This window comes from Siphateles boraxobius, unplaced genomic scaffold, assembly GCF_051911475.1.
Source record: "Siphateles boraxobius isolate OS27281-9 unplaced genomic scaffold, OSU_SipBor_1 8, whole genome shotgun sequence".
Taxonomy (NCBI): domain Eukaryota; kingdom Metazoa; phylum Chordata; class Actinopteri; order Cypriniformes; family Leuciscidae; genus Siphateles; species Siphateles boraxobius.
This window is the reverse complement of record NW_027509208.1, coordinates 13,399,858-13,533,684: the sequence shown is the minus strand read 5'-3', so window position 1 is coordinate 13,533,684 and position 133,827 is coordinate 13,399,858. Positions and strand designations below refer to the sequence as shown.

Here is a 133,827-nt window from a genome sequence, read left to right as displayed (position 1 = left end):
CTGGCTGTTCGGGAACGACCTCCGGGAAGACAGCTGGCTGTTTGGGAACGACCTCCGGGAAGAGAGCGGGCTGTCCGGGGACGACCTCCGGGAAGACAGCGGGCTGTTCGGGGACGACCTCCAGGGAGACAGCGGGCTGTTCGGGGACGACCTCCAGGGAGACAGCGGGCTGTTCGGGGACGACCTCCAGGGAGACAGCGAACTGTTCGGGGGCGACATCCGGAACGTTAGAGAGAAGGGAAGTCTTCCTCCTCCTCCGTCGTCCCTTCCGGCGAGGTGCAGGTTTAGGATGGGACAGGACCCGCAGCGAAGGGTGTTCTGGGCTGCGCATCACCGAACCATGGTCGAAGTAGGACCGAAGTATAGACTGGGTCCGGGGCTCACCTCTAGTACTTCCTTCTCTGTGAGATCCACGGGTCCCCGAAAATCTGGCCAGGCGCTCTCCTCTAAAAGACTCTCTGTCGTTGAACGAAAAATCTTTAGGAAACCTGAGCGCAGTGGCCTCCTCCCTTTGACGGACCACAAACGCAAAAGCCTGCAAAATGTTCATACTGCTGGATCCATTTGTAGACGGAGTCATTCTGTCACAATCGCTAGCGGAGAAATGGGTGGATCCAAAAGCAGCAACATGGTAATCAGGGCAATCCAATTCGTCGTCATCCATACAAAGGTCAAAATCCAAGTAATCAGAATCGTAGTCATCAATGCAAAGGTCGATATCTATTTTAATCAGTCCAAAAACAAATACACAAAATTAAACAAGAAACAGACTAGTCACAGACCTCAGAAGTGTAGCGTGACAACAATGACTCCGTAACATGAACTAACACACACAGGGTATAAATAGACAACAATGTGAGTGGGAACAGCTGTGTGCAATGATCAGTGATGAGTTCAGGCAAAGGGTTATGGGAAATACAGTACATGATAAGTGTGACGATCAGGGAAAAAAACCTCTTGTGAAAACCCAGGGAACACAAACCAGACACTGTGACAACACCTGACAAGAGATCAGAGACCATTCCTTCATACAGAATCTCTCCAGATCCTTCAGATTCACAAGTTCATGTTGGTGCTTCTTCTCTTCAGTTCACCCCACTCATTTTCTATATAGGGTTCAGTTTAGGGGTCATGGCAGCTTCATTTTGTGCTCAGTTACCCATTTTTGTGTTGATTTTGATGTTTGTTTTGGACTGATGTCCTGATGGAAGATCAAACAATGGCCCATTATATGATTTCTAGCAGAGGCAGTCAGGTTTTGATTTTTAATCAGTTGGTATTTGCTAGAATCCATAATACCTAGTAATCTCAAGACTCAAGTAATCTCTGCAATTCTCCATCTGTGATCCTTGAAGAGTCTTTGGCCACTCAAACTTTCCTCTTCACCGTGCATAAAGACAAAATAGACACATGTCCTCTTCCTGGCATATTCGTAACATCTTTAGTTAATTGGAACTTCTTAATTATTGCCCTGATGGTCAAAATGTGGATTTTCAATTCTTTAGCTATTTTCTTACATTTCCTTTTTATTTTGTGATGCTTAACAATCTTTTGAGGCACATCAGAACTATATTCTTTGGTTTTACTCATTGTGATGGATGATTAAGGGAATTTGGCCTTTGTGTTTCCTCATATTTAAACTCCCGTGAAACAAGAAGTCATAGATACCCCCCCCCCACACACACACACACACCCACACACACACTTTCAATTATTTTACTTCAACGTAAGGTTAGATTTTTGCAAAAAAATTTAATAAAAGATTAAACGGATAAACAATGGAGATTTATTTTTTACAGCCATTTTTTATCATATTTACCAGGCCTTATTGGGATTCTGCTTTGTCTGTCAGCAAACTTATAGGTAAATACACCTTGCTCTTAAGGGAGCTACTTCCCCCACCTTCCCATATATGTCCTGATTTAGTCCCAACAAACCCCAAAGTAACCAGAATGGACATAGAATTGTCACCCAAGTGTCAGATTTACAAGCCCTCGATCATGACAGCTCCTGCAAACTCATTTAGCTGGACCAAGCCGAGACCTCCCGAGCTGGTCGCTGGAGTTGCTACAGCAATAATTCATGGTTAATTAAACAGTCCCACCAAAGCCCCTCACAGCCCGTTACTCATGTAGCTCCTGATAGTGCGCGGACTGAAGCACACTGACCCAGCGACTGGCAGCAGGGTCGGCCTGGGGCCACCGTGTGTCTTGTCAGTCTCCTCTGTGTAAATCCACTAGTTGGGCACAACTATTGACTTTCTGTCAGCTAAGACAAATGTGTCAACACCTCCTCTGATCATCCATCACTGGCCTAGCACTTTTTAATTCTGAAGAGTTACGCTTTTTAGAAGTCCAATGTTTAAGCATTGTTTACAAAGAAATGCACTGGATCCATTAACACGAATCACGAATGCATCACGAATAACTTTTTTGCTTAGGCTCTATTTTATTTATATTTGTAAAATGTGTAGTGGAGGTTTTTATTTTTTAGTGTTAATATATATATTTTTTAAATGAAGAATCAATATCTTATTTTAATTTGTTACATTTAACTGGTTACCTATATGGTGAAGTGAGTCTTGCTTCAATGCCTATCTTCTGTAGAACACAAAATGAAAAAAAATCTTTCATTAGCAAGCAATGTCCGAACGGTTGAATCTTCTTTAATCTTTTCGTTGGATTTGCTTCTAAAAAAAAGGTCTGAAATATTTATTCATAATTCAGACTGATTTGATTCACAAGTTCAACTCACTGACAAAATTATCTGTGGCCAGTTGCATAAACACATAGCCATTTAAGAACGTCTCGGTTACGTATGTAACCCTAGTTCCCTGATAAGGAACGAGACGCTGCGTCAAACGCTGTGGGAACACCCCTGCGATGTGCGTCATGAAGCACGTATGGAATCAGCCCAATGGAGAGATCGAACGACATAGGCGGGTGACGTCATCAACCAGGAAACTATAAAGCACCCCATAAACACAAGCGCAACAGCTTCTGATAGGCCTGAAGGAAGCGCTGGCGGGAATGCCGGGAGTATGGTGGAATGACGCAGCGTCTCGTTCCCTATCAGGGAACTAGGGTTACATACGTAACCGAGACGTTCCCTTTCAAGGGAACTCGAGCTGCGTCAAACGCTGTGGGAACGCTAATACCCACGTCGCCATAGGACCAAGTGACCGCCATGTGAGAACTAGCGCACAGAGGATGAGAGCACCTGTGCCCCAGGGGTAGAACTTAAGTCTAGGTCGTAGAACTATCCAGCCGCATCACAAACGCCACTGAGGGAAACTCCTGACAGTAAGGCTTTAGGAGCCAGCCGACTCATAGGCAAGTGAGATAGCCTCGACCACCCACTTGCTTATTCTCTGTTTAGACGCGGGACACCCCTTCTTGGGTGGCCCAAAGCACACAAATAGTTGTTCTGACTTCCTCCACAGGGCAGTTCTTTGGACATAGGCGTCTAACGCCCTAACAGGGTAGAGTAAATTAAGTTTCTCCTGGTCAGACGACAGAAATGGAGGAGGACAAAAGGCCTGCAGAACTGTAGGTCTAACAACATTAGTAGGGACCTTGGGAACGTAACCTGGTCTAGGATGCAGAAAAGCCTTAACCATGCCAGGCGAAAATTCCAGGCACGAGGGTGAAACCGACAGCGCCTGCAAATCTCCGATTCTCTTTAGTGAGGAGATAGCAAGAAGAAAGATAGTCTTAAACGTGAGAAACTTCTCAGGAACTTCTTCGATAGGTTCAAGAGGAGCTAGGGAAAGACCTTCTAGTACGATGGCCAGATCCCAGGCCGGCACCCTCGTATGAACTGCTGGCCTCAGCCTCAGTGTGCCACGAAGGAAACGAGTTATAAGCGTGTGTCTCCCAAGAGAAACTCCACTGAAAGGGACGTGGTAGGCAGCCAGTGCCGCCACATACACCTTTAGTGTGGAGGGGGATAGCCCTGTGGAGAAGCGCTCCTGCAGGAATTCCAGCACTGCACCCACTGGGCAGTTAACTGGGTGCTGCAGGTGCGCTCCACACAAAGAAGTGAAGAGTTTCCACTTCAAGGCATAACGCTTCCTCGTGGATGGAGCTCTGGAGTGAAGAATGGTCTCAACAACCTCGGTTGAGAGACCAGAGTTCATGAGCTGGGCCCCCTCAGAGGCCAAGCCCACAATACTGGGCGGGGGTGAAATATCATGCTGCCCGCCTGAGAGAGTAGATCCCTCCTGACCGGGAGCTCCAAAGGAGAGCCGTCCAGGAGAGAAATCAGGTCCGCAAACCATACTCGGGCCGGCCAGAACGGGGCTACTAATAGTAGGCTGACCCCGTCCCGGCGAACCCTCTCCAGAACTCCAGATAGCAGAGCAATCGGGGGAAAGGCGAACAGACGTGACCTCGGCCACGGCTGCACCATAGCGTCCAACCCCAGAGGGGCTGGATGGCTGATGGAAAACCACAGATGACAATGTGTGGTCTCCTTGGAAGCGAATAGGTCCACCTCGGCGCGACCGAAACTCAACCAAAGGAGCTCCACAAACTCGGGATGGAGTCTCCAATCCCCCGGCCTCAGCCCCTGTCTCGACGGGGAGTCTGCTACCACATTCAAATACCCAGGAAGATACATTGCTCTCAGAAATAGTAACCTCCCTTGGGACCACAGGAGGATCTGACAGGCCAACTTGTAAAGCCGGCGAAACCGCAGGCCCCCCTGATGATTTATATAAGAGACCACCGACGCGTTGTCTGACTGAACTAACACATGATGACCTCTCAGGTCTGCTAGGAAGTGTTTCAGAGCCTGGAACACCGTCAACATCTCTAGACAATTTATAAGCCGTGATAGATGATGGTCCTGCGACAGCCCTTGGGCTGGACGACCACTCGTGACCGCCCCCCACCCTGTGAGGGAAGCATTCGTCGTTAGCGTTACGCGACGACAAAGAGCCCCCACCACAGGCATAGGAACCAAGTTTCTTTCCACATGACCAGAGCACGAAGGAAGCGCCGCGTGACTTTGACCGTGCGGAGCGGATTTCCCCTCGGGGAGAATCCCTTGGTCCTGAGCCACCACTGTAGCAATCTCATGTACAACAGGCCGCAAGGAATTACGTCAGACGCTGCTGCCATCAGACCCGACAGTCTCTAAAACTGTTTTACAGTAAGTAGCTGGCCTAGCTTTACTTGTTTCACAGCTGAGAGAATCGAAACGATGCGGGTCGGAGCGAGTCGCGCCTGCATCGAAACCGAAACCCAAACGACACCCAGAAAAGTGGTCTTCTGAGGAGATAATACACTTTTCTTTGCGTTCAGCCTCAACCCCAACTTCCTGATATGAACGAGAACGACATCTCAATGTCGAACCGCCATCTGCTCTGTCTGAGCTAAAATCAACCAATCGTTGATGTAATTGAGGACACGAACACCCTGAAGCTTCAGGGGCACTAGTGCTGCATCCATGCATTTCGTGAAAGTGCGGGGAGATAAAGCTAGGCCAAACGGAAGAACCCTGTGCTGGTACACCTCGCCCCCGAAGGCGAACCTCAGGAGCTTCCTGTGTTGTGGAAGGATGGAAATGTGGAAGTACGCATCCCTTAGATCTATCGTGACAGACCAGTCCTCGGATCTGATTTGTGACACGATCTGCTTGATAGTGAGCATCTTGAATTTTGGCTTCCCTACCGAACGATTCAATAGGCGCAGGTCTAAAATTGGACACACCCCCCAATCCTATTTTGGAACGATGAAATATCGGCTGTAATAGCATGACTCCACACTGGGAGGAGGAACCCGTTCTATAGCCTCCTTTTGAAGGAGTGCTTTCACCTCTTGTTCCATAACCAGAGCCTGCTCGGGGCCAACCACTGTAGGCAGAGCCCCTCTGAATCTTGGTGGACGACACCTGAATTGGATAGCATAATCCCTTTCTATTGTCTGCAGGACCCAATGAGATATTTTTGGAAGGCTTTTCCACTCTGCCAGAAATTCTACTAAGGGTACCAGTCTCTCTAGACTGGCCTCTGGTGTAACTTGAGCAGCAAATGCAGCGCCCTGTAACGGCACACCGGCAGGGAACAACTGGTCTAACCGCTCTGAAACCCTCCTCAGAGGGAGCAAGCGTCCCTCGGGAAATCGCTCGCTGGGACCGTCTGCGCCCCGGCATGAAGGCAGGGTTGGCAGAACGGGCCCTGAGGGCACCGAGGAAGAATGGGCACCGTAGAAAGAGGTGCACACCTTTCCGCCTCGGTGGGGACCACCCTCAGTGTCCTGCGCGCCGTGGCGCCAGGACTTCTTCTTAGCCGAAGCCTTCTTAGCTAATATAACTGTCCTCAGATCAGTTCTATTACTAGGAGATTTCGGCTGAGAGTGCCGCGGCTGAGCCCACTGTCCAGCAGGGGGAGCACGAGACGCGACACTCTGCTTCAGCGCCCTATATGATGAGCTCGCAGACGGCCGGGGCTGCTCCCGCCCAGGAGCCCCAGGGACATGAATTTTTAAAGGGAGAAATTTCTTAAAAGCTGTTGTTTGCTTTTCCTTCTCCTGGAATTTATCGATGACAGAATTTACAGCATCGCCAAATAAACCCAGGGGGGAGAGAGGAGTGTCTAAAAGGAAAGCTTTTTCTTTTTCTTTTATATTTGTCTGATTTAACTACAGATGTCTTTCTGCGGCCACCAGAGCTGCCATAGATCGACCGACTAGCTTGGCCGACTCTCTGGTTGCGCGCAGTGATAAATCAGCAGCCTGACGCAGTTCGCGAACCACGTCAGCACTGACCTCCTCACTCTCACTCACGTCCCTCAGCAGGTCAGCCTGGTATGCCTGCATAATAGAAATAGTATGCAGACATGACGCAGCCTGACCCGCCGCCGAATATGCTTTACCCACAAAAAACGAAATATTTCTAAGAGGCTTGGTGGGTAATGCCGGTGCCTTAACAGATGACGCAGCCTCGAGGGAGAGAAAACTCGCAAGCGTCTCTTCCACGCGAGGCATAGCCGAATAACCATATGATTTTGCCCCCACAATATTAGAATATGTTGAAGTCTGGGGACTAAACACTCTATATGACACCGTTTTTTTTCCACGATTTCGACACCTCAGTGTGGAGATCGGGAAAAAACGGCAAGCACCGGCGTGGAGGTTGCACTCGTGACGGCAAAAATCTCTCGTCTAATTTTGATTTAGAAACCGACTCCTGTCTAGTCACTGGCCATACAATGCTGAGTTTTTCTACAGCTCTTGTTAATACCTCCACTAGCTCATCACTTTCGGGAGTGTAAGGTGGCGAATCCTCCACATCTTCCTCATTCATAACTGGTGCCTCAGCCCGAGCGGAAGAAACCACAGCGCGTGCTTCCGAACACGGGACTGAGGCACTGGATCTCACAGGTGAAGGGAGAGATAAGGCAGAGCCCGTCTTTAACCCCGCTGAGAAATCCATATGCGATCCCCACGATACGCGTCGTCGCTCTGCCTCGGCAAGAGCGGGACCCGAACCGCGGGGAGCGCGCACCGAACCGCTCTCCTCGGAGAGCGCCCGGCGGGAGCGGAGCGTCCTTAATTGGAGACGCTCGCAATGCTCACAATCAGCTCCCTCGAGAGCTGACTGGGCATGCTGCACTCCCAAACAAACAACACAAAGAACGTGTGTATCCCCACTCGTAAAATAACGCGAGCAGGGAGGGACACACTTCCTAAACTGCTGTTCGTTCGCCATATCTCTCTTAATATATATAAATATATATATATAAATAGTTTGTGTGGTGCAGAGTATGTAAAGACAGACAATATTCACACAGGGACAGATTGACATATAGCGCGACTGAAGGCACAGAAAGCTGTTGCGCTTGTGTTTATGGGGTGCTTTATAGTTTCCTGGTCGATGACGTCACCCGCCTATGACGTTCCATCTCTCCATTGGGCTGATTCCATACGTGCTTCATGACGCACAACGCAGGGGCGTTCCCACAGCGTTTGACGCAGCTCGAGTTCCCCTTGAAAGGGAACTAGTCTGACCAATTGGCAGTTATTCAAGGGGTAATCAGTTTTACTCTTAGTATTCAAATTATTCCAATTTACTTTTTAAATAAGTGACATAATTTATGACCAGTCTTAAAGAAGAAAAAAAGTGATGTTTAACTTGTAAGACCAGTTTAAGCAGTTTATGGAATCGATCAATGATTGCAGCAATTTCACATCTCAATGGAAGGTTGTAAGTGAATGGTAGTCTAAATTTCAGTCTGTTTCTCACATCATGTGTCTTCATAAGTTATATGAACTACCCTTTTGTGCTTTGCATCCTTTTTTAAAGGATTAGTTTACCTTAAAAATGAAAATTTCCTAATAATTTACTCACCCCAATGCCATCCAAGATATCTATGTCTTTCCTTCCTCAGTGGAAGAGAAATTACGTTTTTTGAGGAAAACATTTCTGGATTTTTCTTCGAATAATGGACTTCAATATATATATATACTTTTTAACTACAATTGTTCGGATTGAGCTGATCTGCAACGCGCCGGGAACTACGTCATCACGTTGAAAGATCACACTCGATGTCGCTGGCGCCGGTGGAAGTACCGCCCCACTATTTACAAAGCGACCAATACAATTTGAACTATCCTCCTTCAGTGGGGTGGTACTTCCGCCGGTGCCGACAACATCAAGCGTGACCTTTCAACGTGATGACTTAGTTCCCGGCGCGTTGCAGATCAGCTCAATCCGAACAATTGTAGTTAAAAAGTATATGTATATATATATATATATATATATATATATATATATATATTTTTTTTTATGACCTATTGTTTCGCTAGATAAGACCCTCTTCCTTAGCTGCGATCGTGCACAGCCCATTGAAACACTTCAAAGACCTTTGAAACTGCATTGATTTGGACTACAAAATGTTGGTTGCCATTGAAGCCCATTATTCAAAGAAAAATCCAGAAATGTTTTCCTCAAAAAACTTAATTTCTCTTCCACTGAGGAAAGAAAGACATGGATATCTTGGATGGCATTGGGGTGAGTAAATTATTAGGAAATTTTCATTTTGAGGTGAACTAATCTTTTAAGCCTGAAGTCCCATTAATTGCAAATGCATATAGAAATGAGTGACCAGAACATTTTTCAAAATGACACCTTTTGTGTTTTACAGAAGAAACACAGACATACAGCTTTGTAACGTCATGGGGGTGAGTACATGATGCTAATCTTCCTTTAGGATTCTGACTTTGTCTTCTAACCGTGTCATTTAAAGGGTTAGTTCACCCAAAAATGAAAATTAAGTCATTAATTACTCACCCCCATGCTGTACCAACCCCGTAAGACCTTCGTTCATCTTCGGAACACAAATTAAGATATTTTTGATTAAATCTGAGAGGTGGATCCCTGCTACATAGGCTGCCTAAGGGAATGAAACTTGACGGCCCAGAAAGTCATTAAAGAACATGTTTAAATATTCCATGTGCCTACAGTGGCTCAACTATAAGTTTATCAAGCGACGAGACTACTTTTTGTGGGAAAAAAAAACATAAATAACGACTTTATTCGACTATTCCATTACTTAATTGTGGGCCTTCAGACGAGAGTTGAAGAGATTTCCACGACGCATGCGCGAGAACTGAGAAGAGGACATTCTTCTTCTACTACTTCTTGTTCAGTTCTTGCGCATGCGTCGTGGAAATCTCTTGAACTCTCGTCTCAAGGCCCACAAGGAAGTAATGGAATAGCCGAATAAAGTCGTTATTTATGTTTTTTTTTGCACAAAAGGTAGTCTCGTTGCTTGATAAACTTATAGTTGAGCCACTGTAGGCACATGGAATATTTAAACATGTTCTTTAACGACTTTCTGGGCCTTGAAGTTTCATTCCCTTAGGCAGCCTATGTCTAGCAGTGATCCACCTCTCAGATTTAATCAAAAATATATTCATTTGTGTTCCGAAGATGAACAAGGGTCTTACGGGGTTGGTAAAGCATGGGGGTGAGTAATTAATTACTTAATTTTAATTTTTTGGTGAACGAACCCTTTAACTGCACAATGATTGTGTTAATGACACATTGAAACATCAAAGAACACGTTCTTGCTAGATGAATTGCTAGCTGTAGAATATAGTATAATCAAATGAATGACAAATAAAAAGGGATTATTCCTAAAATCAACACTAAATACAGAATTATGTTAACGATTTGCTCAATATGTGATGTTAGATGTTCTGAAATCTAAACTAAATGTATTTTATAATGGCACAGCTATAGTGGGTAATATGCTAAGAATCCTTTGTCAAGGTCATGCACATGTCATCATTCATAATTCCCAAAGCATTATGAGTCATATCTCATTCACCCCTTCATATAACAAAATTTTTGAATAACATTAAACGTTAAAGACAACAATGCAACACAACAGCTTAATGCAGAGTCTAAATGGATGACAAACTGAGACAAAATGGTTTCACATTTCAAAACAGCTCCCTAAGCCAAATCAATATGGAAACTCTCCCTAACTAATTCCATAGTTTTCCCTAAATTATTAGAGTCCCAAATAGTCAATTCACATTCAAGGCAAATAAATAGGAAGTGTATAATGACCAATGACTGATATCTGACTGAATGAAAGAAGTGACTAAACTTTTTCCATGTAAAACAGCAAACATGCAAATGGACACATAAACAGTTCCAGTGGTAAAAGTGGTATGATTCTGTTGAATGATTTGCACCAGATGGCAATTACCTCACTATCTCCAGCTCTCTCTGCTTCTGAGGCAAATGATGCTTGTTAAAGGAGCATCTGGCCCCATCACAGTTGTGTACATACTCTAGTCACAGATAAACTACCATTCAAAACAATACTATGGCAGAATTCACAATTATGAGAAATTAAGTTGAAATCATGATGTATAATGTCACAATTACGAGAAATAAAATCGCAATGGTGATAGGCACAGTTTTGAGAAGTAGCAATTCTGATATATAATGTCAAGTTTTGATTCACGTTAATGTTTTTATTATTTTGTAGTTTTCATAGTCATGGGCTGTGTCCGAAATCACCCCCTATACCATTAAAGGGGAACTCGGCAGCTCTAGCTATTTCTTCGCTGATTTTCACTTTTGTTGTCACATGTTTTCTCAACGAGCTCCCCCTACAGCTGTGGGGTGTATATATATTTCACAACAATCTCGTAAAAAACTCACTTGCGGCACCCTCCTCCCCCTTGCTACCGCTGCTCATGTGCATTTGTTATTATCGGAACCGGGCCAACTTTATCGTGTGGAGCTATGTCTACCGAGGTGGGTAATACATCATACACATTGAGGGCGGCGTGTGTGTTTATGTCGAATTGCTGTAAAGCAGTTTGTGTGTCTCGCTCCTTCTCGCTTCTCACGAGACTTCCTATTTCCAACTTACCGGGACGTTAGTCCCCATGTTGCAAGGTTGGTTTTCCACATAACGTTAGTGGGAGCGGGGAAAGTCACCATTTTCACCAGAACAGGTTAATAAACAATCCAAATGATTTCTAAAAGGTTTTATTACGTTGAAATAGTTGCCGAATGCCCCTTTAAATAGGGCACTGTTTGAGAGAACAGACATTTGTAGTGGTGTCCGAAACCATATTGGACGTAATAGTGCACTAATTGGCCATTGGCTTTTGACTTTTGGCTTGCTTAGTTGGGGACATTAAATTTAACATTGAAATTAATATTCAACAATAATATTGATCTGCCTGCATTGACACCATTATATGAGAACTGAACTGAACGGAGCTGGACGATGATACCACGGTTTTCTCCAGAGTGGCTATATAAATTAACTAAATTAATAACATTTTTACAACAAAAATGAAACATCACTGAACTTAAGCTGGACTGTGACGCTATTTTCTTCTGGAAACAAACTTTGTTGCATTATTTTCCTGTTATCTCCGTAAAGCTGCTTTGCAAAACAATCTGTATTGTACAACCCCAAATCAGAAAAAGTTGGGACATTTTGTAAAATGCAATAAAATCAAGAATCTGTGATTTGTTCATTCTATTTAACCTTTTATTAACTGACAAAAGTACAAAGAAATGTTTTCCAATGTTTTCACAGACCAACATAATAGTATTTTGTAAACATGAACAAATTTTGATTTTGATGGCTGCAACACACCCCAAAAAAGTTGGGACAGAGACATGTTTTCAACTGTTTCACATCACCTTTCCTTTTAATTACACTTTTTAATCATTTGGGAGTTGAGGATACTAATTGTTTGAGTTTTGCTAGTGGAATATTTGCCCAATCTTGTCTGATACAAGACAGCCGCTCAACAGTCTGTGGTCATCATTGCCTGATTCTCCTTTTCATGATGGGTCATACATTTTCCATAAGAGACATATCTGGACTGCAGTAAAAAGAAAGGCCCATCCCTTCTATGATGCAGAGAGTCTAGAAACCATTCAGTTGTAGCATGTGCAGAATGAGGCCTGGTATTGTCTTGCTTCCCAGGAAAGATGTCATCTTGAAGGCAGTTTATGTCTCTGTACAATCCAAATACATGCCTCCATGTCAATGGTACCTTCACAATAATGCAAGTTACCCATACCGTTTGCAATGATGCACCTCAATACCAGCACAGATGTTTGCTTTTGCACCTGACGCTGGTGAAAGTCTGGTTGGTCCCTTTCGTATTTGGGACTGAGAACTCGGTGTTCATTTTCTCCCAAAAACAAGCTAGACCATCTGAGATGAGCTCAGGCCCAGACATGGACGCGGGAAGTAGGGGTGCTGCAGGTGCTGCAGCACCCCCTGTTGGCAAACTGTGATGACAATAAAATGATAGCTTATAAATATATCTTTGGTTGTTGTTTCTGTTCCACAACATTTTGTATGTCATGTTTGGGGTGTGGGATGAAGAGAGGGATATTTTTAGTAATTATTTAATTAAAAATTATTTAATTTATCTTCAGTGTGAAGTATTAGCCAATCAGGTGTCTTGACGCAAATCACGCGATTACGATTCAGCCTACGCAACACAAAAAAAGCAAAAATACACCTAGTCTAAAAAACTGCTAGTGATGATTAGTTAGTAATGTCTCAAAAGAGAATTTCGGATTTTTTTCAATCCAACCCCAAAAAACCGAGGCCGAGGACTAGCGAGAAGAATTCTCCAACTGACTCATCCAGAGGTAACGTAGGCTACGTTACAGCCCCTACGCCCGAGCAGGACAAGCTAGCTTCTGTCGTTCCCGGTGCTAGCCAATACGATGTTATGATCATAGACTGTAAAAGGTTATGATCAGTAGCGTACTGTGGGGTTTCAGTCAGTGCTTCAGAAGCTACTGAGCCTCTTTTCTTTCTTTCTTTATTATTTAGGCCTACTTTAATGTATTTTTATTTTATTTATTTATTTTAGCCTACTTCTTTATTACATTTCTTTCTTATGCAATGATGCTTGTATTTTGTCTGATTAATACATTTCGTATTTTGTAGGGAAGGGCATTTCAAGCAAAAATAAGATTCGACGATCGCTGGGAATTTGATTATTACAGTCTATGATTATTGCTCAAAAAATTATTCAAGACACACACACACACACACACACGCTCACCGGTGACACGCGTTTGCTCCGACACATTTCTCTGTACTGTAGGCCTACGTGTTGTAGCCATTAAAGTTAAGTTAGTTTCATATTTATGTTTAAATAATAGCCTATGTTATTTTTTTCATTTCATCTATGTTGATTATATGAAAAGTGAAGAGTAGCCTAATCATAAGATGCGCAATATCGAGAGACATCATTTTGAGCACTTTATTAAGTTTTGTTTTGTATAAAGCCTTTCTTTAAAGTGAATTTCGTTTTGTATAAATTGTATCTTAGTTTTAATCAATGTTTCATCAACCAATTACCTGGATTTAAATAAATAAGAAGCAAATAGGCTATAGCAGACAATATAATTAGGACATTGATGCGCCGACGCGATATAACTTGCATTGCTCGTTATTGTGCTACAATGTGAAGAAAATCCAGCAAAACGCGCCGGCGACCTCAGAGGGTTAAACGTAAATAATAACATGTATTATTATTTGTATTTTAGGTGCACTGAGGGGAGAAGGAGTTGTGGACACTATTTTGTTGAAAGCAAAAGCGTCTGCATCAGCTCTCACCCTGAAGTGGCCAAAAGATTCCATTTTTGTGTGTGTGTGTATTTGTTTTCTGATTTTAACTATAAAGATCGTTGCCGTGCTTGCATCACTCCCTTACTCCTCCTATAGTCCCTATGGCCACTTGTCCTGCTTGAATGCAAATGGAAAAAAAGGTTTTTGAGGGAGAGTAGTAATAATTCGTTACATTTATGTAGCGCTTTTCTAGGTAGTAATAATTAATAGATCTGTTTAGAAGTGGACTTTTCCTATAACCACGTTCCTGTAATTGCTTGGTAGGAAAAAATCCCCCCCACCCCCAGCACCCCCTGTCGAAAATGACTTCCCGCGTCTCTGGGCCCAGATAACTCGCCGCATCTCCACATAGAACTGATGTAAAGCTTTCTCCTTGCGTAACAGAGATTCAAGTGGCATTTCTTGATGCAGCGTCAGACTGTGTTCAGTGAAAACGGTTTTCCAAATTACTCCTGAGCACATGTGTCTGTATTTAACGGATTAGCATGATGGTATCTTGTGCAATGCCATCTGAGGCCTCAAAGGTCACACACTTTCAACAGAGGTCTACTGCCTTACCCAACACAGACTGAGATGTCTCTGGATTCCCTGAATATTGTGACAATATTATGTATGGAAGATGATGAAAGGCATACATTCTTTGCAATCTTGCATTGAGAAATGGGATTTTTTAATTGTTTGACAATTCTCTCATGATATTTGGCACAAAGTGATGAGCCATGACCCATCTTTGCTTAAAAAGACTGAGAAGCACTTTTACACTCAAACATGATACCCTCAACTATTACCAATTCACCTGCTCATTGTTGACTGTTTCAAAATAGTTGGATAATCTAATTTGGATAATCTTTTCACTTTTATTTGGTCTCTGTCCCAACTTTTTTGGGGTGTGTTGCTGCCATCAAAATCAAAATTTGTTCATATTTACAAAATACAATTATGTTGGTCAGTGAAAACATTGGAAAACGTTTCTTTGTACTTTTGTCAGTTAAAAAAAGGTTAAATAGAATGAACAAATCACAGATTCCTGATTTAACTGCATTTTACAAAATGTCCCATCTTTTTCTGATTTGGGGTTGTAAAAGAGCTATGTGACTTGTGACTTGACTTGACTCATTCAATCCCATAATTCACTGCAATACAGTTTGTACAACCAATGTATGCTCAATGGCTAGAGAATACCCATAATGCACTGTGAGAGTCGCTTGTCAAATTAATTAAATCACCCGTTTTCATTCAATCCTTTAACTGGACTATGTTAGCGGAGTGCAGTGGTTCTCAACTCCAGTCCTCGGGACCCACTGCTCTGCACATTTTGTATGTCTCTCTTATCTGACACACTCAGTTCAGATCAAGGTGTCTCTCCTAAAGAGCTGGTGATCTGAATCAGGTGTGTTAATTAAGGAGACATAAAAAATGTGCAGAGCAGTGGGTCCTGAAGACTGGAGTTGAGAACCACTTATGTAGGGAATAGTGAATGAAAGAATAGGGGGCGATTTCAGACAAAGCCATGGTTCCTGTTTGTCATATGATTCCCTTCCAGTCATGTGATCATGTCATGTGCTTCCCTAGTCTTATCTGTATGTTCTCATTGGTTCATTGTCTTCTTGTTCACAGGTGTTTCTTGTTAGTCATTAGTCTTTGTGTTATATAGCCCAGATGTTCCCATTGTCTCTTTTCTAGCGTTGTTCCCTGTTACCGAGTTTGTTTAGTTCAAGTTTATGTTCATGTTTTTAGTCAAGTCTTTGTTTATTTTGTATTGGTTTCAGATTTATGTTAATCAGCTGCACACATGGGTTCAGCTGCAACTTGCCTACAGTGGATCCTTAAATATTTATTAAGTCACATTGTAAGAAATAAAGTTACAAATTGACAATATAAAGATTGCAATTATTATATATTTTATATATTTTTAGGCTTTCCATATACTGTATTGTCTTGCTGACTGCTTAAAGCAAACTGATTTTATCATTATCATTTTACCAAAGCTATTTGAGGACCCTCAAATCAAATTCTAGCAATTTCATTGTCTGTCACTATCACAATGTCAAAAATATTATTACATTCAATCAAGTAATGTTGTGCAATATGCTATTGTGCAATTGACAATATTTTCTGGATTTGAATGCTAAATGTGGTAGAAAAAGAGAAGAGGAGAGGTGGAGATGAGAGGGAGAGTGAGATGAAAGAAGTGAGATGACTTTGAGCGTAACAGATGTCAGAGTGTCATCATTGTAGAGGGGGTGTGAGAAGCTGCCAGTCTGCGCACATCACCTGGCATTTAACACATCAGCCGGCCCTAACAGAGTGTGACAAGCCCAGTGCCTCGTGTTTGGCCTGAATATCACTCTCTCCACACACTCCAACTGAAGCTGACACATGAGACAAATGATCTGAGAGAGACACCAAACACAATCTCTCTTCTAACGCAATCATTTCTGAGGGTTAAAGGCACACCAGAAGAACAAGAAAGGTTATCAGATAAAAAGAAAAGATTCTGAAAGGAACAGCAATGAGGAGGGATTCTATTCATGATGATTGTAACATATTCACACACATTTTTTAAATTCTTAATATAGCATGCATTCATCTTATCATTAGACATTGTCAAAGGCCTGTTTTCCCTCAGAATGCTTTGAGATATCATTCTAATGATGTCTTTGATATATAAAGGTCGCAGATAAAGGCAGCTCACGTGTGAAATTTTAATAGTTAGTGGACTGTAGAAAATTAAGATAGGATTTATTTCCATTCTTGGCTATGCTTGATAAATGAAAACAATAATTACTCTAACCAGCTATTAAACAAATTGCGATTACATTAACTAAGAACCAAAAGCATTGATGTCATTATCAATCTGACAATATTCATTTTTCATCACAGCAAGTAGATCAGCATTAGTCCACCAATAATTTCCAGGAAAATAAAACTCAATCACATCATATTGTATCATTATAAAGACGTATCTGCTCTCTCAGTAATCAGAAGCTTTAGGCAAACAATTATTATTCTATACAACCACAGACCTGGAAAACAATAAGGCAAACCATGGGCTTTTCTCAAAGCCATATTAGTCATGGAACTCCAAAGTGATGCTGAAATATTTATCCATTTTGAAATGGAATGTGGTGGCAGAATGTGGACTAATACTGTTGCCAATGGAATGACAAATTTGTGCCAATGACTTTGTTTTCAATGCAATGTTACATTTAGCATCTAAATAATTAACCTGTTCACATCTGTATGCATATGTTTTTCCAAAACAATTAAAATGCATTACTTTATAGCACTGATGATGGGCTAGAGTAATTTGGACCTTTTATTGTATCTTGGCCCCATGTTATTTTAGTATCAGTGAGATGCTTTTATAGTTTTTATTATTAACTCTTTGTCTGCCAGCGTTTTTGAAAAAAGTTGGCAGCCAGCACCAGCATTTTTGCAAAAGTTTTGTGGCCCCCAGAATATTTTGTTGTATGAATATCAGAACATGCAATATACCACAAAAAAAGAACAGACAATTTTTTTTAATTCTAGCTTTATGCATTCTTTTTTTTTTAATCAACATTTGACCGTGGGTAAGTTTCATAAAAAAGCAACATTTTGAGCAAAAAGCTGAAAAAATCATGTTTTTGTCAAAGACTACGTCTGGATTCAGAACAATGATCAAAACATAGATTAAGTAGATCGAGTCCAACAAAACCCCCAAAGTTTAGACAATCCTGTAGCTCGCCCTGGGTCGATATTTCATTTGATAACATTAGGCCGTTTTGATTTAATGCTGTATAGGGCCCATCATACACCCGGGGCAATGCAGCGCCAAGCGCGACAAGTGTTTCTTTGTTAGTTTCAGCCTGAAGCAGTTATAATTTTCATGTCCTGCGCCACGTTGTTTAAATAGCAAATGCATTTACGCCCATTTGTGCGCCCATAGGTGTACTGGTCTGAAAACGAGGTGTGTTCAGGCGCATTGTTGGTGTGTTGCTATTTTCAGGCAACTGAAATAGACTGCGCCATTATTTTGTTATTTAAACAGCGTGTTAGTAGGGTTGTCACGATTCTCCAAATCCTCGTTTCGATTAAATTTCCGATTCTAAGGTCACGGTTCGTTTCGATCCTCGATTTTTACATTTACTTTTTTTTAAAGCCGAAACCGGCCAATCAGGATGCTCTCTGTCTTACTTGCGCTTCATGAAGCACACACGCAAGGTCTCTCGCTCTCTCCATCTCTGCCGTGCCCGTGCTATATGGTTTGGAGCACAGTTTTTTCTGTCTCGCATGCGCGCTCTTGCTCGCTCACTCTAGATTCCGGACGATTTTAACTAATTTGCGTGCATCAGGGAGCCGCTATCAATAAACTTCCGCGAGACTTGGGATGTCAGCAAACTTGGCTTTTCTGAAGCGCGATCGTTGTCAACATAACTCACTGGAAATCCAAAATACGTCCACACCTGCGATTTCCATGAAAGAGGAGGGGGTTCAAGTTCTGTCGATGGGTCTCCTGCATCTGCAGTTGCCATGCTATCTTTTGAGTGGCTGTAGGTAAGTTAGAGGAGGTTGACCATAGACCTGCAGCACTTCAACACGCGTGTTTTTTCCCGCTTGGCACGACGACCGGACGTGACATGGGGGCGTGGCAGCATCGACGATTCCATTTTTTAATTCGAAGTTCGAGATTGTGAATTAATTTTGATCGATTTCGATTTGACACCCTTACGTGTTAGTAATGTGCACCTACAGGTGGGTCCACCATGCGCGTACACTCTGCTTATTAAATGCACAGTGATGCGCAGCAGCACACAAACATGCCAAATATTAAAATAAAATATTAACCTCCTCTAAAATAAGATTACAATGTAAAAGACTAATGCTGTGTACTGTACATAAAGATATGGTGGAAACCGGCTTGTCCCGTAGATGTGCGCTTTAACCTCGCGCACGAGCAGATCCATTTGCTCTCTGGAGAAGTGTTCAGTTTTTCTGCTTGCAAATTCCACCATGTAAATAGCAAACCCTCATGGCGCGAGTGCAACTGGCTTTTAGAGGGAATGGGAAATGAGACTCTGGTTGGTTCATTTCACGTTATGCCCAAAACACACCAATTACTCATTAAGAATAGGGACAAGGCAAGGCAAGGCAAGGCAAGTTTATTTATATAGCACATTTCATACCCAATGGTAATTCAAAGTGCTTTACATAGAAGAAATTAAAATAATCAAAAGAATCAGAATAATTAAAACAGTTTAGAATAAAAGATAAAATACAGAAATAATCAAATGAAATCAGAATAATTAAAACATAAAATAAAATACAGTACAAACAGTCGGACGAACAGTTGCACAGTGCTCATTCAGTAAATGCACAGTTAAACAGATGTGTTTTGAGTCTGGATTTGAATGTGACTACTGTAGGAGCACATCTGATCTCTTCTGGAAGCTGGTTCCAGCTGCGGCTGGCATAGTAGCTAAAAGCGGACTCGCCATGCTTAGAGTGAACCCTTGGTATTTCTAGCCGATGTGATCCTAATGATCTGAGTTATCTGTTTGGTTTGTATTCAGTGAGCATATCTGCAATGTATTGAGGTCCTAGGCCATTGAATGATTTATATACCAGTAATAATACTTTAAAATCAATCCTAAATGTAACTGGCAGCCAGTATAAAGACCTGAAGACTGGTGTGATGTGTTCATATTTTCTGGTTCTGCTCAGAATCCTAGCAGCAGCGTTATGTATGAGCTGCAACTGTCTTATGGTCTTTTTGGGAAGGCCAGTGAGAAGTCCATTACAATAATCCACCCTACTGGTGATGAAAGCATGCACAAGTTTTTCTAAGTCTTGACTGGAAACAAAGCATCTAATTCTTGCAATATTTTTCAGGTGATAGTATGCTGATTTAGTTATTGCTTTGACATGACTACAGAAACTAAGGTCTGACTCCAGAGACACACCCAGATTCCTGACTTGATTTTTAGTTGTTTGACCCCTAGACTGAAGGTATGCGTTCACCTTGAGAACTTCATCTTTGTTTCCAAACGCAATGACTTCAGTTTTGTCTTTGTTTAACTGAAGAAAGTTTTGGCACATCCAATTGTTTACTTCATCAATGCATTGGCAAAGGGAGTCAATGGGGCTGTAATCGTTAGGCGATAGGGATAAGTAGAGCTGTGTGTCGTCTGCATAGCTATGGTAAGCGATTTGGTTCTTTCTCATTATTTGGCTCATTGGGAGCATGTACAGGTTGAATAGGAGTGGCGCAAGAATTGAGCCTTGAGGGACTCCGCATGTCATGGATGTCCACTCAGACTTATGGTCTCCTATACTCACATAATAACCTCTAAGTATGACCTGAACCATTTTAGGACTATCCCAGAAAGCCCGACCCAGTTTTCCAGCCTGTCAAGAAGTATTTTGTGATCGACAGTGTCAAATGCAGCACTGAGGTCGAGTAGTACCAGCACTGATAATTTGCCTGTATCAGTATTTAAGCGAATAACATTTATTATCTTTATGAGCGCGGTCTCTGTACTGTGGTGCGGTCGGAAACCAAATTGAAAATGGTCAAAGTATCCATTCGAGCTTAAGAATTTGTTAAGCTGATTGAAGAAAACTTTTTCAATGATCTTGCCTATGAAAGGAAGACTTGAGATCGGTCTATAGTTGTTTAATATGGTCTTATCCAGATTGCTCTTTTTCAGGAGGGGCTTGACAACAGCAGTTTTCAGGGAGGTCGGAAAACTCCCAGAGAGAAGTGAGGCATTTACCACTTCTAGGAGATCTGCTTCTAAGCTGTGTAACACATTTTTGAAAAAAGATGTGGGAAGTGAGTCAAGGGCGCAGGTTGATGTTTTTAGGTGCTGTACGGTTTCTTCCAAAATTTTGCCATCAATTCCTTAGAAATCAGACATAGGCCTAGTGGCTACTTTCTCGTGCTGTTGTCTGATCTGCCTGACCCCAGCGCAACTCAAGGATGAGCTGATCACCTTTCTGATATACCCTACAACCCTACAACCCTTTTAGACCATGCGCTGAGTCCGCCAACCATTTTTCTGGTCGTTAAACTAGCAAATTTGGACACACCCTAAGTGAACTTGCGCCTTGCGCTTCAGACCGTACGCTTAGATCATTAAAATAGGGCCCTTAATGTTGATGATCACATTATTTTACATATGTATCTGTTTATATATGCCATGGGCTGTGTCTGAAACCGCATTCTCTCTTGAGTAGGTACTTATTCTGAATAAGGTATTACTTCACGGCCACTAACAAAGTAAGTTCTATATAGTATGAATGTCAAGTCAAGTCACCTTCATTTAAATAGCGCTTTTAACAATATAGATTGTTTCAAAGCAGCTTTACAGTGATATAATAGGAAATTAAAGTAACAGAAATTGTTTTGGCTTTACAGCAGCACTAGAATAAAGTTATTGTCCAGCTAAAGTTAGTTTTGATTGATTCGCTTCCGTCGCAACGTTCATCAGTTATTAACTTAGGGGCTGCTAACAAGACACCGTTCCAACAGAAATCCCTTAATGCGATCCGTCCGCTCATTTGCACAAAACACAAAAAGAACGCAAATCATGAAATAGATTCCAAGGTCCAAGCTTTGAAAAATTTATAATACAGAATTTTTTTAACGAATGTGTAGTTTGAATGTAATCTGGACATACTACATTCGGCATGTTGTCATTATCATGTGACCCAGTGTCAGTTGCGTTGCTTCAATGCCATTCACAAATCCTCTCCTGTGGCTTCATGGAAAGTGTCCATCAAAAATGCACACTTCAGAATCTTGCCAGTGTGTCATCCAGGTTAATTTTGCCAACTTTTGGAGTACTGTGAATTCAGACATACTACTTTTGGGAAGTATGCGATTTCGGATGCATTCATCGCTTATTTCTGCTTCTTCCTCAACTGTGTTTTGATCAGGAAATTCAGTGCTCTTTCAGAATGTGTCATATAACAGTGAAAACATGTAAAGCTGGAAAATGCTGTCAATGGCGGGGGAACGTTTCTCATAAATGATGGAAAATTTTGTCAATTTCGTCAATATTTTTTAGTTTTTCATTTAGTAATTTTTTTTAAACAACCCTTTTTATTTACTGTTAGTATAAAAAAAACTATCCACTAGTCTAAAAAGATAATTTGTTGATACTTAGCTACAAAAACAGTAGATAATATTATTCCTAAACTCTAGAAAGAGATCTAAAAGTGGTCTGATGTGCTGTTCTGTGGGATGTTTGCAATAATACGGTAATGTGTGGAGGATTACGTCATGACAGGAGGATGAATGTTTTGTTTTGATTGCGTTTGCGTTTGCGGCTCAAGATGTTAACAAAGTTCCTGCAAGTAATACAGTAGACTCGTGTGTTATTTTCTTCTAAGAAAATACGATAGTTCCTAGAATAACTGGTAAATAAAAAATACATCTATGCCCATCATTGCTTATATATAAACAGAGCGATGAACTAATAAAATTAGTGCATATTATTTTTGTCATATGATAACATGGCCACATGTGCATGTCAGCATCACCGTATTTCTAACGACTTTTTTTGTAGCACAGGAGAAAAGGATTCATACTTTGAATTGAAACACATTCATATCAGGGAATTGTTGGACAGACTCTATATCTTTTCTCTTATTTGGTGCGATATTACTTTTTTTTTTTTAGCTTTTCCTTGTATTGCAGTACAAACAAGTTGGAAAAGAGATTGTGAGAAAGAAGAGACGGATAGTGAGGTGAGGGGGTGGGGGGTTGTTTGTGTGAGATTAAGAGAGCGAGACAGAGCAAATTTGCAGAAGGGTGTGAGTGGAGGTAAGGAAAAGGCAATCCCAGGTGACACCTGGTTTTACCATCCATCACAGTCCAAAAGCCAGACAGGAAACCACTGAACCATCCTCATCTGTTATCCAATCACAGGCTCTGCCTTTTCTCCACCACCAATCTCATTTGTTCCCCTCAACAATTCATTCCATGCACGCTCCCTGCACTCAGTGAGATGACAACTGGTTGTCACCTTGAATATGTTTATTTATTCTGTTTTCCTCAGCTCAGGCAATGATGACTCAAATTAAACCTCAGCATTCTAGCCAGGGCAGAAATACAAACATTTTGCTGAATGTTTTTTGTGTAGTAGAATGTACACTTTTTTGTTGTTGTTCTTGGTTTGTTTTAAATTTGATCAAGATCAATATGAAACAGATTCTCAGTCCATTTATTGTGGCTTCAGAACGAATTCAGATTCTTCAAAATGCAAAAATTAAAAAACAATTAATATAATGTCTATTTGTAGACAAAAAAATGTTACTCTAAAATTCTTTGTGTGGCAACACCTACATGAATTGATCTTTCTCAACTTAAAAACATTTAAAATCTCAGAATCAACCAATTTAGCAAAAACAGTTTGGATTAGGTTGAAATAGCTATAAATATTATGTATTAGTAAGACATTTTTTATTTATATAGCACCTTTCCAGAGCAAGCATCACAAGGTTCTGTTAATCAAAAATATAAAAGAGAAATCACAAATAAGAATAACATACATAAAAAAAAAAGGTCACAATTTAGACAAAAGCAAGTTTAAACAAGTGAGTTTTAGCTGCTTTTTAAAAATGTCCACAGAGTCCACCGATCTAAGATCCAAATGGAGAGCAACTACCTCATAAGCACAGTCACCTTTAGTCTTTTTAATAGAAAGTAAAGGAAAATTCAGACAAGACTTTAACTGTGGTCCAAGTGTCAAGGTTGGTTTTGGGTCTGATTAGTGTTCATGTCATTTATTTTGAAGTTTAGTCAAAGTCAAGTCTCCTGGCTTCTTGTCATGTGACGACCTTGCCCTCATATATTGTGCTTTCCCTGTTTCGTGTGTCATGTTCTCATTGGTTGTTTTTGTCAGGTGATCCCTATAGTCCTGTATTTAAGCCCATTTGTTTGCTATGTTACTTTGTCGTGTATTGGATTTATGTATCCCTGCTGTTGGTGTATCCCTGGTGTATCCCTGGTGTATCCCTGGTGTATCCCTGGTGTATCCCTGGTGTATCCCTGGTGTATCCCTGGTGTATCCCTGGTGTATCCCTGGTGTATCCCTGGTGTATCCCTGGTGTTGGTGCTGATTTGGTCAAGTCTGTTCATGCCCACCCACTAAACATCAGACGTCTATTGGACAGGCAGATCATGTCTATATTGCGTCAGTCGGTCCAAGACCAATTTTTGACCTTTATGCAACGTGCAGGCTAGGTCCGCTATTTGGACATCTAACTATGACCCCACCTGGACGTCAATATAATGTTCAATATTTGAACGCCGGAATAGGTAATTTTCTGGATGTTATGTGGACGTCTAAGACAGGTGCAGGAAATCGACATGATCTAGGTTTGCAAAGTTACCTCCAAATGAGGTATTTTCTACGTCATGTTTGGAAGTCAGATTTTGGTTCCCTGAAGGTGCAGACTGTGACGCCATGTGGACGTCTAAGACAGGTGCAGGAAATTGACATGAACAATGAATGTAGGGAAATGTTTGATTGACTGAGGCATTAATCATTGACATGCTTAGCTTTGTGAATGCATTTTTTAATGTTAAATAATAACATTGTTTTTCAACGTGATTCATTAGTAGCCTAGGTCTAAAGCAAAAGTTGTTTGCACGTCGTGATGACGTCCGGAATTGGTCCGCATATATATATATATATATATATGAAACAGGAAGTCCCGCCTGCAGTATGGTAGTTCCACAGGAAACACCACAGGAAAAGTGAACGACAGCAACTTCAAGCAAGAGATAGGCCTAGATCTGAAAAATCCTTGTTTTCAAGGTAGGTTCGGTCAACTTAGTGAAGTTTATGTTAAATAATGCTTTACTAATTTTAGCTGTTTTAGCGTTATTGTCTTAAACTAGCCTACCTAAACCTGTTGTGGTGGAAGGAGTGAATCTCCCCTAGCTAGCGTTAGCTAAACATTGGCCATAGTTAGCCTACTTTTGAAAACAACTTTCGCACGGCACCGAAGATTAACAAGTAGCAGCTAACATCATTCCGCTACATGTTTTGTACATTTGCTGGGGTTTTATTTTGGCCGTTGTTGGTTGCCCAATGATCTGGCCATGATTGCACTTTAAAAATCCCACATTCCAAGGCCACTATGGCTTGGTTCTCTGTATGGCAATATTTTAAACTGACTAATGCCGTGTTTTTTGTGGCCTGCCACTGCCTTTGTCATAAAGAAAACTAAAATATGATAACATAACAATAACATAACAGAATGTTTGCAAACCCTTGCTTGCAACTGTTTTATGCCAGTGACCCACTAACATCACAAAACTAACGCATTCTCATCCTTTGGCGTCATATGTGACGCCATATGACAAAACGGCGAAATACTACGCACATGGCACCCTTTATCGACAATATAACACGCACTGTGATGGGTAGGTTTAGGTGTGGGGTAGGGTCTGCGTCACATATTCACGCTAAAGGATGCCAGTCAACTTTATGACGCCTTGAGTTCGCGTGTTATATTCACGCTAAAGGGTGCCATGTGCGTAGTATTTCGCCGTTTTGTCATATGGCGTCACATATGCCGCCAAAGGATGAGAACGGGCTCCACAAAACATAATGTTGGTCATAAAAATGCAAACTGTATAGGTAAAACTCAAGGCTAAAATAAACACTAGTCATGCAGCACTATTTAATGTTCTAACAATCAACCTAAAAGTAAACATGTGGGCAACGAGAACCACCTGTCAATCACATGTTCCCATACAAGGGGTGATATAAGTTGTTTAACAGATCAAGATGTACTGTAAATACCAGGAATTGAAAGCTGGCATTCTGATCTTTAGTCTCACATTCGTATTTTTATCTTAAACCCAAATGTCTTCAATGTACAACAAAAAGAAAGAAATTTGCCTTGCTGTTCCCATAACTTTGGAGATGACTGATTGTGATCTTCATTTGTGTTTATTGATTTCAGTGTACCAGAAAAAAGTCCTAGACATACTCGCTGACATAAGAACTTGCTTAAAGCAAAGCCAACCTGCCAGTTCACCAGTAAACATAGAAAAGATGGAGACTATGGAGGACTTTGACCGTGAAGAGGAATGTCTCCATGATGCAGAGGCCTAGGATGCTTTGGTAGTTGTATAAGTATGGAAGTAAAAGATAGCTTTATCCAATACAATGCACTCACTCATTGTTAGTTTATTTTGGGGAGGGCCAGTCAACCTTACTGACTAATGAAGTTATTCTAACAGGTGCTGCAAATATCAAAAGTTGGTGGAAAGACCACCAAGGACTGAGTCCACAAAGCCCTTGACAGGTACGTTAGTACACACAGTATGGATTTTGTGTAATGTCCAGGTGCTTTGTTTTTTTCAATGTCTGAATCACAATCAGTTTCATTGGCCATCCATGCATTGATGCATGCATTGATGGAGCACCTTATTGGCTACCGAGACAGATGATAGGAAATTACTTTTGACCCCGGAATTAAGCCCACAAATATCCATCATGGTGGCGGCCAATTTCAGCCCGTTTAGGCTGAGTTTGCTAGAAATGCATAGAAATGGATGGGAGGGGGAGGAGCTTCTCACTGTCTCCAGTTATATTAATACCTCCATGGCGTAAACCCCGCTGACTGACATGACTGTGTGTATACAGAATTTTATTTGTGTATGCGTTTGTGGCCACAGAACATACTTTCTCCTATTGATTTCTAAATGTAAATTATTTTCCTTTAGACTCTTCTCTAATGCCGTAATGGCATCTTTTAATATGAAGGGGAGGGGGCAAAACGGCAAGAGGCCTTTCGGAAACACAAAAATATACAGAGCACTACAAGGTAAGGCCAGATAAAAAAAGAATGAGTGACTTGATGTATGACTGCAGAGTGCCTTTGTATGATAGTAATTATGTGTGTTTTTGTACTTCTGCAGATGGAGTTATGAAGTTCGACCAAACTGCTACGGAGGACTCCATTAGAACTTTCACCTCAGAACACCTTAAACACGCACCACAAAGAAGTGGAGGGTTCACTACTCCACATAGTCACTGATCATGTACACACGCATATATATATATATATATATATATATATATATATATATATATATATATATATATATATATGAAGACAAGAGTTCAGATGCAAAAGCCTCTAAGTGCCATTTGAAATTTTCTTGTAGAATGATAATTTTTATCAAGCTTGTATATTTAAGTTCAGTTAAATGTAATCTTCATTGGCATTTAAGTGAAATTACACACACACACCCACACACACACACACATATATATATATATATATATATATATATATATATTTATATAATGACACACACACACACACACAGCAGTCAGTGACTCAGTCACTCAACATTTGCGTCTTGTTTAGCACTTGTGTGATAGTTGTGTTTAACTGAAATTGTACAGATCATACAGTGATTTACAAAAAATAAAAAATAAAATGAGTGGGGATTGAATTGATTTCTTAAACCTCTGTGCACAACTGTATGCCTATCCCTTTCCAGAGGATGGAGGGCCTGTTTTCTGTACCAGTTAATTTTCCTGTAGCATTTGGCTCAGAGGCAGGTTTGAACTGGAAATGGATGGATTAGGCTACATTGGAATGTGTTTCCAGTTATGTGGTGGAAAGGAAAGCAATCAAATGAAGCTACAGAAAAATGAACTGGAACAGTTAAAATAAGACAAAGGTTATGAACAGTGCAGTATAAAAGCACTGTCTACACCTCCTGAGGTCCTCTGGACGTTAATACAGGACGTTTGTTGGACGACTAAATAAGACGTCGTTTGGCGTCACAGTCTTCACCTTTAAGGTATCAAAATGTGACGTCCACAGTGACCACATTTGGAGTATAATTAGCCCTTATACAGAAATTCTACGGACGTTTATACAGGACGTTTGTTGGACGACAAAAAAGACGTCGTCTGGCGTTACAGTCTGCACCCATAGGGGACCAAAATGAGACGTCCACAACGACCATATCTGGACTACATTTAGCCCTTAAACAGAAGTCCTGTGGAAGTCCATACAGGAAGTTCGGTAGACGTCGGAAAAATACGTTGATTGGCGTCACAGTCTGCACCCTCCTGATACAGACATAGGACGGACAAGCACAACGTTGAAACTACGTCATCTGGAGGTAACTTTGCACAGTGGGCATGGTCAAATCTTCTATTTTAGATTTTAAAAAGTAGTTTTAAAAGAATTCTGTTGATAAGCACAGTTCATGCCAGTGAACTATTACCCAGTAAATTGCATATCAAATTAGATGAAAAAAAAAAAAATCAATCAATGTATATCTGTCATACTATAGGTTCCTTTCCAATCAGCATTAGAAGTGCCCTTAATTAGAAATGGATTCAGACACATCAAGACAAGCCATCTACAGGTGTTGACTAAGCTTTGCACAGTCCGAAAACACATTTAATTTTTTAGATAATAAAACTTACATGGAGCCATCAAGTCATGTAAAATAATTTAGCACTCATTCTTTGCTGGGTTTACGGACTAATTAATGCAATGAACTTTTAAAATTAGGGTTGTGTAGAATCAATAGAAGTTATGATGAATCCTGATAAAAAACAGACTCCCTGCTTTCTGTGCATAATGGCTTATTTCAGTGAATGTGCCAGAGGCAATCTCATAATGGCAGAGATCTGTAATGGGATAATTTTAAGGTGCAATTTCTTTGACCTATGAAAATATGAATCAATTTTAGAATAAGAGATGTGATAGCTTGGTGAGCCAAACATTTTGCATTTTGCCTGGCTTTACAGAAGCGTGATCTGTCTTGAACAGATTAACCATATTGCATGGAATGAGCAGAGCTGAGCAGGCGTTTTCAATTTACAGTGTTTCAAAAGGCACAAATAATGACAACTAAGGGGATAGAAGAGAAAACCATCATGGAAGCCATGTTGAAGGGTCATTCCAAACCCACTCAGCAGATGTTTATGAACGCTTTGTTTCTATGTTTCTTTAGTGGTGTGAGGTGAATGCAGTGATAACCGTCATAAGCAATGAATAACTGCCAATAGTTACTGGTCGATTCAGTGTTTAAGTCATTACATTATATATATATATAGCCAGCAGCCATATCACCCTGTAGCCCAAGATTGGTTGCCCACTGAAGCTAAGCAGTACCTGGTTAGTACCTGGATGGGAGACCTCCTGAGAAAACCAGGTTGCTGCTGAAAGAGGTGTTAGTGAGGCCAGCAGGGGGTGCTCTTCGTGTGGTCCGTGTGGGTCCTAACGCCCCAGTATAGTGATGAGGACACTATACAGTCAAAAAGTACCGTCCTTCGGATGAGACGTTAAACCAAGGTCCTGACTCTCTGTGGTCATTAAAAATCCCAAAATTCCAAATTTGCCACTTGACCTCTGCCCATCATGGCTTCCTAATCATCCCCATATACTGATTGGATTAATCACTGTCTCCTTTCCACTAGTAAGCTGGTGTGTGGTGAGTGTTCTGGCGCAATATGGCTTTTATTTTGAAGTGATTTGTTCCCATTGTTCCTGTGTTGTTAGTTCCTGTTTCCATTGTTTCATTGTTAGTCTCCCTAGTTAGTAGTTACTCTCATTTGTTACCATAGTTATAAATATCCTTCACCTGTGCCTGGTTAGCCCTTGTGTTTCCAGTGTATTTATACCCCTGTGTTTCACTTGTGTTTTTTGGTCGTTGTTCCTGTATTTGTGTTCTAAGTTGTTGCACTCCTGGTTCCCTTCGGCTACGGACGTGGCGAAGCGTCCGAAACCAGGCCTTGCACTCGTATGCACTGGTGGAACCTGTGGAACCTGGGTCCATATGTTGTGATCCCTATGGCGATCCCATATGTGTAGTCTTCCCTTGGCAGAGCCCGCATTGACGTCACTGACCATTTGAGTCTTCCCCTGTTATAGGCTGGAGCCACCCCAGTGACATTCCATATGTTGTACTGCCCGTTATCCATCCAGTCCATATGTGTATCCATATGTGCATATGTTACCTCCCTACAGGCAGGATGTGGCTTCCGCAGTATATTTCTTTCCAACGAAAGAGAATGCTTTCCCAGTGGTCTTGTGGAACAGCAGTGACTTCCCTGGCCTAAGCCCTGTCCCATCTCCGCCTCAAATAATGCGGGGGGATCAGAAGGTTTTTGTCCCTGCACTGGAAGGTGGCACCACTAGTGGCGTTTTAATTGGGATCCCAATCAGTCGACACGTCGACTACATCGAACGTGAGCGACTGAAAGGGAACATTACGGTTACGTATGTAACCCTCGTTCCCTGAAGGAGGGAACGGAGACGTAGTCCCGTCGCCACCATTGCTGTACCACCGCTGACTCCGGGCTGCGCTCGGCTCCTCAGTGAAAAACATCTGGTGCGTGCATCCACTTCCGTATTTATACCCGTGCCGCGGGGCGGAGTGTGAGATGCAGATCTTGCACACCAATGTGCATTGGCTCGTTTTAACAGTACTCGAAGATGACAGGCTCCCAATCAGGCACCCAATCCCAATCAGTTGACACGTCAACTACGTCTCTGTTCCCTCCTTCAGGGAACGAGGGTTAAATATCAGTCTTCAGTCTCTACATTAATGATTTGCCAGATGTAGTATGTCCAGATATAGGTCTACAGATGTATGCCGATGATACAGTAGTGTATGCATCTGGTAATACCTGTATCTCTGTGGCTGACAAACTAAATGCTAACTTAGAAAAAATATCATCTTGGATGGCCTCATCTTGTTTAACCTTAAACAAACTACCTCTAAAACAACTTTTGAACTTAATATGCGGATATGCAAAATTAACGGGGAACTTATTGAATAAGTACCTGAAGTGAAGTATCTCGGAATAATTAGACTCTCAGTTGAACTTTAAAAGTCATATTAAGAAAATCTGTAAAACCATTAAGCCCAACTTGAGCTGTTTTATGATAATAAGAAACTGCTTGACTGTGCTTTTATTTTTTTAAATTCTATTCTCTCACACATGTCCTACGGCTTAACTACATGGTCCCAAGCTCATCAGTCATCAGTCAAAGCCATAGGGCCCGATTTTAACGATCTGAAACGCAAGTGTCAAAGCGCAAAGCGCAAGTAACTTTGTGGGCGGATCCCGGCGCTGTTGCTATTTTCCCGGCGGGATAAATGCCTCTTGCGCCTGGCACAAATCTAAAAGGGGTTGGTCTGAAGTAGCTGCCTTCATTATTCATAGGTGTGGTTTGGGCGTAACGGGAAACAAACCAATAAGAGCTTTATATCACATTCCCTTTAAGAGCATGATGAACGAGGTGCGCTTGTTCCATGGCGCAATACTATTGTAACGGCGCATTTACCAGGCGCGCTTCAGAATCGGTTCTCAGCCGAGGAGATCGATGTTCTCGCCAGGGCCGTAAAAGAAAGAGAAGTGACATTGGGGTTGGGACAAACCCACCCAAATTAGCTTCGGTTAAACATGCATATAATAATTTGGGTAAATGTGTAAGCTTAAATTCCCCATCGTCATGGACACAACAATGATTTCCCTCGTGTTTTAATATTTTTCCTTATAATAATGTATCATTTGCAAAAAGTTAAATGCATCTGTGTAGATGAGAGAATCATCTACAGTGTATGCGCGTTGTTCACAATCTGTATTATGGCCAAGCATGCGCGCTTAAAATAGCATCTGAATGTACGCGCAACGCGCCATTGACTTTAGACTAGGTTTTTTCTGGTCAGTGGCGCAATTGTTTTATAGAACAGCAAAACAGCATGAGGGAAAGTTTGCGCCGGAACACGCCTCCTCTTTGCGCTGAACCGCCCCGGGTAGCGCAAGTGTATTAGTTAACCGACGTGTGTCTGTGGAGGGAAAAGTGCGCTTTGCGCGGGTGCAAAATAGGAATGATACATGCGTCAGTGTACAATGTCATTTGCGCCGGGTGCAAGATAGGGCCCATAGAGTGTCTTTATAACCGGGCTTTGAAAGTTCTGGACAAGAAGAGAATAAGATTTCATCACTGCCAAATTCTTAGTAAATGTACGATTTTAAGTTTTGCTAATTTTATCTCCTTGCATCTGGTTAAACTGGTCTTCAAATCTAAATGACGCTGCTCCACCACCGCTCTGCAAAACAATAACAAGACAGCAAAATACCAGATCCATCACCTGATCAGCGTCAAAAGACAATTGCAGTATCCCTTTTCGAAGAACATCATTTGCCCTGGCTGCTTTTTCAGTAAAAGGGGCAAAATTATGGAATTCTCTGCCAGACCACTTGAAATGTATCCCGAGATTAGCCTCATTAAAAAAAAAAAAAACCACCAAATCGTGGTTAATTCAGGAACAATCTTGCTCTCATATAAATTTTTACACTTTGCCCAATCTGTATATTCTCTGCCCTTTTATTATTATTATTATTATTATTATTATTATTTTCTTTCATTGTATTTCATTCTCTCTGTCTGGTCTTCTTATTTTTAATAATGTTAAACTGAATTGTTTTGTTCAAAAAGCCTTACTGGGGATAAGTGTCGTGAATTAGCTTTAGCTAAAAAACACTATGATACATACATCAGATGACTGTTAAAGCTTATCTATGTTATTTGTATCTGTCCCTATCTAAATAAACTAACTTACTATATGTAACCGAGACGTTTCTCTTTTTGGAGTATATTCCTTTTCCAGGACTAGGTTATCTTTTTTTCTTCTTTTTAAAAATAAATTGTGCTTGCATTTGGATTCTCACTTCTCCTCTTCCCTGCTCATGCATTACAAATGTAGGGGCTAATGTCTTAAATATGTCAAAGCAAACATCATGATTTAAAGAGGTCTGAAGCTCAGGACATAAAGTTAAACAAATGAGTAAATTATACCTGAATACAGTATGTGCTTATAATAGCTACTTTTCCTGGGAAAGAAGAGAAAACAATGAGCTTGATGGTATTATTCAATAACATGTAAATCATATTCAAAGGTTCTCTATTATTATCAGTGTCAGGTATAGTCACTAGCAGCTCCACCTAATCATATTTCACACATTATCACAGCTATGGATGGCAGCTGCTGATAAGATTTTTTATTACAATGTAGAACTTCCATGATAGATGTGCTTTGCTTCACTTTGCCAGCATCAAATCTTTGTCATTATGGAAATAAAAGCAGGCATTTTTCATGCCATGCTCCAATCTTGATAGAGAAAAGAGCAAATCCCTATGGACTGGATAATATGCTGTTGTCACAATAATATTATTCATATCGCAAATAAATCAACAGTATCACTTATACTCAGTTCATTGTGAGCTACATATTTGTTCTCAAGTGTAAACACATAATGTCAAGGGATGAAATCAGACACGTTTAATAATTCGCTATTCATGCTAGCAAAAACAAAACTGCACATTTCCAGTGCCTCTTACCCTCTTCATTTTGATGAGTTTAGACTATGAAACAATATAAAAGAATGGTTGAAAAGCCCTTTGGAGATCAATTACTGTTATGCTATATTACAACCATATGTCATTAGCATTTCAGTCGGTAACTCTCACATAAGTCATGACCGACGAATAGGAATCTCGCTAGAGAGGCCAATCTACTTAGGGTGAAACTAAAAAAGCCAATGCACATTGGCGTGCAATCATGTGCATCAGCTGCTCAGCCTCGCTGCGCGGGTATATACTGAGCAGTAGGTGTGATTGCACTTTCAGCTTTTTGCTTCAGAGCCAAGCAGTTCAATGCTTTCAAACAACAGAGTGTGAATTCAACAAGCCTTTCTGGATCTCTCCAGTTTTTTCCGGATTTGAGCAAACAAAAAAGCTGTTATAACAGCTGGTAAGGTGTGCCATTCAGAGCGCTCAAAAGCTGTTTTTACAGCTGGTACGACCTGCCAGCGAGAGAGAGAGAGACAGCGCACAGACAGGTGCACATTCCTGTCTGTGTTCGCATTGACTGTTCCCCTGCGTGTATCAGCACCAGTGAGAGCAGTCCCTAAAAGAGCTTCCACAGATAGATCACGTCTTTTTCAAGATGGTAAGCGGCCCTAGGACGGGCGACCCAGAGATGGATGGGACTGCTCTCCAGGAGACGTCGACCGCACCGCTCCCTCCCCCGGAAGAGGGCTGGGTGGAAAATCTTCTGTTTCCTTTTGTTTGTGTTCCGCCGCCGACCTCAAACAGCAGTACCCAAATTTTCAATAGAGCGGTTTCTTTCACCTCTGGGTCCGAAGAGGGCTTGGAGAGCAGTGGGAGGGGAGATTCCTCACCCCTCTCATCCACCTCTTCTATCGCCAGCGGGCAGCAGTGTGTGGTTCGAGAACGCAATCAAGCTGCCTCCTGCACCTCCTGCCCCATGGAACCAGGTAAGTGTTGCACAGCGCACTCAGACCCCGCAACGGGCCGCCTCCCAGAGAGAGCCTCCCGAGCCGCATCCCTGTGTTCCACCTCGCTGCCCCACTCCGGGTACGCCTATGGTCCCTTTGGTCCCGCTTGTACGGTCTCCCGTCTCACTGGCTCATCTAGACCATCAGGCTTGGGGACTCGGCATGGATGCACTGGCACACAGCTGGCCCCCGGGGCCACCACAAATATGTGTTTCCCCCGTGTGCCTACTTGCGCAGACTCTGTGCAGGTCCTTCTGGTGGCTCCTTTTTGGCCCAGCCAGACTTGGTTCCCAGAACTCATGCTCCTCGTGACAGTCCCTCCCTGGCCCATTCCTCTGAGGAAGGATCTTCTGATTCAGAGACGGGGCACCCTATGGCACCCGCGTCCGGACCTCTGGAAACTCCATGTCTGGTTCCTGGACGGGAAGTGGAGGTTCTAGGTGACTTACCCCCAGAGGTACTTAACACCATCACTTCAGCACGGGCACCGTCCACGAGATGTGTGTACGCCCTGAAGTGGAACCTGTTCGTCGAGTGGTGTTCTTCTCGCCGAGAAGACCCACAAAGATGTTCGATAGGGTCTGTGCTTTCCTTCTTGCAGCAAGGGTTGGAGCGAAAGGCTGTCTCCCTCCACCCTCAAAGTACATGCTGCAGCTATTTCAGCATATCATGACCACATAAACTGCCGTTCAAAAGTTCGGGTCGGTAAGATTTTTAATGTTTTTAAGAGAAGTCTCTTCTGCTCACCAAGGCTGTATTTATTTGATTAAAAATACAAAACAACCACAGTAATATTGTGAAATATTATTTTAATGTAAAACAGCTGTTTTCTATGTGAATATATTGTAACGTGTAATTTATTGCTGTGATCAAAGCTGAATTTTCAGCATCATTACTTCAGAAATCATTCTAATATGATGATTTGATGCTCAAGAAACATTTCTCATTATTATTAATGTTGAAAACAGTTATTTACATTTTTATTTCAGGATTCTTTGATGAATAGAAAGTTCAATGACCAATTATAAATTGAACACTACCGTTCAAAACTTTGGGGTCAATAAGAGTTTTATTTTATTTTTTGGTGGAAATTACAAAAGATTCTATTTCAAATAAATGCTGTTTTTAACTTTCTGTTCATCAAAGAATCCTAAAAAATGATACACAACTGTTTTCAACAATCATAAAAGTTTCTTGAGCATCAAATCATCATACTAGAATGATTTCTGAAGGATCATTTGACACTGAAGACTGGAGTAATGATGCTGAAAATTCAGCTTTGATCACAGGAATACATTACACTTTACTTCACATAGAAAACAGCTGTTTTACATTGAAATAGAATTTCACAATATTACTGGGTTTGTTTTGTGTTTTTAATCAAATAAATGCAGCCTTGGTGAGCAGAAGAGACTTCTTTTAAAAACATTAAAAATCTTACCGACCCCAAACTTTTGAACGGCAGTGTAGATGGCAAAACAGTAGGAAAGCACGACCTGGGCGTCAGGTTTCTTAGAGGGGCGATTAAATCTTCTTCGACCCCCCCTCCATACCCTCTGTGGACCTTTCCTTGGTGCTTCGAGCACTTCAGGATGCTCCCTTTGAGCCTTTGCAATCAGCAGACTTAAAGCTTCTTTCCATGAAGACTTTGTTGCTAGTTGCACTGGCCTCTGTCAAGAGGGTAGGGGACCTGCAGGCATTTAAACGAATCGTGCCTAGAGTTCGGGCCGGGCGACGACCATGTTGTACTGAGTTTAACAGCCTGCGTTTACAAGTGGACAGAACTCAAAGTCTCAGGACCTCAGACCAGCTCTTTGTCTGTTAAGGAGGCCAGCAGAAGGGAAAGGCTGTCTCCAAGCAGAGGATGGCCCACTGGATAGTGGATGCCATCGCCTTGGCTTACCAAGCACAAGGCGTGCCCTGCCCGCTCAGGTTGCATGCTCAATCCACAAGAGTCGTTGCATCCTCCTGGGCACTGACACGTGGCTCCTCGCTAACAGATATCTGTAGAGCTGTGGGCTGGGTGACACCTAACACGTTCGCTAGATATTATAGCCTACGTGTAGAGCCATTCTCCTCCCGTTTTCTCACCCTAAATGGTGTAGCAAATCAGCTCTATGAAATATTAATAATCAATAATAACTGGTTATAATTGATTATGAATATTTGGATCAGTTAATATAATTAACTTAATGTAGTAAAATACATTTTTACTTCAACCCACCTGTTGGTCCCGTGGACACTCAGCGTTAATTGTTTATTAATTCTAAGAAATATTCATTTCTCGGGAAGGGAAATGTCTTTCTTACTGTACAGTACTATTAAGAGCATGTAGTCACAATCTAGATCGTAAGGTAAACTTCGTATGCAAGCAGAGAATCAGAACCAAATACATATTGTGCACAAGTTTTATTAACAAAATCACGAAAACATAACTCACATACAAACAATTATACATTCATTCATGCATTCAAAGGGAGATGGTTAAAGTGACAGAATGAAACCGGAGGTAGGAAATGGAACTATGGAAAAGATCCATTTAACTATGAAAAGAACCATCAATATTATCATTTTCTAAGCACCTTCTTAAAAACATACTTGCATGGCCTTGCAGAGAACATAATTCTTGAAGTTGTTGAAAATTGAAGTCTTTGATGATTCCATGAGTGTCAAATGCTGAAGTTGCAATTGTTTTCTTCTAAGTTTGGATTGAAGAAGATATGATGAACTTGCGTGGTTAGTTCGACTCCATTCTTGTGGCCGGAGTGCAGCTTGTGGCCTGCCGGCCCTGGGCCTGAGAGAACATGCAGAGCAGATGCTGGGAGTTAAGATGGATGACTTCTGCGTTGAATGAAGACGTTTCGACGAACTCCTGAGGTTGTCCTTGATTTTGTCGTGCTTGAGAGAGTCCTCTCTCTCCTGAATGAGCACATGGCTGGTTTGGTCAAGGCCAGGGGCCCTGGGGCCTGCTTAGGCCCCGCAGGACAGCACAACATCCTGAACGTTCTGAGAAGCCAAGAGAGGGAGGGCTTGTTGAGGATGCTATTTGAAGCTTGAGAAAGGCCCCACCTCTCAGGGTTGGCTCGGCCAATAAGAAATGTGGAGTTTCCAAGCGGGAGAATTTGATTTATGGGTGTAGCCCCATGGAAAAAAAAGTATTTCCATAAGCCAATATTTTATTTTGATTAGTTTCATTGTAATATATATTCCACCTTTGATACAAGTGTTTATATTATGTTTATATGTGTTAATATATTTAGTTTGTTTGAAAATGCACTTACCTGTGAGAGATCCAATCAGGAGTCAGGTTGAGAGGTCGAGAGGAAGCGGGAGAGGAACGCGAGAGGGGGGAACGAAAAAAAAAAAGAGAAGGAGAGACATGTGAAGATTGTGCTGTGACAGATACGATAAAAAGTTGGTAAAACACCAAGTTTGATGTTCGTTATGATAAGTGACATTGTATACTGCGCGAAGAGTGAGTTACAGACCCTTATATACGTTACAGTGTGATAGTTCATGTCGTGAACTTTGCGGTTATAGTTGGCACCACAAGGAGAAAGTGTGGACGGCTAATTACCACGAGCGAGCTAAAAGGACTTTGCCAGTGAGTAGCCTGCTCGGTTGCCGTGTGGAGTGCATCGCCTGAAAAGCTAATCGTCGAGGAGGAGACTGTGAAGGTTCGGAGGGATTCTTCCAGGTTGTCGAGCATTGGACGCATCGTGATCCGGAGCGGTGAAGGACGACCCGGTGACTCATCAGTTTGTTGCGTGAGTTTTGTTTTGTTTGTGGCGCCGAGGCGTGAAGTGACCATTGTGTTTTAGGTCTCAACGATCTCAAGCTACACAACAGGCCTGCTACGTATTCATTTGACTATAAGGGTATTCATTTTGTTTATTCATTTTGATGGCCATTTAGTCATTTGCCTGCATTAGATTTAGAATTTCAATTGATTTAATTTGGGGAATTTAATGTGATTGAGAATTGTGATTATTTGAATTTTGCTTATTTGAATCTAATTGGATATTTGTGAATATTTTATATTTTCTTTAAGTAAATTGTTCATAACTATTTCCTGTGAAGATTGTCTTTATATTTTTGGTTTTATATATTTATACGAGTGATATATTTAAAGTAAATAATATCATGTAGTCTATAATAATTTGGTTTAGAGTGGACATCATTATTTGTGTTAAAGGTTGTATCAGTGATTTCTGGCCCAAAAATAAATGTCTAATCTTTCCTAACAATCCGCTAGCTGCCCGCCCCATAAGTATGCCGTCCAAAAACCGCGTCTCTGTAGGCAGCCTAGGCTCTGAGATGTGCACACAAAAACAAATGGGTACAACCACCACTTAGGGATGTCGCGATAACCGCAATAATGCATTACCGCGCTACTGACAGGCCAACCGCAGAGGAATGCAAGTAACCACAGCAACCGCGAACCGCGTTTTTTTTTTTTTTCATAAGGCCACCCTTCGTGGTTCGTACCATGTGTATTGAATGTTAAATAAGTTAATAATGATAACAAGACTGTTTATCATGGTGATTTGTACAGAGGATTCGTGGATTTGGACTTAAGCCTAACAGACAGTGAATGTGATCGACTGAGCGCGTGCGATTACCTGCGTCTGTCTTTGGAGTCAAGTCATGTATATTCGTGAAAAGATTGCCGTTTCCAAGGAAAGCGAAATATTTGTCGTAGGCTATTATCCTTTTAACGTGTAAGGGTATTTACCATGAATGGTGTCAGCGCTGGTCAGCATTAGGCTACACAGCGCGAGGAAGCCGTGGGGGGAAAGCACCGAGTCACGCATTGAATCAATGCCATTCGTCTCTATTAAGTGAAGCATTGCTCAGCTTTGCCCAAAAGTGAAGCATTGCTGGCCAGCTGAGCCTTGAAAAGTGGAGCTCAAAGTTAAACAATAATTAACACCTTGTTTCATTACATCTATCATTTAAGGAATCAGCTTTTTTGTCACGCTGAGTGACAGTCTTTCAATGCGCAGAGACGCTGTTTAGTTTCGGTTACATTGGTTACATTGTTTTTGTGTATGCTGACCACATCATAACACGTATTTATATAGCAACAAATAAATATAAATAAATAAATGGCGGTAAAACCGCATATCGCGCTATTGAGCCACTCAAAATTACCGCAAGGGAAATTCCTTCACCGCGACACCCCTACCACCACTCAAAACCAAAATAAACAGTGTTCCAACCAATCACTGACAGGGGCGGGTGTTCCTCCGATTTCGCATCCAGCCGTGCACGAGCGCAAAACCTCACAACACCCGCCCCTGTCAGTGATTGGTTGGAACACTTTATTTTGGTTTTGAGTGGTGGTTGTACACATTTGTTTTTGTGTACAGATCTAAGAGCCTAGGCTGCCTACAGAGACGCGGTTTTTGGACGGCATGCTTATGGGGCGGGCAGCTAGCGGATCGTTAGGAAAGATTAGACATTTATTTTTGGGCCTGAAATCACTGATACAACCTTTAAAGTAACATAATAATTCCTTTCCAATCCTAGTAATATTATACTTAGGGTAGTATAGTAATTTTAGTAGGTGTAGGTTAATACTTAAACGGTTATTAAAGTGAGTGTTCATTTTAATTAGCATGTGAGATAGAGACATATAGTTAATATATGTTACTTTATTTTAGCTATACAGACATTGTGTGGTTATTATAAATTAAGTAAAGTACTATTAGGAATAAAAATAAACATGTAATAAGAAGTTAGTAATTTACATTGGTGCATTAATTAATAACAGAAAGAGAGATCTTTCGCCAAATAGGAATTCGGGGAGCGCACTTCAATAAAATAGCTAAGACACGCTAAGGGGGCGCTACATGGGTCTTTGTTCCAAGAGTGCTCATTTGCAAGTGCACGCTGGATGGGTGGTAGCTTGATGAAGAACTATAAAAGATTCTTGTAATGCTAATGTTGTGGTTATCGACATATCATGTACACAGTCATTTCTATCTTCAAAGTACTAAGTTATAGAGATCAAACACCGCGTTGGTGGGGTTACATTGACCGTTTGTTCCACCAAAATAATCCACAGCATCAAAAGAATAAAGGTTAATAGAATTAAAAGACACTACACAAAACAGTAAATCATTCACACAATTTCCTGGCGGTGCATGTTCATTTATAGATCCGTTCGTTTATTAATTAATGCAGCAAAGTTTGTTTCAAAGTCTGTTTCTGTCTTCTGTCTTCACATTCTTTCAAAGCAATAAAACAAACTTATCTGATTGTAGTCATAGTCAGTGTTGGGAAGGATACTTTCAAAACGTATTTCGTTACAGAATACAGAATACATGCCCAAAAATGTAATTTGTAACGTATTCCGTTACGTTACTGTAACGGGGGGAATGATGACAGAAGATGCAAGTGCAGAAAACCAGATTTATTGAACACAGAATGAAGGTGGTGAGAAAACACAGTCCAGAGCACAATGGTAGCGCAGGGGCAGATGAGCAACCCGACAGTCCGTGATGCGATGACACCCGATGATCCGTGAAGTGAAGAGAGCCACCTGATAATCCGTGAAGTGAAGAGAGCCACCCGATAATCCGTGAAGTGAAGAGATGAGACAGAATCCTCCGATGACGGCAGGCAGACAGGAACTCAACACGACGGCAGGCAGACAGTAAACTCAACACGACTCCAAAACAGGAACGGGAACACCAGACGAAGAACAAACAGCACAGGATACATCCAACAACGATCTGACAAACACAAGACGAAAGACCAGGGTATAAATAGAGATCGCTGATCAGGATCAGCTGGCGCTGATGACAATCAGTGGCTGATCAGCGACCACGCCCCTACTAACGAGCAGCACAAACACAGCGCGAGAAAGAGTCAGTGAATCAATGAACCGTGACATTACCCCTCCCCCTAGGAGCGCCTCCTGGCGCTCCCAGGAGGACCTACCTGTTGATTGTAATCATCAATAAGGGATTGATCCAGAATGTCCCTGGCAGGTACCCAACTTCTCTCCTCCGGAGCGTAACCTTCCCAGTCCAGGATTCCAGGCTAGAAAAAACTGGTGGCTGGTACCCTAAGCTACACTCAAACGGAGATAGGCCCGTAGATGACACTGGTAACGAGTTGTGTGCGTACTCCACCACTGAGAGTTGCTGACTCCAGGAGGAAGGATTCTTAGACACCAAACATCGCAACACTCTTTCCAAATCTTGGTTGGCTCTCTCGGTTTGCCCATTGCTTTGGGGATGGTAACCCGAAGATAGACTGACAGTCGCTCCCAGTAACCTACAAAACTCCTGCCAAAATTTGGACACGAATTGGGAACCCCTGTCAGAGACCACGTCAGTCGGGAGGCCATGTAGACGAAAAACGTGATCTAAGACAGCCACCGCTGTCTCCTTGGCAGAAGGTAATTTGGGCAAGGGGATAAAATGAGCCGCCTTCGAGAACCGGTCCACTACGGTCAAAACGACCGTTTTGCCCTGGGAGGGTGGGAGGGCGGTGATAAAATCTAGCGCTATATGGGACCAGGGTCTCGAAGGGACAGACAGCGGTTGGAGTAACCCATCCGGGGGTCGATTAGAAGTCTTACCAGTGGCACAAACCGAGCAAGCCAAAACAAAACTCCGAATGTCGCGAGCCATTAATGGCCACCAGAACCGTTGCTTGACCAAAAAACTGGTGCGGTTTACCCCTGGATGACATGCTATGCTGGAACAGTGACCCCATCGAATAACGTCGGACCGAACCCCCTCTGGCACAAACAATCGACTCGGTGGGCAACCGGGCGGAGGCATTACCCCTTCTAAGGCAGTCCTGACCTTCGATTCGACCTCCCATGTGAGTGTGGAGATAAATAGTGTCTCAGGTAAAATGCACTCGGGAGTAACCGGGCGTTCGGATTGGTCAAAAATACGAGATAAAGAATCGGGTTTGATGTTTTTAGACCCCGGGCGGTACGAGAGTGAAAAATCAAAACGACCGAAAAAAAGTGCCCAACGAGCCTGCCTGGAGTTGAGTCTTTTAGCAGATCTAATATATTCCAGGTTCTTATGATCAGTCCAAACGATAAAAGGTACCCCCGACCCTTCTAACCAATGACGCCACTCCTCCAGCGCTAACTTGACTGCCAACAACTCTCTGTTACCAATGTCATAGTTACGTTCAGCAGGCGATAAACGATGGGACAAAAACGCGCAAGGGTGCATCTTGTCGTCTGTGGAAGAGCGCTGGGAAAGAACTGCACCTACCCCCACCTCTGATGCGTCGACCTCCACCACAAACTGACGTGATGAATCAGGGGCAATCAAGATGGGAGCTGAACTGAAGCGGCTCTTGAGTTTAGCGAATACGGCCTCGGCTGTATCGGACCACCTGAACGTCGTTCTGGGGGAGGTCAAGGCAGTCAGAGGAGCGGCTAGTTGGCTGAAATTGCGAATAAAACGCCGATAGAAATTGGCGAACCCCAGAAACCTCTGTAGGGCCTTACGGGAATCTGGGCTTGGCCAATCCATCACAGCCTTAACCTTGTCAGGATCCATGCGCACTCCCTCAGACGAGATGATGTAACCTAAGAAAGGAATAGACTGTGCATGAAAAGCGCATTTCTCCGCCTTGACAAAAAGCCCATTCTCTAGCAACCTCTGAAGCACTCGTCTGACGTGCTGAACGTGTTCCTGGAGAGAAGAAGAAAAAATCAATATGTCATCCAGGTAGACATATATGAACTGGTCTACCATATCTCTCAGCACGTCATTGACGAGTGCCTGGAAAACCGCTGGGGAGTTCGACAGCCCGAACGGCATGACCAAGTATTCAAAATGGCCCCTAGGGGTGTTAAAAGCGGTTTTCCATTCATCCCCCTTCCTAATGCGAACCAAATGATATGCGTTACGTAAGTCCAATTTTGTGAAGATGGAGGCTCCCTGCAACCGCTCGAAGGCTGAAGACATCAACGGCAAAGGATAAGTATTCTTTACCGTGATGTTGTTCAACCCTCGGTAATCAATACACGGTCGCAGAGACCCGTCCTTCTTACCAACAAAAAAGAACCCCGCCCCCGCCGGAGAAGAGGAAGGACGAATGAATTCGGAAGCTAGAGAATCAGAAATGTATTTCTCCATGGCCTCCCTTTCTGGGACAGAAAGCGAGTATAACTTGCCCTTAGGCGGAGACGTACCTGGTATAAGATCTATAGCACAGTCATAGGGACGATGCGGAGGAAGAGAAGCAGCCCGAGACTTACTGAACACTCCCTTCAGGTCGAGATACTCCGCGGGCACGTTAGACAGATTCACCGACTCCTCCTGCAAGACAGAACTGGACACCGAAGAACAAGCAGACATTAAACAAGACGCATAACATTGGGTGCTCCAAGCAGACACAGAGTTATGGCCCCAGTCAACCCTGGGATTGTGCTGGGTGAGCCAGGGATGACCGAGGACCACTGGAGTGTGAGGACAGTCCAGGAGTAGAAATGAAAGTTTCTCTGCGTGGTTGCCTGAGGTTATGAGTGTCAGATGATCAGTGGTGAGTGTTATGACTGGAAGTTCTTGTCCATTGAGTGCGTTGACAGAGATGGGATTCGTGAGTGGTGTGATGGGAATTTGCAGCTTACGTGCTAACGACAAATCCATGAAATTCTCCTCGGCCCCAGAATCCAGAAGTGCTTGACAGTTGTAGAATCGGGTTGCCCATTGCAGTCTCACCGGGAGGAAAGTAGAGGAGGTCTTGCTGGTGGAGATCCCGCCCGACAGTAGCCTCCTGCTTACTGCCGGGCCCGATCTTTTACGGGGCAGGTGTTAATGAAGTGACCGGTACCTCCGCAGTAAAGGCATAACCCCCGGGATCTCCGTCTTTCCTTCTCCTCCCGGGAGAGCCGAGCTCTACCCACCTGCATGGGCTCGTGATCGAAGGTGGGGCTGACCGTATCCCCGCCACTGGCTCGAGAGGGTCCGAAGGTCTCCGGAGTCAGGGTCCTGCGGGAATGCTGTTCCACCCGCTGTAAGCGGGCATCCACCCGCAGGGCCAGCTCGATCAGTCCGTTGAGATCCTTCGGGAGATCCAGGGCGTAGATCTCCTTCTGGATACGGTCAGCCAGCCCATGCAGGAACATGTCCCACTGCGCTTCCTCGTTCCAGTGACACTCTACGGCGAGGGTACGGAACTCGATCGAGTAGTCGGCGACTGATTGGTTCTCCTGGCGAAGATCAGCTAAACGGCGTGCAGCCTCTCTTCCAGCCACCGCCCGATCAAACACCCTCTTCATCTCAGCCGAGAGTGTTTGGAACGAGGAACAGCATGGATCGTTATTCTCCCACACCGCCGTTCCCCACAGGGCTGCCCGTCCGGACAGCAGGGTGAGTACCAGAGCCACCTTGGTTTCCTCAGTGGCAAACGTCTGGGGCTGCAGGGCAAAAAACATGGAACACTTCGTTAGGAATGCCCTGCAAAACTGTGGCTCACCATTATACCTCTCAGGGGCAGGTAATCGAGGCTCCGGTGGATGGTTGGTAGGAGAGGGCGTGGGGAGAGTCGGCGGTGTGGGTGACGCAGTGGGAGTCGCTATTTGTTGGAAGCGCTGGGTGAGCTCGGTCACCTGCGCTACCAAGGCTTGCACGGCCCGACCAGTCAGGGCTAGATTTTCTTCCTGCTGGTCCATCCTTGTGGCGTTCCTAGAAAGGAATTCGCTGAGCTCCGGGGTTCTCGCTGCATCCATGGTGTGTCAGATCGTTCTGTAACGGGGGGAATGATGACAGAAGATGCAAGTGCAGAAAACCAGATTTATTGAACACAGAATGAAGGTGGTGAGAAAACACAGTCCAGAGCACAATGGTAGCGCAGGGGCAGATGAGCAACCCGACAGTCCGTGATGCGATGACACCCGATGATCCGTGAAGTGAAGAGAGCCACCTGATAATCCGTGAAGTGAAGAGAGCCACCCGATAATCCGTGAAGTGAAGAGATGAGACAGAATCCTCCGATGACGGCAGGCAGACAGGAACTCAACACGACGGCAGGCAGACAGTAAACTCAACACGACTCCAAAACAGGAACGGGAACACCAGACGAAGAACAAACAGCACAAGATACATCCAACAACGATCTGACAAACACAAGACGAAAGACCAGGGTATAAATAGAGATCGCTGATCAGGATCAGCTGGCGCTGATGACAATCAGTGGCTGATCAGCGACCACGCCCCTACTAACGAGCAGCACAAACACAGCGCGAGAAAGAGTCAGTGAATCAATGAACCGTGACAGTTACTCAATCTGAGTAACGTATTCTGAATACTTGGATTACTTCCACATTGAATTGCATTTTATATGTGTAGGAATGCGGCCATCAAATCCTGCTTGCTAAAAAGACCTATTCTGGTGTGTTTTTCTGTTCCAACTGGCTGAATGTGTTAGGCCCATGTCTCCCTGAAAGTGCAATATATTATAATTTGCTATAGAAGAACAAAGACTATGTATGTTGCGGTCACCGGTGCGGTGATGAGGTGGTGACGCGTTCATGTAAAATGTAAAGGTGGCGCTGCCAATAAACCGGCAAAAGTAGCCTAATGACTGAATATGTTAGTGTCGGCTGCAAAGATGAAGTTGACGATGCTGACTCGCGATCTTCGCAGCAGCCTAGTGAACACGCCGGAGAGAAATGCACATTTCATACGGATTACATAAACAGAGAGCAGTCTGTTTTCTTTCGTTTTGAATTGTTCTGTTTAAAAGTAGACATGTCTGTGAGGCAAGTAGGCTATAGCCTACCTTATACGCTAAGTTTCGTTTCATCGATGAGACTAGCCCCAGTTCACGCACCGGCGCCTCCGTGCCGTGATATCTATTGTCTGCTATATTTACAAGTTATTTATTTATTCCAGGCAATTGGTTGATGAAACATTGATTAAAATTTTAATTAAAAATTAATTAACATACAATTAATACAAATCGAAATTCACTTTAAAGAAAGGCTTTGTGCATCTGTTTTATGTCTCTGTGAAAGTTTTAAAGCAGTCTCTTAGTGCCACTTTCAGAGAGGTCACGTCTGTAACATTGTTTTTTCCTCATAAATGCTAACAAGAAAAATAAAATAATATGATTATTTTATGTTCTGTGGAGAGCCAACCCTTCTTCATCCGGTAGGTATTACTTTTGCTTTGCACAGTAGCCTAATTCACAGAAGTAGCCTACTAAAAAATATTTGGCCTAAAAGTTAAATATTTTTTGTGTCACGCATGTTTATTTCCCTCATATTAAATATAAATTGCATGTGTAGACAGATTTTTTTTAATGTCTGCACTCCTTTACTAAGGGTGTATGGATATACAAACAGAAGTTTCGATATATTCGTATTAAATGCATTTTCTGAGAATTTATATTTCAAGTTTTGACTGCAAATGTCACGTCCAACGCAATTGCTAAATTTTAAATAATTATTCCGCAACTAGTTTTGTGGTGTAGGTCTACGTATTTTATAGCCTAATGTTAACTTCAAATAATACTAATAGTAATTTAAAGATGTGTTAGCATTGGATCTGGATGGGAAGGATAACTCTGGGAGTTGGAAGGAGTGTGTCGTGATTCTGCCTTCTCACACGAGACACAGATTCATCGATCTGAGTGTCGCGATTTCGGTTTCATATCGCATATCGTTACAGCCCTGTAGCTAGTAGCCTACCTGATACAACTATAAAATAGCAAGGTGACCAGTAAAACTACAGCAGACGACTACCCCTGGCTAATAAAAAAAAAAACTTATATTTAATAACTATTAAAAACTAATAACTTATAAACAGTTATATTTGTTCTCCTTTCTCTTTCTTTAATGTGAAATGCTGTTTGAATTTCCAAGATAGAAACGCATTCTTGCCCTGGCTCTGTTGTTCCGGCTCCATATCTAGCTCCCGCTGCTCCTCTTCCGACTCCATTGTGACTGATCACGCAAACCGCTTTTTTTTTTTCGTTTTCATATTGGGCTTCGGGGAAAAACATGGAGTTGCCTTAATTTATTTAGAGAGTGAATAAACTCATGAAATAGAAAAGTATCGTCATGTAATCCATTGATTTCAACAATGTAACTGTATTCTAAATACCAACTATTTAAATTGTAACTGTAACGGAATACAGTTACTCATAATTTGTATTCTGAATACGTAACGCCGGTACATGTATTCCGTTACTCCCCAACACTGGTCATAGTAACCATAGATTCTTCTTGCCCTTGTTGATGGATGGAACCACAGGTCCCAGAGTGAGTTTTAAATATTATTTGTTACCTAAAACAAATAATTGTGTCTGGTTTGTCTCAGTCGTTGCAACGGGTAGAAGCACCGAGAGATCCAGCTCTGTCGGGTTGCTGCACCCTACTGTGCACCCTTATTACTCCAGAGTGAAAAACCTGTTGAGTCCTCCAACACCCTCAGCCCAGACATGGTGGAGTGTCTGGTGCCAGGCCTTTATCTGCTGAATCCTTGAGAACCGGGTTTAGGCTGGGTCCCATATGTGTGATCCCATATGTGTATATTTTCTCCACGGCTGCTCCTAACGGAAGACACCCAGTATTTATATGTAGTACAACCTTCGGCCTAGTCCATACGTATTTCCCACATAACGCCTTGAAGAAAGTGGCTTCCGCAGCGTTCTCCTTCTTAACAGAAAAGGCATGCTTTCCCAGTGTTATCCAATATCTGACTGTATGGGTAACAGTGACAGGGTACACTCTGTGTAGGCTCTCTCCTATTGTCCTTCCAGGCAAGAAGGAGTAGAGGCTTGCACAGGGCACTGGATGGGGTGCAGCAGCTGTGGCGCTTTGGTAGGGATTTTTATTCGTTGGTCATTACGTACGCCAGAGTGACCGACTGATAGGGATCGTCTCATTTACATATAGTAACCCTCGTTCCCTGAATGAGGGGAACGGAGACGTACATCACGTCACCACATCTGCTCACACCAGCTTATCAGGCTTAGCTTATCAGGCTTGGCTCATCAGACTTGCCTCCTCAGCAAACAACTGAAGTGCAATCGCACCGGCTGCTCGTTATATACCCGCGCTGCGAGGATGAGCAGCTGATGCAAATGATTGCACGCCAATGTGCATTGGCTTGTTTAGTTTCACTCGAAGTGGATTGGCCTCTCTAGCGAGATTCCTATTCGTCGGTCACGACATATGCCTTCGATCCTTCCTTCAGGGAACGAGGGTTAACATATGTAACCGAGACGTTTTCTAAGAAACCACACATTTTTTAAATGGTAGTGCATTGCATATTCAAAAATGTCATGCATTTTTTTACCCCATTCTATATATAAAGAGCTATGAGTACCTAGAAAAGCGCTATATAAATGTAACGAATTATTAATTATTATAAAATATTGAGTTTTTGTGGAGTCATACCACATGACATTAGAGACTTTGGCTGACTTTGACACACAGTCATGGGATCTTCACGAGTCATATATGATGTCATTTCCTGTTTTACGGTGTCTTCATGTTGGTTGCACCACATGAATTTGAAAATAAATATTGTGAAAAAAGTGTTCATAAAAGAGCTGTTTTAAAGTTATAGTGCATAGTACACGTGGTACATAATTTAATATTTAACATATTTTTCAAATTTAATAGATGAGACAAAAAAAGTATTGCCACTGACCCAAATATACAAAATTGCCTTTATGGAGAAAAACAAATGCTTGGAATCTTCCTTCTACTTGACTTTTAAGTGCATGCTGAAAATAAAAAGTCTCATCCTTCCTCGGATTGTATTAGACAGATCTAAAGAAACAGCTTTTAAGTATTTTGCCTTTGGTGAGATTACAGCTGCTCAGCTCTCTATAATTTCAATTAGATCTGGTGTGAATCCAGTGAAAAGCCAGTTGAGAATATGGATGGAACAATAAAGCAATCCAGTGACAGTAGCCAAGATCCCCCACGCCTCATCCTTGTCTATTAGTAAAGTCAAAACGAATGAAAAGACAGCTTTAAACAGAAAAACAAGAAAAACAAACTCCAGGAGATGGTCAGTGGAGGAAAAGTTTAACTGCTTTACATTGATGACATTACTGGCCTGGAAAATTATCCAGGTCATACATTACTCTGGACACAAAAGTGTGGGCGTGTATGCAATATAAAACCTGTCCCGGAACAGATGTCGTCTTTCTTCTTATCATTGATTGTCTTGCAGAAACACTAATCAAGTTCATCGTCATGCTAATTGCACACTGTCACAAATGACTTTCACTTGATAAAAAGGTCATCAGTGTTTCTGCTAGAGCTAACCACACATTACCTAATGGATAATCGATTTTTCCACATTGTCTCAATCAAGCTTGGATTCATATAATTAACATACAATAGTAATGAAAAGAGTTCAGCTGGATAAAACGTCTTCATAATGTGATAATGCAGATTTGATTTAGAAGGTCAATGTAGGGGTTTTATTTCTATAGGCTCTGTTTTAACCATATAGTTTCTGAAAAACTACTACAATTATTGTTATTAACCCTACCATAAAACCATGAAAACTTCACTTCCAACCATGTCAGACGCATTCAGAATCTTTCTGGAATTTTCTTAATATCTGTGGTAACCAGGAAACAGTTTTGTAAGGGGTTACAGGAAAGAAAGCCAAAAAATAGTATTACATTTATTTCCAGTTCAAATGGGATATTTCTGAATTTTATCAGCCTCGCACATCAGTGTGTGCATGTTCAAAGGGTTAATTCAAAGGGGTTTTTTTGTTGTGTATTTAAAAAAATATATATATAATATAAAAATGCTTATGTTGCATACCATAAACAGTGTGTGTCCCAGTTAAAGACAAAACGTAATATTGCAACACAATCTCATGGCAATTTGTAACTATGTTTCAGCGAACTGGTGGCTAATTTGTATGAATTCTGCTTACTTCATCCTAAAATTTTGTTTTGAATGTCAAAATCACCATCTAATAAAATAGTAGTGGTCAAAAATGATGTATGGAGGGGATATTTGTTTGACTTAATATTTTGATTAAACAATCAAAATATGAGGAAAATATTTTTAATGTTTAAATATTTTAAATCTGAAAGAAAAACAAAACAATAAACTTGGTTAAGGTATTTATATGATAAAATAATTTGGCAAAAAAGACAAACTACAGCTTCAGCAACAACAAAAAATGCATAGAAAAACAAACAGCTGACTACTTTATTACAGTATTATACATACTGATTATTATTAATACGTTGTTGGTTGTGTCTTGTTTTTGCATGTGTTCATAATTTCTTTGTATGTAAGCCTGGCCAAAAATTATGTGGGCACAATATGTCATTTTCATTGCCTTTTTATTGCAAATAAAACAATTGACTCCAAGCACAACTATGAATATGCTTACAAAATCTTTAATTTTTAATAATATTTAAATTAACAACAAAGACACCATCTTAGGCTGGACATCAATTTTGGCCACTACGGTACCTGTGAGTGCCGTGCCGAGAATGTTTAAATGCCTTGAGTTAACAAACTCCACCACATCCAAAACCTTTTATAGAACTAGAAATTGATTTATAACTGTATGATTGCTGTGAAGATTGTTCATCACGAAAAAAGAAAAAAGCTTATAAATATATATTCCTTCTAGTGTGCCATGACAGTAATCACCAAGAAATTCCCCATGAAATACTTCGCAAAATGAAATTCTAGACACAAATGAAAATAAATATCTTACAAATTTGTTTATCTGAAAAAGTATGTTAAGTAAGAACATGTCAAAAAATCTAAGGATTACTCTCTCTGAATGTACCTACATGAACTCCATTTCCTCCTGTCATCTGCGTATCTGACAGCTCACATTTCACCTTTGCCAAAGTGTCCTCAGCAGGGAAATGTCTCAAACATCCTTCACTGCACAGTGTGGATTCAATCCACGCCACCATCTGTCTTGCAGACTGCTGTGATGTGCCTCGAGATGAAAAACATGTTAATCAATACTGCTACACCCTGCATCTACTTAAAAATCTCAATTATGTCTAATTGTAATCACAGCAGTTTCGATGTCAGGACCCTGTCAAAACAGAGGACCCACAAGTGGCCTCAAGTCAAGGCAGCTGACAAGAAACTGCTTCCATTGGAGTGCTTCTAATCATGTGCCCCGCCAGAAAAGACAATTAATTATGCGAGGCAACCAACAGACAAGAGTCTTAAAACACACGTATTACTGACCGTTCCTGTTTACTTTTATACACAAGACCAGTTGAAGACATTGCAGTGATACGAGTAGCCATAAAGCCATAAATTGGGAACAGCACTTCAAAGCTGTGTCATTTGACCTTGGCCTGATAAACAGCCCTTGGAGCCCATCTTATTTTCTTTTACCTTAAAAAAGATTTATGAGATGATTTACAACCGCTCAATCTCACCCTACTCTTTTAGCAGATGATTCCTTTCTCCGCTGCCAGCCAATTCCAACAAAAGTCTTAGTGACAGGCATTTGTAATAAATGGCTTGAGCTGAGTATGAGAGGCTGTGGTGGTCATTTTCTAAATATCAATCCAAAACAAGCTTTTTAATGATAATAATATAGACTTAGGTGCCAGTTAAAATTCGGCGGCATGTGTGTCTTCAGTCACACTTTATATTTGGATCTCTTGAGGAACGTATGTTTCATTAACTTAAGTAGATAAAACTTGGATGGAAACCAAACAGTCAAGCCAAGACCAAGTTAAATCTTAATACCACACAATACATATTCAGACCAGCAGAACGATTGGGAGTGTGGTGTTGTACAACAATTAACAGTAAATAACTTGCATGATCGACAGAATATTGCACTTTAATTTTTTGCTCCACCATTGAAAATAGTTCTAAACTAAGGAGAAACTGCACTTAAAAAGAATATGCCATGAATGAAGCTCGCTTCTAACCCACTTTTATTGTATTCACCAGTTATCTACTGCGATAGACTGGTGACATTGCATGGTGGGTCATTTATGAAGTTCTTTCTTATTTCGATGATCACATGACCACCTTTAGAAAGCCCTTAATACATCTCTTCAAAGAGGATCTTACCAGTTCTTTAACCCTGCATGGTATTAAAAGAACTATGGGTATACAGATCACAGATCAGTGTCAAGGTTAACAAATGCTCCCGAGGATCCTCAAAGTAAATTCGAAAACCTGATGGAGCTTAGATTCAAAGAGAATTAGTCATGCAGTCAATATTAAGGCATGTTATTTGAATGTAAATGTGAATGAAAAATAGATTAAAGGGGGGTGGTAAAACAAATTTTTTCGAAGGCTTGATTGTGTTTGTGGGGTGCACTGTAACACGTCGTCATGCTTCGTTTTTTAAAAATTGCATAATTTTTCATATATTTTACCTTTATTCTACACTGCTCTGCCCCTCCTTGTAAAAACGGTCTGATGATTTCCTGGTTTTATGTAGCCAGTCCCTCAAAACTACGTAATGGGCTCAGATTGGTTAGCTGGCGAAGTGTGTTGTGATTCGCTAACCGTCTAGTGCACGTCTCCCGGAAACGTCACGCCCCTTGCCTTAACCGGTAGTTTGCGCTTCGGTCAAAGTCCGTCTAACGGAGAGCCTTTGCACTTCCTATTAGACCCGTTGTATATCATCTTGGTTGCAGTTCCATTAGAATTCCACTGGAGGTGATCGCGGGCGAGTGCAGAATGAATGGGAGTCTATGGAGCTAAACGGCTAAATATATCTCTTTCTCCTGCTTGTCGTTGAATCAACGTAGATTTTATTTTTGATTACGCAAGTTCAATATAGATTATAGACCAAAAGTTGAATGAATGAGTACTTATTTCCTTTTGATTTCTTACAGGTTGGGCCGTTTTTGGCCGGAACACGCTAGCATTTTGCTAGACAGATTTGCGACTGATTACGACACCCCGTTTGATGGCACCTGAAGCTAAAGCAGAATCAGAAATATCTTAAGGAAGACTTTCTGTCGAAGTAAATTTTTTGTGTACTGCATTTATATTTTCCTGCGGGCACTTTTATTTTCATATCGTTATATGAGTATTGTAAAAAGTACATGGGTATAAATGGAATTTGAGTGTTTTTTCTATTCTTGTGTTCAATGTGTTTATATACATGGTATGGTATGACGACCTTAAATAATCCAGTCAATATCTCGCTCAATAACATTTCATTGATCATAGCATAAATTAGAAATAAATATTAAATAGGTGTGCAGCAATACATTGTTCCAACAGTGGGAATGGATTGTCCTTCTTTTCATTCCCGGAGGACAAAAAAAAGCTATTAGACATTCTCTGGAGAATATCACCTGCTCGGCCAGCTCAGATCTGGGTGGAGTGAGGAAGAGGAAGACTCCACTGCTTAACAAGCCACAGAGGGATAGATGCCAGCCTACAGCTGGCCATTAAGCCAACTTTATTTACCTCAAATAGCAACTGGTGTTAACGTTGCCGATGCCACGAAAAAGGAAGCCATGAAGCGGAAGTGCCGAAGTGAATTGCATGGTGAATTGCCGTAAAGGAGAACCTCTGGCAGTACGAAAATATGTGACGTCATCACATTTTTTGAACGGATTTTTAGAGCAGATTTGTGAACTTAAAAATGCAATTTTCAGCTGAGTGTATTTTCTTAGCTTTAAAATTACATCCTTGTTTAAAATTACATCCTGAGAAAAGGGGATTTCTGGGGGTGAATCCCCATAGACTCTCATTCATTATGCACTCGCCTGCGAGCGCCCCCGATGGACAGAGACGTGTTACTGCAGCCAGTCCAGAAACCAGAAGTAACCAGACAGTGCCAATTCTCTCCTTATTAGACATTCTCTGCTTTGGTGTACTATAAACAATGGCGTCAATAAAACCAATCGGACCCGGGTAAACGTTAGTGAAGATGATCGAGCAGAACCTGTTCAAGAACGGCTGTTAAACGACGTTTCAGAAAGGTTTGTTTTTTGTTGTTCTCTCATTACTTTTTAGATATGCTGTTATTTAATTGTACTAATAATTATAGAATTACAAAAAAATAAGCTTCATAAACAAGAATTTCATATAATCGTTCTAACAAATTATACTACATTCCTCAAAGGGATTTTTTTTAGTAAAGACTGCGTATCTATAGTGATCGTTTCTGACTGTATGCCGCCGTTACATTTGTATATTTAGAACGATTGTAGACAAATATCTGTCGCCAGAACTATTCATCTAAAACGAACACTAACCATTGGCTGCCAAATCAAACACAGAAGCATGTTTAGCATGCCTGTAGATAAACAAGCATGTAGATAAACATAAAAGCTCTATTCAAAGAATAATTTACACTAATTCCAAGTTCGTTGTTGAGATAAAAAAAAAGTTTGTAACGTTAGGTGTTTGTCGGATAACGTTAAGTTTGAATGAGCATACCAAACCAGCAGAGCCAAACAGCGTTGTCATTTGTTTACTTCGAACTATAATTAAACGATAGTTAAACGAACTATAACAGGAAAACACATAGACGAAAAATAAATCATACTTACAGGTTGTGGCTCGTAAACAAAAGCTTCTGTTTTTAAAGTTGGAACTGCTCCATCTTTCAGGACGAGCCGATGTGCGAATCCTGCATTGAACTCGCGAAGATTGTGAAAGCTTTCCTCCGTAACATGTGCAACACAGAGAGCGAGATTTGGGTCATAATTATGAGGGGCCGAGTTAAATATAATTTTTAACCATTGATCCCTAACTCCCTCGTCCCTAGGAAGGCTGAACAAAGTGGACCTGCTATCCGGATGAAAATAACAGCAGCGTTTCGATGGCATTGCGACAACTCATCTCCAAAACAGCAATATAAAATGGCCTCTCCCCGCTTAAGTATTCTCGGAGGAGGGGTTTATGTAAATAATGGGATATGCTGACGTCAGCATATCCCATGGAATGTCGTGTAGTCCAAAACCGGTTGTTTGCTGTAGTCCTTGGAAATAGATTTTTTTTTAAAGCAAATATCTTCCTTTGCTTTGAACTTTGAGCGCTGTAACTTTGCAGATGTTGTTTATGCTCAAACAGCAACATTACAGACTAGATACACACTAGGGTGTTTTACCACCCCTTTAAACCATAAAATGGTTTGCTGGTTTTAACCGATCACCCACTGATCATCATAGACTGCTTAAATCAGTTTAGGCTGATTTAAGATCAGAATCAGAACACATATGTTGGAATGTACTGTGACACAAAATGTCACATGTTTGTAGAGCATGTAAAATATTCCAAAACAATTAGTTTTGCTCATAAAATGTGTGTACATTTATTCTCAATCCACAGTAAAGCAATTTATGTATCCTTCTCATAAACCAATCTGATTGTACTGATGTAGATGCTAATTTCAGTATACTGAAAGAAACAAATTCTAAACAGTGTTGTGAATAAAATAATTACAAAGTTATGATTGATTGCAAGTTCACAATTGAAACAGCAGAGTAAGCCATGGCTGCAAATATGAGATATGAAGCTAATATGAAGGACAGTTGCAGACGCAAGGTTATCTTATTCATAGTTAAATTGAATCTGTTTTTCTTTTCTTATTATTTACATTCAGTCAACATTGCGCAAGCATGCTAACTAATAAGAAATGTGGATTTCTACATTTACTTTGCTAAAGGCGTGGCTCATTTGGTTATATTCTGTCCCCAGCACAGACCATTTTTATTCAATTATTTATATTCGCTCTCCATTTCTTTTAAATAATTACTTTTTTATCCACTTGAATACATTTTTGCGTTGAATAAATAAACCACATGGCATGCATGGTATTATAGCTTGCATCAATTTTAGTGCATCTAGCTTGAACTCCATTATTACACATGCTTTTTTTCAGTGTCAGCATTGGTCATTCTCTAGAAGTTGCGTTCTGGTCATTCATCAATTAAATTTCTCAATTTGTGAATTATATGTGTCTGGGAGGTCTGCATTGCATATGAACATTTCATTCGAGTAGCAATAAAGCCAACTGGAGAGTCTCTAACCTGAGGTGTGTGGGTGATGACTTTGTATTGATGTTTGTGTAAAATAGATACTATAAATGATGCATTGGAATGTTAATGAAATTGGTTTTAAAGTCGGTTAGCTGTCTATCCCACAGCAGTGTGTCTTTCTAATCCTTTGTTCAATATACACAGGAACATTTTTCAGCATATCTCACTTTCCTATCAATACGCCCTTGTAACAAAACCAGGCAGATGGACCTAAGCTGTTTGATAATGGTCTCAAATACCGAAATAGCTGCAGGACATAAAGCAGCTTTATATCTTGTCAGCAATCATCTACAAAATAAGTTTTAACCCCAGCTTGTGACACATGTTACACAGCTGTGCGCCACCTTTCACATAATTTTTTCTACTTTCATTCAAAGGCTACTTTTTTTTTAACCTTAAAATGGTTTCATATTACTGATACATTAATAAATCTTAGTAATTCTTTTTAAAAGTGGTATTGCTGTATTGATTATCCAAATTTATGTTAACTAACCTAACATTTCTGGAGTGTGTGAGAAGGCTAAACTTTCTTGCAATTATTCCTGGTGGAGGCACAGTGCACTTATTAATAGTTAATATAGTTATTTTTGGTACGAAAAGAAAAAACTCAGACATTTTTTTTTCTCTGAATTCACTTATTCAACTGCTGGGAACCCAGACTCTTGTTAAGATAAAATTGACCCATGGCGTCAAAAAAGGGTTGCATGTCTAATAAAAAGAGAAGCTTTCAATAAAACATGGCTGCATACAGTAGAAAAGCAAAACAAATTTGAAATTGGTGCTACCTGACTGGAGAAAATGTCTCGGTTACAACTGTAACCTTGGCTCCCTGGAAAGGAAATGAGATGCTACATCAAGAGTGAGGTTGTGGGAACGCGCTGCGTGATTGACGTCATGACAAGTAAACCCTAACTTTAACCCTAACCAGGATACTTGAAAACCCTGAGACAAGGCACTGGACCCAGCAGATGAGGGCAGAGAAAAGGCCAGGCCCATCTCCAAAGCTGCCAACTTTTGAGTTTAGCTTGGCGTGAGACTTTTCCAACTGTGGGGTGGGGTGAGGGGAGGGGGGGGTTGTTGGGGTTGGCTGCTGTCTGCACACATAAGGTCTCTTGCTCGCTTACCTCTCTGCCGTGCACGCGCGCAGTTTGGAGCACAATATCTGTCTCGCATGCACGCTCGCTCTAGATTACAGGATATTTTAACTAATTTGAGGTATAACTAGCTCAATCATGAGTGGCTCAACAGGTAGATATATAGATAAACTCATCTTTCAGGCATTTGACCGACCGGGTTGACACTTCAGCGTGAGAAATCGGGGGGTGGCGTGAGAGCGTGAGAATTCAGTAATTTGCGTGAGTCTCACGCTGAATGCGTGAGAGTTGGCAGCCCTGCATCTCTAACCCCTCTGCTAGATCCATTTGCAATCCCCACTACCTGAATCGCTGCTGTGCCTTGGTAGCAGCGGGACCAGAACGGGTCCGTAATGGAAGCAAATCTCAATGCTCTCAGTCAGCTCTCTCAAGAGCTGTGCATGCTCCGCTCCCAAACAAACAACACATAAGTCATGTGTATACCCACATAATGTAGCGTGGGCAGGGAGGAACACAAACAACTTAAAGCTGGGGTATGTGATTCTCTTTTTTGTCCATTTTTTTCAAAATAACTTGAAATCCTATTCCTAACCCACTTACAGCCACTGAGTTAAAAGCACTGAAATGAAAATTAAGCAATGTTCCACAAGGCTCAGTACTATGACCATTGCTGTTCACTCTGTACATGCTCCCCTTAGGAGACATCGTTAGGAAGCATGGCATTAGCTTTCACGGTTATGCTGATGATACTCAGCTCTATATTTCTTCACTCCCTGATGAAAACTTACCAATTCACAAAATTAACGGAATGCATAGCAGGTATAAAAAACTGGATGACTACTTAATTATGAAAAAACAGAGATTCTAATTATTGGACAAAACACTTCCTCACGTAATAACCCAGAATACTGTCTCAAACTTGATGGCTGCTCTTTCAAGTCGTTGGTAAGGAACTTGTGTGTGCTCTTTGATACCAATCTTTCATTTGAAAGTCACGTGTCTAGTATCTGTAAAACCACATTTTTTCATCTTAAAAATATATCTAAATTACGTCATATGTTCTCAATGAAAAATGCAGAACAATTAGTTCATGCGTTCATTACATCAAGGCTAGATTATTGTAAAGGTATTATGGGTGGTTGCCCTGCACGCTTAATAAACAAACTACAGCTGGTCCAAACTGCAGCAGCTAGAGTTCTTACTAGAACCAGGAAGTATGACCATATTAGCCCGGTTCTGTCAACACTACATTGGCTCCCTATTAAACATCGTATACATTTTAAAACATTCCTGATTACTTACAAAGCACTAAATGGTTTAGCTCCCCAGTACTTGAGCGAGCTCTTAACGCATTATAGTCCTTCACGTCTATTGCGATCACAAAATTCCGGCCGGTTGATAATACCTAGAATATCAAAATCGACTGCTGGCGATAGATCCTTTTCCTATTTAGCACCAAAACTTTGGAATAATCTTCCTAACATTGTCTGGGAAGCAGACACACTCTGTCAGTGCAAATCTAGACTAAAAACACATCTCTTTGGCCTAGCATACACATAACACATTATAGACTTCTATAATTCATTGTTAAGCTGCATAGTTTAGATAGTTTAGAAAAAAGAAAAAAATAACGCTAATATTAGTCTCTCTGTTTATCCAGAGGTTTACCGCAGTCCGCCGGATCCAGGCCGTATCCAGATCTGAGGAAGGACCAGCGCCTGGACACGACGACAACGCAGTCCTGAAGTGAAGGCCTCCTTCCTTTTACCTCTGAACAGATAAAACTTTGTCGGGATAATTCTGGTTCGCGTGGCTACGCAGACGCAAGAATTTATGTATTATACATTTTTAAGGCCAGATAGTTTGTTGAGAGTTGATTTGTGAAGGACTACACGCCTTCACACATATATATTCAAGCGCGCATACCTATCGACTGAACACGTGATGCGCTTGTGCATGCCGTCTGCGTTTTCGCGGGTTTGCGTTTTTGAGGTTTGTGCAGAGAAAACGGATAATTGTTTTCAACTTCGAACCTATTTCAGGGAGTGCGTTCTCGAGACACCAGGCACTGTTTTGTGCGGATGGGCGGCCAGAGCACGTTAGGGTTTTTTTTTATGTTAGAACGGTGTCGTGTTAGCGGCCCATAAGTTAATAACTTATGATCTTCGCAACGGAAGTGAATCAATCAAGACAATAACTTTGTCCTAGAGCTGTGGTAAAGCCTAAACAATCTGTTACAGTAATTTCTATTATCACTGTAAAGCTACTTTGAAACAATCCATACTGTTAAAAGCGCATTATAAATGAAGGTGACTTGACAAATAAATGTGAATTTTTCTGTCCAGTTAAACATTGTTAATTTACATTATTACAGACATTACAACAATACAAAGCGGGTTAAAAATCGGTGAAGTTATACTTTATCCAACACTGATTCAACTCAGGTTCATTCAGGAACGAAACACCACTATGTGTGTTGCTAAGAAACACAGTTGATTCTGCGTTGGAACCGTTTTTGTTTTGGAGCAAATATAGACAAAGTAACTACAATGTTCTGTAAGCCATGCAGGACTGTGCTCGTGCCCATAAGAGTTTTGTCTTGAATTAAATATTTGTTTGTTATTAGAAAGTTGAAGTTAAGTACTGGAATATGTATTTTTTCTTTTGTTTTGTTTTGTTTGGTTGTTTGCAATGCTAAATAATAAATGGATTGGCGTATCCGACTTTATCCCGGAGGAAAATGGGCAATGTGTTTATTTTATTCAAATCAGAAGCACACGTCAAAACCAGACTTTTTAAAAACCCCTAGTTGCTTTAAAGTGTGATTAGGAGAGAGTGTGAAAAGGTGTGGCATTGGAAGAGACACACTTGATGGAAAATCCATTGCTCGGACAAGGTAATGAGGTGCCGGGGGTGATGAAGGCAGAGTTACACAGTGTAGATATCCAAAGAATACTGCCTTGAGCACAGGCTTATGTCCCCTTTCATCTTTCTCCTTGATCATGGCACTTTAGAACCTGCAAAAGCCAAAATGACCAAACATACTCATGTAATACAGATAATCTTACATTACACCAAACACAGATAACTAATCCAAGATGCTTTGATCTCTACACAATCAATGATACAAGTTTTACCATGTGGAACCAGAATGTAATTTCTGACATTATTATTCTCTCATCATACAAGCATATAAAAAAAGATGAATCGTCAAGTTCTCAAGAGACCTGTTTTTGTATGCCATATGGAGTTTCATTGTACTTGCGAATTTTTATAATGATAGCCTCGACTTCAAAAGCTTAGCAGACCTAAAAGGCCTAGTATAAGCCATTTTAATTTCATTATTCAAATTAATTCATGTCCAGAGGTTAAGATTTAATTTGAGAAGAATCTCGGAGTACCAAGCAATGTCTAATTGCTTACAAAGAGAATGTGTGCCTGAACTGAAGATTTACATCCAATACATATTAAAACATATAAAATAAAATCTTATAATATAAAAACATGATATTAAAAATACTATACAATTTTAAAAAAGGGTCTTCATTGGCATAAATGGTTTCAAGAACCTTTAACATCCATGGAATCTTTCTATTGCACAAAAGCCTCTTTTCAATTAAAGCAACACCAAGGAACTTTTCCTCTGCGGCCGCCCTACAGGTTGGAAGCGGAATTGTCCATTACGGCTGTCGTAAATAATTTGGCCTGCCGCAACCTACTGTCGCACGCGCACGCTCGCTGTTTATCCAGCATCGGCTTTGGAATCAGCAATGGCAGAGGTGGAAAGTAACGAATTACATTTACTCGCATTACGTAATTGAGTCGTTTTTTTGTGTACTTCTACTTTTTTAAGTAGTTTTTAAAATCTGTAATTTTACTTTTACTTAAGTACGTTTTGTTTGAAGTATTGTACTTCGCTACATTTGAAATCATATTCGTTACTGAGTAAAAAATAATAATACAAGGGAGAAAAAAAAAATCACACTCCGGAAACTACTGCATTGATTGAAGGGCGGGAGAACAAACACGCAAAAAGGTGACGCAGACCCAGCTGAAGCTGAAAGCGAAGCGCCGTTGAATTTTTATGAATTATGGCCAGTATGGAAATACTTTGTATGAAAAAAAGTCTGGTTGTCCTCGAGGATAGATATCCAATTTGCAAAAAATGTGGACACAAAGTGGCTGCAAAAGGAGGATACATAGGACACCATCCCTCCTGCAGATAAAGATATGTCCCGATTATAATGCAAGGCCGAATGATTTACGTGATGCAGAGGGAATCCCGGAATCCAGTCATGAAAATGGAATTTACATGATAACGCAGAAGACGTCATGTATAACACGCAAAATGATGGATGGATGAATACATGGAAAGTAGCAGGGTTCTCAAGTCTCACGCATTGGCCGTGAGACACACGCAATTCAACCAGTTCACACGCTCACGCCACACCGTGTATTTCTCACGCTGAAAAGGCAATGCCAACCAAGTTGTCCTGCAAGCTAGGGATGGGCATTCGATTAAATTTTCTTAGTCGATCGTCGGGAGAATTAGCGATCGACTATCGATTAATCATTAATATTTTTTATTCAAATTCATTATTTATTTAACTTTTTATAAATTAAAAAGGCAATGAAAATACAAAAATACAGCGTGTTTTTCCTCGATTAGATCTTTATTACAAGATGATCAACTTGTGGCAGTAAAACTGGACGTTCGGTTAGGCTAAACTTGAAGATATATATGCGCTGCGGTGCTCGAAAGCAACGGAACCTGCAGCTGCGAGTTGGCGTTCTTAAACACAGACCCTTGTTTGTTCCAAAATAATAAATAATAATAAAAAATCATGTTAAACAATAACTTAACCAAAAACATAATAATACTTAGATCTGACAGGTTTTGTCAAAATGTAACTCAAAACTATCCAAGAACAAAGTCGAGAAAGAGGGTGAGAGAGAGTACTGTAACAATCAATTAGGCTAGACTACTTAACAAAGCCTCATAAAAAATAACTAGTAACTCACATACAACTTCTACACCAGTCTACTGATTTTTGTTGAGAAAGATAAGCATGTTGATTACATGATTTGGGGTCAGACGCGACCGCAACCTGACCGTCAAGCCTCGTTTACACTTTCGCCTGGCTCTGCAGCGCGAGTCTGCGCAGACTGCGCGCGCACCTCCCCAAACAGACGAGGCGTTTATAGGCCTACTCGACGCGCTCGCCTGTGAAACACAGAATACCGCAATGACGTCATTTTTACCGCGCTCACCTTCGCGCTCGTGCGGACGCCTCGAGTGTAAACAAGGCTTCAGTCCAGCCGCTGAAAACACCTGCTCTGAGGAGACTGACGGATGCACAGGTACCTCCGCGCTAACTTGACCAGCCCGGGGAACACGTTCACTTTCCACTCACACTATACGCAGCAGCATTAGTTTAATGATAATCGATAACAAATTAACGTGATCGACGAAATTCTTAATGATCAATAATCGATCGTCGATTAATCATGCCCATCCCTACTGCAAGCTTTATATATAACGTTGTATACGAGGCGCAGGCACACAAAGTGAAGTTTCCTGCCGCCAGCACGTATGTCGGCCGGCCAGATTGCGTTCTTTACTAGACAACATTGATGCGCGAACACACGGAAGTTGACGGAACATTCTCGCCCACCGTACGTTCGTTACTAGGTAACCAACAACATCGCGCGGACACACATCGTGATGGAGAAGGGAAGTTGGAAGAAAGCTCGTCTAACATTTTCAGCCTAGAACATGTAATATATAGCCCATGTATACATTATTATTGATGCAGTCAAAAACTCTACAACTACTTTGCAACCAGGCCATAAGCTTCGGCTCAGTTTGGCTGGCTTACGTTATCTGAAACTAAGGGAATTATTAGTTGGTAAGGGAAGGAATGAAGATTTCATTTTATATTATATATTATACTGTATTAATAGACTTTCTAGTTACATTAGGCTACATGTATTAAAGCAGAGTGCTCTGGGTAATATTTTATATCCTGTCAAAACATAGGCAACATTAATCATTGCCATTGCATTTGTATTTTTCAAAGATGTCAGGCAAAAAGAAAAAAGATTTGTTTTTCCAAACTGTTTGGAGCAATTTGTTATATATTTTTTTAATTTTTGTGTATTTGTAATTTTTAAATATAACATTAAAGAGTATATTTGATGTGATGAATTGCTCTGTTATTTAACAGATTTACCAATTTTTATAATTTCAATTTGTGCTGGTTAATTATGAACAATGGGTAAAATTGGGGGGTGGGGATGGGCGGGGGCCGGACTCCATTAGGGCTCCTCCCCTAACCGCATGTGATCTCACTCCAAGCTTTTGATAAAACTTGAGAACCCTGAAGTAGAACTGTGCAATATATCCAATCACGACATGGTCTGTGAATATTTAAGCGCAAAAATACTGTAAATATATAACCTGCCTGTTCTGCGTTTCTGTGAAACGGTGTGAATGAGCTGCTGTCTACTACATACTCAAGTACTCGTGTTTTCAGCGTCTAACAAACAATTTGAGAACATGATGAATACATGAACATTTCCAGAGCTGCTCTGAGAGAATGCCTAATGAGCATTTTCATCATTTTATTTGAGAAAAACCATTGTCAAATAGGCTTACACTTTGAAACAGGTCTTCACTACAACCCGTCAAAATAAAAGTTTGGTTTAACTAGGAGAAATTATGACAGAAATATATTACTATTGTATGCACACAATAGGACGTACTTCTCAAAATTATAATAATAACAACAACAATAATAATACAATTTATTTAAACATTAATTAAGGCATATATTTTTTGCCCATGGTTTAATTTAGTAAATCTGTTTTTCGTAGCTCTTCCCCAAAAAATAAAAGGACACACGTTTAAATTTTCATTTGATTGCCACCGTTTTTGGTAATATATTTGGATTAAATCATAAAAAGAAACATTCATTTTCTGTATAAAATACATTTCATAGGACTGTATTATTCTTAAAAAAAATAAAAAAATATTAATGTTAAAAATGAGTTCTTAATCTAATTTATTATCAATTATTGAATTTAATTGATTAGACTTGTTCTATTGAAATTTTAATAAACAAAACAAACAAATGGTTTCAAGTTTGTTATAATAAAAGCATTTGTTCAACCCCCAAAAAACCTGTTTTCTTTAATTTAACTGTCATTTTAACTGATGATAATAATAATAACCATAATTTAATAATACCGATTATTTAATAATTGATTAATACTGTAAACCGTGATATTTTCTGAGACGTATCATACTGTAAATATCTCATACCATTACAACCCTACACGGGAGAGCCCCCCACCCCACCCACTGTTCACCCACCCCCCACTGTTCAAAAAGTAACTCAGTAACTTTTACTTGAGTAAATTTTAAATGAGCTACTTTTTACTTTTACTTGAGTAGATATTTAGACCCGTAATTTTACTTGTACTTAAGTAAAATTTAAGTGAAGTAGTAGTACTTTTACTTAAGCAGAATATATTATTACTCTTTCCACCTCTGAACAATGGCCACAGACAAGGTAGAGTATGATGCATGATTTTATGAAAGACATCACAAACGAAGAAAAACTATGTATGCCGTAAAGCAGTTCTTTTTGTGCTACGGTTACTACCCGAAACCCGAAGTTACATAGTGCAAGTAAAAGCGACACAGACCACGTCAGGCTATGGCAGACGTGTCATTTAACCTATTGTAAGTCGATGTACCATTACAAGGGTCTTGGAAATATATTATGAAGGTTGAAAAACTACATAGTGTTACTTTAAAAAAAGTTTTTTCAAATTATTTAAATATTTTTCAAACTAAGAAAAATAATTATTCTTTTAAAAGGATTCTGTTCACAGAAAGGTTCTTTGGGGTACCAAAAAATGGCTTTTCAAATGCATCGCTACAAAAAAAACCCACCCTTTGTTAACTTCATTTTTAAGAGTTTAACAAATATGCAGAATTAAGTATTTTCTTAATTAACATTGAATCACAGATAAAGAACTAAAAAAACAAGTGTCCTAGAGAACAAATTTCCAGCATTCCATAAAGCCGATTCCGATGAGAAGACAATTGTCTCCTGTTGACGACTCCTGTCAATCTCTGTCATCACCCACTGAGCTCTTAAGTGAATTTCATAGCACCAAGAGCCTGTCAGCAATCAAACCACCTCAAATCCTCACAACATGATTCCTCGCACCCCCTGTGTCCCTTTAACATGGGACAATTATTCACTCTGTCACCCAGCCCAATCACCTAAATCTGGACTTAATTAGATCCTAATAGAGCCATTTCTTTCATTATGGTAGAGGGCTTTCCTTTGGTAGAGCCTGATTAAGCAGACAGGGTAGTCATTGTTTTTAGTGGAAAGCTTATAAAAGCCAACTGTTTTAACACTGTGTCTTTATTAACTTTTAAATAATATCTTCAAACCCCTTGGAAAAAATCGTTAAAAGTATTAACTTAATTTACCTTTCAAGAAGTATAGAATTAATTACAACAAAACAACAGTAGCCTAGTGTATTATATGCAGTACCACTTAGCAAAATGTATCATGTCTCATGTAATTGTTTAATCAGTGTTTTAACCACAGAAGGACATCAATAAAACAGCTTGTAAACAATGTCCTGTTTCATTGACCTCAGAGAAGCCAGTCAATGTTCATAGCTTGATTTAGAAAGGAAAATTAACTATAGAAATCAGAATTTAATCAAAATCAAATTAGGGGATTTCTGTCACTACCTAGTCTAGTCTTAATTCTGATCTTGATTCTATTAGATTCAATATTGATTGATTTGAATATATATCAGGTACAATACATGTAATTGTCTCTCAAGGAAAACAAATCTTTCTTAAAGAAAGCCTGATTCGTAAATAAAACCTGATCATTTTTTATAATAATAAAGTTATAATAATAACTTTTTAATGATATGATTATATTTCTACTCCAATTCGTTGTTGAAAAGGCAAACTTGTACCTCTCCAGAGTTCATTTTTCTTGCAAACTATCAAGCAATGGACATTGAATGGCTTCTCTGAAATAATTGTAACAGGACATGGTTTACAAGCATATGTACACTGCAAAATGCCAAAACACGCAATTGTTACATTTCAGGAACTTTTTTTTGTATGTTTATGATATAATATAATATAATATAATATAATATAATATAATATAATATAATATAATATAAACGAATATATCTGAATTCTTAGCATCAAGCTCTAACTGTTGAGCTACAGTAGTGAACTGAGAAACAATTGAATCCCCAGTGTAAGCAAACACATACAAAAAACTGCCTTAAACAATGACTATTAGCATTAAGCTGGTGCTGATTTACTTTCATTCTTTTATAGTAAAGGACCAATCTCGTTACAAGAGATTTATTCTTTTCATGACACACTCATTAGATTTTGTTGAAGATTTCGACCCTGGTTCTGACACAAACTGAGAAAGATTACTCTATAAAACATTGTATCTGTACTGACACTTAAAAGATGAACAGTAAAAATTATAGAAAATGCCCTTGAAAATTCGATAAGTGAAAATGGAGGTACCAGAGAGCATTACCAGAGAGTATTGTGGCTTTCACTGTTGGAAGAGGTGAAGATTACTTTAATTGCAGTTATAAAAGTCATGTTACATGCAATCAGGGAGCTGATGGGTCAAAATAAATCATCCTGGATTCCTCATTAAATTTCCCACGTAAGGACAGTAAAAGAGCTTCATCCTATCACTTACTTGATGAGGATGAATTAAAGCCATGCTTGAATGTGTGAAATCAATGGCACTTTAACAGCATGTAGCATGGAGCAAATAGGCAGTGCAACACAAATGACAACACAATATACATCTGTATAACTTTACAAATCAACATAAAGTTCAATTTCATGTTCAGGTCCATATCCTTGACTCAGATAAGCTCAACCTGTCAATCAATGAAGCCTGTCAACCATGGTCATTAGGACATGCACACTGCAAAAAGCCAAAACAGTGTGTTGGTGTTTTATTTGATACTTATTTAGACAGTATAGCATAAATTGTAATATTTGCCATTTTTCGACCAAGGAAACTATAAGCTAGAATTGTATTATATCTCTAATTTTCTTACTTCAATAAACACCAGCTAGATTAGAAGTTACCACATAAAGCACATTTTTAGTATAGGTGACAACATTACAATTATTATTATTATTATATCATTAAAATATTCTGTGTGTTTGTGTACTGTATAATGAATATCCATTTTTCATACACATATATAATGTTGTGATCCTTAAATTATTAAACATGTAGCATTTTACATAATTCATTTTAGTTTTTAGTGTTTGATTTGAAATGTAATTAGATTTTAATAATGGCCATTTATTTAGTTATCAACCAATAAAACAAATCATTGGCCAGAATTGTAATATCGGTACATCCCTATTTTTTATTTTATTTTAATAAAAAACAGTTAATTTAGATGTTACCAAATAAAGCAAATTTTTAGGTTACCTGACAACATTTTCCTAGTTTATGACCTTATAATCGTCACAAACGAGATGCCATGTTGGCCTGTTTGCATAAGTGATTCCTCTCTTTTAGGGCTGGATGCCAACAGTAGCGGTCTAACACTCATGAGCAGCAGCTTGTCTACCCCATTAATCTTGGATTTCATTGTCTGGCAATAAAAAGGTGTGTCTGAACATAAAAGATCCCTCCTATCCATCAGTCTTAGTGCCACTCAATAAATGGCCACAGATTTAAACAAAGTACGGTGCCGTGATAAAACCTTGTTTGTAGTCTGTCTTTCCAATTGACAAGGCCAGATAACCTTCTAAAGCTTTTTAAACCTGTGGGCTCTGTAAGGTTACCACAGCACACAATAAGATGGCGACAAATTTCTAACTTATCCCCAGTGACATATATGTCTGATGTCAAGAGGTTTCAGGGGGAGATTGAACAAACAATCTGTTGATCCTATATAAACCTCCGGATATACAAAGAAAATCAATATAAAACCAAATGAGATCTACTGCAATATATAACACTTTAAGGTAGCAACATTACAGATTGGCTATGACTTTGGAGAGGATTAATTGCATTGACCTTCCCATAAACCATAGCAATGATTGAACCCAGCTGTGTCAATCAAATCATGGTCATCCATCACCACCAACAACCGAACAACTCAGACATATTTTAGACACAACAATGTTATAAAATCACAAGAAAAACTACAAAAATACACATTATGGCATGGTTTGTCCAAGGCAGACACAAATATCAAATTCATAGTTGTACATTTTCAGCGTTGATGTTTTGGACAGCATTTGATGCCTTTGCCAGCGTCCAGTATAAACAGAGGAGTGGCAATCAGCCTAATGTACTTGAGTGTGTCCAGTGCACAAAGCCTTCTCACTGAAGCCATAGCTCAGCAATCTCCCAAAGTGAAACACTCCTCATTAACATGAATGACCAGAATTTATCATCATCAATAGATTGTGTTCTTTGTAGACATTTCCACAATAACAAAAACAGATGAGGGCGACAGTGAATTCTCTTTCAATATAACTTTGATATGTCTACTGTTCTAAAAGCAGGCTCACTATGTTTGCTCCAGTTTTGTCTAGAATGTAAACTATCAAAAAGCTAATTTCTCTCTATTTATATCTTGCGCTTTAAATGTTCTTACATCAGGCACAAAGCAAAGCCACCTTGATGATAAATGTTATAAATGTGTGTGTGCAAAATGGCTTTTAATGAAATCAAATGAAATAGAAATATCAAGCGCAGCTCTATAGTTCTGAGATATATTTAGGGCGATAAATAATGTCCCCATTTGATCCTTTCAGTTGAATTAAACGTGATATGGCGATTGCTGTTTGACTGTGATCAGATCCCTACCATCAGCTAGTTTAGCATCCAAGTATAGTAATGTGAGATGCTTCTATAGACAGCATCGTTCTCTTCTGAACCCATGACACTTTTAATTTAAGCACAGGTGCAGTCTGATAATGGCTGAGCAGACCACACATCCCAAGGTGAACAAGGAGACTGTCTGGACATTTACCCAATGGAAACTGTGCAGACAAAATGCTAAACATAGAAAGTAGAGGACAAGGTGTGTTGTAGCACCGAATTGCTGTGACAGCACTGTACAAAATACACCGGAGGTGAAGCGGACTTGCATAATATCTGTAAGCCAGTATTTATTACAGCAGACACAAGACAGAACAATTGAGAATTTTGCCAGTCTCTGATTCTGGGAATTCTCATGACCTGTTTACTTAGAAAAATGTTATGATACTGTTGATCCGCTGAGAGGAAACCATGAAGATATTATGTTCAGGCTGAGCAGCTGCTCCTCTAGTTGCCATGGCACTATAACACATAATTAATATCACGAATCCATTTCGATACCTTGTAGATAAAATACAAAGTTCTGTCATGAAACTCTAGATGGCGCAGGCTAATAAGTCTTTTAACTCAACCTGCTCTTAATCACATAATTATCTATAGGGCACAGCTGATTGGTTCCTGCTGTATCAGTAGCCAATGAGCTTGCGTGCTCAACCTTTAACTACTTGGGTAGCATTTGCCTCAGAAACCCTCCACCTTCCCCAGCTCCACCTGTATAGATCTGCTACGGGCAATTCATTCATGCTATATTGTACAGCAGCAGCAAGTCTTACTTGCTCACAGCAGCGTGTCGTGTATGTATTGGCAGTAGTGTAAGGCTGGAAGCTTACGCTGCTATTTTGAACTAATAATCGGAACAAAAGGCAGTTGAAGGATGACATCTATAAATCAAATATTTATCTGACTCCAATATAATTAATCTGACTCCATTAAAGTTGTTGTTATAATTTAACCTCTTATTCTTTAAAGGTAAAGGTCTTTCTTAGAACTGATAGGAAAACGTAGTATTTAACCATTAACGTATCATGGAAAGTTATAATCACTTTAGCTTTCAACATCATCAGTGATAAAAGGAAAGATTCTCAAAGCCTTTAAAGCAGGCAACGTTATTTATTAAGTTACATGTTAAAATATACAGCAAGTAGAATGGAACAACATACTGTATAGAAAACTTAGTTGTAACAAATAATGCACTGTTGTGCAGACAAGGCCGTAAAACCCTATCTCATATAGTATGAGGTTACGCACTGGTGTGCGGGAATGGCAGGGTTAAAGCCTTTCTCCTAGATCAACAGTTACCTTTCCTTCTTATACACTGAGCAAAGCATTGTTAAACATGAGTGGAATACCAACACCGAAACCGACCGACAGGAAACCAAAAGATGAGGCAATAGGTGGTGATCAAGAGGGGGAGAAGAACAGTAACAAGTTTCTCCTCAATGCATGTTTAACCAATAGTACCTAGATTGTACATTAGGATACTTTAATATCTCTATTAAGTTCACCACCATTCATTTCAGTTTATAAGCAGTCAGATGAGACCAAGCATAGTTACATATTAGGACACACTAGTAAATAAACAGTAAGTACCGGTAGTTGAAAGCATATGTCCTGTGAAGCAAATGGTACAGACGTGTCATTGAGGTGCAAATGACTCTGTCTCTCCTGACAGAACCATCCTGTGCCCGGAGTGTCCAAACAGTCCTCAATCAGCATATTGATGAAATCCCTTGCACTAGATAGGCATTATCATATTGTGATGATGAAGGCCATTGTGCCACATTTAATTCACATTTTTAAAAGGCTTATTGAAGTACTAGGGCAGTAAAGAGTTCTCTCCATATTTGCTCAGCCCTACAGTAGCAAGTCCCGTACTCGCTCTGCAGCAGCAATAACCAACAGCAACAACGTAGCAGATCTATTCCGCCAAGACCAAACATACAACATTGTCATATCTATTACCATGCCAAATACTGACAGATCTCTGTGAGCTGTGTGAAGTATTTTTAAACTAAACAAAATGTGAACACTCAAAAAGTAGTATATTATGTAGAGTGTTTTAACACTATAACTATAATATACTGTACTAATATAATACATATAATACAATGTACTAATATAATACAATATAATACTAATATTACTATAACATAACATCATTCAATTCAATTCAAATTTATTTGTATAGCGCTTTTCACAATACATATTGTTTCAAAGCAGCTTTACAGAAAGTGCATTTCAGAAATATACATAGAAAAATACAGTTAGTTAATCATGTATTAATTTAGGGCATAACATATCGCCGGCATTGAGTTGTGTCTTCACAGGCGTTTAGTCATCTCATTGCAGGTATTGCTGCATCTGAAGTCTCCGTGAGAGGCTGGATACGAACTGGAAAGTAGAATGGAACAACATACTGTATAGAAAACTTAGTTGTAACATCATGTAAAATTGCACACCAAACAAAATGCTCCCAAAAGTATTGATACTCATGTAAATCTAGAGGAAGAGCTCAAGGCCAGAACAGTGTAAAATAAAATAAGTTAAAAAGTCACCAATAAGTCAAGTGATCCACAGGGTTTGTATGGATTATTGAAGAATCAACTATGAAGGACCATTCCACTATGGACTCACATGATGGATTATTTTTCTAAAAAAATGTTGTTTGTGTTCCACAGAAGAAAGTAAGTCATACATCTGGGACGGTATGAGTGATTAAATAAGAGAATTTTCATTTTTGGATGGAGTATCCCTTTAACTTAATGTTAACTGTTGAATAAAATGTATCTACGTGATGTTGTCCACATCTCTGAAATGCTTGAAGAGACATGTGAGATATTGAAGAGATCTCATTTGTGATTTTTCTTGCTCTTGTGTTCTACTGTATGTGCAAAAGATATATTAGCTGTTCAGCTAGGCCAATCCGTTGACCAATCCTGGACATCGAGTATAACATAAAATGTTTCCAATCTCAGCAAAAGGTTTTACAGCTTAGCCAAAGGCAACTAGTTGTCCTTGATGAGAAGACTGACAGAAGCAAAGTGGTTTAGTGGTTTATAAGAGGTAGCCTGTATTTCACTGGTCTTTTCATGTTAAAAATGTTATACAGCATCTTCCTCCTTTTGCAATGATTTAGGGAGGACATAAATCACAGGCTAATAAGTTTTATTTATTTTTCTTGGCAGAGATACACAACTTCTTTTTTTTTGACATATGCAGCTGTTTCATCATGTTAATAACACACTGTTGTATCCTGTCAGCGGCCCTCTAGGATACTCTGCCATTTATTGATCCAAAAGATTATGTTCCAAGTGAAATATTTAGTTTGGAGCACTACTTACAACAGCACTTGGGAATTTTAAATGATTTTCTTCTCTTTTAAACATCTTTGATCCTGAACTGCGAGGGGGCCAAGGGTAAATGCAATTAATTTGTGTTTACAAAATGAGACCGGATTACCTAACTGTTTGCACAATCAAGCTCCCATTCAATTTTGCCCACAACACACTTGTTCTCAATTGTACTGAATTTCAGGTTCAAGTGGTAATGTGGGCCTCTTTAGGCTGTGAGATGTAAGAGGAAAGTCACGTAAAAACAGATTGAAAAGGAAATAAATAAATAAAATTATTCTTAATGGATAGAGAAGCAGCCATGAAATCATGAACAGAAGCCAATCAGCCCATTCAATCTCTTGTGCTTTATGAGCCGTGCAAGTTTTTAGCACTCTGCGCAATGAAGTGGGACACAATTAGCATGCCAGCAATTAGATATGAAGTTCTTACACTGCATTTAAGCAGCCAACTCTTTGCTTTAAAGGATTTGGTGAGGTGGTTTGCAGCATAATTGCTTTCAAATGTGTATCACATCAACGTACATGCTTGGTTTGGGCATATTTTCTGCTGCTTGTTAGCTGTCGTTGGGGACCTCTGTTTGATTTAGGACTGTCAATTTAACATGTTAATTTAATTAAATGGATGGATTTCTGTGGACTGCAGGTTTATGTTCAGTGAAATGGAAATAAAACAAAATCACTTTTTTAATGTCTGTTCAATGGTTTCACCCATGCCGCCATAACGTAATTTCACAGAATTATCAGTAACGCTTCCTTTTACAGTCCTGTTCCCCATGTACATACTATGTACTTATTATAGTAATTACAATAACTGGGTAATAACTAGGTACTAACCCTGAACCTACCCCTAAACCTCACCTTAACCCATGAACTTACCTTATATTACCCAGTACTTTCTTAGGTAAGTACACTGTTAGTACACATAAGTTAACGCACTGTAAAATTAAGCATTATTACCCAGTACTTTCTTAAGTAAGTACACGCAACTTAACGTACTGTAAAAGGAAGCGTTTCCGAATTATCTTTTGGATCTTTTCTTTGCAAACATTTATACATGTAATACAATATATTATTAATTTCGGCTAATTAATCGTAACTCAAATTGTCAATCAATTAATCAAAACATCATGTAATACATTCAATTAACATATTTATTTATTTAACTATTATTATTATTTACATTTTATTTGAATTCACAGCCCTAGGTTAAGTGTTTTCTTTACCACTAGTGAATTTGAATTACCGTTTACCAATGCTTTGTTTAGAGTGCATGCACGCAAGGACAATTGAATAGCGAACATGTGACTTTTAAAAAACAACCTGTCTCAGTTTCATAAGCCAAATGTGAATCATATCTGACGCAGTACTTTAATAGATCCTGTCTGGCTCATGTTCCACCCCCTTAATGTTCACTGACCTCAGCATTAGAGGAAAGGATACTGACTGGGACGCCCTTTGACTTTGACAGCCGGGGATGTGACACCCCTATGTGTGCATTTAACCATGCTGACCCACTGGATTTTTTTACACAACAGGGCAGAAGTATGTACTATTCTGGGGTGAAGGGTCTATTTATAAGCGACTTAAGAGACATGTTGCCATCACCTGATGGCATCAGTTGCACAAGACATTCACAGTAAGACAAAACTTCATGTGTGTTCTTTTTAGCCCTTAACAATCTACAGTACATAACAATTCTACATTTTAATTTATTTCTTAAAATTCATATCAATATTTTTTCTATTTGATTATATATTGTTTATTTTACTTGCAGCACAGTTATTCCAGCTACTGCAAAACACTGCAGGTGAGAAACATTTCACATTACACAGAGAGTAGATATGAGATGAGTTTAAATATTAGCTATGGAAATCATGCACATTTAATTCAGTAGGAAATAAATACAGGGCATGGTTCTAGATAGAGAAGATATGATGAGTCATACATCCTGTGAGCAGTCAGCTCTCCACTGGACGCTCAACTGCTTAGTGGTCCAAACTATTATTTCCTAGACAGAGAACAGTGATCCCAGCTGAAAAATATGTGGCTTTCAAATTGAATTTGGAGATTGGCTAAATGAAATCCTTTTATCTACCTATTTTTTTTTCTTTCAGCCAATTCCAAAACCCTTCTGTTCCAAATGATCAAAATGATCTCTTGATTACAGAAAGATCAGAAATGTATAAATTTATGATAGAATTAGAATCACAAAGCTATTTGGCTTAATACAGGTATAATGACAATTAGAAGTAATGCATCCTACAACAGATCTATAAACAGAAAACATCTGGTTTGTGTAGTCTGCTTCTTAGTTGCACCCCTCTGAGGCAAATGGCAAGTAAATTCAATAAAATCTGATTTACAAGGACTTTTAAAATTGAGTTTAGATAACTGAGTGCAGATGGACTGGCTCCTAAATAAATGAGGCCAACAAACATACAATAGAGCATGTCTGTATAAAAGAAAAATCCTGTCACTTAAATGATATATATTCAAGTCGGTTGCCTTATACAGAACATCAGAACAGTAAGCTCCATAACAATTAAACAGACCTTTTTTTTTTTTACTTCACCAGTTAAACACACAAAATACAGAAACTTGTCAAGCGGCTTGAAGGTCAGCAGTTGGATAAACGCATCTGCCAAATGTGCTATATTTAGTTGTTTTCAAGCGATTTTTATTGCTTCTCAGTAAAGCATGACACTAGTTTCAACTTTTAGCCATTGTTTTTGCTTCATCGCTGCAATACAGCTGAATTGTACCGTTAACAAACAAAGTTACAGTTTACAGTCAAAATCTTAAGTGTGGTTTGGCAAAAAGCATGTTCTCATTCGTCTAACATGCGTCCTGTTTTTGACCTACATTAATTGTGTTAAAAGAATGTAGTTTATAGAATATTGTTTCAGTTGTTTAATTATCTCTGCTGAGAACATTACAGTATAATGACATTCACATACATTTATCATCCAAAATCTAAAGCACATTGGCAAGTTTACACAATGAATAAACAGTGTCCATCTGAAACTGGCTGAACAACTTTGCAAGAGTGATGACAAAATATAAACCATGAGGAGAAGAGCATTTCCATCCAGCATGGGCCCAGGGAGCTAGTTAATCAAAAGAAATCAATTCTTTTTAATAGACTTTCAAACTTGTTCTTTTGTGTCTCTGTATGAATTGTATAATGTTTGCAGGTAGATTTGGCATGTCCATCATTGTTTTTGGCAGTAAATGCCACTACACCATCACTTGGGAATTTTTAATTTCTTTTTAAAATTGCGGTTTTCAATATAGGAGTGAAATAAGTCTGCGATTAACATTACCTTAAGAGACTTTCACTTGTTTGACTTTCACTTTTCATGTGTTTGACAAATTATTTCTTTGTTTTTCAAAGAAGTCTCTTATGCTCACAAAGCCTGCAATTATTTGATCAAAATTACAATAAAGACAATAATATTGTGAACGTCTCAGCTACTGATGTAACCCTTGTTTCCTAAAGGAGGGAACGGAGATGTTACGTCGATGCTGACGTATTGGGGTCCCTATGGAAAGGGTCACAGCCACTGAACTGTGTTACGAGTATCGGAGACGCAGATGCTTGCAAGCTGTAGCGTGCCTTTTGGCAACTGCCCTCACACAGTTGTAACCTACCCATCTTCCAATGTAAGGAGAGTAGTTCTCCAAACCAAAGGGATGGAAGGGACAGGGCTTACCCTGGAGATGGTCGTAGCTGCTGTTCCTCTTATCGCGATACTTCACAGGGAAGTGCTTCGGATCTCGATTCCCGTCATTTTCAGCCATGACCAGTATTGTTAATGCTGGGGAAGCATGCTAGTCCAACGGGGAGATACCATGTGGTGGAGACACATATGGACTGACCCGTAGGGCAGTACTACATATGGAAGATCTCTACAGTAGGTCCTACCTAGCCAGGGAGGAGCTACTACCAATGCAGAACTGCCCAGGGCAAGACATGGGTTTAAGGACAGGGAAACCGTATCATGGACAGAACTCATATGGGATTACCCAAAGAGAATCACAGCATATGGGCATCTAGCCCAGGGCTGACCGTTCAGGCAAAGAGTTGCTCTGAGCTTCTGAAGCTCTGCATGTGGTCCATGAAAACACTCAATGTGAAAAAAGGACACAACAACACCAGGGCTGGGTCTGCCTCCTCCAGGGCCATTGCTTGCAAGTTCACCACCTGGTCGATGAAATGAGTGGTGGGAACTTTGGGCACGTATCCGGGACGCAGTCACTTCTCCTTGCACAGCTCTCTCAGGAAGCAAACCACCGCTGGATGCCCTCACACTGGCAGGATAGATCTCCACAGGATAAGCTCTTCAAAGCAATTAAAATGGCTGTTTAGGAGAGATCTCCAGAGAATAAGCTCTCTAAAGCAATTAAAATTGCTGTTTCTCTGCCATAGGAATCCACTCAGATGAAGGATGACTGGAATGAGTGATCGCTGTCACAACCACTCGGCTCCGAAGCAAAGTATGAATGAGTGAGTGTTTGCCGGCCGGCCATATTTATCGAGTGGTACTCACTGCAGAGTCAAATGGCGTCCAGCTCCACCTCTCACCCTGATGGGGTGGGGATAGTCCAGCTGTAAAAAAAGATAGAGGACGACCCTTCACCCTCTTCCATTGGTGAAAAGTGAAGGCGCCAAAGTCCTAATATCGTGCTGACATCTTGCACTGATTTGGGAATTGATTTTGCGCAGTAGTGAACGCGGGACTCGAGTCTGCGCAGTAGTGAGCGTGAAGTGGATCTGCGATATTAAGGTCCCACCCTCACTCCGCAGAAACGGTTAGTGCAGTTTACTGCAGAGCAACTCATCGTGTCAGTGTGAAATAAACAGTTATGGACATGTAGAAATTAAAGTTGAATCTCCAATCTCCTCCAGAAAATCCCCCAAAAAGTCTGTTTGTGTCTCAGTGACTACTTCGTTCAGAGAAGCTGTCAATCACAGCTGTCAATCATGACATCACATTCTCGTTTTTATAGCATCAAATGACTAACTAAGACCACACTTATTTAAAAACTACCCAAAATGACAGAAAACATCTTTAGAAAAAAATTATTTGAAGTGTAATTTGATTGTTTAGGGTGTATTCACACCAGGAAAGTCCGATAGTTCACTTGCTTTGGTCCGGACCAAATCAAATTATTATTATTTTTTTTGGGACGGTTCGCTTTCACACTGCTCTTTTTGCAAGTGAACCAAAATTTGTAAACAAAACCACACGTGTGCTTAGGTCTTCCATTCATTGGACAAGTATTCTCAAGTAGGGTAATCAGGAAGTGCAAAAAAGGCTCAACATGGAGATATTTCGTACTGCAATATTTGTTCTTTTACTAATTTTGTGTTATTCTGTACAAACGCAATATGAAGAAACTAATGAGTATCATATGATACAATGTCATCTATACTATGTTGTAATTTGGATTTTGAGAAGACGATGTGCTGCATGACGGTTCCGGCGGAGAGAACATGCTCTCATGTGCGCCTACCATGGCATGCTGACAGTGGCACTGTGCACGACTCATTTTATCAAATGTAGTAGGCTACAACAGATCACTTTCCCATAACGCAACTCCGACTACGGAAGCCTGTTAACTCAAAGGTGCAGTGCTTTCTTGCAATTGGGTTGGTTCATGTTCACACCGTAAACGAACCGTACCAAAGTTCGTTTGGAACCATACCGAGACCACCTCTTCAGCTGGGTCTCGGTTCAGTTGTTTGGTCCGCACCCGAGTTCGATTGCTGTATTCACACCTGCCCAAAAGGTCCGCACCAAGGGGGGAAACGAACTAGAGTTCGATTCAATCGAACCAAACAAGGCAGGTGTGAATACACCCTTAGTTTCCATCGCCCATTAGACTTCATGGCGAGGGAGGGGTTTATGATCTATACTGGGACCAACCACCTAGAGGCGATCGAGATACTTTGGCTTCACTTTTCAGGACTTCTGCGGCATGCTTGGTCCACCTCTACAGAGTCGGACGTCTAATGGGGTGGAGGTATAGAGTTTTAGATAGGGTTAGTGTGTGATTGGATATTCTAGCTCCACCTATTAGGCCCAATTTTCTTGTTTTTCATATGGGTTCTGTGTTCAGTCCAAGCAATGAGAGCGGAGGAATCAATATAAGCTGGGAAACTGTATGGTGGGTTTTGAAGAGCTTCTTACTGGAAATTAGCATTAAAAGGGAAAAGATGAACCATGTGTCATAAATAATGAGTAACTATACAACTGAAACAAAGTAATTGATAAGGATTGTAAGTTTAAATGCATTTAATTTCAGGGTGGTATATCTGACTGACATATATTGGCTGACAGAATAAGCGTTAAATCTCTTCAGTGTAATATTGTTGCAAAGAGAGCTTTATATTCTTATCTTTTAACAGGTAATGATGGATAAACTTTGTATTTGAAAAGCTCATGTGATGTTTTTATAACTTGTTTTCACCCTTGTGAAGTTGGGGGAAAATGTATTGTCGCGTTCAGAGCCTTGGAAAGATCTTTTTATGTTTTTAGCAGCTTTCATTCTCTTCATTCACTCATATCTCAACATTCTCAATATAAAAATGAATGGCTGAGTGAAAATATGGCATGGGCATGAAAAGTATTTTCCCCATTTCAACGAAACTCTCATTTATCATACATCAGGGCACAGATGTGAACTAGATTACCACACACTCCCCCTAATATTCTTCTTCTGCACTCTCTCTCTCTCTCTCTCTCTCTCTCTCTCTCTCTCTCTCTCTCTCTCTCTCTCTCTCTCTCTCTCTCTCTCTTTCTCTCTCTCCCTCCCTCTCTCTCTCTCTCTCTCTCTCTCTCTCTCTCTCTCTCTCTCTCTCTCTCTCTCTCTCTCTCTCTCTCTCTCTCTCTCTCCTGACCACAAAAGAAAGAAATCATTGAGTTTCACCCTTTTTAAAAACACTCCCTCCCCTTCTAGTAGTCTCCAAATAGGGGCACAGACTTTCAGGTTCCCAATCTTTGTTGGAAGAAGTGAAAAGAGGTTTAAGGCAGGCTGATTATGTGCTCCACTTATCTGCCTTTGAATGGAAAAGTAAAGAATCGAGCTTTGCACATTTGTCCAGGCACATGCATGGCTCTAACTTGTGACATGGCAGAAGATTCTGGTGAGTTCTGTCAGTTTTTGGCTTTGTGAATTCGATTTTATTCATGTTTCTACCTTGAAAAACAAAACATGTCCCGATGCATATGGCAGAGCTAGTTTATGCATTTTTTTCTGCATTCATGGTCTAAAAAAATCAAAACTGACCACTGACTGACTGCATGATTCATTGCTTTAGTGATTTGTGTAAATTATCCAGTTTTAAGTATATCCTGTTACTCATGGTAAAAACTATTTTGTTTACTTTTTGCTTTCGGCACAAATGATGAGTAATTACAAAAATTATCTGTCATTTCATAAGATTACATTAAGCCAAAAACTGTAAAAGCAACTTTGTACTTTCCATTCAAAGAGACTTGTGGTGGCTTATTTGCATAGTCTTCAAATATTGCAATTTTGCAAATGTTTCATCTGCACTGATGGATGTCTTTCAGCACAGGGTGAACATGAAAACTTCCAGACACTTGGCATTAATACTGAAGGTTAATTGTGCCTTTATACTGAGCATTAGACTTTGTTATCATTAAAAAGATACTGCATTTCCTCTGCTTTGAACTGGTTTGGCATTTATTTTTGGAATTAAACAATGCTACTATTAAAGATTCCTGAAGGAAACATAAAGGTTAAAAGTGCTGTTTAAATGGGCTTTTATTGTTCCAATAGTATCATTTAAGTGTCTAAAATGTTTAATTGTTTTTTCCGTTGTAAAAAAAATTACAAGCTCTGGATTGGCAGTGCGGGCAGTTGTGTGGGATAAAAATGAAGCTGCTAATCAAATCAAGGCATTTGTGCCATTGTTCATTCACATTGTTTATCAGTACATCTAAAAATTATGTCTGCACATGACTGCATTATAGGTTCACAAATAATATGCATCATTCTAAGATATGAAAAATACTGTTTTAATATTTCTCATTTCAATACATTTTACACACTAAGTCTTAAGTTAAAAAATCCTGCAAAAACATTTCAGTGAGAGGCACTGAAAGTGAGAGGTGAGAGGCACAGATGCTCTTGATGATACTCGTTTACTAAAGGAACTTGATAAACACTGATAGTGTCTTTGTTTACTTTAAATGTAAAAAAAAAAGAACAGATTTAATAGGATATAGGTACCAATGACTTATAAAAATATTTTATTTGTCCCCGAATGCAGCAGAACCTGATTTCGCCAAGTGCAACATGTTCCTGGATCAACATCTAATAGAAGCTTTACTTAAGATGCAAAATTGATAATAAGACTTGTTTTCAGGGTACATTATAGTTTATTTTAACACAAACCTCTCTAAATTTAATATATGTTCTTTGTAAGTTTAAATATCTGCAGTTTTGCTTGTTTTCGTGAGTATTTGCTTTAAATACTCACAAAAACAAGTCAACATTTTATTTATTTATTTAACTTTTTTAGATTATAAAACCATTGTAAAAACGTTTTGGTGACATAGTGGTGGCCACTGTCCACTATACATATTGTTGAATCTATGAAAAGGAAGAGCGTCAGTATTAACAAAAGCCTGTGTGATTGTATTATCTAAAATGGGACTCACACTTTTTCTTTGAAAGAGTGAAGAATGAGAGAGCGAGAGCAGTGGAGAGCACTCATCCTTGTACATGCAAGACTAAACAAACAGCCTCCCTTTCTCAGAGGGTCATGTGCTACACCTCAGGGCCCTCACATAAATGAATGTACTCACTACACACACCAGCAGGAAGTCCCCCACCACATGCTCCGGAAAACCCAGTAAAAGTGACTGGTTGATTTAACTTTCACAGTACAGTTGGCAGACAGTGTAGTTTCACAAATAAAGAAACTTCTTTCATCCCCTGACCTCTCAATTATCTGTCACATTTTAACCTAAGTTACAGGAAATCATTTGAAGATATGTGTAATTTTCTTTTTAGTCAGTTTGGTATCTATAGTATAACATAATACAATATAATACCCATTTTTTGCACACACATATACTGTTTATTCATTAATATTTTTATTTAGCAAGGAATGTGTTAAATTAATTAAAAGTGACAGTCAAGACTTTTAGATTGTTACAAAATATTTTTTGTAAAAAAAAATGCAGTTCTTTTGAACTTTCTATTCATCTAAGAATTCTGAAAAAGAAAAGTATCACAGTTTTAAAAATGCAAAAATCAGCATATTATAATGATTTCTGAAGGATCATGTGACACCGAAGACTGGAGTAGTGATGCTGAAAATTCAGCTTACCGTCACAGGGACAAGTGACTATATATGAATGATATAATAAAATCATATATAAATTATATATTAAAATAGAAAAGCGATTTTAAATAGTACAAATATTTTACAATATTACTGTTTTACTGTAATCAAATGAATGCAGCCTTAGCGAGCATGCAAGACTTCTTTATAAACACGTTAAAACTATTTACAGAGTCAAAACTTTTGAAGAGTAATGTATAATTTCACTTGAGGAGACTTAAGAATCAGACCTTTTAGGGATTTGAGCTTCTGTTTATTTCTTCACAGATGAGGTCAGAGCTCTGCAGCAGTGGTGATTGTGTGGAAAAGCTTTGAGAGGGTCAGGAGGGACCTCGCATTTCTCATCGCCTGGGTTCTCATCCATCACTCCATCAAGTCCCAGGTCACAGAGGTTATTCCGGGACTCTTCTGAGTCATGATGAGGCTCCACTCAACACTGAGCACTTGGCTTTTCACACTCCTAGTGATGCCAGTCTACTGCCAGAGTGGCGATGATGGAGAGTTGGGATCAGGTGACGTCTCCAGGCCTGTGGTCACTGGCAACTCCTCTGCTCCAATCTTCCATGCAGCCGGGGATGAGCCAGACAGAACCAGGCCACTTTTTCAAACTCTGGCAGAGACGGAAGGCGGCGACTGTTATGTCAACTTCCACACCGGCCAAGTCATGTCAAGACGGTTACGAGCTTTCAGAGAGGAAGTTACTTATCTAAAGGCTCTTCAACATGGGAACCAGGCAGTGATGGAGAATCTGGTCCAGTTTGTTGGAGCAGAAATGGGAGATCAACGGTATGAGGAGGTTATCCAAGAAAACATTGTTGGAATCAGGGAGGATCATGTGAGCTGTGAGAGTGTGGTGACAAAAGCAGCAGAGGAGATGGAGAGTCAGCTGGAGGGAGACGCACTAGATGCTTCAGCTGGAATTCAGAAGTAAGATGAGCTGAATCCTAATAAGACATAAGTCATATCCTCTTATCTTCCAGGCAAAGCTCCAAGACTTTTAAAAATGTAAAAGGCAACAAACTTGAATAGGGGGAATATTTGATGCGTGGGAGAGAAAATTTTTAGTCAAAATTATGTGATTTGGTTCTCACAGATAAGAAATGGTGATGGAAGATCATAGGTCATTATTTTATTATTGTATTTTAGGAATTATTTTATTTAGATTTTGTGGATGCACCAGTATTAAAATGGTCAATATGAAAATCGCTAAACTAATTTGTCTGATACTGTCACATGATCCTTCAAAAATCATTATAATATATGCTGATTTGCTGCTCAAGAAACATTTCATATTATTATCTATGTTGAAAACAAAATATTTTTGTGGAAACGATTTTTTGAGGATTGTTGGATAAATAGGAAGTTCAAAATAACAGTATTTAGGCCTATATGAAATATAAATCTTTAATGTCTTTAATGTCACTTTTGATGTAATAATTTCTATTTCTAATAATTTATCATTCAAATTGTGTAAAGAGTTAAAGTTAATTTCTAGACCACTCACTAAATATTGCAACTTAAGAGTCAAGTTGCAAGGCTGCATAATACAGAAACACTTTACAGGCAAAATATAGTAAATACGTAACCAAGTAAAACTGTTAAAAAGATCCTAAACAAGAAATATATGCTTATAAACACAGTGATGATTTGCATAGAAACATAGAGCCTCAGACTAGCCACAATGATGCTGCTTTGATTCTGGTCTCTGGGTTTTCCATCACCAGCCTGGACCGTTAGGAATGTCAACTTCAGCCCCTCAGAGGCCCCTGGTTTAAGAAAAACTAAACTGAGGCCCTGAGGAGGCCCCTGTTCATTTCCTCCTTCTCCTCCATCCCACTCTCTCTCTCTCTGTCTGTCTGTCTGTCTCGGATTATTACTGATGTTGTGTCTGCTTTATGTCTGTATCTAAGAATAAAAGAGGAGTCCCTTGCCTTTGAAGAAATGCTGCGTACCGCGTCAGACATAGCCACTCGACTGGAGAGTTCTTCAAGAGCCCTGCATGTGGAGATGATCGCACAGCTGAGGAAGAACATGAGACAGCCACGCTAAACTAAATGACTCGGTGGGAAGCCGTCCAACCTGGAAAAATAGATAAAATGTCACTTCTGTATTTATCCACAATGTTTTAATAACAGTGATACCATGTCATCACTTTAAACAGTCTATATATGTTATCTCCCATCCTAACATTGTTTTTTGTGAAACAGAATTACTGTCAGAGGACTGAAACGCAAACTTAATTTTTCCTCTCTTGTCCAATGTTCATTTGTGAGCCATAATGAAAACATAATGGCTCCGTGTACAAGGAAATTTAAAAAATTGTCTTGGCAGTGAAGTGACATCTTAAAAGAATATTCTCTTTCCAAGTACAGACAACCCCGCAGCTATGGTCTGGCTGTCTTGGCGCTAGGGAGCAGATGGTGAAAAGACTGTATGAGGGTCTGGAAATCAACAAGCATGAACTCATATACATTGGAAAGAGAAAGCAAGGCGGAGAAAGAAAAAGAGAAAAAAATATCACAGTGATGTCACTGAGGAATAAATGAAAACGTGACTTGGCAGCTTGGAGCCAGAACATAAAGAAACAGATGAAGAAAGAGTATGAAATCTTTGCGACCAAAGAATGTTAATTTTCAGAGTATTAGTCAGTTGTTGTCACTTTTGCTGTATGCATATTTTGACCCAATTCTGAGTGTATGCTAGTATTTGTATGTTCATAGATACAGCCTGTGTGATTGAATGAATTACATGAGCATTTTATACTTAAATAAATACTATTGATGTCTTGATGTGCCATTGTTTAAAATTATATTCACATAAATTCAACTCTGTAAACGAATAGCAGGGTTCCCAGAGTCATGTACTGTAAAACTGTTAAAAACAAAAACAACAACAACAACAAACAAGTAAAGCTCATGGAAACTTCTATAGTCAATATCGATTTTCAAGTAATTCCTCAGCTATAAATTGCTCTTTTGTGTGTGTAAACTCTTTAACTGGATTAAGAATAAAATCCAGATATAACAAATTGCAATAAAAGTCACTGAAAAGCCAATCGCCTTACAATTTACAATACAGAATTGTAACAATTAGGCTGCTTATATTAACATGTAAAAATGGCAATGCTATATATTACTGCCTATTTGTATGTCTAAAATATATTTATGTATAGGCTATAAATAATAAAAATAAAGTATAAATCTAAACAATTCTGTCATTAATTACTCACCCTCATGTCATTCAAAACCCATAAGCCTTTCGTTCATCTTTGGAACACAAATCTTTTTGATTATATCTGACAGCTTTCTGTCCCTCCATTGACAGCTCTGCAACTGACACTTTGAGCTTCAAAAGGTTAATAAAGAGATCATAAAAACTAATCGATTTGAATTGAGCGGATGAGTCAATTCAAATTTTCTGAAGAGACTCAACGGTTGCGAGTTTACACTAAGGGCTCAGCCCACCGCTCACCCCTCCCTTTCGAAGAAGCTACCGTGGCGAAAACGGGACAAACATCGTCGTCTGAGACGGCAGAGAATAGCCAGAGTAAACCAATTTTCTGTACCACAGTCCATTATAAACCACATCATGGATAAAGTTTACAAAGCCATAGTCAGGTGAGGATCAAGGGTCTTAATACGTAATATAATAATAGTAATTAGTTGATTGTCTCACGAACGTAAACCAGCACATTTCTCCCCACATAGAAAACCCATATTACAGCGAGGGAGAAGAACCACATGAAACTATGCAACTATATATTTTTTCTAACAGGGTAGTAAAAGTTTAGCTGGCTAATATGAGCTGTTACTGTAGCTGAGCTGGTTAAAGCGTTAAGCCTTGTTTATACTGGACGCGTCCGCATGAGCCCAAAGGTGCCCAAAAATAACGTGATTGTAACAGCGCGCGCCTCCGCATCCCCTAAACACCATTTACTACACACATTAGGCTTTTTTTCTCTGATTTTGGAAACTCAATCGACTTAAAATGCTTCCAAGATCGACGGGTTGGTGATTCCTGTAACTGTTTTACGGTCAATGACAAGAGTGCTAATCAGCTGTCTCACGAACGTAACCAGCACATTTATCCACACATAGCAAAGCCATAACACAGCGAGGTAGAAGAATAAAGTTACATGAAACAATCCAACTACATATTTTACACCACTGACAAGGGAAAAGTCATTACTCATGGTGTTTATGGCTAGCTTCTAGCTTTCTGCGGCTTCGCTTTCAAGGTAGTGACGAAACGCGCTCTGTAACGCTGTTTGTTCGCTTTCGGCTACGGTAGAAACATGACGTCTCAATATGTCGACCTTCATAGAAGGGGATTCCCGCGCCTATGTAGATATAAATGCCTCATTCTAAGGTAATAAAAACATTACGTTTTATTAAGTAAGTTCTTTATACACCACTGAACACATAGTTATGGATGTCATATTGCATTTCTGTCAATAGATACTCAAATTTTTTACACATTGCACCTTTAACTAAACCTGCTTGATGGTCAGAACAAACCTCTCGCGAAGCTCAAACTAGACTGAATCTCATTGGTTCCCTGAAACATCAAGCAAACATGCTTGAGCTTTTGTTTACCACAACTGATTAATGTTAAGGCTATGTGAATAAAAGCCTAAATTCCATCTGTTCATCAATAAGCGATCTTGTCTCTTCAGAAAATTTTGGACTAATCCGCTCAATTCATATGGTTTGGTTTTACGATCTTTAAGTATGAACTTTTTAAAGTGTCAAAGTGTCAGTTGCATATATATGTCAATGGAGGGACAGAAAGATGTCAGATTTAATTTGTGTTCCGAAGATGAACGAAAGTCTCTAATTAATGAAAGAATTTTCATTTTTTGATTAATTATCCCTTTAATAGTCCTATTGTCACGATTCCGTTCTGTTTGCTTTTATTTTGACATTCAATTTTGTTATTTGACTATTATTATTCCTGCGATCTCCTACGTATTTGTAGATCATTGTGATAAATGATCTGTACAGAAATACAATATAATTTGTGTATTATTAACATGTTACTTTAAATGTGCTGGGCTCTTTAAGAACGTCTGTCTTCGTGTTGCGCATGTACGGAACACACACACGGATGTGGGCGGTTGAGAATACGGGATCGTGTTGACAAGTAGAGCTGTTAAATAAAAAGCATGAGGATCAGACTGCAACTAACGTTGATGCAATACAGCCATTTTCCAGCAGGTGGCGCCAAAACAAGAACAGAACAACATGATTCAACTATAACCAATTGCAGAAATTGCGGAGGTAATCATGCAGCAAAGAAAGAAAAATGCCCTGCTTTCGGACAACAATGTCATAACTGCAAGAAAATGAATCACTACAAGAAATGTTGCAAAGCACGCAGTCAATTTGGTCAGAAGAAATTAATCACAGGAAAGCAGTCCATGAACTTGAGGTAGACAAACCCCCTGACCATGATGACACCTTTTATGTTGATGGCATTGAATTTGACAAGTGTGTCAACGTTGTTAACCCTTACATGCCAGTGCTGGAGGAGGGGTTTGTCACTGTACACATAAACAAAACTGCATTTGAGATGAAAGTTGACACTGGGGCAAAATGTAACGTAATTTCACAAAAGACTTTCGAACAAATTGCCAACAACGAACGGCCAGCGAAACATTCTAACACAGACACACCTAACCTTGTAGCTTATGGTGGAGCTAAAATTGAAACGAAAGGCTTGGTCTCATTGCAATGTAGCCTAAATGGGCAAAATTATCCACTGTCATTCTTTTTGGTGGATAAAGATGTTCAACCGCTGTTGGGATTCCGTGCATGCCTTGACATGGCGATCGTTACAATCAGCCCAGATGTGCATCATGTCAGTATGGAGGGCAGCACCGGAGATATTCTTACAGAGTACAAGGACTTATTTACCGACCAGCTCGGAGAACTTCCAATTACATATTCTATGACAGTAGACCCCAGCGTGCAGCCAGTAGTTCGCCCTGCTCATCGCATTCCTCTGGCAATGCAAAGCCGTGTCAAAGCAGAACTGGACCGCATGCAGAGCCTTGGCGTCATAACGGCAGTCTCAGAGACGACGGATTGGGTTTCGTCCATGGTGGTTACAAAAAAAGGACAGGCAAGAAATCCTATGCACCCTATCGGATGTCAGGAGCAACCGAATTTTCCCTGCTAGACGCAAAGAGCTCTTTCTGGCAGGTACTGGCAAGTCCTCCATGATGACAACATTTAGCACTCCATTTGGGCGCTATAGATTTCTCCGTATGCCCTTTGGCATTAGCTCCGCAAGCGAGGTGTTCCAGCGCTCAATGGAGCAGCTCTTTTCAGGGTACCCCTGTGCGATTATTGACATCATCACCGGAGGTCGCAACCCTGCTGAACATGACATCAACCTGAAAAGGGTTTTGAACAGAGCACGTGAGATCGAACTCAAGCTAAAACCTGTCAAATGCAAATTTCGGCTGGACCAAGTCAGCTATCTGGGCCATATCTTTACAGGAGAAGGCCTAAAAGCAGATCCTTCCAAAACAAAAGCAATTTCTGAGATGCCAGCCCCGAAGGATGTCCTTGCATTACAGCGCTTCCTCGGAATGGTAAATTATCTGGGGAAATTTATCCCAAACTTCAGCGACATTGCTGCGCCCCTCAGAAAGCTGACACACAAAGAGACAGTATGGTGCTGGTACCAGCAAAACCAACAAGCATTTGACACCCTCAAGTCATGTTTGTCCACTCCACCTGTATTATCATACTACGACGTGAAGAAGCCAGTTACGTTAACCTATGATGCTTCCAGCTTCGGGCTGGGTGCTGCATGCATGCAGGAGGGAAAACCAGTTGCGTATGCGTCTCGCACACTCACAGACACAGAGACACGGTATGCACAGATAGAGAAGGAGCTGCTAGCCGTCGTATTTGCCTGTACAAAGTTCAGGGACTATGTATATGGGATACCTACACTCGTAGAGACGGACCACCAGCCCCTGGTAACTATTTTGAAAAAATCAATCCACGCAGCTCCTGCACGATTGCAGAGGATGATGCTCAGGTTACAGTGCTATGACATCACCCTGGTGTACAAGAAGGGTAAGCTCATGTACCTTGCAGACACCCTATCTAGAGCTCCAGACACTCAAGTCCAACCAGACACTGAAAATGACACATTCGAGGTCATGTCTATCAACTACATTTCCACTGCTAGACTGGGGGACCTCAGAAAGCATACGGCGGAGGATGATGTGTTACAGGATCTAAGCTCTGTGATTCAACGAGGTTGGCCAATTAAAGAACATGGCGTGTGGCCCACAGTGCGTCCGTACTTTCCCTACAGAGATGAGCTAGCTGTGGAAAACGGAATAGTGATGAAAGGCCACAAAACCGCCATTCCTCGCTCATTGCAGAGAGAATATATCGAAATAGTCCACAGAGGCCACCCAGGGCTGGACGCTACCAAACACCGAGCAAGAGGTATCATTTTCTGGCCAACGATGACGGCTAACATCACGGCAGAACTCCTCTCATGCTCAGTCTGCAACAGCACAAAGCCCGCACCAACAAAAAGAACCATTAATACCATACACAGTTCCAGACCTGCCTTGGTCCACAGTGGCAACAGATATGTTCGAGTGGCATGGACAAAATTATCTGGTGCTTGTGGACTCATACTCGGGTTGGTATGAGATTGACTTGCTCCGCAACATAACGTCATCAGCTGTAATCATGAAACTAAAGAGGCATTTCTCAGTGCACGGCACACCCCATACACTCATTTCTGATAATGCTAGTCAGTACACGTGTCAGCAATTCAGAGACTTTGCCAAACAGTGGGACTTCATTCATGTCACCAGTAGTCCAGAGTACCCACAGTCGAATGGCCTGGCAGAAAGAGCGGTTCGCAGCGCAAAACAGCTGATACAGAAATCCCACAGACATGGCACGGACGTGTTTCTTAACCTCCTGAATCTGAGAAACATTCCTCGTGACCCAACATTGGGTTCCCCTACACAACGCCTGTTGTCACGACAGACACGGTCAGCCATTCCTGTTAACTCTAGACTGTTGGAGCCAGCCCCAAAACTTACCAAGCAAGTCACTGCACAGCTTCTTGCAAAGAGGATGACCCAAAAGCGATACTTCGATACATCAAGTCATCCTCTGCAGCCATTGGCAGAGGGACAAGTTGTTAGAATGCAAACGCCAAAAGGATATGAGCGCCTTGGCACGGTAATGGTGAACAAGGAGCCTCGCTCATACACCATCCAATGCAATGGGAGAACATACAGGAGGAACCGACGCCACATCCTGCCTGTAGCAGAGCCCCCCCCCCCCCCCCCCCCCACCCCATCACGGCTCACCCCAGAAAACACTGACTTTCAAAGCACCACTACCCATACAGAGGACTTTGTTCCCCATATACCGGACTCACCACAAACACACCTCCCATAACCAGAATCCACACCTACTAAGTTGACAAAGAACACAGTACAGTCTCCCACTAAGGTTAATAATGCACCTTACATTACACGTTCAGGTCGCATTTGCAAGGCGAATCCAAGGTACCAACAAATGGAGAATTAGTGACACTCGCTCTGGTTCTTATTCTGAGTGCCGGATAAATGTGTTGATTAGGCTCATTTCCATATTGTCAGCAACATTCTTTATTATGTGTTTTCTTTGTGCATATAGAGATCATATTTTGATCTGCATCTGTTGTTTTGCATTTGTACAGTTGTTCACTGCAAAGGATACATTGTTACAAGGGAAGTCATTCATGTTCTTGGATGTGTGATCAAGTTAATTTCATACTACAAAGTGATCGTTGTTAAATATGTTTATTCTCTTCTACGATTGGTAGTTCAGCTAAAGGAAAGGGATGTAGATCGTTGTGATAAATGATCTGTACAGAAATACAATATAATTTGTGTATTATTAACATGTTACTTTAAATGTGCCCCCCTGTTTTGTTGGATATTCCCTTATTCGTGCGTGCTGCCGCTATTCCACTATCCATAATCGGTTCACAGAATCTTTCAGTATTCCGGTCCTGTGTGTTTAATCAGCATAGATAGCCTACATGTTATTATGAATAGATTCTACTAGAGTGTCCGTCTCTTGAAAAAATAAATAAATAAAAGATGCAAACCCTGCGTAAGTTGCACCGAATTCTCCCCGAGTTCTCGCTTTCCTTCAGCTTTTATTCAGCTACCCTGACCTCTAGCGGTTATAAGATGCAATAACATTTTAATCACTTTAAATCCAAGGTTTGTCCCAGAAAGATTTTTCCCCCAAGTTTGTGATACGTGTTCGCGCACGTATCCATTAAATGTGTGTTCATTATACTGTTATGTATAAAGAAAAAATGACATTTAGATTAGTTGCTAATTGGATTTGAAATCGGGTCACGCTCGTGAACTTGTGATGAGGTCCCTCCCTCCCTTTCTGCCTGACATGAAAGTGGATGGGCGGACTGAGAGAGAGATGCTCAGTCTGGAGTAAACCCTGGAAACAGCAGGAGCCAGGTCATGAGTGCATCTATGCATTTATTGACACAGATGGAGTTACTCTGGGATATATCTGCTTCTAAAAATTCTTATTTTTGGATGCATATGGAAATAAATAATACTTTTGCAGCAGGGAATCTGTGTTCCTGATCTTCAGCTGAACAGGTGCGCAAAACTTAAGCTCATCGTCGTGCCTTTCACGTAGAAGTGCAGGAAACGTCGAGTTTGGTGAAATATGGATAAACACGAGATTTGTGCAACTTAAATCGAAACATATTTATGAAAATGCCAATTCTGCCAGCATTTAAAATAGCTTACACGTGATTTTAAAAAAAGAGAGAAAAAAAAACGAAAAGGAAGAAAAACTTGTGTGAGAGGAGAACATCTCACCCTAAGTAGCCAACAACCACCAGCCCCAGATGTAGAATGAGTATGACAACACAACAGAAAACACAGAAGCCACGAGAACAACTGAATTATACAGAAACTGTCGCGTGGAATTGGCTGTATGATGGAGCGCTTTGAGAAGCAGCGGTTCTTCCTGCGGATTACTCTTCTCTTCACTATCCTATGTGAGTCAAGTAAGTTTCACTTCTCTGTTTGTTTGTTTGTTTTTCTCCACATTTTTCCACAAATATAGCTATTGTTTAAGAAATGGAGAGACTCGTGGAACTGGTCATTAACTGTCTGTCCAAACTGCTTTTGGGAGGTCAAACAGTTGGCATTTGCCCAAACACGCCCATATAGGCTGGTAGAAGCTCTTTGTGGCAGGTCTAAATTGGTCCGTCAACTTAAACCAGTGTAAGGAACTCAGCTTTTTGGAAATATTAATAATCAATAATATCTTGTCTCCACATTTTTCGACAAATATAGCTATTGTTTAAGAAATGGAGAGACTCGTGGAACTGGTCATTAACTGTCTGTCCAAACTGCTTTTGGGAGGTCAAACAGTTGGCATTTTCCCAAACACGCGCATATAGGCTGGTAGAAGCTCTTTGTGGCAGGTCTAAATTGGTCCGTCAACTTAAACCAGCTAATAGTCACCCTGGACCAGAAACAAAAAAGTTCCTCTTAAGATAAATTTAAGTATCATAAAGTTTATATTTGTTTGCTTTATGCGTGTCTTATACTGTTTTCAATGTGTTTTTAAGGTGGTTATCTTAAACCAGCAAATCATCGTGAGGGGTATACCGTATACGAAGGGGTACAGTGTAGCCATTTGGCTCTCACATCCACATTCAGAGATGTGTAGTATAGGCATGAGAATGGCACGCACGGTGTTGCCAGTAAAATGAAACGTCCTCTCCACGGCCAAGTGTCCATATCGCTTAAATCAAGGCAGATTTATTGGGCTTGCTCATCACTATGCGTTTACGCTCGCACACTCTTCAGTTATGTGTCCGCTCGCTGTCAGCAGCTGCTGGACTCCTGATGAATGAATATCACTGCGGGCATCTGACACGACACCACCCGATTTCTCGAGCTACAGCCGGATGCACTTTGCCACCGCTATTTGCATCGGGTTGGCTTAAGAACATCCCCGCGCTTTGGAAAGTTTCCAGAGTTGAACGGAGATACACGAAGAAGCGGCTTGCCAATCAATTTAAGGTCATGTCCGAGGCTTTGATCTACTATAGTCAGACTCAGTAGACTGTATAGTCGAACCCTGGAGAGTCTGCAGAACTGACGCAGGCGTCACCGTTCCAAACTGGAATTCTGATCGAGGCTATAGGATTCTTACGTTCATTACACAAAATAAAACATTTCTATAGTAGGCTTTTGTTATAGGCCTACTTGAGAAAAAAATATATCATTTAAACGTTGCACAATGTGTGTGTGTGTGTGTGTGTGTGTGTGTGTGTGTGTGTGTGTGTGTGTGTGTGTGTGTGTGTGTGTGTGTACAATTTTCTATTTACCATTTTTATAATTTTATTATCAAGTTGAGACAGTTAGGAGACAATTAGTGGAAATCAAGACGAGATGATAAAAAATATTGTAACAAGTGTAATGTATGGACAAAAATTTATGACAATAATTGAAAAATAATTGCAGTGTAAAAGAAGGATTCTCAATTTTACATCATTTTGTTTATTGTTATGACAATGGTGAGTAATAAAAAGTTTATTTTCGTGGATATATTGTTAAAAAATGGAATCATAATAATATGATGATTAAAGATAAATAGTTCTTTAAGAAAACATCTGCACATTTTTACCAATTAAACCATACTGCCGGTTGGTTAATGAACACCTCTTTTATTTTAAGCTATAAATGGATCATTTGGGTTATATGTTTAGATAGGTTGTTTTCTTCTAAAAAATATAAAATTCCTGCCTCAGACCAATAGCTTTGAACCGCATGGCCTGGCCATAATATGCTTTAAAAAAGCAAGAAATGTGCCAGAGGTGAGAAAATATTTCCCTCCCCATCTGCAGGCCACTGACTGTATTCGTTGGCTGTGGTTGGGTTTCACATCATGTCCCACTGTGCTAATGCCCTGTGGTGCAGACCCTAAATCTGACTAGTTAATGGCATGTTGTCATTCGCCCACAGTGTGACTCATTGTGCCAGCATGACCCATGGGAGCTCACTTCACCACACAGCAAATTAATGTGCTCAGAGAGCAACTCCAGCCACGCTACAGTACTCACATAGCAGGCCTGACACATACTATCTGCATTGTCCTCAGGGTTCTGTGTTAATGAGTCCTCAGACCTCAGCTCAGAGATGAGACCGGAGTTGGCCGGCTTAATGGTGTCTACGCTCTGCTCTGACCTACATAGGTGTCAACCAAAAGTGCAGAGATTACAGGGCATCTCCTCCTGGAAAATGAAGAGAATCAATCTCATTCAGTTAGCCACACTGGCCAACATATTATTAAAAATTGTTGGCTTTTTCACATATCAGGTGTTTGAAGCAATGTTCTTGAGATAGCTTTTTTTCCATAGTATACTGTAGGTCTAAAGGAAAACTTAAATATAGAACAGTGAATAGTTATGGTTATCAAGCACTGAAACTTTTCACTGTTTAAATCACTCCGCTTGTCCGTGTTAGCAAATTCCAGACAGTCTGTCACTCGTTTTTGCATTTAAACATTTAGACTCATTAAAGACTCATTGCAGTGATATAAAAAAGGGCTAGAATATAAATATATATATATATATCATTTTATTATTATTATTATTATTATTATTATTGAACTGTTTTTAAAACTACACTGTTACTTTTATCAATGACTCTGGCGGTTACAAAAATAATACTGCATGACAAAAATCAAGTCCCGCCCTACATTTCTTCTTGTCTGAGGAGCCGTTTCACTTGGATATACGTCACAATAGGGAAGAAAAGACTATGGCAACTTCCAGTTTTTGCTGACTTTAAATACGGGAGTGAATCCTCTAAATAATTGTTCTGTATGAATACGGAACACAACTCACTCCCGAAGGTACAATGATTGACACTGTGGTAACCATGGTAAATTGACAACCGAATTTAGCAGCAGTGTGTAGGCCAGACAAACAACAGAAAAGCAGCATAGAATGCAAAAATGATTTGTATTTCTGCAACATATTTGTATGATAGGCTATAGTAAGAGTAACTTAGTAGGCTTGTGATAAGAGTTTGATATTTTGAATGGGTCATTGAATCATTTACTCAACCAATTCCTTAAAACACACTGATTAACTCAGAAATGAAACACCAGCTGTGTTTTGTGTTGCTCAGAGACGTGCAGGGGTTCTTTGTTCCGAAGTATCTTCATTGTTGGATCAACAACAGACAAAGTAACTAGCAATATTGTTGCCTAAAATGTAAGTTACTCAATATTAACTTTTCATTGTGTAGGTAACATTACACTGGCAAATCATGCTGTTTCCAGCTGGGATTACCTGTGGCACTCAGCAGATACTGTGCCGTTGATTTTCCGAAACACAGCACTCTTGCTCGTGTGATATTGCTTGAGTTTAAGCGTGTGAATGGAATTCATCTGGAAACATTTTTTAAGCAAATCCATTACTGCCAGTCGACGGATGAGAAGTGCTGGTGCGTGTAATTATATATGATTAGAGAAATGAATGAGAGTTAATCCCCTGATGAAGCGCTTTAATACTACATGCTTTACTTATTTAACATGCAAATAGTGCGTACAGTGAGCCCTAGATAAATTAATAGACTCTCTGTCCTATTAGTTCATTAATTATTTATAGTCTAGCTTGCTGAATTCACACTTGCTTTATGATTCGTCATGCCATTCTCAAATCTATTAGAAAACTTTCAAAACTGTGAAAACTGCTTTAAGCTTCTCTACCACTGGGGATGTTTTGTAGTTTACATATGTGCATAACTGACATTATATGATAACAAGCTGTGGATAGGACAATAAAACAATATGAGTTGTCTTCACTGCCTCATGATTGTGTGTGTTAACCAGGAGTCACATGGACACAGACTATATGAGTTATGTAAAATTATTTCTCACTATATACCAAGTCTAAACATATCAAGAGTTTTGTTGTTGTTGTTCACTAAAAAGTTGCAGTATTAGATGATCATGAAATGTTACTAGTCTTATAAGATATATTATTATATATTGGATTTTATTTTGAAACATTTTATTTTGACAAATCTAATATAAATAATTTCTGTAAATGTTTTTAAAAGTTTAAATGTTTTTTCCACTGACAGTTTCTTGTTGTGAGAGGACTCACTCACATGCTGAAGATGATCTCTTCAAAAAGCTCTTTGATGGCTACAACAAGTGGTCAAGGCCTGTACCAAACACCTCTGATGTTGTCATTGTCAAGTTCGGTTTATCTATCGCCCAGCTAATTGATGTGGTAAGGTACTACAGGCTATATCTTGAAAAAAGGGAATAAAAAGTGGGTCAGTGGCACCCAAATTATCATGATTTCAACATGTTAACACCTGAAAATTCCTACTATTGTACTAACTATGCTATATTATATAGGACTTACATACATATATGCTCATGTGACTAAATGTGTCTAAAACTTGTAAGATTTTTAAAAATGTTTTGAATTTAGAAGAGTTAAGAGTAAGACTCTTAAGTTGCATTTATTTGATCAAGAACAATTTATTACAATTTAAAATATATTTTATTGTATTATATATTTTAAAATGTAATTTATTCTTGTGATGGCAAAGCTGAATTTTCAGTGTCACATGATCCTTCAGAAATCATTCTAATGATTTGCTGCTCAAGAAACATTTCTTAATATTATCAATGTTGAACACAGTTTGTATGTTATAAATGCTTAATATTTTTTGTGGAAACTGATACTTTGACTATAAAGTTCAAAAGAACTGCATTTATTTGAAATTGTCACAGTGTCTGGTTTGTGTTCCCTGGGTTGCCACTAGAGGTCCTCGTTCTCACGGTGTCTTTCACGTTTGACTTCATTTCCCAGCATTCTGTCTGTCACTCATCAGTTCATTGCACTCAGCTGTTTCCCATCACCTTGTTAGTTTGAGTGTATATATACCCTGTCTGTTTTAGTGTTTGTCACGGAGTCGTTGTTATTCGTCACACCACTTTGGAGGTCTGTGTTCTTGCCTTTTATTGTTTTGATTCTTGTTTATGGATTGCCTTTTGGTTTTGACCCCTGCCTGGACTGGTTTTATGATTTTGGATTACCCGAATAAACTGCTATTGGATCTACCCCTGTTTCCTGTGTGTGGTATCGTGACAGAACGACTCCGTCACGATGAATAGATCCAGCAGTTCGGGATTCCATAACCCTTCTCCTGTGTATGGGGAAGGAAGGGGACCACAGAGAGGAGGTTCGCAGGTCGGGGAGGAAGCGCCTCGACTAAACATTTTTCAATGTTTTGGCTTATGGGCCCAGCAGACTGAGGAAGCAGCGGCGGCTAAGGCTTCAGCGAACTCGTCCATCAGAGATGGTGAGTCGTTTCTGGGGACTCGTCTGGCAAAGTTCTCCGGAACTCGGGGAGGTTGCAGGGGAGGAGGTGGTCGACAAATTCCACGACACCATCCTCCGCCTTTCCATTCTTCTGATCCGGAGCCGCCGGACTGGTCCAGTACAAGATTCTCACCGCTGGTTCCACCCCGCACAAAGTCATCATCGTGGGGCTCATCTACCACAAGGTCCTCACCACTGGTCCCGTCCAACTCAAGATCCTCGCCGCTGGTTCCGCCCAGCACAAGATCTTCGCCGCTGGTCCCGTCCATCTTAAAGCCCTCGCCACTGGTTTCGTCCAGCCCAAGGTCCTCCTCACCACTGGTCCTGTCCAGTCCAAAGTCCTCGCCCCTGGTCCCGTCTAGTACTGAGGCTGCAGCTCGCCATCAAGGACGGAGGAGGAGGAGAAGGGCCTCGTATCTCCCCAACAACCCGGTGGTCCCGAGTCCGGTGGTCTCAGTTCCGGTGGTCCCAGTGCCGGTGGTCCCGAGTCCAGTGGTCCCGAGTCAAGTGTCTGCTGTTCCTGAGCCTGAGCCAGTGTCTGCTGTTCCAGAGCCGGAGCCAGTGTCTGCTGTTCCAGAGCCAGAGCCAGTGCCTGTTCCAGAGCCGGAGCCTGTGTCTGCTGTACCTGAGCCGGAGCCAGAGCCAATGCCTGTTCCAGAGCCGGAGCCTGTGTCTGCTGTACCTGAGCCAGAGCCAGCGCCTGTTCCTGAACCAGTGTTTGTTTCTGTGTTTGTGTCTGTTCTTGTGGCTGTTACAGTTTTGGTGTCTGTTCCTGAGCCGGAGCCAGTGTGTGTTCCTGAGCCGGAGCCAGTGTGTGTTCCTGAGCCGGAGCCAGTGTGTGTTCCTGAGCCGGAGCCAGTGTCTGTTCCTGAGCCGGAGCCAGTGTCTGTTCCTGAGCCGGAGCCAGTGTCTGTTCCTGAGCCGGAGCCAGTGTCTGTTCCTGAGCCGGAGCCAGTGTCTGTTCCTGAGCCGGAGCCAGTGTCTGTTCCTGAGCCGGAGCCAGTGTCTGTTCCTGAGCCGGAGCCAGTGTCTGTTCCTGAGCCGGAGCCAGTGTCTGTTCCTGAGCCGGAGCCAGTGTCTGTTCCTGAGCCGGAGCCAGTGTCTGCTCCTGAGCCGGAGCCAGTGTCTGCTCCTGAGCCGGAGCCAGTGTCTGCTCCTGAGCCGGAGCCAGTGTCTGCTCCTGAGCCGGAGCCAGTGTCTGCTCCTGAGCCGGAGCCAGTGTCTGTTCCTGAGCCGGAGCCAGTGTCTGCTCCTGAGCCGGAGCCGCCCGAGGGGTCTTCACCGCCCTGGCCGCCCGAGGGGTCTTCACCGCCCTGGCCGCCCGAGGGGTCTTCACCGCCCTGGCCGCCCGAGGGGTCTTCACCGCCCTGGCCGCCCGAGGGGTCTTCACCGCCCTGGCCGCCCGAGGGGTCTTCACCGCCCTGGCCGCCCGAGGGGTCTTCACCGCCCTGGCCGCCCGAGGGGTCTTCACCGCCCTGGCCGCCCGAGGGGTCTTCACCGCCCTGGTCGCCCGAGGGGTCTTCACCGCCCTGGTCGCCCGAGGGGTCGTCTGCTTCGCCCTGGCCGCCCGATGGACTGTCAGCTTCGCCCTGGCCGCCCGATGGACTGTCAGCTTCGCCCTGGCCGCCCGATGGACTGTCAGCTTCGCCCTGGCCGCCCGATGGACTGTCAGCTTCGCCCTGGCCGCCCGATGGACTGTCAGCTTCGCCCTGGCCGCCCGATGGACTGTCAGCTTCGCCCTGGCCGCCCGATGGACTGTCAGCTTCGCCCTGGCCGCCCGATGGACTGTCAGCTTCGCCCTGGCCGCCCGATGAACTGTCTGCTTCGCCCTGGCCGCCCGATGGACTGTCTGCTTCGCCCTGGCCACCCGATGGACTGTCTGCTTCGACCTGGCCGCCCGATGGACTGTCTGCTTCGACCTGGCCGCCCGATGGACTGTCTGCTTCGCCCTGGCCGCCCGATGGACCGTCTGCTTCGCCCTGGCCGCCGGCTAAACCATCACCCCCTGTTTCTGTTCCCTTCCATGGACCTGGCCCCCCATCCCTCCCCCTGATCCTCCACCGTTCCACCTCCCTCCTGGTCTCTTGTTTTGTTTGTTTTTTGTGGGTCTTGGAGCGTCTGGTAGCCGCTCCGTAGAGGGGGGGTTATGTCACAGTGTCTGGTTTGTGTTCCCTGGGTTGCCACTAGAGGTCCTCGTTCTCACGGTGTCTTTCACGTTTGACTTCATTTCCCAGCATTCTGTCTGTCACTCATCAGTTCATTGCACTCAGCTGTTTCCCATCACCTTGTTAGTTTGAGTGTATATATACCCTGTCTGTTTTAGTGTTTGTCACGGAGTCGTTGTTATTCGTCACACCACTTTGGAGGTCTGTGTTCTTGCCTTTTATTGTTTTGATTCTTGTTTATGGATTGCCTTTTGGTTTTGACCCCTGCCTGGACTGGTTTTATGATTTTGGATTACCCGAATAAACTGCTATTGGATCTACCCCTGTTTCCTGTGTGTGGTATCGTGACAGAAATAGAAATCTTATTATCAATGCTGACCCCAAACTTTTGAATGGCACTGTAGTAAACATACTACTATTTTGATGCTATTACTATTATACAACTACTACTTTGTCAGCTTGCAATAGAGATACATTGAAGAAAAAACTGAGAAGACTTGTCCCTGTCCCTGTCTTTAGTGTACACAACTTCAGACTTCCATTCATTTCAAACCTTTAAATATATATACACTTAAAGTGCAGCCTTGATCAATATTGGGGAACAACGGTCAGTTTTGGCCCAAGGCATTTAAAGCTTAGTATACTTATAATAACAATAAATAACAAAATGCCGGTTGTTGTTTGTTTAGATGTCATGAAATATTCATTTAATAGAGGAAGTGCCAGTAACACCAACTTTCTACAGTAAATAGCCATATTAAGAGCCCTAAAACCTTAGCATCTTGATGAATTAGGGGACATGGTCCTTAAAGTATCCAAGTCCATCAGAAGATTAAATTTATAAGGTGTTTGTGACCTGCTGAACCATAATCTTTCTGCTGGAGCAAACCCAGCATCCTGATTCATCTAATACCCACTGTCCTTCCTGCTTTTCCTCCTCCGCAGGATGAGAAGAATCAGATGATGACAACAAATGTCTGGCTAAAGCAGGTATGTTTGGCAGGAAAGTTAATATGAGGAACGGATAAATTTTTTTTTTTAATATCTGGCACCATAAATAAGAGCAAAGTTGGTTAATTAATAAAATGATTATAATAATATCCTCAAATTGGCAAATAATGGTGGTAGACATTTTGTAATGAATTAGTTTTCATTTATTAAATATTTGTGACCTCTATCTCAGGAGTGGAATGACTATAAACTACGCTGGAAGCCTTCAGACTATGACAATGTGACTTCTATCAGGGTTCCGTCTGAACTTATCTGGGTCCCGGATATAGTCTTGTACAACAAGTGAGTAACAATTTATCAAAGCTAAACAAAACTCAGCATGAATTCCCACAAGTTAAATGCAAAGAAATCAAGCCAGAGCGTAAAAGGGTGTTTTAAATGCAAAGTCGGAAGCAGTGACATGATCTATAAGGTGTACTGTATGTAATGCCATTGGAGTTGCACTTAAACTGAAATGAACTCACACGTATGTTTAGACTACCACCTACTGTTTGAGTGTGGTAACGTAGAGGCAGTTCATACACTGTTTACTGCTGGATCATTATTAAAATATGGGAACAAATCTGTGCTGTCTGAAAAAGATTTCATAGTCAGGAAACTCCATGTGAAAGGGATATGACATGACATTGCTTATAAAATAATATGAAAATAGCTTGACTATATTGTTTTGCAAATTATTTATTTATTTAAAGCATCATTAATCCTGTTATTTATCTTTTATATATGTGATACAAATAAAATAGAAAAAATAACCAAAGTCTATAAAAATCCTATAATCAAAGTGTGTTTTATTAAAAACATCAGCTATTGTTACTGTCATAGCTGCAAAACCATGCTGAAATACCTCTCGTCCCCTTCATCTGGTACACCACATATGCATTTATATATTACATCACATTAATTAATTAATATTGCTTTTATTTGATCAGTTAAAAGTCTAAAAAGGCCTATAACCAAACTGTTTATTTAATGTAAAAAAAAAATCCAAATGGTTTTGGAAAATAATAATACAAATAGTAATAAAACATCACATCCATTGTAACAAACATCGTATCTGCAAGCATAGTTTTTAATTTCTTCAAAGCAAATTTAAAAATGTGCCACATTAATCCTGCTGAATTGTAGATGCATGAAACGATTTTACCACTTTTCCTGCAGTAAAGCGGCAACTGCTGAAATAAATGTTGTTGTCCTTTTCAGTGCAGACGGGGAGTTTGCGGTGACCCACATGACCAAAGCCCACCTCTTCCACACAGGTAAAGTGCGCTGGGTTCCACCTGCCATCTACAAGAGCTCATGCAGCATCGATGTCACCTTCTTCCCCTTTGACCAGCAGAACTGCAAGATGAAATTCGGCTCGTGGACTTACGACAAAGCCAAGATCGACCTGGAGCGCATCGAGAACACGGTGGACTTGAAAGATTACTGGGAGAGTGGTGAGTGGGCCATCATCAATGCAGTTGGCACCTACAACACCAAGAAGTATGATTGCTGTCATGAGATCTACCCAGACATCACCTACTTCTTCATCATTCGCCGTCTCCCGCTCTTCTACACCATCAACCTCATCATTCCCTGTCTGCTCATCTCCTGCCTAACCGTGCTGGTTTTCTACCTCCCGTCAGACTGCGGAGAGAAGATCACACTGTGTATCTCAGTCCTCCTCTCCCTCACTGTCTTCCTGCTGCTCATCACAGAAATCATCCCGTCCACCTCGCTCGTGATCCCGCTCATCGGCGAATATCTGCTCTTCACTATGATCTTCGTCACCCTGTCCATCGTTATCACCGTCTTCGTGCTTAACGTCCATCACCGCTCGCCCAACACTCATAAGATGCCCCTTTGGGTTCACTCGGTCTTCTTGGATTTGATCCCACGGTGGCTGTTTATGCGCAGACCTGCACCGGACAGCCGTCGCAGGCAGAAACTCCTCCTCCTGCAGCGGCAGGGTCAAGGAATGACGCCCCGGGTGCTTGGACCGGCAAACACAACTCTCAGTACATCTACTAGCTGGTTCAGAGGGGAGAACTCTGGGGAGGAGTCCCGCAGGCGCTTCTGTTATAAGGACTTGGAACTGGGGACGCTGTCCTCCGCAATCTCACTTTCACTCCAAACTGCTTCGCCGTGCCCTCTTGGCTCAACTCCACCTACTCTTCCGAATTTCAGTCCCTCCCCTAGACTGGAGATGGGCATGGGTTCCAGGCAGCCCAGTGGAAGAGCTACTGTCACGAAGCGGCCCGACAACCTGATAGCAGAAAAGCCAGGGTTTCCTCTGTCCCCCAGTGTCCTGCAAGCTCTGGAGGGGGTCCACTACATAGCAGACCACCTGAGAGCAGAAGACGCTGACTTTAGTGTAAGTTTCTTTCAGATTTCCGAGGTTTGTAATGCTACCGTTCAAAAAGTGTTGGGGAGAGCAAGAGTTTATTATGGTTTTGAAGGAATTCTCTTACCAGGGCTGCATTCATTCGATCAAAAATACAGTTATATTGTGAAGTATTACAATTTCAAATTTGATTTATTCCTGTGTTGTCAAAGCTGAATTTTCAGCATCATTAGCCTACTCCAGTTTTCAGTGTCACATGATCCTTCAGAGATCATTCTAATATGATGATTTGCTGCTCAATAAACATTTCATATTATTATCAATGTTGAAAACGGTTTAATATGTTTGTGGAAAGTGGAAACTATGATGCATATTTACATCAGGATAATATCTTTTATATGATACATCAAGTATAATATAAAGTTAAAAATATCTGCATTTGACAGAAATCTTTTGTGACATTATAAATTATGATGCATTTCACATATAAATCATCCTGCTCCTAAACTTTTGAACAGTAGTATAACATTATAATTTAAATATTTTTCAATTTATTTTGTTTTAATATTTAGTTATAAGATAAATTAACTTTTCCCATAGCTTTCAAGCTACAGTAGATCTATCAATCTAGGCAAAGACCTATTAACTATTTCAAACGTCCGAGAAAGGATTTGTCAAGTCAACATCAAAGTTTGACTCCAACTTTTGTTTTTCTAGTTGTGTTACTGCTATAAGAATCCACTCATTTGTCTCATCTCTTCACACAGGTAAAAGAGGACTGGAAGTATGTTGCTATGGTAATAGACAGAATCTTCTTATGGATGTTCATAATAGTGTGTTTGCTGGGCACAATCGGGCTGTTTCTCCCGCCCTGGCTTGCAGGCATGATCTAGAAAACACTTCAGTGAATACATTTGAACAATAAGGACTTCTAACTTATGGGCTTCCACTGGAAGAACCAGCATGGGGACACAACGCCAATCCTAGCAGGGATATTTCCCCTGCATGGGGTAAGAAAATGCATGTTTGACATCAGGAATGTGGCACCAAACGCCTGATTTTTATTTTTTTTAGGACAGAAATTGAGAGGAGATAAGCTTGTATATGAAAAAGCTTGTATTTGAATGTACTCTATAACCTTGAATATTATTGTCCAAATTAAAAGTGCCAACTGGACAAGATACACGTTGACTTACTTTAATCAATTACACGGTTGGTGTAACGGTTGCGGTTGGTATTTCTCATATCTTGTTACTGTTCATATCAAGTAATGCACACTGAAAAGATATGTGCCATCAGTCTATGGTATCAGAAACATTTTCAGTGTTTGGCAACAGTTTGGTAACCAACATAAAATCTATTCTTTTGTGTTCTGGAGAAAAAAGAATGTCATAAAGATTTGGAATTATGTGGGAGGTTAAATTATGAAAGAATTCCTTTAAAGGGGCTGGCTATATGTAAGAATTTGCATGTATTAATCTTGTTGTATTTCCAACATGCGAACAGCTTGTAATGAAGAAAAAAGAAAAAAAAAGAAAAAGAGAGACCTTTCCCGACTTCCTAGTCTGTTTATAAAAGTCTTTAGAATTGACTGATTTTTTATGTGAAGGTCTTGGTTATTTTTTGCCAGGAAAATCAAAAGGATGTGTTTACCCCAGAGTGACTCTCTTCCGTTCTGACACATGAAACAAATGCTAATACAATGTCCAGGATAATGCCGAAAGAGCCATGCTAAGAAACGGTGTAATATAAATTATAGTCTCACATAGCCAGATGTATACAGTCTATAGTCTCAAATTCTGTATACTTTAGTCAAACAAAACTATCACAACATAGTTTTAATTAGGCATCATCTGTGACATGATGCCGGTGAATTGCAGAGCTTGTGCAAACATTTCCACATCGTTATGATCAGATGTTTTTTATTAACTGTTGTTTTCTTACCATTGTCATTTCTGTTGAGTGTTTATTTTGTTATTTAGAGGATAGTGTTCAGCACATATTCATCTGTCGCTCTCAGCAGGGTGGACAACACCAGGAAGGATCATCATTAACAGTATATCGCTGCAAATGTATTTCCAAATTTCTTTTTACTTCTAAACAAAGATCGAAAAATAAATTTGCTGTGGGGGACCTCGGATCACGTTCAGTCCGTTACGTGTGCGAGCACGAGCACAAGCAATAAGTTGCTGGCTGCGGTTCACTTAACGGCCACTGTTGTCGCTAATAACAAGGGTTTCTGAAATCTACATCTAGCCCCTTTCATACAGATACACATATAAAGAGTTGTATTTGCACTTTTGATCTGTGGTGTTTTAGGAAGACATCTTTTAATGCTGTTTGTAAACATAAAAAGCATATTTTCTTATATGTGATTCTCTTATATAGCGTTGGTCTACAATACATAAAAATGTAATTATTAAGACAAGATGTCCAGAGATCATGTAGGGTTCGGAAAGCTAGCTGTTATTAACAGTAGCTTGAATTTCTACTGGATGTTTCATGTCCCATACTGGTGTTTGTGTTGCCCTGTTATTACACTGATTCTTATGCAAACAGATGATTCAATCTGTCCTGTACTCAAGTTGCGGGTCGGCATATCCCGAGCTGCTCCTCTAGTCAGTCTGTGAGTCTGCGTCCTCAGGTTTGGGTCTGGCCAGGTTCGAGCGCACCCGTGCCTGGTCTACAGAATCTAACAAGTTCTTGGCATCCATGGCCAAACCATGGGCCGCGGTCAACATCTGTTTCTTGCACTCTTCTTTCAGAGAGGTGATGGCGTTCTGCTGGGCCAGACGCATCTTGCTGATGAGCTCAGCCAAGTCCTTATTCAACAACTTCTGAGTGCCTTCGATCTGAGAGCAGAGACAAAGAAATGTTGAGATCACCTTTGTGCTCTTAAAGTGTAATCTGTATTGGAGAACACCTTTTGCAACACTTAGAGAGGGCATTTCACTAGGAAAATGCAAATATTACACTATATTGTTAGTGTCATGAAATCAGGTCCGATACCTCTGTTCTACAGGAAACATGCAGATTTGGTAGTATATCATCCACACTGTTGATCAGATTTCTTAATGAGAGTCCGACAGTCTGCAAATTAATTATGTACATTAATACATCAATACACAAATACATTAATTTAAAATTTAAGCCAAAATATATTTTTTCACTGTATGAATTAAATATAAACTGATTCTTATTAGATATAAAATACAAAATTCCTTCAGTCTAGAGCAGTGAGTAATTTTCTCTTTGTCTTTTGTTGTTTTAGCAATATTTACGCAGACGGCACAAGGTATAATAGGCTGTCAGTGTGAGTAATGCATGTAGTTCTTTTTTTCCACAGCTTATTGCACTTGCACAACTCTTTTTAACATCATGCACGTCCTGTTCATTATTTTTTCATTTATGCACGTTTCTTTATCACTCTAATAAGTGCCAATCAATTTTAGTACCTAAGTAGAAATATCTCTATATAGACACTTTATATTGTCACTTTGATATATCCTCATACTGCCCAGGCCTAATCTCACTTTGACAGAAGAGATGTATTCAGTAGATGGCAGTGTGTTAATGTCATTTTTCAGCTGCACCACCACTTTCACCACGTCCATGACACACTGGTACACATTATCCTCTGAGCGGTCCAGCTCTGCTGTAGGTGTAGGCTGAAAGACAGATGACAGACAGAAGACACATTGAACTGAATAATTGTTATTACCATTGTAATGGTAAAGGGAGGGGTCAATTATTTACACATTAAATATATACAACATGCATACTGTACATGAGTGTAAACAAGTCTTTACTTGCACTGTAGTTCTGGGTGGTTTTGAAGGAGGATGATGCAGTTCAGCTTTAAGTGGATACAGGAAACAGTCAGTATAAGAGGTAACAAGTTAATCTGGCACAAGAATTACATTAATTTTCTCATAAAATATAAAAACATGTGATATAATTTACAATAGATTGACATCCGTATCTTGACTTTTTACTAGAATGCAGAGGACTTACCATAACTAAGTGGTGGTTCAGGGGCCTGGTAATTAATAAAAAAATAATTATTGGGGTTGTCAAATTTTACACTCAGGTGGTAGTCATTTTTTTACATAGTACATCAGATCTATGAACTGGAATGAAAATATAATTGATACAACATGATATGAGTTTAAAAAAAATAAAGAACATACACACCTCATGCATATTTGTGCCCTCGTGAACCATTGGGTCCTTAAAAAGAGCAACAAGCATGCAATGTGTATTATTACAAATATTAAAGACAGACCTATATTACATAAGAGATTGGTAAAAAGGTTTTCCTCCTTACCAGTAGCTTCTCCTCCTTCTTTAACCATTTGGTGTCCTCCTCCATCTGCTCTTTCTGCATCTTCATAGTATCATGCATGCGCTCCTTCTCCACCTGCCACAGCCTCTGGGCATCTTCCATAGTGGATGGACCGAAGCTGAACTCCCCCTCCTACCCCGTACACACACACAAATCCATATAGCTTCTAATAAAAGTCTACAGTTATTTCTTTATATTTTATTATTATATTATTTTATCATTTTTAAATAAAATTAAAAAACAAATACAAAAATGAAATTAAATGAAAATACATTTAAAATAGACATCATGGCTTAATTTTACCCCAAGACTGAGGCGACGGGGCGAGGCCTTGGGAACGGACAGAATGTTGGTTGAGTCCACAGGTGACTGGTAATCACACGGGCTGGCCAGGTCTGGTGAACTGGCACATAAAGCCTCATTAAGCTAGTGAAAATCAGAGCAGGATACATTAAATTAATATACAATTAAATAAATATAAAATATAATTATTTACAATTATTATTATGTACAATATTATAGTAATAGATAATATACAGTATATATATATATATATATATATATATATATATATATATATATATACACACATACATATACATACACTCTATAGAATCAATGAATATTTAAATTTACAACAATTCAGTGCTTAGTGATTTAAACTTTAAACTATACATTTCCTATATATGATATTTAAACAAAAAGAACACACTACCTGGAGATGTAGGCCGACTCCAAGGGTATTTCCGAAGCGGCTAGTATTGACTCTAGAAGGCTGGAGGTGTAAACAAATCACACTGACTGTTAAGAAGAATGTGCTGCTGTAACTAGGGCAAACAAAAAGCCAATAAAGCTGACAGCTACCTTTGGTGGAGGTTCACTAATGTTAAACTTGGGCTCCAGGAACCGGGTGTTACGGGCTTTGTCTCTCTCTCTCTCCACCTCCGCCTCCTTCTCCATTTGGTGGACATCACTGTTAAAAAAGAGTGCGTTAGTTACAATGAATGTAAACATAACGGAAAAAGATGGATAAAATGTCAGTTAATGCAATGTTCTGAACCATTTTATATAATTTAGAGAGAAAAATGCAAGATATTATATCAATAACAGTGATTATTATTGGGCAGAAACCTGATGTTGCAGGCTAGTTCAGTGAAGGTGGGTCTCTCGCGTGGGTCGTAGCTCCAGCAGCGGGTCATGAGTGAGTACAGGGCAGGAGGGCACTGTTCAGGTTTGGGCAGCCTGTTTCCCTGTTCCAGCTGGTTAATCACATCACGATTGTCAAGCCAGTGGAACGGCTGTTTACCTCGGTTCGTAATCTCCCACACACACACAGCTGGACGGGAGCAACACGAGAGCATAAAATGTACTTAGGAGGAATCACATTTTACTCTTCTCAGAAGAAATTAATACTTACATTCCGCGAATATGCATTAAATTGATACAAATGAACATTTAAGGCATTTCATTCGGAATAAAATGTTGGTTCCTCTTTTCTGAAAAAGTGAGGCCAAAGCTTGAGTAACTGTTGGGATCATTTGTTCACCTTTCCCCTGCTTCAGTACTGAAGATGGTGCTTCTGCACTCTTATGTGAAGCCATCCATCAGAGAGACTGAGTGAAAGGTCATGATTCACAGAACATGGCAGCTGAGGTCCACAAACAGAGGGGTCTCTGTCTCTCTAGTCATGTGTTATTTACCCCATGTGTCAGTGAGGGGCGTCACAAAAAAAAGAAAATCTGTTGACGTCTCAAGCTATCAAGATATCAGTTGATCAAAGACTAATATAAATACAGTACAGAAAAAGTATTACAGATATGCTTTATTCCAAAATGATTATTTAATAATTGTACCAGGAAATTAGTTTAAAATGAAAAATGGGCAATAAAGTCAGTTATTGTATGGTAATTTGTCTAAATTAAGTTTGATAGTGGGCCTGGGGCACTGAATAATGTTTTCAAGTAGAGGATGGTTAAGCATGCCAAAACAGAAAATTGGATTCATAAAAAAGAATTGTGTGCCCTCCGAGAACTTTACGATGACTAATAAAGATAGAGGCAATTTTAGAAATATTTGTTTCTAAACTGGCAATATACAAGCGATTGTCTGTCTATATTACTGTAACAGTGTCATTGTTTGGTACACTGGCCTTGTGTTAAAATCTGATGATTTTCTTCTATTCACTCACCAAACATCCAAACATCACTGGCCGCGGTGAAGCGTCTGAAGTTAATGGATTCAGGAGCCATCCATTTGATCGGTAAACGAGTAACAGATGCTGAAGACATAATGCAAGGTAATGAGAAATTTCCAATGCCTGCTATACAAAATATAAACATCCACAAAGCTAAGAATATTTTTGAAGATTTATATAACGTGGCACTAGCGGAGTTTAGATGCAGTTTCATCAGGGAATGAAACGATGAATCAAGCAATGATTAAAAAAATTACAACTTTTATGAGTGTGTAAACAGCTGAGGTAACCTTTGTAATATTCTTCATCCTCTATGTATCTGGAAAGCCCAAAGTCACCCAGCTTCACAGACTCAGGAGTGGCAACAAGCACATTTCGTACAGCTATGTCCCTGTCAACCAGATGACAAAAACACGTAAGACAAACAGCAACAATAATGAAAATGTCACATTAATGCATAGATTTCAGAATGTCTTAGTATTTGGTTTGTTTCTTTTTCTTTAATGACAGTAGCACTCGAGCTGCATGAACTCCACAAGTTTGTGTAAAACCTGATGATCACATTATCCAGCATTTATTGAGATGATCTTAAGAGCATCTTGAGCTTCAATGGAATCAAGAACATCTGACCATCTGTACAGAGTTGTATAGACATTGTCACAAATCTACTTATTTTATTAGTGACTTAAAATAATAGATTTTTTTTCACATCACAATATCCCATTACTTAAAAACTTTGTTTACTTCCAAGTATGGACCCACTGTACGTATGTATATAAACAATTTGAGTGATTTCCCAGAATGCTCTGTCTAATAAAAATGTAAATGCATTACTACAGTACATGCACTAACAGCGTAAAGTTTAGGGTCAGTAAAATTTGAATTGATTCATTTCAAACAAATGCTGTTCTTCTGAACTTTCTACTCATCAAACATTTCACACGGTTTTCCAAAAAAATAAAAAGCAGCACAATTGTTTTCAACATTGATAATAATAATAATAAAATGTTTCTTGCACTCAAATTCAGCATTTTAGACTGATTTCTGAAGGATCATGTGACAAGACTGAAAATTCAGCTTTGCTATCTCAGGAATGATTTACATTTATGTAGTAAATTTAAAACAGATATTTTAAATGGTAATAATATTTCACAATATTGTTGTTAGTATTGTATTTTTGATCAAATAAATGCAGACATGGTGAACAAAGTCAATTAAAAATACTGAATTGAATGTCACACCGGTGGACCATGTTCATTCCCTGTAGGTAAACAAGTGCTTTGCAGATCTGTAGGCTGAAGAGAACCAGAGTCACACTGGTCAAACTCTGCTGGTTTTTTGTCAAGTACTTCCCCAGCTGTAAGCACAAAAAAAGTATTTTAGAAAAGGATTAGTGTGGCAATTTCCACTTTATTAAAGTGGAGCATTACACATCATATAGTCTTTCTGCTGCCCTGAAAGGCATTTTTCAGGCCCAATGATGGTTTCTAAAGCATTTAGTAACTATATTAAATCCCAACCATGTTTGCTTACCACTACTTGACTTCTCAAGCCAGTCATTCTGTACTTGCCAAGAACCAATCGTGTTGATTCACATAATACTGAACTTCCTGTGAGTTTGTAAACAGTTTATGACAGTTTTACAGAGCCTGTAAATGTTAATAGAGCCATATCTATGGCATTCACATAATTGAGTTTGCTACATCAATCACAGCCGTTCTGGCAAATGGAATTACACTATGGATTGAAAGGAAATTTTATTGATTTAATTTAAAAGTTACGTAAACCCCTCTATGTCATATAATATATTACCACCCTTTCCAAAATAATCCCTCATAGTGACAACATTATTGGCCCTGCAATTTTCCAAAAGACGTGTTTTGACATATAATAAAAATAAGAGTGATATCATCCAGCATCAGAGCTGTTGCTTACCTCTCCGTGCTGACACAGCTCCATGACAATCCATACCGGGTCTTCCTCAATGACACCAATCAGTCGCACTATGTGTGGATGGTCAAGTTTCTTCATGATAACTAAATGGGTTGAACATGTATATTCATTATTTTAAAAAAATAAATAAAAAAATATATAATTTTTTATTAATTTACATGACTTTTTCACTTTTAAAATTATGCTTCCTCATATATCACATAAAATTGTGGTTCTTGAAATAATAATAAAAAAACAAATCTCGCTTTGTCTTATTTTAAATAATATTTTATTAGTAATTTTGAGGCCCCCTTGGAAGTTTGTTGAAGGCGCCATAGTGGGCCCTGGACCCCTGGATGAGAACAACTGTTGTAAAATGCAAGGAAATAAAGAAAAAGCAAGGTAAATGCTTTTTTTCTTTCTTGTGCATCATTTCTAATCATAAAATTATGCAAAAATCCATAAGTCCAATAGAGGTCCAACAGGTCCAAAAGTGCCCACAGTTGAAGAAACACCCATCTCTTGACATTTACATTCACATACCTGCTTCACCCACAAACTTCTCTCTGACGTCAGGTGCACACTCCTTACAGGTCTTCACCGCAACACTGATCTTCTCCCCAGTCTAACCATGACAATTATTGAAAATTCAAATTATTCAATTAAAAAAATTCATAATCATGTTAGTTAATTCACTGATGATAAGATGTATTAATGTTATTTTGAGACATCTAACAATATTATGCTAAATGTAAAAGGACAAATCCAGATTTGACCCACAAAAAAAAACAAAAAAACATTTTAGTATTTGTTGTATCATAACACATCTAAAGTGTCTGGAAGTAATGCTTGCCTTTTTATGGTAAACTCCTTCATGAACCTCCCCAAAGAACCCTTCGCCCAGCATAAGTTTCAGGATAATATCTTTCCTGTACAGGCCAACCTTTGCTATTGCGAAACACATGAAAAACTATGAGAGGACTTGAACATCAATACAGTACAAACAATAATGATTTTACAGTGATACTAAAAACAATTCCCTTACATACCAGGTGGTGGTGGCTTTTCATCTGCGATTTCACAGTATATATCAGAGTCTGAAACATGGAGTTGATGTTATTCACATTGTCAAGAAGATGTTGGAATAATTCAGTAAATATCAAGCTGGGTTCCTGAATGGGAGGGTGTGATACTCACTGCTGTATCTGAAGCTTTCTTTCTGCTCCCTAACAGTGGGAAAAAGTGAACAGCATTGAGGACAGTGAAATAAAGTCTCTAAAAAATGTGCAACGTTTAATCAGCAGGTCCAGATCCATTTCAATTATTGCAAATTTATCCATGTTAGATCACTTCAGAGTTATAGTAATTAATATTCATATTGTGGAGAACAAAACACAGATAGAGGAATGTTGATGTACTCACCCTGAGGGAATTTCAGGAAGTGAGTTGCGCAACTGCACACCTAAGATCGCGAAGATAAATCTCAGTTTACAACACAGAGAAATATGGCAATACCCAAACCCATATTAATCACAGAAGTCATGATTCAAAACACAACATTCAGAAGAATGCTACCCTAAACTCTATTCTCAGATCAACTACAAAAGTATTAGTCATTTATCTCCTTGGTAAATGCCTCTGAAACTAGCTCACATAATCTCTTTTAATTGCCACTTTGCCAGATGACTATTGACATTTACAGACATACAAATTTGGGACTTACCTTGAGATTTACTTTTATTTAATCCAGCTATCAAAGATGAGTCTGTGTGGTTAAGCAACCGACAGTAGCCATCGATAAGATCAGCCATGTTCTCCGCAATGGCCAGAGACGCCACGCTGACAGAGAGAGGCTATGAATGGAAAAAATGTCACGGCTAGTTTAGTACATGAATGGCATTGTGCATACAAAGTTTAACAACCTAATACTGGGCATAGTGAGCACATTCTTACCTGTTTGGCACCCTCGATATCAATAAGTAACAATGTTCTGCCATCACTTTGTGTGTTATACTTGATACTTCGGATCTGTTTAAATTCAGCAAGACAGACAGCCTGGGAAGAGTAAAAGAGAACAAACTTTAAACAACATTTGGACACTGACAACTACGGAAGTATATTTCACCACAAAATAATAATATTAAAAAGGTAATTGCAACTTTTCATCTCACAATTCAGACTTTTTTTCTTTACATATAAACTTCTCACAAGTTTATATATCACAATGTTGACTTTTTTGCAGAATACTGACTTTTAAGTTATACATCTTGCAAATCATACTTTTTTCTCAGAATTCTTAGTTTACATCTTGAAATTCTGACTTTTTTACTCAGAATTCTGCATGTGCATGATTTCAGGCCAGGTGTCTAAAAATTTGGGAATAATACAGAATTGTGAGATGTAAACAGAATTCTGAGAAGAAGAAAAAATAATTGCGGGATGCAATTGCAATTCTGCAATAGTTTACTTCGTATAGCTAGCAATTGCGGGATATACGGTAAATATGGCATTCAGATTTTTTAAAGACACAATTGAGATCAAAACTCACAATTGGGATGAAAAAAGGTCAGAATTGCAAGATAAAAACTCACAATTAACTTTTTTTTTAAATATTTTTATTGCTTGGCAGAATGAAATTTCCATAGACAACTGTCCTGAAACTGAAAATAAACTGATCGTAATTAAAATAAAGACTTTTCCAAGTATGACGTTGCTCACCGTGGAGTCTGATTTAGTGCGTTGACGAATGCCTTTGAGACCAATGACTAAATCAACTGCTAAACTCCAGCCTTGCTGTGTAGATTAAGAAGGACTTCAGTAAATTAAGTATTACATTAAATCTGAGTTCAATTTCTGGCCACAATTAATAAATAACACCTAAGTTGGGGAACTTGTGGAAACTTACGACTAGCTCACAAGGGAATATTTCCTCGTCAAAGTTGGAGAATTCTCCATAGGTCTCGAAGAACTTGATCATACACTCGTCCTCTTTTAGTGTAGCATACTGCTGAAACGTCTGCTGGATGAGCTTCCGAAGTTGCTTAGCCTGTTAAAACCAAATTTTTACAGTTTATGTAGAATGTCAGTGTGTTAAGCTCTCATAAGATTCTGTTTTTTTTTTTATCGGGGTCCTGATCGCACTGAGAGGGTTTACATTTCTGAACTTCATCCATTCAGTCAAAAATACATGAGCCAATCTGAATTTATGCTGAGTTTAAATGTCTTATCTGTAAAAGTTTTGCAATTGGTATTATAGGTTGTGACGAACAGCTGGTTAAGGAGAAATGATTACTACTACTATTTAACACAGACAACATTAACTTGGGAAATGGCCATTCAATCAACTACTGTCACCTCTTGAAAAGCAGAAAACCAATCTAACCTTCATACTGTCAATAAGTCCCTTAGGAAAGAACAGGTCCAGACCAACATCTTTTCTAAATAAAAAAGCCACGATATTAGCAAACAAAATCACCTTTATTAAAATGACTTTCGTACAAATGAAAAATATAAACTTACTCTAATAAGTCAAAATTTGTCTTTTTCTCTAGACCTTTGGCATTCATGTCTTTATAAAATCTCCTGAAAGACAGAACAAACCACATATGTCATTCAATGCTCTGACATTAACAATTCAACAGCATTTTTTTCTCAGTTGTTGTTCATGAAGTCCTGCAGTTACACTCGATAACAGGCAAACAGAGTCTGCTGTTCTTTACCTGATCTCTAAACAGCCTAGCTGAAGTGCCATGCCGTCGCTAACTTTGCTAGCGTGATGCTGCATGTAGTCACAGCGCACCTGCCACAAGAGAAACAGTATTTTCATGGACTGAGCGACATAAGGTGACTATATATAAGTTACAACCACAGAGACGAAGCAAATCTGGAGATGTTTGCTGACCTGTTGATAGAAATACAACAGGAAGGTTCTGTCTTCTTTTAACCTCTTCATGAAATCAACAGGAATGTAGCGAATTCTAAGGTCATATCTGAAATAAAACACACAAATATATATATATATATATATATATATATATATATATATATATATATATATATATATATATAATATGCAACATTAAAATAACAGACAGTTTATTTGGTGATGTGAGTGGGAGTGTTGACCAGCGTTATTGTCCCTCACCTCCACTCTGCCTCAGCATGATGGCGCTCGTAACGTGTCTCAACCTCTCCTACAGTCAGGTCTGGGTGAAGCCAGTGGAGCTCCTCAGATTTGAGGTGTTTGAGCCTCAGCCCAAAGCAGCCTGCGTTCTGCACATTTGGACCCAAACGCCCACTGATCAGAATAGACTGGATGATAGTCTGAAGGATAAGCAAAATACAAAGTGTTTAGACAATATATTCCAACATTTGGGATATTATTAGTAGAAACACTATGCATTAGTTTTGCCAATCATATACACTGCCGTTCAAAAGTTTATGAACAGTAATTTTTTTTCTTTCATTCAGCAAGGATGCATTAAATTGATAAAGTGACAGTAAAGACATTTATAATGTACAACTGATTTCTAATTTAAATTTCCATTTAGAAACTTCTTTCAAAAACATTTAAAAAAAACTTACCAACCCCAAACTTTTGAACAGCAGTGCATGTATACCTTGATCTGCCATGAGCTGTCACATTTGACCAGTTTGAAGTTTTTGCTGAGGTTGTTGCTGCTACTGAAGCACACTTTGATAATCTTCACAGGGCCGCCATCTCCAACAGGACCCAAGTCAGGGCTTTTGATGCCCTCATCCCAGTCCTGTGTGGGTACCTTCCAGGAAAGGGTGCTTGCATCACTCGCCATGTCCAAGTTACGTCCTCAAAGATATTCAAACACCATTACACAATCATCTCATCTGGTAGTATGGCCAGTTTGGAAAAACAAGAACATTGTTTAATAGTTAGATGAATCATGTGGCATGTGCTAAGGCTTTAACAATTAATTACATTGTATATAATACTTTTATATCACTTATACCATTTTACAGTAGGAATTGTAATTACAGTAGGATATTTCATTTTGAGAATTGCTAGAGATTACAATTAACAGTGTTATTAAATTATTAGTGTTATTAAAGATTAAAATTAAGTAACCATTAGATGATGAGGCACTTCTGTGATCGCAACAAAATTATGGAAAATGTAATCTACATGTAAAAATAAGGGAATTTAGCATGGACAATTATATATACAATATCATCAACAATTTTTTTTTCTTCTAAAATCGCCTGATAACTGATATATGGTAGGCTACTGTGCATTGTTATTAGACAACCTGAAAAAAGCACATTCAAAATGGATGTTATATGACCAAAAATCCATTAGACCAAAGATTACACTGTGTTTGCTCACACTGGTTGTGTTTCTGTGCTCAAATAATCACATCGCTCTGTCCCCACACCCATGTGATTGAATTTTCTGGAATATAGAGCTGATACAATATTGATGATTGATTTGGTCTGAGATTATCAGAGGGTGTTTGACAAAATCTAAAGGCACAGCAAGAATCTAGTTTATAGGAAGTTTATAAATGTATGTTTGCATGTATGTGAGCACATCTGTGTATTATCTTTTAGGGCCTGTCTTGGTGTTTTGTTTGCCCGAGGCAATGAATTCCTAGAAGTAAGGCTACTTTTTTTTATCCCTCAAGCACGACTGCCAAGCTACCTTTGTTTGTGCACAAGCAACTGAAACAGTCCTGTGCAATGCATGTATATGACAAAACCTTTATGTGCTCTGTTTTTTTAAGTGTGAGATTAATTATAATCCCTTGCAGTTACTGTTGCAAAATGAGTCACAAATGGCAAAATAAAAGTACCAGCTGTACTTGGTTTCAACTAAGCCTTTATTTTAAGTGACAAATCATTTGTTTACACAGGGCTAAAGTTTCAGTGTCACATCAGTAAAGTGGACATTGTTTTTAAAGTCAGGTTAGTTGAAAAAAGAATAAAACATAAGTGTAGCAACTAGAACTTGACTTGTTGTTCTGAAATAGTTAATCTAACACAGATAACAAGTATGTGGGATTTGACCTCTGGAGGCTGTAATTTTTACAAGCTAATGCTAGCTTAGAGCAACAGAACACACACACACACACACACACACACACACACACACACACACACACACACACACACACACACACACACACACACACACACACACACAACAGAACTAGCACAAGGAAGGAGTTATATGTGCAAACAGCATTTTTAAATACCTGGATAAAGTTTTTCAATGTTAAGTTCTAAAACAATAAAGAAATACAGATTTTAGTTTGTTTTGTCTAACATTTTTTCAATTACACTTGTATAAGTCACTGAATTATATAGCTCTATGTTTTGTTGTTTATATAGTGAATCACATGCCCTGACAGAGCAGACAGCAAGAAGAATGAATAAATACATAATTTATAGACTAAATTATACATTTCGCTATACACTCGTGTTCTGGTATTGTTATTTTACACTTGACACTGTTAAAAGTCTGATAGTCTTGATATTTCCACTATTAACTCTAATGGAATAATCAAATATACACTTATATGTTTAGCATTTAATTATATAATTGTGTGTGGTTTCCTGAATCCTCCTCACCCAAAACACTCCAAAAACTGAAGTACTGTACTGAATTGCTGTAAACACCTATCAAAGGGTGAATACTTAGTTAAGAAACTGACAACTATAAACCCTTCTAAAGACGAGATAAACATTAAGTTAAGGCAGACCGCCTAGATTGCAGCAGGTTGCGTCACGTGGCCAGAATGCATGCTCTATCTATGAAGAAAACCCTGGAATGCGCGTGCACGTAACCGTACCTGCGCAGACTTGCCCTCCCAAAACACCACACATAGCCAACATATAAATACATGTAAAAGAGTTGTAGTGTAAAATTGCGTATTTGAATTAATAGCATGTCTATATATCACAACACTTTGGAATCTATTGTATGTTTTGTGATTTTAATGAGTGTATTTTACTTTAACAACTTGCTAAATTAACAACTTGACCTAGGCTACATGGAAAACAACAGCTCATAAGATGTTTTGCCCATCGCCGTTAACGCAGTATTAATTAAAGTTGCTCACTAACCTTGCAAAGTTGTGCTCTTGTTGTTGTTGTTTTTTTGTTTGTATTGTTTTTCTTATTTCCTTTAAGATCCTCAGTCAAAGTCCAGCTCTCAGAGTCAGGTAGATAGAGAGACTGTTGAAGCCACTCCCTTCGCTTGAGTGACTGCAGAAAGATAATATTGCCTAGCAGTGTCGAATGATATCCGTTATTGGTGAGACTGAGCAAAAAGTCGCCGCTAATAACACGTTCTCACATTGTAATATGCACACATTTGATTTGAAACGCCATCCAGTTTGCAAAAGTCACAAAATATTGATCTTTTATGAGCAATGATGGGAATAATCAGGAATAATAACAAAAAATAATCAATTAAGCATTTCTCAGAAAAAAAAATATATTTTATTTTTCATCAAATAGGCTACATTGATGATGTTTTACTAAGACACAACTGACATCTAGTGGCCAAGTATATGAACCACTAGGCAACTTTTTTTTTCACTAAGCAACTTTAGACTTTGCCCTTTCGTAAAGTGACGCAAAAAAGTATCTGTCCTGAACAATAACTGCTGATGTTTACATTGTAAATCCATTAAATTAACCGTTAGTGACATTTGAATTTTATGTAACACATTTGAATAAAGGAGCGACAATGTAACATTTAGTAGAGAGGTAAACTTTAGATTTGGTTGGTCGTTAACATTTTTTCTTTCACAACAATTAGATCGAAATCTAAAATTAAAATAAAGATTTAAATCTAGGTGAATAGTGAACAGTAGTTCTATAATTTTAATACTAAAATACCACTGCCATGGTACCTGTTGAAGGTGCCTGCCTGCTCTATAACTGCTCAGCCAATCAGATTATGGCACCGGAACTGACTGTTATGTTTTATATGTTAGTTTATTACTGTAATATCTGTGCACCAGAAATACACCACAAAAGTTCTGCAACAAATGTGTTCAAATTTGTCATTGAACCACATTGTCTGCCTCAGTAGATGGCAGTATATTCACAGCAACACTAGGGGGGAGTTTCCATCCGCCATTGCACAAAAGCTGAACATAATTCTTTGTGCAGTGTCTAGCAGTGTAAATGACAATACGGTTGATTTCTGGTCACAGACACTGCATGGATCTTAAACTTATTTCTGACAGCTTGACCCTTTCAGGATGAATGAGCCATGCGGGATGGACAGAGTCCAGTGCAGTGGCAGATGGAAGTCACAATGATCAGATGTTAATAATAAGACTGTTTAATGTGTTTAATGTGCTGAAGAATCACAGTAGGCTAAAGACACGCACAAGAGCAGACTCATTTTACAGAGCTTCCCTTACAAAAAAAGTATACTTTTATACTGTTGTGTACTTAAAGGGTTAGTTCACCCAAAAATGAAAATGATGTCATTAATGACTCACCCTGATGTCGTTCTAAGCCCGTAAGACCTCTGTTCATCTTCGGAACACAGTTTAAGATATTTTAGATTTAGTCCGAGAGTTTTCTGTCCCTCCATTGAAAATCTATGTACGGTATACTGTCCTTGTCCAGAAAGGCAATAAAGACATCATCAAAGTAGTCCATGTGGCCTCAGTGGGTTAGTTAGAATTTTCTGAAGCATCGAAAATACATTTTGTTCCAAAAATAACAAAAAGATTACTTTATTCACCATTGTATTCTCTTCTGGTTCTGTTGTCAGTCCGCGTTCACGAGTACATTTGTTCTCGTCATTAAACTTCTTTTTCGTAAGGGTCACTGCTTCAGTTAGGTTAGATTTACCATTTCTACATTGTAAATTAACAATATTTTGTTCAGCGTTTTTATAAGTCAGTTCCATTCTTGGATCTTTAATGTGTGTCTGACTATATAATGACTGAAATAAGACCTGTTCCTGCATCAGAGGTTGAGCATTGGTGGCCTGATGTTTTGAAGTAACTCAACCAAGAAGAATTCCAACTGTGAAGCTTTAATGGGACACGTGTAAATGTTCATTATATTGATGGTCACACCTATTGCTCTTTTTGCTGTCATTCTGTCTCCACATTGATATAAACGGGTTAAGGAGTCATTTAACTATGCACAGTGCACACACTCTTTCTCATGGTGTTACACAGTAAAAACAATTACATGGATCCTTTATAATTTTATTCATAGAAGTAGTTCTCCAATTTACTAAACTGACAACTGCATTGTGACTTCACAGTGAACACATTCTAAAAAAAACTGTACTGTGTTAATATGAAGGAAAATTCCATATTGATTTTTTCACACCTGTTTTACCCGCAATTTATCTGTAATTTTAATTATACATTGCATTGTGTTAAAGAATTAGGGGACTCAGAGGATGGAAGAAACACATTTTGTTTAAACATCAGTAACTCAGTGTTTGTTTGTGCTAGATCTCTCAGACTTTGATTCACGTTAGCTACATTTGTCCAATACAAATAAAACTCACAGATTAAATGAGTTAATGTCAAATACAAAAAGTTGTTACAACCTACCCCCCTACTGGGGTGAGAGTTGTAACACTAGCTGGGAATTAATGTAACAATGACAGGTAGGCTAATAATTTGCTGAAATAAGATCACATTATCTAATTTATGCAAGAACTTGTACTGAAGGGTTCAGTCATATGTTGCCATCAAGGGGGTAATCCATCAGCCGGAAGTTGAAGTCTCGCGGGAGCCGCCATTGTAGCAGAACTTCAACTGCTGTTAGCATTCCATTGACTCCCATTCATTTTGGCGTCACTTTGACAGCGAATAACTTTACATCTGAGGCGTCCAAAGACTTCATTTGTCCATTATATATTTCTAAATAAACACGACAATGTATAAAAGGCTCCATTACTTTGTATCTTACGTTATGGCCCCGTAGAAGCCGTTTTTGTTAAAAACAGGCTAACGATTACGTCATAACCACGTGACATTTTATCGCACAATAGAGACATTACCGTGTAGACAGGAGGAGAAGCTCGCAGGCAATCGGGGGGACGTCCCGTCAAGGGAGAAGCCTATGAGTCCATAAAAGCAACGGGACAAAATATTTCAACAACGTTTTTGGGGAATTGGAAATAATTCGGTACGTGGCAAGTGAATACATATGAAGTGATTAACGTTGGCAATTTTCACGCACAGCTACTAGAAGATTTACGTCTGTCAGACAGGTTGCTCAGCGTGATTTTTTTCCCCAAACCACTTCAGTGGAAATCCCGCCCTGCAGCCGATTTAAAAGTTTTCATTGGTCATGTCAATCACTGTACTGATTGCCTACACCAAACACTGATCCCTAAACCTACCCGTCACTGTAACCTAAACCAATGAAATCGGCTGCAGGGCGGGATTTCCGCTGAAGTGGTTTGGGAAAAAAAATCACGCGGTTGCTCACGTCATCAAGCTTAGTTTGAGTCGGTTTGAGTATGCGCGTCAGGAACGGAAGTGCTAAAAAATCGCTAAAAATGGGCTTCAACTGTCTCAACTGAGTTCCAATGAGATGGCTCTGTCCTCTTCTTATACTGTCTATGGTTGCCATCCACCTATTTTTGGGAATGAATGGGAGTGAATTTTGGGGATATCACATAAAAAAGCTGTGGTTGGAAAGATCCGCATAAATAAATGTGCACAAAAAACCTGTGCGCTCAGTTGAGGCGGCTAATGTTTTTATACAACAAGAAGTCATCCGCATAAACTACGTTGGAAACACATTACCTTGATGTGCAACAACAAACTCACGTGACTTTGCCTTTACAGAGGAAGTGATTGGATAACTGGATTCATTAGTGGTTGGTTGTTAAATTTTTTATGAACTTACAATTATCCCCAATAATTTGCTCATAAAATCTACAATGTTTCTGACAGTCACATGCCACTTCTCAAAAAGGTGATGGAGCTCTTTTCAGCTCTTTTCTGATCTGTCAAACTGACTGTGTTTCATCTGAGTCTATCCCATTATATACTAATCATTTAAGTATTAATGGTGTGAAAAAATAGATAATAAATATGATAACATTTAAATAAAAACATTATGTAGAACTAAATTATTGCCTAAATGCAAACCGTTTTGGAACTCGATGTATAACAAGATTGGTTGGACAGAGGTTACATTTCCCCAGTAAATACTGTCTAACCAACAAAGCTAAAGAAGTTACATATAAGGTAATTCATTTGATTTACCCAGTGAGACAAGTAGTCTCAATATTTTTTGGAGACATGGAGACTAAATGCATTTTTTGTCATTAAGAAGAAGAATCCACAAAAAACATTAATTCTTTGAATGTGTATTTACCCAATTGTTTTGGATTGATATTGAAAGTCTAATATTAAATTCACAAATGTCAAGATTTGACTATCTGGTAAAGATATAATTTTGTTATATAAATAAGTGTTTGGATAAAAATGTGGTGATTAACTTAATAATTATGTATGGAAATACCATATACACAAACAGAAATGGACTAATAATAAACATGTAATTATTTAAAATTGAACTCAAGCATTATATTGAGGCTTTAAAAGACGCAATAAATAAAAAATCAAAACAGATGTATAGAAATGTTGAATCCTTTTCTTTTTTTTTTTTTTAAGTTATCCCCAGTATAATTTTTTTAAATTTGTTTTAACATTTAATTATTATTGTTTTCTGTTTCCTTTGATGCTACTATGAATGTAATAGATAATAGTTGAATACATTGTGATCCTCTGTATTTTTATTTTTATTTTTAAATTTATATATCGCTTTTCTCAGCACTCAAAGCACTTTTACATAGAAGGGGGGAATCTCCTCAACCACCACAGATGTGCAGCATCCACCTGGATGATGCGACAGCAGCCATATTGTGCCAGAACGCCCACCACCAGCTTATTGGTGGAGAGGAGACAGGGTGATGAAGCCAATTAGTATATATATATGGGGATGATTAGGAGGCCAGGATGGACAGAGGCCACTGGGCAAATTTGGGGGCCACTGGGCAAAGTTACACACCCCAACTCTTTTGAAAGACATCCTGGGATTTTTTGTGACCACAGAGAGTCAGGACCTCAGTTTAACGTCTCATCCGAAGGACGATATTTGTATGTTGTTATTGTTCTGCTATGCAATAAAAAAACTAAAAAAAACTGTCAGTACAACTCTCCCCGGTCTTCCCTTATCCGTAAAATTAATGGATAATGTCCTGGCAGAAAAATACATTATATTATATTATCGATTTTTTAAAGACCAAGCCTGAATTGATTTCACTATAAACTTCTAAATACAGAATTGTATTTTAAAAAATTACTTTTAAATATTGTAAAATCCCACCATTTGTTTTTACAGCTTTTCTAATGTTTCTCATTAGGATCAGGATGATGAATGCACACATGAAAATGCATTACATGTGTAAGTAGTCCATGTTCTGATCCGCAAGCAAACATAGCGAGCTCTTCCTGAACCGGCTCATTTTAATTAGAGTCAGGTATCTCATGTCTACACAGAATCATCCTAAATTGCTCATTGAAACATGTGGGAGGATATCACACCTGTGCCTCATGACACCCCAATTACTGCTTTGTTGCTTTTCAGAGTACAGGCCGGCAATTACTGCTGCTTCCCATTGTACCACTGAGGGCAAATTGGACTGTGCTGGGTCTCCTTTGTCATAATTAAATTAGACTTTATTACAGTGACATCGAGCTTGTGCACAAACACACACGTGTACTTAAATGTCAAGCAATGGATTAATGAGAGCTCAATCACATCTGTCATCTGGGTTGTTGCATATACACCTCTCTAAGGGTGACGATAGTACAAAAAACAAGTACGACAACGATGTACAAAAAACAAAAACGTTGTTCCTCAAAATGGTCCCCATTCACACAGATCTGCAAAAAATTACACCAAATACTGTGTTATGCTGCCAGGCCAGTAGTTGGCGATGTCACTTTGTAAAGAAATGCCACTCGCCTATAGACTGAACACATAATATGAATGTATTGATGTTTTCACGGATTTGCAATTTGTGTAGCTTACTCGGAGATGATGAGGGTGTTGTTTTCAAAAACGTGCACTTTGAAACCCATTTTCAAAAGTTAGGATTTCCAGGCCCCCAAACGCCGTGTAAATACAGCAAGGCCAAAACGCATAAAAAGTCTTCTGTTTTTAGTTGAAAACAGTGACGTGTAAACAGCGGGGGACTGGGGACTTATGATATTTATAATATTATATAATATTGAAATTATTTATTCATTTTAATATGGTCATAATTTATATGCCAAAATAAAATGATTTTTTACTGTTTTGATAAATAAATAATCTATGTGATGTATTGAACCAGACGTCAGGTCTATTTGCTTAGTAAAAACTGAAATGTAAACCATATTTTGACTTTATATGCAATAAATAATTAAATAACCACTTGTGTGCTTTTCAACAAATTAAACTAAAATTATTCTTGCATTTTATATATTAATAATCATATATTAAAGTGACAGTGAGAGTAAAGACATTTATTATATTTCAAAATATTTTCTTTGTTTGTTTTTCAACTTTTTATTCATCAAAGAATCCTGAATAATGTATCACATGAGCAGCATGACTTTTTTCAACATTGATAATAATAATAAATGTTTCTTGAGCAGCAAATCAGCAAATTACAATGATTTCTGAAGGATCATGAGGCACTAAGACTGGAGTAATGATGCTGGAAATTCATCACAGGAATAAATTACATTTTAAAATAAATTCAAATAGAAAAATATTTCACAATATTACTATTTTTTACTGTATTTTTTGCTGAGCATAAGAGACATCTTTCCAAAAACAGTTCTGGGTTTCTGTTTAAACCTAAATTGTTGCTGTACCTCATTAATTTGCCACAAATTCCAGCACATGGTCATTAAACCTCACACAAACAAAATGGAAACCCCAACTTGAAAGTTTCTGCAATTTGCCAGAAGTGTAGGGGGCAAACCCTGCCATGGTAAAAAGAGGTGTTGACATGTCCCTGTCATTACAGATGCCTATGGATAGACAGTTCACACTGAAAAAGCACAGTTGATTTAGCACATCAGGCCACATTAATGTTAGCAGAATTGAGACACAAGCTGAAATCCCTTTTCCCTTTTGTTCATGGCTGATTATGTGTGTTGCTGTTCTGCATATTTAAACCATGTAGACACAACTACACGGCGCAACAGTGGGATATCGGAAAAGACAGAAAAATACAGAGAGAGATTGATAAACAGAGGTCGAGGGTAAAAACTTTTGTTGAAAGTATTTTATATGCAGAAAGTATACAAAGCAGACATATGTGAAAGAAAGAGACATGCCCTTACTTGAAAATGGAGCAAGGCATGCAAGTATTAGCCCTAAGTCATTTTCATAAAGACAAAGACTAAACAAACATTTGGCAAACCTCTAACCTTACCGAACCAATATAAAACAGTTTTATTTCTCAATGTCCTGGTGGCTTTCTGGACGGATTAGACAGTAGTGGGACTTCTGGGACAGGAGACTGTAGAGGGAATATGGCTGAGAGACTCAGTGACTCCCGTCACAGTCATGCCTTGAGACACGCACACACGCACAGGGGACCCGAAACGCACTGATGTGTATCAGATTTGAATTCCCCTCCCTCCAATTCACAAGGGCCCAAGTGTGTGTGTGTCTGTAGGCGTACTTCTCACAAAAGTGTACTTCTATTAATTTCTCTCCTAAGGCTGTATAGCTGTGAGAGCATGTGACTTTTTTCACAGAGAATTCTTGTCTAACACAAGCTAAACAAACAATGTTTCTTTTTTGTTGTTTTATCATAATTCTTGACAGATTTGTTCATTTAATTGAGATTATTCACCCAGGATGTTATAAAAATGGTCTACATAATAATGGTATACTGCACCTGATCATTAGCACAGTTCTTTAACGACTTCACAAAGCAATAAGTTCACTGTTTAAACTATAAGTATATATTGTGCATAGTTTGGTCTTTAAGTACACTGTAATTTAAATCAATACACAGGGCTGCTTTTTATTTAAACTGCTGTTCAACCAGCTTCACACCTTCAAATCACACTAGCATTTTTCAGAAATAAGGTTTTCACTTTTGTTATTGAAACAAGGTGCCATTTTGCATAATAAGATACTACATCCCAATTGTATTATCACAGATTCACAAGAAACTGTTGCCCGGTTAAAGACACCATGTAATTATCACCGTTTTTGTGTCTGCATCAAATTAAATTATTGTTTTTATTGTATACATTTATAACAAAGTAAAGTGTCTACTTTCATCTTTCAAATAACTTCTGTGAAAATAAAATATGAGTGAAATAATGTCCCATATTCAATTGGTAGTCTGTGACATCAAAAGGCACCCTGGAAAATGTCCTTCAGTGAAATGCCAAAAAAACACTTTTATGCCCACTTTTATGCCCACTTTTATTTTATGGGTACAATGACTTTGTGGCCCGCGTTTGCGCAGGAATACGCCTCACAAAACTGATTTTGGACAGACTTCTGAGGCAGTGTAACGGTTTAATGATATACAGCAAAACAGAGAGAGCTTTGGTAAAAACTAGCGAATATTTAATTACTACAATTGTACTAATTTGATCACCAACTGATCAAATCTGATTGAGATTTGTGGTCAGTGCTTGATCACCACTGATCACCAACCTCAACTTCCAGACACCATCTTCATTTTTTAGTTCAACTGTCACAGAATGGAAAGCACAGGTTTGTGGGATATCAAAGGCAGTGAAGGATGCATCTATGCTGCCTTTAAAGATCAATCTGATGAAGGTGTCTCAGGAGACAAGAAGTGAAGCTAACTTTAGATTCATACGTGCCTTGATGCATTTTTTTAGATTTCTGACGCAGTCATTGTCTTTGCCTCTAGTTTGTGTCAATGGTTTTTGATTAGTCCTCACCTGTTCCCAATCAGTAAATCTTCTTCCTCTGTGTATTTATACCCTCAGTTCTGTTTAATCGTTTTCCGTGTCAGCTTTGTATGGTTGTGTATAGCCTACCCGTGATTTCCGGTGATTTTCTGTGTTGGATTATTATTTTAAAGACCGTTTTCTATGAGTTCCTCATTTTCGTGCACTTACTACTGCAACCAACAGTGACAGTTTTAAATATGCCTTAGTTTTATTCGTTATACTGTAAACTCTTTTTGTCTTTGGCCCTGCCTCAGGTTTGTTCACTAGCCTAATTGTTTTGTGCCACTATTGCACATTTTTGTGTATCATTTGTGTATGTCTAAGGATGTCAAACCTCTGAAACGGCAGCTTTATTTGTTTCTAAAGATGATAATAAATGACGAATTGGAATCGCTTGATAATGATGACAACATGTCTGTTCATATTCATCTCTTTCATATTTTGTTACCTTGACGTTCAATAACAACACCATGGCAATTACGCAAGGTAATTACATCAAGCTTGGACAAGTTTCACACTTTTTATCTACCTCTTTTGTGCCATTTTCTTTCTTTTCTGTATTATTAAATCAAAGGTGTTTTTAATTAAAGCCTGAACCCCCTCAAAGGAAATCAAAACCAAAAGTTTGAGTAGGCTTTATTTATAAATACTTTAATTTATGTTAAAAACAGTTTTACCCACTCCACTACACGAAACATCGATAGTCTAACGTTATAATTTATTTGCTTTTGGTGTACTGTGGAGTGGGTAAAACTGTTTTTAATGGCATGCTAGCAGATACCGTTGACTCGCGCTAGCCTAGCACCGGCGAACTATGCAACTGGAAGGACTGGATGAAAACTGAAACGGAACGGATCTCTACGGAACCATAGACAAATTGTGGTAGAAAAAGAATCAAATGCAGAGTGTTCTTTAAAACTGGATTGAAAACTGTCTCCACTGAAAAATAACAACCAGGCTAACTTGGAAATGAGGTCCAATGTCCAGAATCCTGAACCACCCCTTTAAGCGTTCAGAAAATTGACGGAACAAACACTTACATTTAATCAAAAATATTTTATAAGAAATATTTCACAATTGTTAGGGTGCGGTCGCATTTTTCCTTGAATTTTCCTTGATGAAACCCAGTCATGTCAATAGGAATCCACGCAAGTATTTCCCCACACGGGTGAAATAAAAAGAAGAAAGTTGCTCAGTTTGAAAGTGACTTTTGTGTGAGCTGTGTTTTATACGTTGACAATGGGCCTTTCTTTTTTACCTACAAATTTTTACCTACAAATATAAACTTTGTTAATGTGACCGCAAAGTCTTTATGGTAGTTGACATTTTACTTACAAAAAGGCAAGACTGTCAGCTGGCCTGATTAAAATGACAGAAACTGTTCTACCTTTAATGTTAAAACAGAGTCAGACAAAGATGGAGAGACTCAAGAAGAAGTGACAACATGTAGAATGCAACAGGACGTCTCTGAATGGTTAGTTGATGAATTTATTTTGCTGATGTGGAGTTAACTATCTTCAATTAGGATATTCTGTCGTGATAATCTATAAATCGCTCGTATAGGAACTGTTGTGAGATGCACACAGAGTGACTTTTTATTGCATGTGAAAAGAAGGATGCTAAAGTTTGAGGTGACTTTATACAACAACTTTTCCTCTTCTCAACATGCGTGTCTCGGGGGCGGGGTTTATGTAAATTTTAGGGTTGCTGATGTCACTAACCTGGGAGGAATGTCGTCTAGTCCCAACCAGCCGTTTGTTGTAGTCCTTTTCTTTAAAAGCAAATATCTCCCTTTGCATTGAACTTTGAGCATTGTAACTTTGCAGATTGTTTATGCTCAAACAGCAACATTTCACACTAGCTAAAGTTAGTAAAGTGAAATCGTGTTTTACAAACCCCTTTAAAATGTTAACCCCCTTGATTTCAAAGTTATTATATGCTGAGAACCCAAAGCTGATTGGTCTTTTTTTGTCTATTATTTCTATCTGTAGTCTCTCTTAATGTCGCCATCCTCATTTTTCTCTTCTTCAGCTCTTCTTTCACTGCAGAGCCCAAAGTCAGCGGGGAAGTATTTGGAGCAAACCCAAAAGCTTAGCCAAACTGAGTCCTCCTGATTCTCTCTATTCACTAAAACTTACAGTACTTTCTCTTATTCTGCTCTCTCTCCACTGTTCCATTCATTCAAAACACAGTTGGGGTCTCCAATAGATCTCAGCAATGGTCCCTGACCTTCCCAGCCTTCTGTTTGCGCACTCAGGGGTAAATGAATGGGCAGCACTCAAAACTGAATGATTACTTTCACAGACTACCGCTTACCGACTCCCCCATTGCAATTAAATAACATTAAAGTTTAAGGTGAATTGACATCTTTAAAAATTAAGGAGGCAACAATATTGACCCCATTGTCCAGTATGGGGGGCTGGGCGGGGGGATGCTTTATCTGTGTGGACGTTTCAAATGTGGCTGGTGGGTAATAAGCAAATTATCACTGTGACTGTTCATTACTAATATTTAGACTTCAAAAAATTACCACAATGTAGCAACAAAAAAGGCATTTCAAGCTTTGCTGACAAATTAAGCTAATTTTATTTATTTATTGCAAATAGTAAGAATAGTGTACAGCATTATTACTCACTGAAACAATGTGCATGGCTGAAAAAACAACCTCTGCAGTTTATGCTGAGAACAAAAACAATGTCCGTTTCTACTGGTTAGGTTGTTTGTTAAAACTGGAGACTTTGTTTTTCTTTATAGGGAAGAATTTTGCAGAAAGTAATTGCATGTTGTCTTGGCAGAACTGGGCAATTAGTTCGTTTATATGACAGATAAGACACTGGGAATATTTTTTTCTAATCTGCCACTGAATATTGCTTATTTGCAGCACCTCAGATTCTTCCCCAGCATACATTTGCAAATGTGCACATACATTTTACTCGGGCCTCACGCTTTTCATTGAAAGGTTTGCGAGTTTTTGCAAGTTGTCATGTAAATCAACTTTATTACCACACAAACATTTCCCCCCGCTCAAACACTGACAAAGGCCATTCAATATTTCATTCTCAATGTACTTTCCTCAGCACTTACTCATGCAATAATGTCAACCTGTGTGTTAATGCGAATTTGCCCACTTTTTCATGCTGTCCTTGCATGTTTGCTATGAAGTCTTGACATCTAAGGAAATTAAAACGTGCTTACGGATGCATTTTCTTGATTTAAAAGTGATAAAAGTCACAAATGAGACGACTACTGCTTTCTTTTCTTTTCACAAAACTCTTCCCCACCAAGAATCCCAAAAAATAGCTGCAACAAATGTTCTGAGCTCGAGGTCCCTCTGATTCTTTTGGGAAACTGAGGCTATATAGAGGTTAGTTATAGAAATGGAGCACTATTGGTTGGCATCAGGTATTGGTTGGCACCTGATGTGTGATTTCATAAAGTGAGAAATAATAAAGTTACTGAAAGATTGAGCCCTTTTGATATTGTATGGCAATATGTTTGAAGTAACAACCTTTCACCAGTAAATCGACTCCAATACACTCTTTTCTATCATTCACATGTACACAACCCAATTTGTATATTTACCTTGGTTAGTCTGCAGATACAGTAATATACACAAAGTCCGTAAAATAGGCTCCAATGTACTACTGTGTTAATATGAAGGAACTTTCCGTAAGCCTGTTGATTTTTCACAAGTGTTTTTCCTGTATTTTGAATTACGCATTGCATCGGGTTTTGTTTTGGGGTGAAAGGAAATGGCTGTAAACTTAATGGATAATGTTCTGTCAGAATAACCACTACCTTTTCGTCTTTCAACAGATTTTTGTCTTATTATTATCTTATATTATTATATTCTTATTAGTATAGTGATGTGGCATATAGGAAAGGTATCCTTTAATTTATCTGAGAGAAAAATATGATAAAAATCAATACATTTACAGACAGTTTGATTTAAAAACATATTTAATTGTGGATACTTCAGATCTTGTGAAGTGTTGAATCATTGCATCTCTACGGAACCATAGACAAATTGTGGCAGAAAAAGAATCAAATGCAGAGTGTTCTTTAATTTGAGAAGATGAATTGAGTGGAATATTTGCATTGTAAAAATGGAACAAATAGTTGCCAACTCAACTCAACTTAGCAACTTAGTAAGCAACTTCAAACAAAATAATGTCTTGAGATGAATGAAAATCTGAAGATCAGCATATAATGAGACATCCATCTTCATTCTGTTTACCTTCAGGATGTCACCATTGTTTCCAGAGGATTCATCATGCTATTCAGCACTCTCCCAGAAACACATTGTGCCTGATGTTCATAATTCATCAACTGCCTCTAAGTGACTTGCACAGTGTCATCAGAAAATGAGCTCAGTGTAAATCTGTTGATCTTTAAAATGCGGTACAGTGGATTGGAGTTCCTCATTAATGCTAGTTGGGTATATCAAACTTTCATCAGGATTGGAGGAGATAACTTAATTGTTCATTGTATTACAGCTGCATTACACAACAAAAATGAAACCTGAGCTTAAAGCCAGAGCTCCCTCATAGCTGTATTCTCCCATAGTTTGGACGATTTAAAAACACTCTTCTCACAAAACACCTGAAACAGGAAAAAATGGCCACGTTTGACAGGTGATATCATCAGATTAACACATTTAACCTTCATTCTGCCTTACTTCAAGGAGCTTGAATTCGATGCTGACCTCATGGGCTAAATGCAAAATAAACACATGCATAAGACATGCGTCTTAAGAGGCGGTATGTTTTACTGATTCAAACACATACGGTACGTTCAACCAGGGTAGTCTGATTCCTTAGACAAATGACTCTTATCATCTGTTTTTAATGAATATTTAAAAGACGAGATACTGGATTAAATCATTCTGAAACACTAAGCTGTATATCTTGCCTCCTTTAAGTAAGCAAATGGACTTAATGACTGAATATACCCAAATCAAAACCAATCCGAATGGAATCAAATCTTGTAATTGGAGTAATATAACATTTGCTGATTTATCCAAAGGGTGTATATGTAACTCACGCACATTAATTCTACCTGAGGTTTTCTCATGTGTGCCTCCTGTTCTGGGCCAGATAAACCTGACTCAAGGGATGAGTCCATTTAATGGAGCTGAACACGCAAGCCCTTTCTGTATATCAGGGTGAGTGGCTCCATAAAGATGGAACTCTGTTTACTGAAGCTGGTAAATAGAGAGGAACCACAAAGTCATGCCTCATCAATCAGACTACACATAGAGATATTAGTGCCAGGATGCACATAGTACAGTCTGACAGTACTTTCTCTAAATGATCCATTCTTTCAGAACCATGTAATTGCAGAACATAATATTATTTGAACACACACAATGAATAATATATTTATTTTATTTTATTTATTTTATAAAGTTATTTGACCATCAGTTATCCTTTGGGTATAGTAGAAATTCATTTTTCTATATATTAAAACAGAAGTACTGATCAATGCTGGGGCCATCACTGAAATCCTTTAGACACTTAAACACTTAGAAACCCTTGCACAACAAAGCAGCCCTCTTCCCATACTGCAGGCCAACCCTACACACACTTATTTCATGCATCCATGCACACACACACACACACACACACACACACACACACACACACACACACACACACACACACACACACACACACACACACACACACACACACACACACACACACACACACACACACACATACATGCACACACAGAGTTTTATAAAGTGATTACTCCTGACAGCTCCACTTTCTGTGATGGGAAATCTGGGGTATTCACATCTGAACCAAGCACATCTCTTTTTCTAATCCTTTCCACCAACAGACCATTTCAGCTGAAACAAAAAGTGCCACATCCCAATAAAAATGCCATGAAATGTTAAAGATTTAGCTAAATTCCTAGAGCCTAGAGCCCCAGGCATTTTTAGAGCTGACAGTCAACTGAACATAGGTATAACAGCACTCAATAGCTAAAATATTAAAAGGGGCTATATTTAGATTTCAGAAACCCTTGTTATTAGTTACTTGTTATTGGCTATTAAATTAACTGCAGCCAGCAACGTATTGCTCATGCTCACACATACGTAACATACAAGAGACTGAACTTGATGTAATTCCCTGATATACTCATGGCGCAGTTCTTTTTTA

General features: G+C 39.7%; 3 protein-coding genes and 2 long non-coding RNA genes across 12 annotated transcripts; 3 read left to right on the top strand and 2 right to left on the bottom strand.

Moving 5' to 3' along the window:
* Window positions 1-24,819: 24,819 nt before the first annotated feature.
* On the top strand, window positions 24,820-27,287 carry LOC143729732 (uncharacterized). Of its 4 annotated transcripts, none has more exons than XR_013200056.1 (5): window positions 24,820-24,957; window positions 26,114-26,277; window positions 26,394-26,458; window positions 26,880-26,980; window positions 27,075-27,287. It is a non-coding gene; the product is annotated as an uncharacterized LOC143729732 (long non-coding RNA). The 4 variants fall into 4 exon arrangements; XR_013200054.1 differs by having other exon boundaries at window positions 26,114-26,286; XR_013200053.1 differs by having other exon boundaries at window positions 26,114-26,294.
* Window positions 27,288-40,903: 13,616 nt separating this feature from the next.
* On the bottom strand, window positions 40,904-45,751 carry LOC143729736 (uncharacterized). Its single transcript, XR_013200057.1, has 2 exons — window positions 45,507-45,751; window positions 40,904-41,166 (listed from the first exon to the last, which is right to left on the bottom strand). It is a non-coding gene; the product is annotated as an uncharacterized LOC143729736 (long non-coding RNA).
* A 34,126-nt stretch (window positions 45,752-79,877) lies between these two features.
* Window positions 79,878-85,466, top strand: LOC143729563 (uncharacterized). Of its 2 annotated transcripts, XM_077220873.1 has the most exons (4): window positions 79,885-80,028; window positions 82,528-83,187; window positions 84,171-84,322; window positions 84,633-85,466. In XM_077220873.1, exons 2-3 carry the CDS (start codon window positions 82,676-82,678, stop codon window positions 84,307-84,309), a joined length of 651 nt encoding a protein of 216 aa, XP_077076988.1. In that variant the 5' UTR covers window positions 79,885-80,028; window positions 82,528-82,675; the 3' UTR covers window positions 84,310-84,322; window positions 84,633-85,466. The 2 variants fall into 2 exon arrangements, with proteins under 2 accessions (XP_077076987.1, XP_077076988.1); XM_077220872.1 differs by having other exon boundaries at window positions 79,878-80,028; window positions 84,171-85,466.
* Window positions 85,467-91,705: 6,239 nt separating this feature from the next.
* chrna2b (cholinergic receptor, nicotinic, alpha 2b (neuronal)) lies at window positions 91,706-104,382 on the top strand. Of its 2 annotated transcripts, none has more exons than XM_077219998.1 (6): window positions 91,706-92,346; window positions 96,449-96,600; window positions 100,815-100,859; window positions 101,053-101,162; window positions 102,081-103,233; window positions 103,971-104,382. In XM_077219998.1, the coding sequence occupies exons 1-6, from the start codon at window positions 92,274-92,276 to the stop codon at window positions 104,094-104,096; spliced, it is 1,659 nt and encodes a 552-aa protein (XP_077076113.1). In that variant the 5' UTR covers window positions 91,706-92,273; the 3' UTR covers window positions 104,097-104,382. The 2 variants fall into 2 exon arrangements, with proteins under 2 accessions (XP_077076113.1, XP_077076114.1); XM_077219999.1 differs by having other exon boundaries at window positions 91,742-92,337.
* Window positions 104,383-105,108: 726 nt separating this feature from the next.
* Window positions 105,109-119,197, bottom strand: ptk2bb (protein tyrosine kinase 2 beta, b). Of its 3 annotated transcripts, none has more exons than XM_077219996.1 (31): window positions 118,773-118,970; window positions 116,294-116,499; window positions 115,819-115,997; window positions 115,576-115,663; window positions 115,394-115,473; window positions 115,194-115,256; window positions 115,057-115,111; window positions 114,580-114,720; window positions 114,393-114,467; window positions 113,628-113,729; window positions 113,398-113,527; window positions 113,097-113,136; window positions 112,872-112,900; window positions 112,724-112,771; window positions 112,528-112,622; window positions 112,218-112,299; window positions 111,678-111,778; window positions 110,984-111,099; window positions 110,033-110,133; window positions 109,737-109,826; window positions 108,680-108,884; window positions 108,413-108,521; window positions 108,264-108,323; window positions 107,852-107,974; window positions 107,531-107,680; window positions 107,398-107,433; window positions 107,218-107,242; window positions 107,013-107,059; window positions 106,737-106,871; window positions 106,213-106,293; window positions 105,109-106,055 (listed from the first exon to the last, which is right to left on the bottom strand). In XM_077219996.1, the coding sequence occupies exons 2-31, from the start codon at window positions 116,483-116,485 to the stop codon at window positions 105,819-105,821; spliced, it is 3,015 nt and encodes a 1,004-aa protein (XP_077076111.1). In that variant the 5' UTR covers window positions 116,486-116,499; window positions 118,773-118,970; the 3' UTR covers window positions 105,109-105,818. The 3 variants fall into 3 exon arrangements, with proteins under 3 accessions (XP_077076111.1, XP_077076110.1, XP_077076112.1); XM_077219995.1 differs by having other exon boundaries at window positions 116,294-116,537; window positions 118,773-118,964; XM_077219997.1 differs by lacking the exon at window positions 109,737-109,826 and having other exon boundaries at window positions 116,294-116,537; window positions 118,773-119,197.
* Window positions 119,198-133,827: the final 14,630 nt, after the last annotated feature.

Excerpts from the sequence above, each read along its gene's own strand:
- LOC143729563 (XM_077220872.1), top strand. The coding sequence starts at position 82,676 with ATGATGAGGCTCCACTCAACACTGAGCACTTGGCTTTTCACACTCCTA. Across the intron at positions 83,188-84,170 it reads GCTTCAGCTGGAATTCAGAA|AATAAAAGAGGAGTCCCTTG; the intron begins GTAAGATGAGCT and ends TCTGTATCTAAG.
- chrna2b (XM_077219998.1), top strand. The coding sequence starts at position 92,274 with ATGATGGAGCGCTTTGAGAAGCAGCGGTTCTTCCTGCGGATTACTCTT. Across the intron at positions 92,347-96,448 it reads CACTATCCTATGTGAGTCAA|TTTCTTGTTGTGAGAGGACT; the intron begins GTAAGTTTCACT and ends TTCCACTGACAG. Across the intron at positions 100,860-101,052 it reads CAAATGTCTGGCTAAAGCAG|GAGTGGAATGACTATAAACT; the intron begins GTATGTTTGGCA and ends CCTCTATCTCAG.
- ptk2bb (XM_077219996.1), bottom strand. The coding sequence starts at position 116,485 with ATGGCGAGTGATGCAAGCACCCTTTCCTGGAAGGTACCCACACAGGAC. Across the intron at positions 113,730-114,392 it reads GCACTAAATCAGACTCCACG|GCTGTCTGTCTTGCTGAATT; the intron begins GTGAGCAACGTC and ends TACTCTTCCCAG. Across the intron at positions 106,056-106,212 it reads ATGTTTCCTGTAGAACAGAG|ATCGAAGGCACTCAGAAGTT; the intron begins GTATCGGACCTG and ends CTCTGCTCTCAG.